The sequence below is a fragment of the Nicotiana tabacum genome, chromosome 13, assembly GCF_000715075.1.
Source record: "Nicotiana tabacum cultivar K326 chromosome 13, ASM71507v2, whole genome shotgun sequence".
Lineage (NCBI taxonomy): Eukaryota > Viridiplantae > Streptophyta > Magnoliopsida > Solanales > Solanaceae > Nicotiana > Nicotiana tabacum.
Window position 1 is genome coordinate 10,510,204 of NC_134092.1, and position 144,179 is coordinate 10,654,382.

A 144,179-nucleotide genomic window follows, 5' to 3' on the forward strand; every position below is an offset into this window, starting at 1 on the left:
TGAAACAAGAATCAGGTACTAACCCCGAGATTATAAAGATGTTCGATGAGCTGACAAAACAGATAGAATTAGGGGAGAAGAAAATTGAAGCGAACAACAAAAATATGGAAACCTACAATTCCAGGGTAGATCAAATCCCAGGATCACCTTCGATACTGAAAGGACTGGATTCTAGGAAGTTCGTGCAGAAACCTTTTCCTCCAAGTGCGGCTCCGAAGCCAATCCCCAAGAAGTTCCGTATGCCCGAAATATCTAAGTATAACGGAAAGACCGATCCAAATGAGCATGAAAAATCTTACACATGCGCCATCAAAGGGAACGACTTGGAAGACGACGAGATCGAGTCGATTCTACTGAAAAAATTTAGGGAGACCCTGTCAAAAGGAGCTATGACATGGTATCACAACTTACCTCCTAATTATATTGATTCATTTGCTATGCTTGCAGACTCCTTCGTGAAAGCACATGTTGGTGCCATCAAGGTTGAAACCAGGAAATCGGGCCTTTTCAAAGTTAAACAGAAGGATAACGAGATGCTCAGAGAATTCGTGTCCCGTTTCCAAATGGAACAAATGGATCTGCCGCCAGTCGCTGATGATTGGGTTGTTCAAGCTTTCACTCAGGGAATCAATATTCGAAGCTCGGTGGCTTCACACCAACTGAAGTAGAATCTGATAAAATACCCTGTCGTTACCTGGGCCGATGTACATAACCGGTATCAATCAAAAATCAGAGTCAAAAATGACCAACTCGGGCCCCTCTCGGAGTCTGTATATCCTGTAAGAACCCTCGACAGAGTCGATAGAGACATCGATCGTGAACCAAGATCAAACAAGGATCTATATCTACCATATAATGGAGACCGGAGGAGCAGTGGGTCCAGGCGGAACCTCATAATAAACAAAAGGAGAAATGATCATGGTCGAAGCAACTAGGGGCTCATGACGAAAAACAACTTCGACAGGTCCATCGGGCCTAAAGAAGCGCCGAGGTTATCGGAATACAACTGTAATGTCAATGCTGCCGCCATCGTATCAGCTATCGGGTGCATCAATGATACCAAATGGCCTCAACCTCTACAATCCGATCCAGCTCAAAGGGACCCCAACCAGATGTGCAAATATCATGGCACTCACGGTCATAGAATAGAAGATTTCCGACACTTGAGAGAGGAAGTAACCCATTTATTCAACAATGGTCACCTTCGAGAATTCTTGAGCGGCCGAGCCAACCACTATAGGAACAGGGATTGTAACAAACAGAGAGAATAAGAAGATACCGAACCTCAACACGTCATAAATATGATCATCGGTGGAGTCGATATCCCGCAAGGGCCGATGATGAAACGCACCAAAGTATCCATTACTAGGGAGAAACGAACTCGAGACTACGTACCAGAAGGAAATTTATCTTTCAGCGACGAGGATACGGAAGGGATCATACGCCTCACAATGATGCACTGGTAATATATGTACTCATAAATAAAACTCGAATTAAATGTGTGTTGATTGATCCAGGTAGCTCAGCCAACATCATTCGGTCGAGGGTCATGGAACAGCTCGGTCTACAAGATAAAATCGTGCCTGCAGTCCGAATTCTAAATGGATTCAACATGGCATGTGAAACCGCTAAGGGGGAGATAACGCTACTGGTCAATATCACCAGAACCATACGAGAGGCCACGTTTTATGTGATCGAAGGAGACATGAGGTACAACGCCTTTCTTAGAAGGCCATGGATCCACGACATGAGGACAGTGCCCTCAACTCTTCACCAAGTGTTAAAATTCCCAACTCTGGAAGGGATTAAGGCAATATATGGGGAACAACCGACTGCAAAAGAGATGTTTGCAGTCGAAGAAGTGGTTCCAATATCAATACTCGCAACATCAAGGGAACCAAATTCGGATGCAAACCAAGAGGCCAAATAGCAGTTACCGACACCGGCCACGCCCCAATCAGATAAGAAGGGGACTTATGAAGACGACGATTATGGGGTTCCCCAATCTTTTATAATCCCCGATGACTCTGACACAACCAAATAGGCAGTTGAAGAGCTGGAACAAGTTATATTGGCCGAGCATCTACCCGATAGGAAGGTATACCTGGGTACGGGGTTAACTCCCAAGCTCAGGAAAAAACTTAGTCAATTTCTTGTAACTAATATAGATTGTTTCGCTTGGTCTCACTTGATATGATAGGGATCCCACCAGAGATAATCACTCACAAACTAAGCCTAGACCCGAAAATCAATCCGGTCAAACAGAAGAGGAGGCCCCAGTCCGAGGTCAAACATGTTTTCATCAAGGACGAGGTATCTAAACGCCTTAAAATAGGGTCCATTCGGGAGGTAAAATACCCCGATTGGTTAGCAAACATAGTGGTAGTCCCTAAAAAGGGAATAAACTAAGAATGTGTGTAGATTAAAAATATTTGAATAAAGCATGCCCCAAAGACTCTTTTCCTTTGCCCAACATCGACTGTATGATCGATGCCATGGCCGGCCACTAAATCCCTAGTTTGGATGCCTATTCCGGGTACAACCAAACACGGATAGACCCAAGCGATAAAAAAAACCTTCTTCATCACTAAATAGGACACATACTGTTATTACGTGATGTCGTTTGGATTAAAAAATGCGGTGCCATATACCAACGCTTAGTAAATCGGATTTTCGAAGAACAAATAGGTAAATTGATAAAGGTTTACATTAACGATATATTGGTTAAGTTCATGCATGTAACGACCCGGCTTGTCGTTCCGAGAGTTGTAGTCCCGTTTTCCCCATTTCTTCTTATTTATGTGTTGTTCAATTGTGTTAAGTTGTATCGAGTTGGTAGGTTTGGGTTCGGAGTAGTTTTGGAGTGAAATGAGACACTTAGTCTCTTAGTTAGAAAGCTAAGTTAGAAAAGTCAACAGGAAGTTGACTTATGAGTAAACGAGTACGGACTTGAATTTTTATGATTCGGTTAGCTTCGTTGAGTGAGTTTAGACTTAGGAGTGTGTACGGAATGTAATTTGGAGGTTCGTGGTAAAATTAGGCTTGAATTGGCGAAGGTTAGAAATTTGGCGATTTTGGTCTGCAATGGAAAATTAGGTATCGGGGTCGGAATGGAATTCTGGAAGTTGGAGTAGGTTCGTAGTGTCATTTGTGACGTGTGTGCAAAATTTGAGTTAATTCCGAGTTGATTTGATATGTTTCGGCGCGAGTTTTTGGAAGTCGAAAGTTTGAAAGTTCATTTAGTTTGATTTGAGGCGCGTTTCGTCGTTTAAATGTTGTTATGCATGATTCGAGGCCTTGAGTTGGTCTGTGTTATATTATGGGACTTGTTAGTATGTTCGTACGGGGTCCCGAGGAGCTCGGGTAAGTTTCGGATAGGTTTGGGCTACGTTGCGCTCGTTTTTCTTATGTTTTGACGTCGTTTCTTCAAGCATAAATGGTACCACATTAAGCAAATGAGCTCCGCTTTCTGTTTTGATTGAAGGATTAGATCTGTATCGTAATTACGGAGCCATAGAAAAAAGAATCGTCGAATTTGGGCATCGTATGAGTAATTTATGGTCATTTTACAAAAACAATTGGGTTCTGTTCATTCGGTCATATTTTGAGTGGAAGAGCTCGGATTAGGGCGATTTTCACCATAGGGATTGGGGTAAGTGTTCTCTACTCAGTTTTGGTTATATTTCATGAATCCATCTTCGTTTTTGGGAGTTGATTGATGATTTCAAAGTGAATTTGAGGGAGTTAGGGCTTGAGTTTTAGAGAGTTTTAGGTAGGGATTTGAGGGACCAAACGGAGTCCGATTTTGATAAATTTTATATGGTTAGACTCGGGGGAGGACGAGAGTTTTGATTCTTCCATTGTTGACTTGGTTCTGAGACGTGGTCTCGGGGGGCGGGTTTTGGCCGGTTTCGGATTTTTGGCATATTTTATAGTTTTTATTGTGGAATTCGATTCGTTAGCCTATGTTGATGGTATTAATCTGATTATGGTTAGATTTGGAGCTTTTGGAGACCGAGTCCAGAGACGAGGGCATCCCGGAGTAGGACTTTATGCTATTAAGGTAAGTAACAGTTTTAACTCTGGCTTTGAGGGTATAAACCCGGAGAATTTGATATCGTCTGACTGTTTGGAGGTGATACCCACGCTAGGTGACGGGCGTGTGGGTGTATACCTCGAGGGATTGAGACTTGATCCGTCCCGTTAGGCCTCATGGACATCATCTGTGTTTACGTAGTTACTTGTTGTTGAACTTGTCTGCATTCATGTTAGAGATCATGCTTAGGCTTTATTAATGCTCACATTATTTGTACTCAGTCATAGAAATTATTGTACATGTTTACCTCAGTCTCTATTATTTGCTAATATGCTGTGATACTTGATGTGGGTTGTGTTTCCTTATTTGTTGATGATGGTGAGGCTAGTGAGATATATTATTGAGTGAGGCTGAGGGCCTGGTTGTGAGGATATTAATACCATAGCGCGTGAGTTATCCGCGTAGCACGTGATTTGACCGTGCGAGTCCAGGTATTGATACCATAGCGCGTGAGTTATCCGCGTAGCGCGTGAGTTGACCGTGTGGATCCAGGTATTGATATGATGGCACGTGAGTTGTCCCTGCTTAGCGTTTGGGCTTTGGGAGCCCCTCCGGAGTCTGTACACACCCCCAGTGAGCGCAGAGTGTTGAGCGTTGAGTGCTGAGTGCGAGTGCTGAGTGATGGAGTGACATTGCTGTGAAGTTGCATTTACTTTTGATGTTGCTGCATTTACCTGTTAATTTTTCTTGTAGTCTTACTGATTTATGAAATTACCTGTCTACTCATGTTTGCACTTAGTTGTGGAAATAATAATTGGATTATTCTGCTTAGCTCGTCACTACTGCTCAGTTCCTTAGTTATTTCTGTTACTACTGAGTCGGTTGTACTCATACTACACCCTGCACTTTATGTGCATATCCAGGTGAGTTAGAAGGCGGCGATCGTTGAGTTTAGGCTGGCTATCTTTGGAAACTGCAAGGTAGCTGTTAGCATCCATAGGACCTTGTTACTCCTCTTGTCATTTCTTCTTTTGGACAGTTAGACAGCTTATACATCTTAGTTCATAGTTTTAGATGCTCATGACTTAGTGACACCCCGATGTTTGGGACTCGTTTCCATATTTTCTATATTATATTTAGAGTTGATTTAGTTTATGAGAAATTCAAATGTTAGTATTGTTTTATTAAATTCTTATAATCGATTTAGTAGTAATATTTTGTGAAATAGGCTTGCCTTGTAACGCGATAGGCATCATCACGACTATGGTTAGATTTTGGGTCGTGACACTGCAAACAGATGACCATTTAAAACATTTACAGGAAACCTTCAACATATTGAAGAAATACAATATGAAGCTGAACATGGAAAAATGTGCGTTCGGAGTTAGATCGGGTAAATTCCTCGGGTTCATGGTATCCAACCAAGGAATCGTGATCAACCCCGACAAGATCAAAGCAATAGAAGGTATCACAATCATGGACAACGTAAAGGCCGTGCAGAGGTTAACCGGACGCATAACCGCCCTGAGGCGATTTATTTCAAGGTCGTCTGATAAGGGCCATCGATTCTTCGCTCTGTTAAGGAAAAAGAAAAATTTCTCATGGACCCCAGAATGCCAACGTGCTTTGGAAGAACTCAAAAGATACTTATCGATCCCCCCGCTTATTCACACACCAAAGATAGATAAATGATTATACTTGTACCTGGCGGTATCGAAAATAGCGGTAAGTGGAGTTCTAGTTCGGGGGGAGCAAGGTACACAATTTACAATTTACAATGTTAGTATAACCTTAGGTGAGGCCGAAACTAGGTACCCTCACCTAAAAAACTGGCGCTCGTTTTGGTAAGCGCCTCTAGAAAGCTAAAACCGTACTTCCAATGTCACCCCATATGTGTCATAACTACTTACCCTTTGAGGAACGTTATGCAAAAACCCGAACTTTCGGGCCGATTTGCCAAATGGGTTGTAGAAGTAAGTGGACACGATATAGAGTACCGACCTCGGACCGCCATCAAGTCTCATGTTTTGGCAGACTTTGTAGCCGACTTTTTGCCGGCACTAATACCCTAGGTCGAAAAAAAGTTATTAATTAACTCGGGGACTTCCTTAGGAATATGGACCCTCTTTACGAATGGCGCCTCAAACGCAAAAGGGTTCGGGCTTGGCATTCTACTAAAACCGCGAACAGGTAATATAATTAGGCAATCTATTAAGACTGTGAAATTGACTAACAACGAGGCCGTATATGAGGCCATGATTGCAGGCCTTGAACTAGCCAAGAGCTTGGGGCTAGAGGTGATCGAAGCCAAGAGCGACTCCCTCCTTGTGATAAACCAAGTTAATGGGACATTCGAGGTTAGAGAAGAACAAATGCAGAGATACTTGGACAAGTTACAGTTGACATTGCATCGGATCAAAGAATGTACTTTGCAACATGTGCCTCGGGATCAAAACAACGAGGTTGACGCCCTCGCTAACTTGAGATCATCGATCGAAGACAACGAGATCAACTCGGGAGAAGTCGTACAGCTTATGGGATCGGTAGTTGAAGAGGGCCACGCCGAGATTAACTTGACAAGCCTAACTTAGGACTGGAGTAATAAGTACGTGGAATACCTCAGGACCGAAAAACTACCTTCGAACCCAAAAGAATCGAGAGACATGCGTACGAAGGCAGCCCGATTTAGCGTGTCCAAAGACGGAACCCTGTTCAGAAGGACGTTCGATGGACCACTTGCAATATGTCTAGGGCTGGGGGATACTGAGTACGTTCTGAGGGAAATCCACAAAGGTACTTGTGGAAATCATTTGGGCGCCGAATCACTGGTTCAAAAAATAATCAGAGCCGGTTACTATTGCATCGATATGGAAAAATATGCAAAGGAGTTCGTTCGAAAATGTGATGAATGTCAAAGGCACGCTCTGATGATCCATCGACTTGGGGAGCCGCTACTTTCGGTTTTTTCACCATGGCCTTTCATGAAATGGGGGATGGACATCGTCGACCCCCTCCCTCGAGCGCCCGATAAGGCTTAGTTTATTTTATTTATGACTGACTATTTCTCTAAATGGGTGGAAGCACAGGCATATGAGAAGGTCAGGTAAAAAGAAGTCATCGATTTTATCTGGGACCACATCATATGTCGGTTCGGAATATTGGCCGAGATCGTGTGCGACAATGGGAAATAATTTATTGGCGGCAAAGTAAGTAAGTTTCTCGAAAACCATAAGATCAAAGGATCTTATCCACTCCCTATCACCCTAGTGGGAATGGACAAGCTGAATCTACCAACAAATCCATACTCCAAAGCTTTAAAAAGAGGTTAACCGACGCAAAAGGAAAATGGAAGGAAATGCTACCTGAGGTCCTATGGGCGTACCGTACGACCACGAAGTCCAGTACCGGGGCCACCCCATTTTCTTTGGTTTATGGCACTGAAGCTTTGATACCAATCGAGATCGGAGAACCAAGCATCAGACTCCGATATGCAACGAAGGAATCAAACGACGAAGCTTTGAGTACGAACCTGGAACTATTAGATGAAAGGCGACAAGTCGCCCTTGTCCAGTTGGCCGCACAAAAATAGCGGATCGAGAGATATTATAATCGAAGGGCCAACCTTTGATATTTCAATATTGGGGACTTGGTACTAAGAAAGGTCACACTAAGCACCTGAGACCCGAACGAAGGAAAATTGGGTCGAATTGGGAAGGACCGTACCGAGTTATCGAGATCACCGGGAAAGGATCCTACAAGCTCGGAACAATGAGCGACGAGCAATTACCAAACAACTCGAATATAACTCACTTAAAGCGATATTACTGTTAAGGTGTGATCCCATTCTTTCTTTTATTTACGATTAAAACTAACACTTACAGGTAACCAACAAAGGATGATTCGAGACCCTGGGTCTGAAAGCGCGTGTTGCACTTTTTTTCCCTTGAACCGACTTTTTCCCAAATGGGTTTTCCGGCAAGGTTTTTAACGAGGCAACAAGTAATCGTGCTAACTTATAATCGAATGACGGTTACAAACCGGTGACAATGATCACAACAACGTTCAAGGCCTCTCTTTGGTCAAACTCGAACACTGGGGACAATAGCCTCGGATATCGGATTTAACAAGGCATTTCGACTTCGTGATTGAAGGGACTCGATCAACAGGATTTATTGTAAGGGCCAAACGGTCAAATGAATTGTGCCCGCTCAAATCACTCGAGCCCTGGCACAAAACATGTATACATGTACAACAATTTTATACACAAGAATAAAAAAAGAAGACTTCTTTGCATATAAACATCTCCTCCTCAAAAAACGTTTCATGCATTTCTCAAGGAATATGTGTGTCACTTTATCTTTGTTAGTGTCGTCTGCCTATAATGATATGAATTTCCTACACCTGATCCCCTAAAGATATCGAGCCCAAGGGCCACCTTAATCCGAGTTCGAACATTCACTTCACTAGAGGAGTGTATGCAATTCCCGAATTAAAAGGCTAAGGCCATTCCGAGTTAATAAAACTCGAGGGTATGAAGCTTATTAGGCATTTCCCGAATTAAAAGGCTAAGGCCGTTCCGAGTTAACAAAACCCGAGGTTGCAAAAGCTTACGAAAACCTAAACAAAATTCACTCTCGGTGAGTCATATCCTAAAAAATATGAGTATTCGGGGAGAGTTCCCGGACATACCAGATCCTACGATGCTCTAGAGATAATAAAATCAAAGGCAAAGCCTGTTCGAACATGACTATTTAATGCTAAGGCATTTCAGTCTTTGCAAAAATGTAAAGTGAAAAGCAAAGGAAGAACTCAAGAAATTATCAAAAATAGAGAATTTATATTTATGAAGTGTTGTATTAACAAAGGCCGAGCAACCTCGACACAAAATACTAATTACAAAAAGAAACAAAATCAAACAGAGGTCGCCTGATCTTGGCCGGAGCCCGCCTCGTCATCTGGATTCCTGGGGTCTTCTCCATCCTCGGATCCGCTTGATTCCTCAGAATCCTCCTCCACGAGATAAGCCAGCTTCCTGGCCTCGGCTTCGAGCACTTTTGCATCCTTGATCTCAACCGATAAGTCAAACCCTCGAGCGTGAATTTCCTCTAGGGCCTGCCTTCGAGATTGCCACTTCGTATGCTCGGCTATATTTTTCGATTGGTCTTAAGCAGCTTCGGTATCAGCCTTGTACTGGGCCACCATTTCAGCGGCTTCAGACTTGGCCACGACAATCTTCGACTTGTCCGTTTTGAGCTCCTTAACCATATTATCTCAATCTGAGACGGGCGAACCGAGCCGAGATTGAAGCTCATCAACCCTTTTTGTCTGAATCTCGGCCCTTTCTTTTGCCGCTCTTAGCTGAATTTTGATCGAAGATAGATGTGCCCAAAAATCCTCTTTTTCCAAGGCCAAGCGATCCATTTTTGCCTCTCTATTCATCGGTCTCGACTTTAATTATGTCCATTTAAGCTCGAAGCTGAGCAATCCGATCGAGTTTTTTGCTGGACCTACGGATTTTGACCATCAGTCACCAAATCAAATTCATCATCACTTACTTCGAAAACTTTTACCTGCTTGACCAAGTCAGCATGATCCTTCCGGTCCACTTCCAGCTCGGCACGGAGGTTCTTAGTCTCCCCTTCGATCTGCTCACTAAGAAGTTTAAAGGCGTCTCTCTTCTCGGTAAGCTCTCGAACTTCGGCTTCGAGTTGCTTCAGGTTATCCCGGTACCTCAAAAAAGCCTCGTGATGAATCACTGAATCCTATGAGCAAGAAGGGAAACACTAAAACATCTGCGAAATAATCTAAGTATAAGCAAAAAATTCACTTGGAAAACGAGAAGTTACTCGATTCAGGACTGTTGTGCTTCATTAAAAGGGCAGGCTGAGTCCACCTCGTTCATCTTAAGCTTGATCATCCTCGGTCACCAAGCATCAAAGATAGCTACCTACCCCTACGGGGGAGGAGAGAACCCGGGCATCCTCCGGAAGTGAAAAAATAATGGTGCGCTTCCGATCAGGATATGCACTCGGAGCAGGGAATCGATCAACCAATTTCGGGCTGAAGGAAGGCCCACTTGCTTCTGAGGGAGAGCTCTTCCTGGTATCTCTAGATCGCCAAAACCAATGGCGTCCTCCGTAGCCGTCGAATCCACATCGTCAAAAAAACCACGGAAATGATCATTCAATCTATGGACCCCCTCGAGGGGGCGTTCTTTTGCAACCTAGGCCTTGTTAAACATCGACTCTATGAACGAGGGTGAGTTGATAATCTCTTTCGGGCCGAGTGCTTCCTGTAGGGCTTTGCCAAAATCTCGGGGAGCCTCAACTCCTGCCTCTACCTCGGTCTCCCTGATGTGATGAAATTCGGCCTCGCCTCTCCCCGGTTTGGAGGCCCCTTGCCCTTCGATCTACGACGCCATACTGTCCACAAGATCAAAAGCCTTACCTTCCCCCTAGGATTCATCCCTCAGTCGATGGAGTGAATCCGGGGACAATGCTCGACCACTGGTGCTTCCCTTGGGTTTACGAGCCAATCTTTTCTTTGGCCTTTTCTTCTCAGGGTCCGGGAAACTCAGAGCCTTTTTCCTTTTCTTCTCTTTATCCTGCTTCAGAGTAGGGGGATCGGCGTATATATCATCATCGGCTGATGGGGCCCTCATTTCGACATCTTTTGGTAAACCTGCAAAAAAGAAAGTAAAACGATTTAAAGATCGATGATGTGAAAGTAAGATCAAATATAACTTAGAGGAAACATTCTCACCATGGTTACGGGCCCCCCATCGGCCCTTCGAGAGCTCACGCCATAAGCGCTCGAAATAAGGTCTCTATGTCACAATGCCCTCGACCCACTGCTTGAGTCGAGGAACGACATCCGATATCTGGGCAACAACTGCATCATCACATAACATCAATAAGAAGGGAGGAAAAAGAAAAGTAATAAAAGAAATCTTGAAGGCGAAATTACACTTACGTTTCATAATCCATTTCTCAGAAAATGGCATATCCGCAGCCGGGATTAAGTCCGAGGTCCTCACTCGAACAAATCGGCCCAACCAGTCCCGGTCCCGATCCTCGTCGATGCTCGAGAATAAGGCCTTAGTGGCTCGACGAGCAAACTTTATTAATCCCCCTCGGTAAAGTCGGGGACTATAGAGGCGAATGAGGTGGTCGAGGGTAAATGGACACCCCTTGAGCTTGCGCACAAAGAAATGAAGCAGAATGATGATCCTCCAAAATGAAAGATGGATTTTTCCGAGCGTCATCTCATACCTTTTGCAAAAACTACGATAACTGGGTCTAAAGGACCCAGCGTGAAAGTGTAAGTGTAAACACTTAAAAAAACTCCATGTAGGTGGTGATCGATTCCTCGGGGGTAGGGACCACTACGAGTTTATCTTCCCAGTTGTAGTCCTTTTTTGACTTTATCGAGGATGTCAGTTGTAATAGTATATATGTACCTCGAGACCGGATCGCACCGACCCAGTACCAAGGGGGTTTGCTCGATCTTGAAGTCGACCCCGGTTGGGTTCCGGTGTTGGTTCCTCAGTAGCAGTAGATGAAACATTTTCCGATGGCTTCGAGGAAGAAGGGGTTTCTTTTTTAGGAACAGATTTTGAAGTCTTTGTCATTTCTTCTAAATAGAGGAGAGAAGAAGATGTTAGTAAAGGAGGAGTTGTAACTAGCAAGTAACTTATGAAGAAATTTCAAAAATCTCACAGGAAGGAAGTTCTTAAGTTTAAAATCAGAAAACCAGAAGGCGAGGATAATGAAATTCTCTTAAGAACGCAAAAGCAAGAGTTGGAATGGAAAAGGTTCTAATGAATGGGTTGAAGGGCATTTATAGTGTTCCCAAACGTCAGTTCACATCACGACGGTTCATATCCCAAGATGGCCGACCATTGACTGACACACATTTAATGCCTTAAAGATTGGACCGACGAGATGTTTCCACTATTCTTATCACTTACGTCATGAATTCATCATCGTGTTTTATCGAAGTAAGAATCGAAAGCTCGAATCATTTCCCATCATTTGCTCTCCGAAAAATAAGGGGATTTTGACGTCATATTTTTGTCACTTGCATCATGATATATCGAAGTGAGAATCTGAGGCTCATATCGTTTCTCGTCATCTACTCTCCGAAAAAACGAGGGGACTATCTGTATATGGGTAAAATTGAGCTCGATATTCGATCGAGCTTCCGAACTCCTTGATTAGACCAGGGCCGAAATATCTGTGATCGGGTGAGGTCGAGCTCAAAGATTGATCTGACGACTAACACCACTAACCAAGATCGGCACATGGTAATTATGATCGAACCCAAAGTACTATCAAAATTAGTCACCGAGACCATCAAATTTGCCCTCGAGTTTGCCGAAGGCGTGACCGGTCATGTTTCTAACGGTCTCGAAGAAGGCTTTGCCAACTCATCCGACAGGGGTCCGTAATTCTCGCCATTAACCAATCATTGTGGCGTAAATTACGGAACGACTCAAAAAGGGAACCAACGGTCAACAAATCAAGGACTTTTTCCTTTTATAGAACAATAAAATAATATCTTAAAAGGTAGATCCCCCATAATATATAAGGGAAACTTGATAATTCATAAGAGACATTGTAACTTATATCAAAAGGCTATATATTCTATCTTTGTCATAGTTCGTTGCACTGCAACATCAATAACATTATCAATTATATTATTTCTAGCTCGGGGAAGATTAATCTCAAAGACTAGGATTGCTCAAACGTGCGTGGTTTACATTTACCTTTTTATCTTTTATTTCCGTAACTGATCCGATTTATCACTCTACATCAAATCATATCACGTATCCTTAAAATCACGTACAAATTCAATTGTTATCCGATTTTCGATTTTTAGGGTAAACAATCTTTATGTGAGACAATCTTCCTTCGTTTCATCTCTATTTTTTTCTTTTCTTTTTTAATCGAAAAACAAAATATATACCTGCTCATTCAGAAAACCCTAACTTTAAATCCAAGTCAGACTCCTTGTTCGTGTCTCCAATTACCAGCATATTCTAACCATGAACATACTTCCCACCCCTTCACCGCCATTCAAGAGCTAAGCAAAGGCGGACGTAAAGCAGCGAGCAAATTCATCTGAACTCGATACTTTCAACATAAAACATACATCTATGCACAAAAATTTATTAAATTGCTATAAATGATAAATTTAAACTCATAATTTTAAGCTTACAACGAGTTCAATATTTAAAAACTTAAAAAATTTAGTACATAAAGTTTAAATTCAGAATTCGGCTACGGAGCTAAGTATGTACAGCGTGCCGAGAAATGACCATACAGACTCCTGTATTTTTCAAGCTCCGTCATAGCTAAAAGCCTAAAACACATGATAACATTCAACTCGAGAGCCACATAAACATACCAGACGTAAAAAAACAAGAAGTTGTTATGACATATATCCACTCAACCCCAAACCGTAAACTAGTTGAAACTATTAGCTACACATTCTTCGTACACTACAAACGAAACAAGCTAGAACAACACCTCTTTACATATTAACCTAAGTTAGAAGACGAGCACTGAAATATTAGTATCATCATCAACTTCAAGTTCAGGTTTTGGTTTTGTACATGGACTCGTCAATTGGGACGCCTTCCTCCTAAGCGCGCTCTCCACCTGAGGCGCCGCTTGAGCTGAAGCCTCCCTTGCGTCCCATCTCTTGGTACCCTTCCTCCCCAATCTGCTCCTTCCTCGTTTGTACATTATAACACTAGGTTCCACACTTGGTGATAAACGAAGTCTTTTCTCGGTCCTCCGGGTTCATTTGAATTTGATTGTACCCGAAATAGGCATCGAGAAAAGTAAGGATCTCGTGGTCGGTCGTGGCATCGATCATGCGATCGATGTTAGGTAGTGGAAAAGAATATTTGGGGCACGCCTTGTTTAAATTCTTGTAATATACACACATTCTAACTTTGTTCCCTTTTTTAGGGACTACAACTACATTGGCTAACCATTCGGGATATTTCACTATCCGGATGGACCCTATTTTGAGAAGTTTAGTTACCTCGTTCTTTATTAATGCGTGTTTTACCTCGGACTGGGTCTTCTTTTTTGCTTCACCGGTTTGAACCTAGGGTCCAAGCTTAGCCGATGCGTCGTTATATCCGGTGGGATCCCTGTTATGTCTAAATGGGACCAAGCAAAACAATCCATGTTATCAACAAGAAATTGAATTAGCTTTTTCTGAGTTCGGAGGTTAATCCTGATCCCAGGTATACCTTTCGTTCGGGCAGATATTCAACTAGTACGACTTGCTCTAGTTCTTCAATCGTTGATTGGGTAGCGTCGGAATCATCGAGGACCACGAAAGATCGAGGGATCCCTTACTCATCATCTTCGTCAATCTTCTGATCTTCTAGTTGGGTCGAAGCTGACGTCTGTGATTGCTATCTGGCATCTCGTTTCCCTTTTGAGTCTGACCCTTTTGTTGATGAATGTGAGGATATCAGAATTGCTTCTTCGACGGCAAACATTTCTCTTGCAGCCGGTTGTTCTCCGTACACTGTTTTGACTCCCTCCGATGTTGGGAATTTAAGAACTTGGTGAGGGTCAAAGATACAGCTCTCATTTTGTGGATCCATGGCCTTCCAAAAAGGGCGTTGTACCTCATGTCGCCTTCGATTACATGGAAATTTGTTTCCTGGATGGTCCCGGCCACGTTTATCAGTAGAATTATCTCGCCTTTGTTGGTTTCACATGCCGTGTTGAATCCGTTTAGAACCATGGTTGCGGGTACGACCTGGTCCTGTAGACCGAGTTGTTCTACAACCTTCGATCTAATAATGTTGGCCGAGCTATCTGGATCAATTAACACAAGCTTAACTTTAGTTTTATTCATAAGTACGGATATTACCAGTGCATCGTTGTGAGGTTGCATGATTACTTTTGCATCTTTATCATCAAAGGACAAGGTTCCTATGGGTGCGTAATCATGAGTTCGAGGTCGCTTTTCTCGTATAACCGATGTCTTAGTGCATTTAAAAACCGGCCCTTAAGGGGTATCGATGCCACCGATGATCATGTGGATGATGTGTTGTGGTTATTCTTGTTCGTTTTGTTTACCGAAATCCCTATTTTTGAAATGATTTTTGGCCATGTCGCTTAAAAATTCTCGAAGGTGCCATTTATTGAATAACCGGGTTACCTCCTCTCTTAGTTGCCTGCAATCTTCCATTCTTTGGCCATGGGTGCCATGATATTCGCACATTTGATTAGGGTTCCTCTAAGCAGGATCGGTCTGTATGGGTCGAGGCCATTTAGTGTCTTTGATGTCTCCGATAGCCGATACGATGGCGGATGCATCGATGCTGAAGTTATACTCCGATAATCTTGGTGCTTCCTTAAGGCCGATAGACCTGTCGAACCCATTTCTGTTCATCAGACCCCGAGACCCTTGACCTCGATCACTCATTTTATTGCCTTGTCCGGGGTTACGTCTTGATTCATTGATCCTGTGGTTTCTACCATATGGTCGGTATCGGTCCCTGATCGGAACTTGTTCTCGATTGATGTCCCTTCTAGCAGCGGGTTCAGAACCCAACTGATCGTCTTCGACTCTAATCTTTGACTGGTACCGATTATGCACGTCGGCCCAAGTAATAGCTGGGTACTCGATCAGGTTATGCTTCAACCGTCGTGAAGCCGTTGAACTTCGTTCGTTCAAACCTTGAGTGAAAGCCTGAATAACCCAATCGTCTGTGACTGGTGGCAGATCCATTCGTTCCATTTGAAAACGAGATACGAACTCCCTTAGCATCTCGTTATTCTTTTATCTTACCTTGAGCATGTATGACTTCCTGGTCTCAACCTTTATGGCCCCGGTGTGTGCTTTTACGAAGGAATCTGCAAGCATAGCAAATGAATCTATATAATTAGATGGTAAATTATGATACCATATCATTGCTCTCTTTGACAAGGTTTTATCGAATTTCTTCAATAATACGGATTCGATTTCATCGTCCTCCAGGTCGTTTCCTTTAATGGCACATGTGTAAGAGGTGACATGTTCGTTGGGGACGGTAGTTCCGTTATATTTAGGAATCTCGGGCATGCGAAATTTCTTTGGGATCGATTTAGGAGCTGCGCTTGGGGGGAAGGGCTTTTGTACGAATTTTTTGGAATCTAAGTGCTTCAATATCGGTGGTGCCCCTGGGATCTGATCAACCATGGAGTTATATGTTTTCACGTTTTGTCGTTTGCTTCGATCCTCCTTTCTTCTGATTCTATTCGTTTGGTCAGTTCTTCGAACATCTTAGCAATTTCGAGATTAGTCCCCGACTCTTGCTCATTTGACTTTACTATAGTTGGTTCCGTTATGTGGGTGATTTCTCAGGATAGACTGGGCTCCGACCTGCTCGGTATCTGGGTTTGACTTTGCAACTAAGCTATCGCTGCCTGTTGAGCTTGCAACATTTCGAAAATCATATGCAAGCTGACACCGTTTTCCTCGACGTTATGGGTATCTCGAGCTGTAGATCGAGTGCCACCATGAATGCTATTTTCAGGTTCAGAATGTAGGTTTACCTCAATGGCCACATGCAAATTAACGTCTAATGGTACTTCGACTCGAGCTCCAACGGCGTCGACAAGCGGCATTCCTGTCTTGGGAGTCAAGTTGTTGTTCTCACCTTGAAGGTCAGCTTCGTTGTCGATATGTAAGGCCATTTAATTTGAGAGGTCGTCGTTGCTAATCCGAAATCAAAGGTACTTCCCAAAATAAGCGTAAAATGGTGTGTTTTTGCAGATTCGTATCAAATAATCATTATTATCCTTATCCCCACGGTGCCCCACGGTGGGCGCCAAATTGTTTATTCGAAAAATAAATAGAGTTAAATTTATACGTAGTTCTAAGGGCATGTGATATAACTTGACACAAATCGTAAGAATGAATAAAAATATCGATTTATTAAAGATGTGAATTAATCCATGATATATGGTATTGTTGCAGTTGCAATGGCATGGGAATGCTGGATCTGTTTTGATAAATGGAACAGAGTATCCTCTACAGCAAGCTCACTGGCACTCTCCTTCAGAGCATACTGTTAACGGCAGAAAGTAGGAGAATATATTCCTTTATTTTTCTGTCCCTCTACTTTGTCAGCTTTACGCGTAATTCCTAATTTATTAATATAATGTTATATATTTTGGGACAGGTATGCCATGGAAATGCATATGGTTCACTTAAACGAAAATGCGACAAATAAGATAGCTGTGATTGGAGTCCTTTACAAGTTTGGCAAACCCGACAAATTTCTCTCCAAGGTAAACCTCGTCTCTATATATAATACTCCACATTTTAGTTTCATATTTTAGTTTGACCGAGAACGAAGTTTACCGTTTTAAACTAAAGATATATATAGTGAACCAAAATATTTTGAATCTTACCTTCTTAAACGTGTCATCAGTATGTTAGAAGAAAAATGATATGTTTTTGAAACAGATTGAAAATAAAGAAGGTAAAGACACATAAATTGCAACATAGAGTATGTCTTAAGATAGATATTTGTATAAGTCCATACTCAAGTGACAAAGATGTAGTGAATGCATAGATATTCAACATTATCAGTTTTAAATTCCGATTCTCCTTGTTGTGCTTACTCATCACAGGAAATTCTTTAGATTTTGGTAAAAGACAGATTTTCTCCTCTGATTGAGCCCCTCTATTACTGATCAGAACTAGTTGAAAATGATATTTAAACAACTTATTGAATGAAAGCAGAAACGGAGGGAGGAAAGCAGTTTTCGCAGGGTTAACATATCTAAACTTGTCGATGGTTGACATTGGATATATGTTTTACTTCAAGTGGAAGAATAAATTAAACTTATTAACTCTTTCTTGTAACCACTAATCAAATTATTCAGGAAGTTAAGAGAGGAAATCAGTTCTTGGATTCTTGCATGGTTAATCAAATTATTCAGGAAGTTAAGAGAGGAAATCAGTTCTTGGATTCTTGCATGGTTAATATATCTAAACTAGTCAATGTTAACATTGGATATTTTTACTCAAGTGGAAGAGTAGATTAAACATACCAAATCTTTCACGCAACTACTAATCAAATTATTTAAACATAAACGTACCTACTCTTTCTTGCATGCAGTTATCAAATTTTTTAACCTAACCCCAATTTAGCTTCTCACTTTTTGAAAGCTGAAAGTGTGCTATTTTCTAACGCAAGTGGTACCATTAATTTTGTTGGCAGTTGATAAGAAATATATCATCTATGATTGACAAAAAGGACGAAGTGAAAAATGCGGGCATGATTAATCCCAGAGAAATGAAGATTGGTAGCAGAAAATGGAACACTGTCTCTCCTTCCCTTGCCCTCCGGTCTAGTTCTGCTCTTTCCTGCTCCGTTGCCATTTCTTCTTTTATGATCTTTGGCTGTTCATTTATAGAGGGACCTTGAGAAAGGATTATTATGTATATCCAAATTGACACGTGGATATTGAGAGAATTTGCAGTTAACACATCAGCAATTGGAATGACACGTGGATGTAAGGTGACAATTTGCTTCCACGTTGTCACATAGAAACTTAGCAAAATCATAGATTTTTGTCATCGGACCTCAAAAATTTTACTTTAGAACTCAATAACATAAAAATGACTAGAATCTCGATCCTAATAACATTAAATTCCTGACTCCGCCTCGATAGTTGGAAACACAATTGTGATATAAGAAAGGCAAAGGACGAGAAAAAGGAGGTTATGGTTAATGTTAACAAGAAGAGATCTAAAAAAAAGAAAAAGAAAAGCTGAATATATAGACAAATGTGCTGAGTGTAATAATCAACACATATATCAAAATCATGGTGAAATTTTTTTCTCCAAATTGTGAAATCTTTTACTTAAAGAAAAACAGAAACAAAAAAATTGAAAAGGACAGAAAAAAAATATATACCCCACACGCAAATTCAACATAACATTGAGTAGGAGCAATAGATTAGTACTCAGTTCAGCATGGTCATATTGGACAAATTACATAATAGCGAGTCAAGACACGTTAATATAAAACTATAGGAACACTATGTAAGCTCTAGTGATGAGAATCTTAGACTGAAATTATAATTAATAATACTGGCTTGAAATTTTTCCAAATAATAAAGTCTAGGTTGAAGCCACAAATCACATGGTAGGTTTAAATTTATTTCTATCGATATATAAAATGCTCGGACGATGTAGAAACCAGCACGTCCCTGTTCTTCCCAATTAAACTTAATAAGATTAATAAACTTCAATTTATATAAACTTTGGTCAACCATATTGCACATGTATATATCTTACACTTAATCACAGTTGTAATGCCTTCGTCCTTAACAACCATGTGAATTTAGAAATCTCTACCAAATTATCACGTTACTTCTCCTTCTTTTCGTTTCTCTTTTTTTTTTTCCCACCGTCTTAGTTTACTCTGAAAATAAACAATTTTTGAGCTCCTTAGGCATAATTAAAGGCATTGTAATATTACTTCTTTCTCAAATTAGATATATAATATCTTTAGAATGGAATGGTAATTCAGGGGGAAAACCATTAAGTATACGTACTTGTATTGAAGTTATTAGCTGTAGAAGCGTTCAAAATAATTATTGAAAAGTATAAATGTTTACCCGAAAAATCGGAAAACGTTGAATTTAAGTGTGGTTCTGAAGATACGTAAATTCCTTATGATACAAAAATGACAATACCAGTATTTTGTTATAAAATGGGAATAATCAATGGGAAGGCTCAATGAGCAACATGAACTCTTAATGTATCTTGGGGAGCCTGAGTCTATTGCAGTCTATGCCCTCTTTATATAATAGAGGGTCACTACTTTATCTATAACAATATAATAAAATAATGCATATAGTGGAGGACCCATGATGGTTTGTCTCTTCCTTGATTCCTGCCAAGATTCTCTCCCATGGTGCGGTTATGATGGCTTTTGTCGGCGGGCTCGGCACTGGCTCGAGCTTGGTGTTAGGTCGAACCCCCGGTCTTGGTCCGAGCCCGTTCTGCCTTGGGCATCGATATTCGGGGCCTGTGTCGGTCCAAGTTGCCTCGTAATTCGATTCGGATACGGGCTCGATAATGATACGGAGTTTTGCCGTCGATCGGTCTTATAGCTCGAAACTCGACATCCTTACTCCGGAATTCGTCCGAGCTCGATATGTGGATACCCTTCAATCGAGACGTCGTTGTTTTGACCGTACACAGATAGTCCCCTCGTTTCTCGGAAAGGATGTGGCGAGAAGCGATATGATTTCTCTACGGCTCGATCAAATTCATGTCGACGTACCTATCGACCCCGATCATGATGTATGCGATAACCGTCCCATCGGTTCGGTATTACCGAGGCTTTTAATGTGTGTCAGACGGTGGTCGACCACCGCTAATACCGAATCGTCATGCCTTAGCCTATAAATAATCTTTCCAAACAACTTTTACCACTTCTCTTCTTCCAAATTCTCTTATTTATCCTCTCTATTTCGCGGCTTCAGGGCCGCTTATACCAGAGTTTTGGTGTTGTCCCTTCTTTCACCTTCCTTCGCATTCTTTCCTAACATATCAATGGCGAAAACTTCCAAAATCGTACCTCGGAAGGAGAAAGCTTCATCCTCACGGCCGTTTGATGATAAGGCACCGACGGAGCCGTCCGTTTATGACTATGTTCCTGGCCCGTGTATCTTGAAGACCGATTTTAGGGTGGAGAATCCTTCGTCTGTTCCGGGTCGATGTGAGCATGTATCGATGTATATGTGCTCTATAACGGAGGATCATCTCGAGGCTGTCAGAAAAGATTGCAACTGGGGTCCCGAGGTTGTGTTGCAAATTCCATCCTCCGACGAGAGCGTCACTACTTATGTGGAGGGGTTTTTAAGTGTTTATACTTATCCCTTCACATTGGGACCCGTTGACCCGGTGATTATCGATTTCTGCAAAAGATACCAAGTCACTCTTGGCCAAATTCATCCCTCTTTATGGCGTATAGTGATCTTGTTGTGCTTCTTTTCTATCAAAGCCGGGGGTGGATTTTTCTCTGAACCACCTCATACGACTGTACCGGCCTCAGATTTTCTGAGGACTAATTAGACCTCATCGTCGAGCATCGAAGGCCTTGATGTCGAGCATCGATGAAGGCAAAGATTGAGGTTGGATGGATCGATATATTCGAGTGAGGACCCGTGATATTATTCCGGAGAAGAAGATGTCGTTCCTTGAAGAATGGAATTTTGATCGTAAGTGATTCTTGTTTTATCTTTCATGTCTTTTTTCAGATTTTTTCTGATGCCCTTCCCTGATGTTCAGCTGCCCCTAGGATGTCACAAGTCGTGCTTGACCTTGAGGACTGGGTTCGGAAGTTAGCCTCGAGCTCCTCTTATACCGAATGCGCTTGGCGTGATTTGGCCAAAGGCAGATGGGAAGCCAAGAGTCATGGTGAGGTTTGCTACCTGTTTTCTTCGAAGTGTTCTGCGCGTTCTTTTTGTTACCGGTTTTCTTCGTGCAGGCATAACCAGGGATGCCGCTCTGAGACCTTTGAGCGGTGAAGGAGGAAACAAGTCCCTGGCTCTTAAACAGGGGAAAGATAAAAAGCGAAGAGCTTCCTCTCGGTCAGAGGACCCGAAACCCAAAACTCGAAGGGTGAGGAAATAAGCAATCGCCCTTTCGATGGACTCGGTCCAACGACTGAGAGAAGAAGGAGAAGAAGATAGCTCTTCGGCTTTGGTAATTCGATCTACATAGGCCATCGAGGTTGCTAGAGCTCCCGAGCCGATGGCGGCTGTGCCTGTCGGGGTTGGTTCCGAAGACCTGAGTCTCGACCGAAGTGCTCCGAATGATTTGTTCGGGGCTATGACAATGGGTCATTCGCCTTCTCTTCCATCTTTTTCCGAGGAGGTGTTAAAGGAAGCTCGAGAGTTGAAGACTCCCGATATCGGTGCTGGCTCTGGTGCAGGGGATCCTTTTAGGGATTGTTTTACTGGGGTCGACGATGGTTCCGATATCGGTGATGTTTCTCTTTTATTAGAAGAGGCTCAGCGTTTCATTACTCGGGTAATGATTCTTCCACACCTGATTTCTTTGTTCTTTTCCATACTTGACTCATGTTTCTTACTGTGCAGGCTATTAATAGGTTTCGAGTCAATCTTAGCCAGTGTGAGACCGAGCTCCGGAAGGTCTCAGGTGAGAGAGATGCCCTGCGGCTTCTTTGCGGCCAAAAGGACGAGGCTATAAAGGATCTCCAAGTGGATTTGGCTAAGGTCCGTGAAGAAGGGGTCGAGCTCAATAAACAGGTGAGCCTCTTTCTGTTAAAGTATGGGTCTGCCTCGACTGTGGAAGTTAATCCTTCATTGTCTCAGTTGTAGCAAAAGATCGAAAAGATCGGGTTGCTTCGAGAAGAAGTCGATCAAATCCATGTTGAATGCAATCGCTGGAAGGAGACCATCGATCGCCTCGCAACGGAAAAAGAAACCATCTTAACACAATTATTATCGACCGACGTTCAACTTCGAAGTGTCAAGCAAAAGGGGTTGGTTCAAGCTAAGAAGATCGATGAGCTTGAAACACGACTTGCTGAGGCTAAGGCGGAGGTTGAGTCGTCGAGAATCTTGGCGGATAAGTCCATTGCCATATATCGGGCTGATGCCGAAGCTGCTCAGATGGAGGCCTGGGATGCGGCAAAGACTGCCGATGCTCGAGCTCATTGGGTTGCCGAACTTTCCAAGTGTAGGTCTTGGAGGGAGACCCTCGAGGAGATACACGCTCGAGGTTTTCGACCTTACCGATGAGATAAAAACGGCAAAAGAACTCGAAGCGGAAGCTGAAGCCTTGGCTTCTGATGATGATGATGATGATGATGGTAGCAAAAGCGGATCCGAGGATGGGGAAGAGCTCAACTAAGAAGCTTAGTTTCTAGTTCTTCATGTTTGTAATTTAATTGTGTAGGCAATTTTGTACACATACATATATATATAACAAGGAAATTTTAACCCTATAGTCTATGATCGATCAAATTTGTAGCCCCTAGGTTTGCTTGTTGAGTTGATGATTCAAACTCTGAAGGAATGTACTCCGCAGGTGTAGTGTAACGGTTGAGTTAATGTAAACTCAGAATAAAATTAGCTTATCAGCCATCGAGTGAATGTTTTTAAACTTGAAATAAAGGTAGCCCGTGGGCTTAATAGTCGAGTGAGTGTTTCAAACTCGAGATAAAGGTAGCCCGTAGGCTTAATGGTCGAGTCAATGTATCAAACTCGAGATAATGTGGCCCGTGGGCTTAATAGTCGAGTGTGTGTTTCGGACTCAAAATAAAGGTAGCCCGTAGGCTTAATGGTCGAGTGAATGTATCGAACTCGAGATAAAGGTAGCTCGTAGGCTTAATGGTCGAGTGAATGTATCGAACTCGAGATAGTGTAGCCTGTGGGCTTAATAGTCGAGTGAGTGTGTCAAACTCGAGATAAAGGTATCCCGTAGGCTTAATGGTCGAGTGAATGTATCGAACTCGAGATAATGTAGCCCGTAGGCTTAATAGTCGAGTGAATCTTAATTTTGGCTGCACAATAAATCTCAAGTCATTGTACATATGTTCATATTTTGCGCCTATGTTTGGGCCAATCTACATGAGCATGGTTCGTTTTGACCATTTTGGCTCTTACAATATTTCCTCTTGGAACCCTATTATTGTGAAATGACTTTTCATGTATCTGAATTTGATGTATTTGAGGCCCTGATGCCCCCCCGGTATTCGAAGTCAATTGGATAGAGGCCTCGGATACTGTTTAAAAGTGCACCGCGATCGATGGTTGCCTCATTAAAAACCTTGCCGAAAAACCCATTTGGGATGAAAACCGGTCTAAGGAAAAAAGAGTGCAACACGTGCTTTTAAGCGAAAGATCCATCTCAGCTTTGTGGTGTGGGTTCAAAAGCTTTGGATGGTTTAGCGATCGACTCCACATAGCAACATTTAGCTTTTATCCGGACTTTCTGCAGGAGTTAGTTAAATGAATATTGGAAGTTCGTACCTTAGCAGTAGTACCGTTTTAGATGTGATACATTCCAACTGCTTGATAGTTGTTTGCCGTTTATGATGCCGAGCCTGTATGATCCTTTTCCGACGCCTTCGAGCACCTGATATGGTCCCTCCAATTCGGTCCTAATTTTCCTTCGTTTGGATTCCGGGTATTGATGGTGACTTTCCTTAATACTAAGCCCCCGGATTTGAAATGGCGAAGCTTAGTTCTTCGATTATAATACCTTTCGATTCGTTGCTTTTGGGCGGCCAATTAGATGAGGGCAGCTTCTCGTCCTTCGTCCGATAATTCAAGGCTGGTGTTCATGGCCTCGTTATTTGATTTTTCCGTCATGAATCGAAATCTGGGACTAGGTTCACCGACTTCGACCGATATTAATGCTTCGAAACCATACACTAAGGAGAATGGGGTTGCCCCCGTGCTGGATTTTGACGTTGTCCGGTATGCCCAAAGGACTTCGGGCAGGATTTCTCTCCATTTTCCCTTGGCGTCGTTCAACCTCTTCTTTGGGTTTTGAAGAATAGTCTTGTTCGTTGATTCGGCCTGTCCGTTCCCACTGGGGTGGTATGGCGTTGATAGTATCCTTTTTATTTTGTGATCTTCGAAGAATTTTGTGACTTTGCTGCCAATAAATTGCTTCCCATTATCACATACTATTTCAGTGGGTATCCCGAATCGGCATATGATATGATCCCAAATAAAGTCTATAACTTCCTTCTCTCTTATTTTCTCGAACGCCTGCGCTTCAACCCATTTAGAAAAATAGTCAGTCATAAATAAAATGAATTTGGCTTTACCTGGAGTCGATGGCAGAGGGCCGACGATGTCCATTCCCCATTTCATGAACGGCCATGGGGATAGGACCAAGTGAAGCTGCTCTCTGGGTTGATGGATCATAGGCGCAAACCTTTGACATTTATCACATTTACAAACAAATTCTTTCGCATCTTTGCTCGTATTAATCCAATAGTATCCTGCTCTGATCATTTTTCGAACTAATGTGTCGGCGCCGGAGTGATTCCCACAAGTGCCCTCGTGTACTTCACGGAGGATGTAATTGGTATCTCCCGGACCTAATCATACTGCCATTAGTCCATCGTAGGTCCTTCGATATAGTGTTCCGTTAGTGGCCAACGTAAATCGAGCAGCTTTTGTTCGTAGGGTCCTGGAATCTTTACGGTCTGACGGGAGCTTTCCATTTTTTAAGTATTCAATATACTTGTTTCTCCAATCCCAGGTTAAGATAGTAGAATTTACTTCGGCGTGCCCATCTTCGATTACCGATTTTGAAAGTTGAACGACAGTCCCCGAGCTCAACTCATCTACCTCGACCGACGATCCCAAATTCGCAAGAGCATCGGCCTCATTATTATGTTCTCGTGGAATATGCCGTAGAGTCCATTGTTTGAAAAGGTGCAAAGTGATAAGCAGTCTGTCCAAATACCTTTGCATTCTACTTTCTCGGACTTCGAAGGTTTTGTTTACTTGACTCACCACTAGCAAAGAGTCACAATACGCCTCGATGACTTCTGCTCCCAAGTTTCTAGCTAGTTCGAGACCTGCAATCATGGCTTCATATTCAGCCTCGTTGTTAATTAACCTGATAGTTTTAATAGCTTTCCTAATAATGTTGCCTGTGAGGGGTTTCAAAACTATGCCTAGCCCGGACCCCTTTACGTTCGAATCCCCGTCTGTAAAAAGTGTCATACCCCTGACGATATACTTGATTTCAGAAGGAGTTCTATTTCGATTTCGGGTACGAGGGTTGGCGCGAATTCGGCCACAAAGTCTGCTAAAATTTGAGACTTGATGTCCGTACGGGGTTGATATTCGATATCGTACCCGCTGAGTTCGATGGCCCATTTGGTCAATCGGCCTGACAATTCGGGCCTATGTAAAATATGACAGAATGGGTAGGTTGTTAATACGCTTATGGGGTGACATTGAAAGTACGGCCTTAACTTTCTGGAGGCGCTTACTAGCGCAAGTGCCAATTTCTCTAAGTGCAGATACCTAGTTTCAGCTTCTCCTAAGGTCCGACTTACGTAATAAACAAGAAATTGCGTACCTTGCTCCTTTCGAACTAAGACACTGCTAACGGCGACTTCCGATACCGCCAAGTATAAGTATAGTTTTTCGCCTGTTTTTGGAGTGTGAAGCAGTGGTGGGCTCGATAGATATCGTTTTAATTCCTGCAACGCTTGCTGGCATTCTGGTGTCCAGGCGAAGTCGTTCTTCTTTTTAAGTAGGGAGAAAAATTTGTGACTTCGATCTGATGATTTTGAAATGAACCGGCCTAAGGTTGCAATTCTTCCCGTTAACCTTTGTACAACTTTCACGATGTCCACGATAGTAATATCTTTGATGGCCTTGATTTTGTTGGGGTTAATCTTGATTCCCCGATTTGACACCATGAAATCGAGAAACTTGCCCGAACTGACCCCTTAAAGCACATTTCTCGAGGTTGAGCTTCATGTTGTATTTCCTCAGAATCTCGAACGTTTCCTGCAAATGGGTCAAATGGTCCTCTGCGCGCAGGGATTTAACTAGCATGTCATCAATATAGGCTTCCATTGATTTACCTATTTGTTCCTCGAATATTTTATTTACTAGGCGTTGATAAGTAGTTCCTGCATTTTTTAGTCCGAAGGGCATTACGTTGTAGCAATATGTTCCATATTGGGTCATAAATGAAGTCTTTTCCCGATCGTCCGGGTCCATCTGAATTTGATTATACCCGGAATAGGCGTCGAGAAAAGTGAGGATCTCGTGGCCAGCCGTGGCATCGATCATGCGATCGATGTTGGGCAGTGGAAAGGAATCTTTGGGGCATGCCTTGTTCAAATCTTTATATTCCACACACATTCTAAATTTGTCCCCCTTTTTAGGCACTACAACCACATTGGCTAACCATTCGGGGTATTTTACCTCCCGAATGGACCCTATTTTGAGAAGTTTGGTTACCTCATCCTTTATGAATACGTGCTTCCCTCGGACTGAGGTCTTCTTTTTTGCTTCACCGGTCTGAACCTAGGGTCCAAGCTTAGCTGGTGCATCGTTATGTCCGACGGGATCCATGTTATATCTAGATGGGACCATGCAAAACAGTCGATGTTATCAATAAGAAATCGAATAAGTTTCTTCCTGAGTTCGGGGCTCAAACCCGTCCCCAGGTATACCTTGCACTCGGGCCAGCGTTCGATCAGTATGATTTGCTCCAGTTCCTCAATCGTTGATTTGGTGGCATCGGAATCATCGGGGGTTACGAAGGATCGAGGGATCCATCGATCATCATCTTCTTCAATGTTCCGCTTACCTGATTGGGTCGAAGCCAATGTCTGTGATTGCTATTTGGCATTCTGTTCTTCGATTGTATCTCCTTCTGAACCCGTTCCTTTTATCGGTGAAGATGAAGATATTGATTTTGTTTCCTCGACGGCGAACATTTTCTTTGCGGACGGTTGCTCTTCGTACACTATTTTGACACCTCCCGATGTAGGGAATTTGAGGACCTGGTGTAGTGTCGAAGGTACAGCTCTCATGTTGTGGATCCATGGCTTTCCAAAAAAGGCGTTATATCTCATATCGCCTTCGATCACGTGAAACTTTGTTTCCTGGATGGTTCCGGCTACGTTTATCGGTAGGGTTATCTCGCCTTTGGTGGTTTCACATGCCATATTGAATCCGTTTAGAACCAGAGTTGCGGGTAAGACCTGGTTTGCAGGCCGAGCTGTTCTATGACCCTCGATCTGATGATATTGGCCAAGCTACCTGGATCAATTAACACACGCTTAATTTTAGTTTTATTCATGAGTACGGATATTACCAGTACATCATTATGGGGTTGGATGATTCCCTCTGCATCTTCATCATTGAAAGACAAAGTCCATATGGGTGTGTAATCTTGAGTTCGAGATAGCTTTTTCCTCACAATCGATGTTTTAGTGCGTTTAAGCACTGGTCCCTGAGGGGTATCGACGCCGCCGACGATCATGTGAATGACATGTTGCGGTTCTTCTAGCTCGTTTTGCTTGCCGAAGTCCTTGTTCTTGAACTGATTCTTCTCCCTATCACTCAGAAATTCTAGAAGGTGCCTTCTGTTAAATAAGCGGGCTACTTCCTCTCTTAATTGCCTGCAATCTTCCGTTCTGTGGCCATGGGTGCCATGATATTCGCACATTTGATTGGGATTCCTTTGGGCAGGATCAGTCTGCATGGGTCGAGGCCACCTGGTGTCTTTGATGCGTCCGATGGCCGATACGATGGCGGATGTATCGATGCTGAAGTTATATTCCTATAATCGAGGAACTTTTATAGGATCGACATATTTATCAAAGCCTCTCTTACTCATAAGTCCCCGAGAATTTTGCCCCCGATCAGTCCTTCGGTTGTTCCGAATCGTATCACGTGTTAAACCGTTATCCATCCGATCTGTGACATATGGTTGGTATCGGTCTCTGTTCAATCTTTGTTCTCTGTTGATTTCCCTCTGATTTTTAGTGGCAGTGCGGTTCTGATGCGCGGGTCCGTACGAGGCTCCCAATTGATCATCTTCGACCCTAATTTTTGATTGTTACTGGTTGTGTACATCTGCCCAGGTTATTGTTGGGTACTCGATCAAATTTTGTTTCAGCCGACGTGATGCTGTCGAACTTAACCCGTTCAACCCTTGAGTGAAAACTTGTACAGCCCAATCGTCTGTGACCGGCGGCAAATCCATACGTTCCATTTGGAATCGGGATACGAATTCCCTCAGCATTTCGTTACCCCTCTGTTTTACTTTGAAGAGGTCTGATTTCCTTGTTGTGACCTTTATGGCACCAGCATGTGCTTTCACGAACGAATCTGCTAACATGGCAAAAGAATCAATGGAATTTGGCGACAAATTGTGGTACCAGATCATTGCTCCCTTTGCGAGGGTTTCTCCGAATATTTTCAACAACACGGATTCGATTTCACTGTCCTCCAAATCGTTGCCTTTGATGGCACATGTGTAGGAGGTGACATGTTCGTTAGGATCGGTTGTACCGTTATATTTGGGAATTTCGGGCATACGAAATTTTTTGGAGATTGGTTTTGGGGCCGCGCTCGAGGGAAAAGGTTTTTGTATGAATTTTTTCGAATCAAGCCCTTTTATCATCGGCGGAGCACCCGGGATTTGATCGACCCTAGCATTATATGTTTCCATTTTTTTGTCGTTGGCTTCGACTCATTTCATGAGTTCCTCGAGTAATTTAGCAATTTCAGGGGTGACTTCTCGAAGAGGTGGATTGAAGTTCGGCCAGCTTTGCATATGAGTTTGGCTCTGTAACTGAGCTATCGCTATTTGTTGGGCTTGTAGCATTTCGAAAATTATACGCAAGCTGACCCCGATTTCCCCCGTGTTATGGGTGTCTCGGGCTGTGGGTCGAGCACCGCCCTGAATGCTTCTTTTCGATTCAGAACATTGATTCGCTTCTAGAGCTATTTGTGAATTGATATCCAATGGTACTTCGGCTCGAATTTCGAGTTCTTCGATCGGAGCCTCGTTGCCGCTGTCAGGTAGCCTTCCGGCCCCGGGCGTCAAGTTGTTGGTTTCATCTTGAAGGCCGGCTTCGAGGTCGATAGGTAGAGTCATTGCTGATTTGAGGTTGTAAGCTGGAGTGTACTATAGATTTATATCAAACAATCACTGTTACCCTTAGCCCCACGGTGGGCGCCAAATTATTTACCCGAAAAATCGAAAAACGTTGAATTTAGGTGTGGTTCTAAGGATACGTAAATTCCTTATGATACAAAAATGACAATACCAGTATTTTGCTATAAAATGGGAATAATCAATGGGAAGGCTCAATGAGCAACATGAACTCTTAATGTATCTTGGGGAGCCTGAGTCTATTGCAGTCTATGCCCTCTTTATATAATAGAGGGTCACTACTTTATCTATAACAACATAATAAAATAATGCATATAGTGGAGGACCCATGATGGTTTGTCTCTTCCTTGATTCCTGCCAAGATTCTCTCCCTTGGTGTGGTTATGATGGCTTTAGTCGGCGGGCTCGGCACTGGCTCGAGCTTGGTGTTAGATCGAACAATCCGGTCTTGGTCCGAGCCCGTTCTGCCTTGGGCATCGATATTCGGTGCCTGTGTCGGTCGGAGTTGCCTCGTAATTCGATTCGGATACGGGCTCGATAATGAAACCGAGTTTTGCCGTCGATCGGTCTTATAGCTCGAAACTCAATGTCCTTACTCCGGAATTCGTCCGAGCTCGATATGTGGATACCCTTCGATCGAGACGTCGTTGTCTTGGCCAGTCTTCAAAATCGAGAATCGATTTTGACCGTACACAAGAAAAAAGAAAAAGAAAGAGATTAATAGCACACCAAGATCAAAATGATACAATATCAGCAACTTTAATTCTTACTTGAAAGAAATCGATCCCCTGGGTGTCAATGGATATTTAAAAACTGACTAAACCGACCGATCTGTACCGTACCGAACCGATTGTTAGGTTTATTTTAATAAAACCGTAGGTTTTTATGTAAATCTATAATTGTACCAATAATTAGGATATGTTTTTTATTTTATGAAAATAAATCAAAAAAATACCGAACCGTATCGAATAAATTTACATGTTAAAACTATATTTATATTAAGTTTAAAAATAATAAAGCATTAAATTTTCCTTGGGTCTTGGAATTATGAAAATAGTTACAAGCTAACAAGTAATTAAACACAAAATCCTAATTCCCAAACCTATTATGCTACTCCTATAAAAATTAAATTATTTCCAGCATATTCACTAGCAAGACACAAGGTATTTGTAGCGATTATGAGTAGCAAACAACAATGTAATATGTTTCCTTTCATTTGATTTAGATTTATCTTTTTAAATATTTAATCTTCTATAGACTTTATTCTTGAGTGTCGGTCCCAACTTGGTTAATATCTTTCCACTCGTGTGATTTATATTTTCTTTGTATTAATTTGCTTAGTTTTTTTGAAGTTGCTGTAGAATATTGATGGATCTATACTCTAGCCATCTTTCATATTTTCTTAATTCATCACCCTTTAAAATATAAAAATGTCTAAAGAGTTTTGTTAAGTCATATAAAAGTACGTATGTTACTGTATTCTACTTCTTCTAGTGACTTTTACATGATATTTTAAAAAAATCGAAAATTAATCGAACCGTACCAATACCGAAGAGAAACCGATATGGTTGGGACGGTTTCGAAAAGTCTAATTTTGATTGTACATAATAGAATAACCAAAAAATTGGTATGGTACAAAATTTACAAAATAATCGGTCGAACCGAACCATTGGCACCCTACGTATTAGTGAAGAGAGCCAATGACTTTAATATTAAGTGTTCAAAATAACAATTGAACATACCAATCAGTCAAAGTAAATAGATACTACGTAGTAAATATAATGGTTCATTAGAATGTATATGCAATGCATGGCCGTGGCCAATCCTTCTTGAATCTCATCCTCCCCTTAACCGGCGCGGGCAAGAATTTTCGTAAACGATATCAATAGCTGAAAAAGTAAACAAATAAATAAATTATTATAACGACAAACGATATTATTTTTTATATTTTGTACCCAATATATTAATTTTATTTATTTTTTATAAGTACATATTATGAAAAAACATTTTGACGAAACAGTAATCACCCTCGCGCACACAAAAACAAAACCCCAAGAAAAAGTAAATAAAACAAAAAGGAAAGAAAGACAAAAGTAGCGGCAGTTGAGACTATTTCCTCAATTAAGAGCAAATAGAATTTGTCGTTAAAATTTGAATGAAGATTTTGAATCCATCTATATATGCAGAAAAGTTCATGATTGGACAAAGTATTTGTTAATTGCATGTAGAAGCCCCACATATTTGAAACTTTATTACTGAAAGGTGTTGTACTATGACTAATTAGCTCAGGCGAAAGAAAAGAAAAAGGAATTTTTCCTCCTTAGATGATTATTTTTTACAACTCCTAAATTTGACCACCATCATACCCATCCAAAAAATGAATGACTGACCAGATCTAGTCACATAAAGTCTAATAAGCAAGGCCTTTATTTAGGTTTCATATTTTATATATCTACCTTTATTACTTTTTGCTGTATATATATGGTAAAAAAATATGAGCATCTACTTCAAAATGATAAAATATGGGTAAGTACACTAAATATCCTGTAATATAACTCATTTATGAAGGGAGTCTTGCACCGGACTCATCGTATAACGGAAGCTTAGTCCATCGGGCCGTCTTTTAATCTTGGAGCAACGGTAAAATTGTCTTAGTGTGATCTATAGGTCACGAGTTCGAGCCGTAAAAACAGCCAATAAAGTTTGTATTAGGGTAAGCTGCCAACATCAACATTCCTTAGGATACGGCTTTCCCATCCTGCATGAATACGGATTGTCCTTTAATATAACTCATTTATATATGCATTCCTTATATTTTAAAATTAAACACTCTTATACTATGGAAACTTAGAAAATATAATGACCAAGTTACAAACGTACCCTTTTAATAGGGGAGGTTGGGAATAATTGGATGGTGTGAAATATCAACATGAAGTCGGCTAAAGGAGAAGAAGCGAAGACCAAGTCTTACGACTAAGCGCCAGTTCACTACTAACTACACACTTAAGCAGAAGTAAGAATTTTGAGTTTAATAAATGCTTAAGAAAACAATTGAAAATAGAAAGCAGCCAGCCAGTCATCCACTGCCAAGAAAATTAAACGTGTTTGACCATTTAATATCATTTGGTCTTACTAACGCATTTTTAAATGGAGGACCAGCTTGTGGCGAATATGACATTTCTCCACTCTCACTCCAACTGCGTCTAAGCCAATCCCTACTTAATTGAGTCATTCTCCTTTTTATCGAGAAATTAATTGATTACAACAACAAAAACTAATAGAGAAATGTATAATTTAAATCCTTCCCAAAAATAATAATCGATTTGTTTTATAGACGTGTATTATATACAAAAAAACACATTGTATATATAACGAATACAATTAATTTTAATCGATCGACCAATTTTATATTTTGCCCAACAATATAGGGATTAAATTTAATCTCCAAACAAAAGTTAGCACAATTATTGAGGGTGTGTTCTATAGTATGACAAGGATCACTAGTGAATGTTCTTACAATTTTAGTATTCCTTTGATTTTATTCTATATGATACTATTGTCTTTTTATTTATTTATTTTACTAGAAAATGACATTGGTTATATTAAGAAATAATTTATTTTTTAACCTTTTAATTTTGCTCGGAATCATATGATTTTATAATTATACAGATCTCATGACATATTTAAAAATTATTAGTTTCAAAAAAAATCTTTCTTGTCTTCTTTCCGTGCAGGCAACGAGAGTAAGTCGTTTTCTTTCGTTGTTACGACAGGTTGAGAGCACTGCGCTTCCATGAAAAAGAATTTTTTAGAAAAGATAAAAAATATAAATTTTTTTATCTTTCTTAAACTTTATGGATAATTAAACGGTTCATATAAAATAAATCGGATGAGTAATATTACAAAAATATTTACTCAAGAATAACATTTCTTGATACTGCATGTTATGTCTAAAAACAAAGTTTTGTCTTCGTTTTCCACCGCCACTTGCATGGCGCGTTGGCGACTTATTCTTTCAAACAAGAACCAAGGTAGCTAAGTAACGTCATTATAAATATCACACTGCTCCCAAATTTACGTACCAAAACTATAATCTACAAATCAAAGCCAAATTAAAGAAAGAAAGCAAAAATGCCTTGTGCAATAGCATTAACAAACTCTCCAATCTTCTCACCATCACAACAAACACCAAAACTACTTTCACCATATTTCTGTAAACCATCGTCTGTATCATCACCAGCAAATCACAAGTCCTTTTATGTGTCATCATCTTTATTATCTCCTTCACCAAAATCACCTCTATCGCCGTTGACTTACAACAGAAATCTCAGAGAAGAGGAGGAGAAGGAGGAGGCGGTGTGTTCCACGTCATCATCGTCGACGATTTTGAAGAGGAAAAGACCGGCGAGGATCACGATTCCGATTGGCTCGTTGAGTTTAGAACACGCGCCGAGGGAAGAGAGTGGTCAAATGGATGAAGTGGAAGTTGAAGAAGAAGGGTACTCTGTTTTTTGTAAGAGAGGGAAGAAGAGGGGTGATATGGAGGATCGCTATTCGGCCGTAATTGATCATGCTAAGGATGGCTCTAAACAGGTATTTATTTGCAAGAAATGTTTGTTTGACTCTATAGTATTTCTTTATTTGCACTTCATAATTTTAGACCTTTGTAGAAGGATTTTAGCACTATCAATCGATTTTATCTTGTTATCAGTACGATAGTATGTTAGTTACTATTTGTTTTATTGAATTACTTCGTATATGACTTGCATGCGAGATGATTCGTATTCCTTTTTTTAGATATGACTTGTGTATTTGTTTAATATATTAGTGTATAAAATTTAAACTTTTTGAAGAATAATTTATGGCTATTAGTGTTGATGGGTATAGCAATCTTGAGTTGAGTATTCCAAAATCAGGGGATGAGCTAGCATAGAGGTTACGGGTTCGGTTGAACCCAATAACTTTTGTTCATATTCTATATTTGTCTAAAAAATTAATTAAAATATACAAATTATTAATTTAGAACTCAGTAAATCAGTAGTTTAAAAAGATTAAAATCCAAAACCCATTAGATTCAAATCTTTACTTCGTCTCTATCCAAAATTGGGTAGTGAATTTTGCCTATATATATGGATACATGGTATTTTGTAAATATTGATAGCTTGATTGAAATGAAACAGCTCCAAATGGAGCTGAACTGATATTGCGAAAACTTGGCCCAAAGTTTGTCATTTATAAGATTGAATTGTTAAACAACTTGATTCAAATGAATAAATAGAAGTTCAACTCCATTAAACAAATCAACGCAATTTCTGCCTTATAGCATATAATAAGCATAGATAAAGAAAGTTTAATGAACTGGTGTAATGACTTACAGAAAGCAATTTGCCTACTGAGTTAGATAGATAGATACATTTATTTCATGTGATATATTCTTATGCCGAATGTTATTTTACCCTTATTTCAGGCCATTTTTGGTGTATTTGATGGGCATGGAGGAGCAAAAGCTGCCGAGTTCGCAGCAAAGAATTTGGGCAGGAACATTATAAATGAAGTAGCGTTAAGGAGTGAAGACGGACTTGAAGAGGCAGTGAGAGAGGGTTACCTTTCTACAGAGACAGACTTCCTAAAGCTAAATACAAATGGAGGGAGTTGTTGTGTTACAGCACTGATACAAAATGGACAACTTATTGTATCAAATGCCGGCGATTGTCGCGCTGTAATGAGCAGAGGAGGCGTAGCAGAGGCGCTCACAGTCGATCACCGGCCTTCTAGGCAAGATGAAATGGAAAGAATTCAGAGTCTGGTAAGAAACAATGACTATTTTTCAAGAACATTGATTGTGGAAATGCGCTTCAATTTTCTTGTTATCTTGCTGTTGTTGGTACTATGTCGTGTTACGTTTTCTTTCCATAGTTTGTGCACTATTATTTTCTTTTCAAAAAGTGATGTGACTATGCTTCACCCGAGCCGAAGGACATACTATCATTCTCAGACCTTACTTGTGGATTACACTGATTTTGTTGTTGTATTGATTGTGAAAATGCCGTAAGAAAAATCATTCGAAACCATCTATGTTTTGTACTTATGGTTTTTTGAAAAACTTAATTTGCAGGGTGGTTATGTAGATTGTTGCCGGGGTGTGTGGAGAATTCAAGGATCTCTAGCTGTATCAAGAGGAATAGGAGATTCTCATCTTAAAAGATGGGTAATAGCTGAACCGGAGACAAAAATATTGACTATTGAACCAGAATGTGAATTCTTGATCCTTGCCTCTGATGGACTTTGGGAAAAGGTATAACTGCTGAAAAAAGTCTGTTAATTTGAAAGGTAGTACTAGAATGTATCGGCGGAGCTAGCCTTTCGATTGCCGGCTGTTCTAGTGAACCTAGTAGCATTAGTCCAAATACCGTATTTATCTTAAGAAATCTATTAAATTTTATACAAATTATTAATTTAGAACCAGTAGTTTAGAAAAATTATAATTCCGATAAGCTTCAAATAATCTTGGCTCCTCCTATGTATCTTTTGAAGCGGTGAATAAATCCAAATACTCAAGTTTATATTGTGTAAAGAAATTGGGAAATTGGGGTGCTAAATTTTCTTTGAATATTTTTTCAGGTTACTAATCAGGAGGCGGTGGAGGTAGCGCGACCTTTGTGCATAGGTGTTGATAACGTACAACGATTATCTGCTTGTAAAAAGCTTATTGATTTGGCAGTAATGAGAGGATCCTCTGATGATATAAGCGCAATGATCATTCAGCTAAGTCAATTTGTTCAATAAACCAATGCTAGGAAGAATTAATCTGCTTAAATGATGAACTTGTTGGTGTTCAGATTTTGGTCACTTGCGCAAAATGGAAGTTCACAGGCTAAATCATTAGGGGTTTTCAGTCTTAATCAAGCTTAACAGGACAATTATTAGTGTCATATGTAATTTACTGGATAACTACAAGTGTGAAGGTGTTAGAATTGCAGGGCAATTCTTGATGTTCATATGTGTGTTATCTAAATTTCTTGGATCACTCATAGCCAAATTCAATTTGGATAGGTTTAACATGTTACTTTTAAGACATTTTATTTTTTGTAAGCAAATTATTTAGGCTATAGAAGGCATGATTTTCCTGTATACTCTTCCCCATTTGGGATGACTTGTAAACCTTAATCATCGAATTTAGATATGAAATATTAGAATTTAATGACTTATGACCTTGTTTACCCGAAAAACGGATAGAATTAAATTTGTACGTAGTTCTAAGGGCATGTGAGAAGATGATGTATAGATTAAGCAAGATGAATCAATCTATGAAGCTAAAAAGGATAACTCTTCAATATAGGAGTGTATGATATCTTAGTTACAATGTATGCAAAAATTTGGTCCTTACAGAAATAATAACCATCTCATTTATAGTGGAGGAATCCTACTTTAGATATAATTAAAAATACATAGTGGGAGACCCATGATAAATCAGTTTTTTCATAATTCCTGCTAGGATTCTCTCCTCTAGTACGATTGCAACAGCTCTTGTCTAGAAGCTCGATATTGACTCGAGCTCTCGATCTTGACTCGAGCTCGATTCTGACTCGGATCCTTATATTGATTCGGGGTCAGTGTTGGTCGGTCTCTACCTCATAAGCTCGATAACTTTATTTTGCATCATAGTTCGATTTGGATTCGAGCTCGATAATGATATCAAGCTCGACATTGATCGGTCTCTAGGGCTCGAAACTTGGTGACCTCACTTCGGACCTCAACCTGATATTATGAAGACGCTCTTCGATCCAATGCATTACCATTTCGACCCGTTCGTACGAAGGACTAATTGGTTTTAACCGTATACAGATAGTCCCCTCGTTTCTCGGGAAGAATGTAGCGAGAAACGACATGATTTCCCAACGGCTCGATCAGATATAAGCTGGCGTTTACATTGGGCTCGATCATGACGCACGTGATAGATGTCCCGTCGGTTTAGTTTTTCAAGGCATTTAATACGTGTCGGGTGGTGATCGGCCACTGCTGATGTTGAACCGCCATTGCTCAATCTATAAATAGCCCCTCCTTTTACCATTTATCACTTTTACATCTCCAAAATTTCCAAGTTCTTCTTCTGAGTTCATCTATAAATCCGTGACTTTTTATTGCAAAATCTTTCTTCAAAAACACCACATCTTTGTTACCTCCTTCTATTTTCAATCTTTAAATCCAAAATGGATAAAACATCAAAAACCATTCCTCATAAAGAAAAAGCTTCTTCTTCACAACCGACCGCCGACAAAACACCAATGGCACGGCCTGAGGAGTGCGTTCCTGGGGCGTGCGTTCTTACCTCCGATTTTAAGGTCGATAAAGGCCTGTCAGTTCTCGGCCGATGTGAGCCAGTATTGAGGTATATGTGTTCGATAACCGAGGGGCACCTCGAGCAGCTAAAGAAAGATTACAATTGGGAGAACAAAGAAATAGTAATCCCGTCTTCTGAAGAAGATATCACCACTTACGTGAAAGGGTTTTTAAGTGTGTATACTTATCATTTCACGTTAGGTCCCCTCGACCCTGTTATTATTGATTTCTGTCGTCAATACCAAATAACCCTAGGCCAGATCCATCCTTCTTTTTGGCGGATCGTTATTTTGATTTGTTTCTTCGTGAACAAAATCGAGTGGATACCTTTCACCCTCGACCATCTTATTCGATTGTATTGCCCTCGCCTCTTTCGAGGCGGGTTAATAAAACTTCAGCGCCGGGCTACCAAGGTTCTGTTCTCGAGCATAGACGAGGACATGGATCGAGGCTGGATGGGCAGGTTCGTTCGAGTGAAGACTTCGGACCTGATTTCGACTAAAAAGATGCCATTTTCCGAGGAGTGGAACATGAAGCGTAAGTGTAATTCTGTTGTTATCTCATACTATTTTGCCCCCTTTATTTCTTTTCTCACCGATATCCCATTTTTGTGATGCAGCGGTTCCTTGGATGCCCGGTGCAGTTTTCGACCTCAAGAACTGGGTACGAGATCTAGCTTCAACCTCTACATATGTTGAGCGCTCATGGCGCGATTTTGTCAAAGGGCCGATGGGAGGCCAAAAATCATGGTAAGCCTCTTTCTCGTATCTTTGGTAATTCCAACGAAATGCTTTTTGTGTACTTAAATCAATTTTCCTGTATGTAGATGTAGGCAAAGATGCGGTTCTGAGGCCCTCGCCCGGCGAAAGAGAGGCTTCGATCTTTGTTCCAAAACCAATGAAGGATAATAAGAGGAAAAGGGCCTCTACTTCCGAAGATCCAAAACCGAAGATGAAGATGGCTCGCAAGCCGAGGAAGACTACCATCTTTTTAACCATGGAATCAGTTCTGCGTCTAAGGGATGAAGACGAGGAAGAAGAAGAAAATGATGGGTCTGTGTTGGTGGTCCGAATGAAGAAAACCATCGATGCCCCAAAGGCAGCTGTGTCGATGGTGATTTATAAAGCTCCGCCTCGGACTGAGGAGATATCGGAGGAAGGTTCGAGCAGAATCCCCGAACCGTTAGAGATTGAGGATGCTTCCCACCGAAATTAACAAACTGTGGGTATATCAGAAGAGGCTGATCCTGAGGCTCTCCGAACTAAGGAGAATGCCCCAAGAAAGTCGCTTGGGGCAATAGTAATCGGAGACTCGCCCAATCTCCCTGCCTTTTCTGAAGGGGCGATTCGGGAAGCCCAAGCTTTGGGGGCCCTCGAGATAAACCGACTTCCCCTTCATGTGATTTGTTTACTGGTGTCGAGGATGTTGCTGGCCCTAGTGATGTGTCGGGCCTTTTCTGTAAAGTGCAACAAGCTCTAAATTGGGTAAGCTCTAACTCCCTTCGTTGATACCACTTTCATGTTTGCTATTCTTTTCTTAACTTCTTTTCTTCTTTCTTCGTAAGCCGCAGCAGTTCATCGAGAAGCATGTTCTCGATCTCGATCCGAGTTGCGTTGATATGAGGTCGACCTGCAACGGGTCATGGAGGAGAGGAACGCCCCTTAAACTCCTCTTAGGGCAAAGGGGAGAGGAAATCAAAGACCTCCGAGCTGAGTTGGCCAAGGCTCACCAAGATCAGACCGATCTGTCCGAGCAGGTAATGATACTATTAAAAGTTTATGGGCTCGATATCAGAATGATGGCTAATTTTTCGGTCTCATAGCTGCAGCAGAAACTTGAGATGATCGGGAAACTCCGTGAGGAGGTCGATGTGATAAAGGCGGAGTCCTTGAAGTGGAAAGAAAGTATGGACCGCTTTGCTGCAGAGAAAGAGGCTGCTCGAGCCCAATTATCATCAGTCGAAACCTAACTTCAAAGCATGAAGGAGAAAATTTCGGTTCAATCAAGAAGAATAGAGGAGCTCGAGGCTCGGTTGGCCTCCGAACATGCCAAGTCAAATCTGATGCCGAAAAGGCAAAGGCCGATGCAGATGCATTCGTAGCCGTCTATCAGGCCGATGCTAAAGCTGTTCAGGTACAAACAAGAGAGGCAGCCAAGATCGCAATCATTCGAGCACATTGGGTTGCTGAACTTGCTAAGTGTCGATCTCGGAGGGAGACCCTCGAGGAGATCCATGCTCGAGGTTTAGATCTCACCAAAAAGATAAAAAAAAAGGCTAAAGAGCTCGAAGCCGATGCTGAAGCCTTGGCTTCCGATAGTGATGATGCTGATGCTGATGATGATGATGGGAGGAAGAGTGGGTCCGAGAGCGGAGAGGAGCCCAATGGAGAAGAGACTGCCCCCGTAGATAACCAAGAAACTTAGCCCTTAGTTTTTATTTTGGTTTTTTGTGTAGGGTCATGTTCGGACATTGTATACATTCTTGTATATTTATAAAGATCTTTTCTTTTCCCGACTTTCCTCTGTTTTATTCTCTGCCTCGTGAAGATTTTGTTTCATTCATGCCTTATGAAGGTTTTCATAAGGCTTTAGGAAATTTTGATCGAACTTGGACCTTGTAGCCTTTATAACCGAGTGAGTGCTTGCTCAAACTCGAAATAAGGTAGCTCGTAGGCTTAGTAGTCGAGTTAAGTTATTGCTTCGAACTTGAAGTAATGTAGCCCGTAGGCTTATTAGTCGAGTGAGTGATTGTTCGAACTCCAAATAAGAATAGCCCGTATGCTTAGTAGTCGAGTGAGTGCTTGCTCGAACTCGAAGTGATGTAGCCCGTAGGCTTATTGGTCGAATGAGTGGTTCGAACTCGAGGTAATGTAGCTCATAGGCTTAATGATCGAGTGAGTGATTGCTCGAACTCGAAGTAAGAGTAGCCTATAGACTTAGTAGTCGAGTGAGTAGTTCAAACTCAAAGTAATGTAGCCTGTAGGCTTAATGGTCGAGTGAGTGATTGCTCGAACTCGAAATAAGAGTAGCCAGTAGGCTTAGTAGTTTAGTGAGTGCTTGCTCGAACTCGAAGTGATGTAGCCCGTAGGCTTAATAGTCGAGTGAGTGATTTGAACTCGAGGTAATGTAGCATGTAGGCTTAGTAGTCGAGTGAGTAGTTCGAACTCGAAGTAATGTAGCCCGTAAGCTTAATGGTCGAGTGAGTGATTGCTCGAACTCGAAATAAGAGTATCCCATAGGCTTAGTAGTCGAGTGAGTGCTTGCTCGAACTCGAAGTGATGTAGACCATAGGCTTAGTAGTCGAGTGAATGATTCGAACTCGGGGTAATGTAGCTCGTAGGCTTAATGGTCGAGTGAGTGATTGCTCGAACTTGAAGTAAGAGTAGCCCGTAGGCTTAGTAGTCGAGCGAGTGCTTCAAACTCGAAGTAATGTAGCCCGTAGGCTTAATAGTCGAGTGAGTGCTTGATCGAACTTGAAGTAATGGTCGGCCCTTGAGCATGTTTGCATAATAGATCATGAAATAGATGATGGGTTGTGAGATATGAGATATGGGCAAAGAAGTTTCTTTTCATGTCGTTATACATGTGTTTATATTTTGTACCAGGAATCGAGCAATCTATACGAGCATGGTTCATTTTGACCATTTGGCTCTTACAATTTTTCCTATCAGAACCCTGTTGTTATAAAGTAACTTTCTTACATCGAACTTGATATATTTAAGGGTAATTCCCCACCAGTATTCGAGGTTGATTGTAAAGAGGCTTCGGATACTGTTAAATCGTTCTAACTTAGCACGATCAATGGTTGCCTCGTTATAAACTTTGTCGAAAAACACATTTGAGATAAAACCGGTCTAAGGGAAAAAGAGTGCAACGCGTGCTTTCAGACCTAAGGCTTCGTGTTGAATGATCCATCCTTGTTATTTGATTGAACTCCTGCAAGGGTTAGTTTCGAAATATAAACGAACATGGGAAGGTCGTACCTTAGCAGTAGTATCGTTTTAGGTATGACACGTTCCAATTGCTTAGTAGTTGTTTGCCGTTTATAATACCGAGTTTGTAGGATCCTTTACCGACGTTTTCGAGTACTTGATATGGTCCTTCCCAGTTCGGACCCAGTTTTCCTTCGTTCGGATTTCGGGTGCTGAGGGTGACTTTCCTTAGCACTAAGTCCCCGATTTTAAAATGGCGAAGATTGGTTCTTCGATTATAGTATCTTTTGATCCACTGCTTTTGGGCGGCCAATTGGATGAGAGCGACTTCTCGTTTTTCATCCAATAGTTCGAGGCTAGTATTCATAGCCTCGTGATTTGACTCTTCTGTTGTATATCGATACCCGGCCCTGGGTTCCCCGACTTCGACTGGAATCAAGGCTTCAGAGCCATATACTAAGGAGAACGGGGTAGCCCCCGTACTGGATTTTGATGTTGTTCGATATGCCCAAAGAACTTCGGGTAGGATTTCTCTCCATTTTCCCTTAGCGTCGTTCAACCTTTTCTTTAGGTTTTGAATGATAGTCTTGTTCGTTGATTCGGCCTGTCCGTTCCCACTAGGGTGATACGGTGTCGATAATATCCTTTTTATTTTGTGGTCTTCAAGAAATTTCGTCACTTTGCTGCCGATAAATTGTTTTCCATTGTCACACACTATTTCGGCGGGTATCCCAAATTGACATACGATATGATCCCAGATGAAGTCTATAACCTCTTTCTCTCTTAATTTCTCGAACGCATGTGCTTCAACCCATTTAGAGAAATAGTCAGTCATAAATAAAATGAACTTATCTTTACTTGGGGATGATGGCAGAATGCCGGCGATATCCATTCCCCATTTCATGAATGCCCATGGGGATAGGACTGAGTGAAGTTGCTCTCCGAGCTGATGGATCATCGGTGCAAACCTTTGACACTTGTCACATTTTAGAAAAAACTCCTTTGCATCTTTGTCCATATCGATCCAATAATATACTGCTTTGATTATTTTTCGAACTAATGAATCGGCACCGGAATAATTTCCACAAGTACCCTCGTGAATCTCACGTAGGATGTAGTCGGTGTCTCATGGACCTAAACATACTGCTAATGGTCTATCGAATGTCCTTCGGTATAATGTTTCATCTGCAGTCAATGTGAATCGAGCAGCTTTGGTTCGCATGGCCCTCGAATTTTTAGGGTCCGATGGGAGTTTTCCGTTCTCCAAGTATTCAATATACTTATTTCTCCAATCCCAGGTTAAGCTTGTAGAATTTATCTCGGCATGACCTTCTTCTATCACGGACCTCGAGAGTTGAATGACAGTCCCCGAGCTGATCTCATCTTCCTCGACCGATGATCCCAAATTTGCAAGTGCATCAGCCTCACTGTTTTGTTCTCGAGGTATATGCTGTAAAGTCCATTCTTTGAAACGGTGCAAAGTTATCTGTAGTTTGTCCAAATACCTTTGCATTCTATCCTCTCGAACTTCTAATATTTTGTTTACTTGATTTACCACCAGCAAAGAGTCACACTTGGCTTCAATGACTTCTGCTCCCAAGCTTTTAGCTAGCTCGAGACCTGCAATCATGGCCTCATACTCAGCCTCGTTGTTAGTCAACCTAGTAGTTTTAATAGATTGCCTAATAGTGTTGCCTGTGGGTGGTTTTAAAACGATGCCTAGCCCGGACCCTTTTAGGTTCGAAGTCCCGTCTGTGAAAAGTGTCCATACCCCCGATGATGTACCCGATTTCAACAAGAGTTCTTTTTCGACTTTGGGTACGAGGGTTGGCGTGAAATTGACCACAAAGTACGCTAAAATTTGAGATTTGGCCGTCTAGGGTTGATATTTGATATCGTACCCACTGAGTTCGATGGTCCATTTGGCCAATCGGCCCGATAGTTCGGGCTTGTGTAAAATATTACGAAGTGGGTAAGTGGTTAATACGCATATGTGGTGACATTGAAAGTATGGTCTTAACTTTCTAGAGACGCTTATCAGTGCTAGTACCAATTTCTCTAAGTGTGGATATCTAGTTTCTGTTTCCCCTAAGGTTCGACTTACATAATAAACGGAAAATTACGTAACTTGCTCTTCTCGAACTAGGACACCACTTACTGCGATTTTTGATACTGCCAAGTACAAGCAAAGTTTCTCGTCTGCCTTTGGAGTGTGCAGCAGTGGTGGGCTCGATAAGTATCGTTTCAATTCCTCCAATGCCTGTTGGCATTCCGGGGTCTAGGCGAAATCGTTCTTCTTTTTGAGTAGAGAGAAAAATTTGTGACTTCGATCTGACGACCTTGAGATGAATCAGCCTAAGGCAGTAAACCGTCCCGTCAGCCTCTGCGTGGCTTATACACTGTCCACGACGGTGATGTCTTCGATGACCTTGATTTAATCGGGGTTGATCTAGATCCCCCGATTCGATACCATGAAGCCAAGAAACTTGCCCGAACCGACCCCGAAAGCACATTTCTCGGGTTTGAGCTTCATGTTGTATTTCTTTAAAATCCCGAATGTTTCCTGCAAATGAGCCAAATGGTCCTCTGCGTGCAGGAACTTAACTAGCATGTCATCAATATAAACCTCAATTGATTTACCTATTTGTTCCTCGAACATTTTATTTACTAGGCGTTGGTAAGTAGCTCCTGTATTTTTTAGCCTGAAGGGCATTACATTATAACAATAGGTTCCACACTTGGTGATAAACGAAGTCTTTTCTCGGTCCTCCGGGTTCATTTGAATTTGATTATACCCGGAATAGGCATCGAGAAAAGTAAGGATCTCATGGTCGGTCGTGGCATCGATCATGCGATCGGTGTTAGGTAGTGGAAAAGAATATTTGGGGCACGCCTTGTTTAAATCCTTGTAATCTACACACATTCTAAGTTTGTTCCATTTTTTAGGGACTACAACTACATTGGCTAACCATTCGGGATATTTCACTTCCCGGATGGACCCTATTTTGAGAAGTTTAGTTACCTCGTTCTTTATGAATGCGTGTTTTACCTAGGACTGGGGTCTTCTCTTTTGCTTCACCGGTTTGAACCTAGGGTCCAGGCTTAGCCGATGTGTCGTTATATCCGGTGGGATCCCTGTTATGTCTAAATGGGACAAAGCAAAACAATCCATGTTATCAACAAGAAATCGAATTAGCTTTTTCCCGAGTTCGGGGGTTAATCTCGTTCCCAGGTATACCTTTCGTTCGGGAAGATATTCGACTAGTACGACTTGCTCCAGTTCTTCGATCGTTGATTGGGTAGCGTCGGAATCATCGAGGACCACAAAAGATCGAGGGATCCCTTGCTCATCATCTTCGTCAATCTTCTGATCTTTTAGTTGGGTCGAAGCTGACGTCTGTGATTGCTATCTGGCATCTCGTTTCCCTTTTGAGTCCGACCCTTTTGTTGACGAATGTGAGGATATCAGAATTGCTTCTTCGACGACAAACATTTCTTTTGCAGCCGGTTGTTCTCCGTACACTGTTTTGACTCCCTCTGATGTTGGGAATTTAAGAACTTGGTGGAGGGTCGAAGATACAACTCTCATATTATGGATCCATGGCCTTCCAAAAAGGGTGTTGTACCTCATGTCGCCTTCGATTACATGGAACTTCATTTCCTGGATGGCCCCGGCCACATTTATCGGTTGAATTATCTCGCCTTTGGTGGTTTCACATGCCATGTTGAATCCGTTTAGAACCATGGTTGCGGGTACGACCTGGTCCTGTAGACCGAGTTGTTCTACAACCTTCGATCTAATAATGTTGGCCGAGCTATCTGGATCAATTAACACACGCTTAACTTTAGTTTTATTTATAAGTACGGATATTACCAGTGCATCGTTGTGAGGTTGCATTATTCCTTTTGCATCTTCATCATCAAAGGACAAGGTTCCTATGGGTGCGTAATCCTGAGTTCGAGGTCGCTTTTCTCGTATAACCGATGTCTTAGTGCGTTTAAGCACCAGACCTTGAGGGGTATTGATGTCATCGATGATCATGTGGATGATGTGTTGTGGTTCTTCCTATTCGTTTTGTTTACCGAAATCCCTATTTTTGAAATGGTTTTTGGCCATGTCGCTTAAAAATTCTTGAAGGTGCCCTTTATTGAATAACCGGGCTATCTCCTCTCTTAGTTGCCTGCAATCATCCGTTATGTGCCCATGGGTGCCATGATATTCACACATTTGATTGGGGTTCCTCTGGGCAGGATCGGTCTGCATGGGTCGAGGCCATTTAGTGTCTTTGATGCCTCTGATAGCCGATACGATGGCGGATGCATCGATGCTGAAGTTATACTCCGATAATCGTGGTGCTTCCTTAGGTCCGATAAACCTGTCGAACCCATTTCTGTTCATCATACCCCGAGACCTTTGACCTCGATCACTCCTTTTATTACCTTGTCCATGGTTAAGTCTCGATTCATTGATCCTGTGGTTTCCACCATATGGTCGGTATCGGTCCCTGATCGGACCTTGTTCTGGATTGATGTCCCTTCTAGCAGCGGGTTCAGAACCCACTGATCGTCTTCGACTCTAATTTTTGACTGGTACCGATTATGCATGTCGGCCCAAGTAATAGTTGGGTACTCGATCAGGTTATGCTTCAACCGCCGTGAAGCCATCGAACTTCATTCGTTCAAACCTTGAGTGAAAGCCTGAACAACCCAATCGTCTGTGACTGGTGGCAGATCCATTCGTTCCATTTGAAAACGAGATACGAACTCCCTTAGTATCTCGTTATCCTTTTGTCTTACCTTGAGCATGTCTGACTTCCTGATCTCAACCTTTATGGCCCCGGTGTGTGCTTTTACGAAGGAATCTGCAAGCATAGCAAATGAATCTATATAGTTAGATGGTAAATTATGATACCATATCATTGCTCCCTTTGACAAGGTTTCACCGAATTTCTTCAATAATACGGATTCGATTTCATTGTCCTCTAGGTCGTTTCCTTTAATGGTACATGTGTAAGAGGTGACATGTTCGTTGGAGTTAGTAGTTCCGTTATATTTAGGAATCTCGGGCATGCGGAATTTCTTTGGGATCGATTTAGGAGCTGCGCTTGGGGGGAAAGGCTTTTATACGAATTTTTTGGAATCTAAGTGCTTCAATATCGGTGGTGCCCTCGGGATCTGATCAACCATGGAGTTATATGTTTTCACCTTTTTGTCGTTTGCTTCGATCCTCTTTTCTCCTGATTCTATCCGTTTGGTCAGTTCTTCGAACATCTTAGCAATTTCGGGATTAGTCCCCGACTCTTGCTCATTTGACTTTACTATAGCTGGTTCCGTTATGTGGGTGATTTCTCGGGATAGACTGAGCTCCGGCCTGCTCGGTATCTGGGTTTGACTTTGCAACCGAGCTATTGCTGCCTGTTGAGCTTACAACATTTCGAAAATTATATGCAAGCTGACACTGTTTTCCTCGACGTTATGGGTATCTCGAGCTGCAGATCGAGTACCACCATGAATGCTATTTTCAGGTTCAGAATGTAGGTTTGCCCCAATGGACACATGCGGATTAACGTCTAATGGTACTTCGACTCGAGCTCCAACGGCGTCGACAAGCGGCATTCCTGCCTTGGGCATCAAGTTGTTGTTCTCACCTTGAAGGCCAGCTTCGTTGTCGATAAGTAAGGCCATTTAATTTGAGAGGTCGTCGTTGCTAATCTGAAATCAAAGGTACTTCCGAAAATAAGCGTAGAATGGTGTGTTTTTGCAGATTCGTATCAAATAATCACTATTATCCTTAGCCCCACGGTGGGCGCCAAACTGTTTATCCGAAAAACAGATAGAGTTAAATTTTTACGTAGTTCTAAGGGCATGTGGTATAACTTGACACAAATCGTAAGAATGAATAGAAATATCGAGTGTTGACTGTAGAGAATGAAAAATAAGCAAAGTTGGGAAGAAGATGATTTATAGATTAAGCAAGATGAATCAATCTATGAAGCTAAAAAAGGACAACTCTTCAATATAAGAGTGTATGATATCTTAGTTACAATGTATGCAAAAACTTGGTCCTTACAGAAATAATAACCATCCCCTTTATAGCGGAGAGATCCTACTTTAGATATAATTAAAAATACATAGTGGAAGACCCATGATAAATTAATTTTTCCATAATTCCTGTCAGGATTCTCTCCTCTAGTGCGATTGCAACGGCTCTTGTCTATGAGCTCGATATTAACTCGAGCTTGATATCGACTCGAGCTCGATATCGACTCGAGCTCTCGATCTTGACTTGAACTCGATTCTGACTCGGATCCTTGTATTGATTCGGGGTCAGTGTTGGTCGGTCTCTACCTCATAAGCTCGATAACTTCACTTTGCATCATAGTTCGATTTGGATTCGAGCTCGATAATGGTATCGAGCTCGACATTGATCGGTCCCTAGGGTTCGAAGCTTGGTGACCTGACTTCGGACCTCAACATGATATTATGAAGACGCTCTTCGATCCAATGCATTACCATTTCGACCAGTTCGTACGAAGGACTAACCGGTTTTGACCGTATATAAATCTTTTTGCTTTATTTTATTAATGTTTAAAGTCCCATTTTGAATGAGTTTATTTTTAAGACGCGCTTATGAAAAATATTACCGTGAAAAAGTTCCATGTTTGTGAGAAGTAAAAAGTTCACTATATAATTAGGTGCAAAAGCAAAACTAGAGGAAAATAAACAATAAGGAGAACAACACCAACTCCAACTGAATTTGCTGAGATTTTGTTCATAAGATGTTTCATCGAATCCTCTGCCAAAGGAGATTAATTGAATGTTAAAAAGAAAAGGGAAAAACAAAGATTTATAAGTGCGTAAAATTTATGAACGATAAAACAATGTAACGAGAAACATAACAAAAAAAATGTAAACCAAATATGAACCGAAAAAATCGCAAGATTATTTTGTCCGTAGTGAGATTTGAATTTGCTGAAATTTTGTTCACAAGATGTTTCATCGAATCTAAAGGTGATCAATTGCATCTTAAAACAAGAAAAGAAAAAGAACTTGTTAAGTGCATAGATTTTGTGAACGATAAGACAGTAATTAGAAATAGAAGAAAGCAATGAAATTATATGAATGGGAAAAAACAACAAAATCAATGTCAGAAGTGGGATTTGAACCCACGCCCTCTTACGAAGACCAGAACTTGAGTCTGGCGCCTTAGACCACTCGGCCATCCTGACTGATTGTTGAGCCCCTTCAAATACTATTAAACATTGAGTTAGAAAATATAATAAAGAATTGTTATTGGGTATAATTTCGTCACACTAACAAGTTTAACTTTATAAAGTCATTTAAAGGTAATCAAATGTATGTACAACATATTCACTTTGTCTCAATTTATATATTAGTATTATTTGACTGAACACATAGTTTAAAAAAGAAAAAAAATACTTTTGAATCTTGTTTAAAAATAAGCTATAAGCTATAGATATTAATAGTAAAGGATAACTAACTATTCATAATAGTAAAATTAATAACATAAAAAATAATATAAATAATCTAATACGAAATGTCAAACTACACTTGTGTGTAAAATTTATTTACTCATTTATATAAGATAAATCCATTAAAAATTTGCCTTAGTTTGATAAGTTTAATAAGTTTAATAAGTAGCAAGTATTTTCAGCTATAGGTATCGTTTTTCCTTTAATTCGTTCTTTCAGATCCCATTATTTCATTAACTTTAATCTTTTTTAACAAAAAATAACTTTAATCTCAATATTTTATTTTTGACACAGACAAACTAGAGAATTCAAATCAATCCTCTTTCCATTATTTTTTTCCCAAAGCCAAAATTCCATTTTCACCATCGTCGTATATTATCACTTCCCCACTCCTTCTCTCTCTTCAAAAGAACCCCTTTCTCTCTCTAGATCTCTTTCCTCTCGGAGGATTCCGAGGGTTTTTTCTTCATCGGAGATCTTCCATTCGCAACCTCCTGCAGATCTCGCCGTCATGGCGGCCGCTAATGCTCCGATCACTATGAAAGAAGCCCTAACGGTAGACTATTATTCATCTTTAACTTTATTTCCAACGATTTATTGCAATTTCATATCGACAGTTTAAAATTGATTGATTTTCCTACTCTTACTAGTGTTTCACGTGTGAATTGTTGCTTAGCACTGTGATTTGAGTTTGATTGAAGATCTGAAACCCTAGGCTATGATATTGCCTTAAATATTTGAACTTTAGTTTCTATCTGATACTAGAATCTGGATTTAAATTTGTATTTTAATACGTCAGAAATGTAGCTCAGAACTTTGATATTAGTTCATTGCCAGATCTGAATCCAAGGTTATGATATCATTTTGGATTGAGAACTTTATGTTTTTATTGTGAATTTAAAATCCAGATTGAATTTAGTATTCTTATTAGTATTTCTGGCAACTTGGCACAAGCTAAATGTAGCTTAGAACTGTGATTATTTTGTTACGAGATCTGAGGCCTGGGTCATGATATTATTTTGGATTGATAACTTTAGTTTATATTTGAATTTTAAATCTAGATTGAATTAGGTATTTTAATACGTCTGAAATGTGTCTTAGAACTGTGATATTAGTTCATTATTAGATCTGTGACCTCAGTTATGTCTGTGAATTTAAAATCTGGATTGATTTTGTATTCTTATTAGTGATTTGGTAGCTTAGCATGTGTGAATTGTGTCTTTGAATTGTGATATTACTTCATAACCAGATCTGTGATCTATGTTAGGATATCATTTTGGACTGAGAAGTTAAGTTTTTATGTGAATTTAAAATCTGGCTAGAATTTCATATCTTTATTAGTGTTTTATGCAATATATCATGTGTGAAATGGGGCTTAGAACTGTGATAAGTCATTACCAGATGTGTGACCCAGGGTATGATTTCTTTTTGGACTGAGAACTTAAGTTTCTACATGATTTTTAAATCTGGACTGAATTTCGTATTATGTAACTTTATCTGTGAACATAGTATGTGTTAAATGTGGTGTGAAACTACTTCATTACAGATCTGCAACCTAGGTTATGGTATTGTTTTGAATCTAGAGAGCAAGAGTATATGCGAAATTAAATATATGACTGAAATTTCGTATTCTTGTTAGTTTTTCTGGCAACTTAGCACGTGAGAAATGTGGCTTAGTTCATTACCAGATCTGCGCCTAGGTTATAATCTTCTCTTGATTTGAGAACTTAAGTTCAATTTGAATTTAATGTCTGGAATTTTGTTTTCTTATTAGTGTTTCTGGAAACATAGCACGTACGAAATGTGGCTTAGAACTGTGATTTTAGTTTATTCCCTGATCTATGACTTAGGTTATGATATTATCGGGAATTGAGAACTACATTTTCTATGTGAATTTAAAATCTGGATTGGATTTCATATTCTTATTTGTTATTCTGGCTGCTTAGTACGTGTGAAATGTGGCTTTGAACTGTGATATTCATTTCATTACTGGCTATAGGTTATGATATTATTTTGCATTAAGAACTTAAGTTTCTGTGCGCCCAAGCCCTAGTGGTCAATGTAGTGGGAGGAAAACCACGAGTGTCTTAGAGCCTGTTTGGCCAAGCTGCTAAAAACTGCTAATTTTGAAAAGTACTTTTGTTCAAAAGTGATTTTCGAAAAACTATCTTTGGAGAAAAACAAGTTGTGTTTGTTCAATTCATTTGAGAGGTGCTTTTTGCAAAATTTGATAAGCAAATTGTGTTTGACCAATCTTTTCAAAAAGTACTTTTTAGCATCAAATTACAGAAAAGGACAGTTTACTTTACAATCAATACTATGTAAAACATATTATTTATTATAAAATAATTTAATTAGTTTTTATTTTTATTCAGTTAAAATATAAAGTAGAATATATATTAAAGATTTTAAACAATATAGTTATCCAAAATAATAATATTGGGTATCTAATATTATTACTTATTGTTTAAATGATGAATTAAATATATCAAAATACATCATTAATTCAGTATACATTAAAAATTTACTCCATAATTCACTATCTAAATGTAAAAGAAAGATTTATTTATAATAGAGAGACTGTTCCAATGAGGAATAGGAGAAGGAAAAAGAAGTACGATTGAAATAAGAAAGAGAAGAGAGGGATGATAGAAACAAAAAGGAAAAGGAAAAAGTTAAATTAATGAGGGATTTTATGGTGAGCATATTTTTGTCTTGAAAAAATTAATTTTCTGCTTCTGCTTCCACGAAGAAGGTAGAATTTGTAGCTTCCTCCCAAAAGCAGAAAAATTGCTTCTGCTACTGCTCAAAAGTAGTGTCTTGGCCAAACACCTTAAATTTTCGAAAAAGTGCTTTTCTGACAAAAAAGGTACATTTGGCCTACTAGAAGAAGCTTGGCCAAACAGGCTCTTACATTCAAATCTCAGCGGAGGCAAAAGACCACTAGGGCGATTTCCTTCCATCTGCCTAGCTTTTGGTGGGCAGAATAACCCAATATCGGTGAAGTAGTTGAGGTGCGTGCAAGCTAGCATCGCCACCATTGCCATCCAAAACAAAGAACTTAAGTTTCTATACGAACTTAAAATCTCTTCGTATTCTTAGTAGTGTTTTTGACAACTTGGCACATCTGAAATGCGGCTTCGAACTTTGATATCAGTACACTACCAGATCTGTGACCCACGTAGGGATATCATTTTGGACTGAGATTTTAAGTTTCTTTATGAATTATATAGCTGGATTGGATTTCGTATTCTTATGAGTGCTTTGGCTTCTTATCACATGTGAGATGTGGCTTAGAACTGTGATAGTTCGTTGCCGGACTGCGAGCTAGGCATTGAGAACCTTTATTTTTTATTCAAATATAAAATTTGAATCGAGTTTTGTGTTCTAATTAATTTTTTTGGCAATTTAACGCTTGTGGAGTGTGGCTTAGAACTATGATATTAGTTCATTCCCAGATTTAAAATATGGATTGAATTTTTCTTGTGTCTGTCGGTGTTGCAGTTGCAAAGTATAGGGGTTAATCCGCAGTTCATCACGTTCACCAATGTTACCATGGAATCAGATAAGTATATATGTGTTCGGGAGACTGCACCACAAAATAGTGTGGTGATTATTGATATGAACATGCCCATGCAGCCATTGAGGCGTCCAATTACGGCAGACTCTGCGCTTATGAATCCTAATTCCAGAATTTTGGCTCTCAAAGGTATTTGATATTTGCTAAGAATTTTTAATGGTTGTATTATTAGCTCAAGTTATTGTTTCATATAAAGTTGCGGGGACAATTTCAGACATGCTAGTGCTATTTATTATTTGCTGACTTGTTAGGTTTGTTGGCTTATTCAAACTTTCTAGTGAAAAAGCTTTCCTTCCCCTTCTTATTCATCATCTTGATATGCAAAAGAACTTGCAACTAGGCAAAAGATGACAGGAATGACAGCAAACGTCCTTTTGGTTATCAAATTAATAAATAAGGGACACTTTGAGGTACTTATCTAAAGAATAAAAAAAAAGATACATTAAAGTTGATTAGGATTTGACTTTGTTGTGTTAGTGATTTCCTTCTTAAGGAGGATTTGAGGTGGATATCACCTTGGTAAATGAGAGTGACAGAAGTAGTATGCGCAAGTCATCGTTCTTCACTTTTAGGGAAATGGTGAAAGGACTGCTCTGCCATTGCTGATTTCTTATTCTGTCCTTTTATGTTTGCTGACGAAGCAATCGTCTCTCCTCTTTCCACTTGAAGCTCAAGTCCCAGGAACTACTCAAGATCACTTGCAAATTTTCAATATTGAGGCAAAGCAGAAAATTAAATCACATCAGATGCCCGAGCAGGTAATAGCTCTTTTATTTGATTTGTTTACTAAATTCTTTTAGCTGCAGTAGTTCTTGACATCTGATCCTTTAGTGTGCATTATTTCATATAACTTTCAATCTGTTGTATGTTCAGGTTGTTTTCTGGAAGTGGATTACGCCAAAGATGTTAGGTCTTGTCACACAATCCTCTGTGTACCACTGGTCAATTGAAGGTAAGGTTTTCTTTTTGCTCTTTCGTCTTCACTCTTAACATTGCTGGCTTTTCTTCCTCCTGTTTGCCTGGAGAAGCTCTGTTTTTTCCACTTATTACTGTTTTCACAATTTTTTAATGGTTGACTGTCTGCCCTTAAGAATCCCTAATTCTCTTTGTACAGGTGATTCTGAGCCTGTGAAGATGTTTGATAGAACAGCCAATCTAGCTAACAACCAAATTATCAACTATCGATGTGATCCTTCAGAGAAATGGTTGGTTTTGATCGGTATTGCCCCTGGTTCACCTGAGGTGTGTACTGTTGTTAGCTATGTCGCTAATGGAAATCTTTGTTTTGATGTATACTTTGTGTACCAGATTTTGCTTCTCGCACCAACATTGTCATTGATGTCGTTAGGAAAGGGGGAAACTGGGAAAAGTCATGTAGTGTTGAATGGCTTCTTACCTTTTGTAATTCATGTGATTCTTACATGTGTGCGTTGCATCATCGCCCCTCCATTTGTTGTAACATACATAATGGCCAATTTGGCCGCATTCAACTATCATGCTGCAAGAGTTTTCTTCATCTCTTTTTTTGGGGGGGGTGGGGCATTACTGGACTGTTGGATGTTTCCAGCTGCAGCAAGTCAAAATGACCATCTTTAGTTTTGAAAATTCTTTTGACAATAGGGCTGGGATTTGGGTATTAACAAGGTTATTTCCACTACCAAAAATGGACCAAAAGAACTTTAAGCTCAATAATATGTGGTCGTTTGAACTCTGTTATAGATACGTTTAATCATGATATTTGTTCTTGTTCTGGTGATTTCTCATAATTTTAATATTCAATGAAGATTTACTATTATCATTTGGCTTTCCATTTTGATTGGTACTGTTAGAGGCCCCAACTGGTCAAAGGGAATATGCAATTGTTTTCGGTGGATCAACAACGCAGTCAAGCTCTTGAGGCTCATGCTGCATCATTTGCTTCATTAAGAGTAAGAAAAGCTCCTCCAAACAATTTCCCCATTCCCAATTTTTCTGGTGGCCTTGCTTCCACGTTTTCCTGCTCTGACTGTTGTATGCTTTAATCAGGTACCTGGAAATGATAAGGATTCCATACTAATTTCTTTTGCCTCGAAGACCTCAAATGCTGGACAGGTTACATCAAAGTTGCATGTCATTGAGCTAGGCGCTCAGCCAGGTGAGTACCTCCTTTTTTTCCCTTCTCTTTTCATGATTAGTTTAAGTTGAACATTGTTTTACTGACTTTCTGCAGAGAACAAGTCTGATATGACTGGTCGTTTTTCTAATGAGTTGAAAATTTGCAGGGAAACCCTCTTTTTCAAAGAAACAGGCAGATCTTTTCTTTCCTCCAGATTTTGCTGATGATTTCCCAGTTGCCATGCAGGTTTGTTTTCTGTGCTTTGTCTTTTCTTTTTATACTAAAAGAATTCAGCTTCTTGTAACACAGTTCCTCTGTTACCTCTGCAGATATCTCATAAGTATGGTTTAATTTATGTCATCACAAAGCTTGGGCTTCTGTTTGTCTATGACTTGGAAACAGCTACTGCAGTGTACAGAAATAGGATCAGCCCAGATCCTATTTTTCTGACTTCAGAAGCTTCATCTATTGGTGGTTTCTATGCCATCAACAGACGAGGCCAAGTGTTGCTAGCCACAGTAAATGAAGCAACAATTGTTCCTTTTGTCAGTGGCCAAGTACGTATGCTTTTGTATCTTTCTGGTATCATGTATATTTCTGTAGATGCATTTCCAGTACTGTAAAATTTGGTAATCTATGACCATGAAAGACATAAAATTTTGTATAAATTTTGTTGCAGTTGAATAATCTTGAGCTTGCTGTCAATCTTGCCAAAAAAGGAAACCTTCCTGGTGCCGAGAATTTGGTAAGTTAAAATCCTGTTTCTCAAGGCACTATCTTTTGAATTGATTTCTTGATTGGATGGAGATTGGAGTGTCAAATGATGGGATCTCTTGGCTCTGAACACTTTTCATACTTCTAACTAGTACGTGCTACAAATCATGGTTTTTGCTCTTCAACATGCATCTCCTTTTTCTAGATCAAATGTGGACTTAGTTAATTGGTTGTATTGATATCATCTTCTAGAACAATATTTGACAAGGCTAATGACTTTACATTACCTGAACTCTCTTACTTTGATTGGTGTGGTTAGCAGTTGGTAAATTTATTAAAAGCAGTGGTTCTGATGGATTCAGCATGTTGAGAGTTTGTTGCTGTCTGCTATTTACAATGATCTCATATCTTATTAATTTTGTATTGCATCAGGTTGTCCAGCGCTTCCAAGAGTTGTTTGCTCAAACCAAGTACAAAGAGGCTGCTGAGCTTGCTGCAGAATCCCCACAAGGCATACTCCGTACGCCAGATACTGTAGCTAAATTTCAGGTATTGGCTGTGTTACCAAGTCCATGTTGTTCCCTATCAGATTTATTGCTCTTCAAGGTCGCCGAGAGTCCCAAAATTAATTTAATATGTGTCTTAGTTGCTTATCTTGTGAAAAGTAATGTGTTATGTTATCTTATTTGCAGAGTGTGCCCGTTCAAGCAGGGCAAACACCTCCTCTGTTGCAGTACTTTGGTACACTTTTAACAAGAGGGAAGCTCAATGCTTTTGAGTCTTTGGAACTTTCACGACTTGTTGTCAATCAGAATAAGAAGAACCTCTTGGAGAACTGGTTGGCTGAGGATAAGCTAGAGTGTAGTGAGGAACTTGGCGACCTTGTGAAGGTTAATTACAGGACTTGGCGTCGATTGATTCATTTTTTCTGCTGTCTACTACTTTTAGTTGGTTTCTTTTTCTGCAAGTAGTCCGTTGTTTAAGGTACTGACCACAGTAAGCTGTTTTGTTGTAGACTGTTGATAATGACCTTGCCTTGAAGATATACATCAAAGCAAGAGCAACACCAAAAGTTGTTGCTGCTTTCGCTGAGCGCCGGGAGTTTGACAAGATTCTGATATACTCAAAGCAGGTTAGTGATGCATTTTTTGCTGTGGTCATTACTGACTACTTTTTATTTGTCTGAGCTTTAATCCAGTTTTAGACTGCGTCATATCCTTCTTATATAAGAACATTCAGAGATTTGATAACTCATTGTTTTTTCTTGATACAGGTTGGATATACGCCTGACTATTTGTTCCTCCTTCAAACAATTCTTCGATCTGATCCTCAGGTATGCTGGGAATGGTTTTACAAGTCATATGTTTATCAGGTCGTCTTTCTCCACAGGCTTCATGCAGTCAATTTAACGGGATTAAGTCATCGTTTCAATATCAAATTGTCTTTGACATGGTGCAAAATTTTGCATGCGTTTTTTTCTTTGAGGGTGTATCTCTTATTCAATGCTATCACTTATGAAATATTGTTCGTACATTGGAAACGTTGCATCTTCTTTCTTAAACTAAGTGAAAACACAGTAATGGGACATGGTGCTTAGTCGAGGATGAAGTCAAATAAGTTTGTCTTTATGCGCAGGGTGCTGTTAATTTTGCGCTCATGATGTCCCAAATGGAGGGAGGGTGTCCTGTTGATTACAATACAATTACTGACCTATTTCTTCAGGTTAATTTACTATTTAATGATGTTTAATGCACTGATTGCAGTTTAGAAGCCTTTTACAATTTTTATGAGGTGTAATATTCCACCTGATGATGATTCTCTCTTTCTTTTTTGACATCAGAGGAACCTGATCCGTGAGGCAACAGCATTTTTGTTGGATGTTTTGAAACCTGACCTTCCAGAGCATAGTTTTCTGCAGACTAAGGTTTATCTCGCTTCTCATTAAGAGACATCTTTCTGCTCATACATTTGGCTCAGGCTGTAACGTTCTTCTATACAGGTCTTGGAAATCAATCTTGTGACTTTCCCAAATGTTGCTGATGCTATATTAGCCAATGGAATGTTCAGTCATTATGATCGACCACGAATTGGTCAACTTTGTGAAAAAGCTGGTCTTTACATTCGGGCATTGCAGGTTGACTGGTTTTCAACATTTTTGACTTTTAACTTCCCCTAAGATATGACTAGCAAGTTGGCTGATTTTGTATGTTTCTGCAGCACTACTCTGAACTACCTGATATCAAGCGTGTTATTGTTAATACACATGCTATTGAGCCTCAGGTGGGTATGCTCCAGTGATCGTATTGACTCCCTCTTGATGGTTGTTGGGTGTTTATTTAGCTATATTGTTTGTTTCAGGCTCTGGTTGAGTTCTTTGGGACTCTCTCACAAGAATGGGCGCTTGAGTGCATGAAGGACCTTCTGGTGATCAATATCAAAGGCAACCTTCAAATAATAGTTCAGGTATTCATATGGTGTTATCATATATTATTTGTGAAGTGTGCTAGAAATATGCACCAATGATGCATTATTGTTCTTTGGGAATTGTGACGTACTCGTAACAGCATACCTGATTGTGCTTGTGTTTATATCAGGTTGCTAAAGAGTATTGTGAGCAGTTGGGTATTGATGCCTGCATTAAGCTTTTTGAGCAATTCAAGTCTTATGATGGGTTATACTTCTTCTTGGGATCGTATCTGAGTTCCAGGTGTGTACTGATGTGACAGGACATTTTGGATGGGCTATTTTTAAGTGTTAGTCAATAAATGATTTTTTTGGGCCTTGTGCAGTGAGGATCCTGATATCCACTTTAAGTATATTGAGGCAGCTGCCAGGACTGGACAAATCAAGGAGGTTGAGCGCGTGACTAGAGAATCTAACTTCTATGACCCCGAAAAGACAAAGAACTTCTTGATGGAAGCCAAACTTCCTGATGCCCGACCTCTGATTAATGTTTGCGACCGCTTTGGTTTTGTTCCTGATCTCACACACTACCTGTACACTAGCAATATGCTACGATATATTGAGGGTTATGTTCAAAAGGTTGGTATGACTTCTGTGTAGTGCTTGCTTAATTGAAGTGTTTCCTAACATGTGAATTACAAGTTTTCGTCCTCTATGGAACAGGTCAATCCGGGAAATGCTCCTTTAGTTGTGGGGCAACTTCTAGATGACGAGTGTCCTGAAGATTTTATTAAAGGCTTGATCCTTTCTGTTCGTTCTCTGCTTCCTGTTGAGCCCCTTGTGGCTGAATGTGAAAAAAGGTTTATGTTTATCCCTGTCACAACAATTTTAAGATTGTCATGTTAAATCTCTGTATTAAGCTTATCCTGTTGGTTGTCAGGAACCGGCTCCGACTGCTTACACAGTTTTTGGAGCATCTTGTCAGTGAGGGAAGCCAAGATGTGCATGTACACAATGCTCTTGGTAAGATCATCATAGATAGCAATAACAACCCGGAGCATTTCCTCACGACCAACCCATATTATGACTCACGTGTTGTGGGTAAATATTGTGAGAAGCGCGATCCGACCCTTGCCGTTGTTGCCTATAGGAGAGGGCAATGTGATGAAGAACTTATTAATGTAACAAATAAGAACTCTCTGTTCAAACTGCAAGCCAGGTTTGTTTTTATTAGTCTCCAACTGTTGGTTTATTTTTTTGAAGATGAACAAACCATATTATTATGATGTTTTTAGGTATGTTGTTGAGAGGATGGATGGTGATCTTTGGGAGAAAGTTCTTACACCTGAGAACGAGTTTAGAAGGCAGCTTATAGATCAAGTTGTGTCCACTGCTCTGCCTGAAAGCAAGAGTCCGGAACAAGTATCTGCAGCTGTTAAAGCTTTCATGACTGCTGATCTTCCCCATGAACTGATTGAGCTTCTTGAAAAGATTGTGCTCCAAAACTCGGCATTTAGTGGGAACTTTAATCTGCAGAATTTGCTTATCTTGACAGCCATTAAAGCTGATCCATCTAGAGTTATGGACTATATCAATAGACTTGATAATTTTGATGGTCCTGCGGTCGGGGAGGTTGCTGTTGAAGCCCAACTCTATGAAGAAGCTTTTGCAATCTTCAAGAAGTTCAACTTGAATGTTCAAGCAGTCAATGTTCTGCTTGACAACATCCGCGATATAAATCGAGCTGTGGAGTTTGCGTTCCGAGTTGAAGAAGATGCTGTTTGGAGCCAGGTGGCTAAAGCTCAACTCAGAGAGGGATTAGTGAGTGATGCTATTGAATCATTTATTCGTGCAGATGATGTCACCCATTTCTTGGATGTCATTCATGCTGCAGAGGGTGCAGATGTTTATCATGACTTAGTGAAGTATCTGCTGATGGTAAGGCAAAAGACTAAGGAGCCCAAGGTTGATAGTGAACTCATTTATGCTTATGCTAAGATTGATCGATTGGGTGACATTGAAGAATTTATTCTGATGCCAAATGTAGCTAACCTACCAAATGTTGGTGATCGCTTGTATGACGGAGCCTTATATGAGGCTGCAAAGATCATATTTGCTTTTATTTCAAACTGGGCTAAGTTGGCAAGCACCCTTCTAAAGTTGAATCAATTCCAAGGTGCTGTTGATGCAGCACGTAAAGCAAACAGTGCAAAGACTTGGAAAGAAGTCTGTTTCGCTTGTGTTGATGCTGAGGAGTTCCGCTTAGCTCAAATTTGTGGGCTTAACATTATAGTTCAGGTACCTTTTGCATTTCTTTTTTATTGTGCTTGTCAGTATTTCTGATGAACTTGCTCATTTAAATTGTGAAGGAGATCTTCTGGATTACTGGTGATAGGCAGTCTGTTTTTGATTTTGCAGGTAGATGATTTGGAGGAAGTGAGTGAATACTACCAAAACAGAGGATGTTTCAATGAATTAATCTCTCTTATGGAGAGTGGGCTCGGTTTGGAGCGCGCCCATATGGGTATCTTCACAGAACTTGGTGTCCTTTACGCCAGATACCGTTATGAGAAGCTCATGGAACACATTAAATTATTCTCCACCCGTCTTAACATTCCTAAGCTTATTCGTGCCTGTGATGAGCAGCAACACTGGAAGGAACTCACATATTTGTATATCCAATATGATGAATTTGATAACGCTGCCACTACTGTTATGAATCATTCTCCAGATGCTTGGGATCATATGCAGTTCAAAGATATTGTTGTGAAAGTTGCTAATGTGGAGCTTTATTACAAGGCCGTCCACTTCTATTTGCAAGAGCATCCCGATCTCATCAATGATCTTTTAAATGTTCTAGCACTTAGGGTGGACCATACACGTGTAGTGGATATAATGAGAAAGGTCTGACTTATCATTGAAACCCTTTACTAACTAGGATTGTTTGGATTACACTCTTGATATATATTCTTATTAACCCTTTCTTTTCTTTTTCGTATGATTGATACCAGGCGGGTCACCTTCGCCTAGTGAAGCCGTATATGATTGCCGTACAAAGCAACAATGTTTCTGCTGTGAATGAGGCCCTTAACGAGATATATGTTGAGGAAGAAGATTACGATAGACTACGCGAATCAATTGAATTGCATGATAACTTTGATCAGATTGGGCTTGCACAGAAGGTGATGGCTGGTTGCACTAAATTGTCTTTCTCCGTAATTAGCATATGCCTGATAATAGTTCCACTTTTGTGTTCCACTTGAGCAGATAGAGAAACATGAACTTCTTGAGATGAGGCGTGTCGCTGCTTCTATATATAAAAAGGCTGGTCGGTGGAAGCAATCCATTGCTCTGTCGAAGAAAGATAACCTTTACAAAGACGCAATGGAAACAGCCTCGCAATCTGGGGATCGTGAACTTGCTGAGGAGTTGCTTGCTTACTTCATTGAACAGGTACCAGTTGTTAGGATTTCAAGATTCACCCATGCATATCCTCCACATCTGCCCCCAACTACGCCTCAATCCCAAAATAGTTGGACTTAGTCACATGAATCCTTGGTATCTGTTTAGCTCTATTTGGACCCGATTTTGATAATCAAGAATTTGTCTTCTGATAAAAAGTAGAGGTTATCTGACTACTGGTTCTCTCCATCTCATACATATTCTCAAAATTGCATATATATATATATATCTTTAAAAAACTAAAAAGACTTTTGGAAATTTCAAGAACTAATATAAGTGTGTCAACACGGGCTAAGCTTTCCCAACTAGTTGAGAAACAGGAGGGAAGAGATGAAAAGAGTCCACAGAGAATGAAAGTAATTTTTTTTGCATTGGTACCAGATGATTCTGGCATGTAATAACACATCAGTGTGTAGTAAGTGTTTATAAACCATGAATTCTTGCATAAGGTTTGATGTGGTTGTGGGGATAAATATTCTGGTACCCATGGAGATCTTGATCATTTGTTATTTGGAAATTTTATTGCTAATGTATAGGTAACTTGGTTGGTTAATGAGTCTAGCTTGTAATCACTCAATCAATTATGCTTAATATCAAACTAGTTGGAATCGGCAATATGGATCCAACTAGACTTTATTCACATTTGCTGTAGACTTACTGGCTTACTGCACCCTCCTCTATGTATTTATGCTTTCTGAGGATCACATAGCAGAGTTCTCGTATTTATCATTTGGGAAAATTAAGGGAGAATGTATCATATTTTTCTTGGAAACGATATTGCTACTCCAGGAGTAGGGTAACTTGGATTGCAATAATTGTGCATTGGTTAATGCTCATCTAACCTGTAATAAAGAAGATCTAGATATCTAATTCACTCTTCTTAATTCTTTTTTGTGCTTTTGCAGGGAAAGAAAGAATGCTTTGCATCATGCCTATTTGTTTGTTATGATTTGATTCGCCCAGATGTTGCCCTTGAGCTAGCATGGATGAATAATATGATTGACTTCGCGTTCCCGTATCTATTACAGGTGCTCTCTGAAACCCTCCCCAGATCTGTCTGTTTGTTCGGTCGTGCATTTGCATGTTTGCTTATCTACTTTTAGGGAGAGCTGAAATCTGCATTTGTTGTGTCCTTTCCTCTGGTAAACATATTAATAGTATTTGTCACTGTTTTGACAAGTCTGTGTCCTAAACCCTTGATCTGCCTCTGCATTTCTTTTGAAGATAATAATTTTTTTAATCAGTAACTAGAACATGATAATTTTTTTCATCAACCTCTGTTATTGTGCTGTGTTCTTCCTCTTTTACCTTGTCATTATTATGTTTGAGGGGAAGTACCTGAAACTTTGCATGTTTTTCATAGCTCTCTAATTTGTAACTTCTGCGTTCTCTTTTTATTCCCCATCATAGTTTTGCTGTCTGCCTCAGTTTTTTTAATTATCAGTAGTCTGTTGTTATCTGCATCCGCATTTTAACTTGGGTCTCTCTCTCTCTGGCACAGTTTATCCGTGAATACACTGGCAAGGTAGATGAGCTGATAAAAGATAAGATTGAGGCTCAAAAGGAAGCAAAAGCCAAAGAGAGTGAAGAAAAGGATGTTATTAAGCAGCAGGTAATTACACATTTTCCTTGCTTTTAGCCTGGAGGTGACCAAAGTTGCACAGTATTTTAATAATGTTTTGAGAAGTGCCACATCACATGCATATCTGTGTTAAATTGACCGTCTCTTTTGCGCTATTACAGTCTCAAAGTTGCCTTGCTAATCCTATTCATTCTTTTGGTGCAGAATATGTATGCACAGCTGCTGCCTCTGGCTTTGCCTGCTCCGCCGATGCCAGGTATGGGTGGAGGTTTCGCTCCACCCCAACCACCTCCAATGGGTGGAATGGGAATGCCTCCCATGCCTCCATTTGGCATGCCACCCATGGGTTCCTATTAATCTGATGGTGTTACCACAGTGGTGTAAACAAACTTCACAAAGAGGATACAATCTGGACTGTTTTTGGTTTCTTTTATTTACTCTTGCCCTTAGATTTTTATCTATTACCTTGCAGTTAGTTGCTGAAGTGCACAAGTGGAGGATAGATGAAATAATTGTTTCTGTTGTGTGTCATAGTGTGTTGATATTTCCTTGTAAGATTCTTTTTAGAAGAGGCATTTTTTGCAGTTAGGCAACAAATTGAGGATATTTTGTGTTCACAACCATGTAAAGATGCGCTATATTACCTCTACTGGTTTTCTGGGGTCAGCCAAGGTTCTTCAGTTCCCAAGTGTTGTAATTTTTCCAGGTATTCTTTTGGATAAATTCTTGTTGAATGTTTTTTTTTTTTGGTATGTTCACCCAGCCGCTGTAAATGAACACTTATTTACTTTTATTGCTTTCATTCTTAAAGACATCCTAGTTTGGGCAAGTCTATCTCATTTTTAACTATAGTTGTGTCGTGTACCATGCAAGGTTTTGTGGAGAAAATGACCTGAAAATTATCTGTTTCAAGGGACGTCTAAAAGGTGAGGCTAGTAAAGCCTTTGCTTTAGGCCCTAAAATTTGAGGCTACAAAAACTTTCGATAGTGCGTTTTAAGATTTTATTTTCGGTTATATGATGGAGTTTATGGAGAAAAAGAAAAGAAGATGGCGTACTTTGCGACTGAAAACGACTCCTAAGAAAACCGAGACATAAGGAAAGAAAAAACGTTGACGTTGAAAATGTTATTCGATTAGATCTAGTCTCCACTTCCCTCCAAAATTATTCATTTCCCCTTCCCTTACCACATAATAATCCATGAATTTCCTAAATTGCCACTTCTAGTATTCCATTAGGCACTAGTGAAACTTTCAAAGTGCTAACAAGATAATTCATTAATTTTAGCAGACATTAGAAACAAGCTCAGTAACTTTTCACAAGTGAGGTTTGGGGAGGTAAGATGTTTGAAACTTTACCTCTACCTTGGAAGGACATAGATGTTTTCGAAAGACCCTCGGTTGGGGAACGGAGGAAAAAAGTAATGGCAACAAGTAGGAATAACAACAAGATAAAAAAGATCAAAGCCAAGAAAGTAGTTAAATTCTAGGTAGTAATAGCAATCTTGAGCATATGAATGAATAGTAAATCGCCAACATCAATTCAAAAGGTGTGTAAACATATAGAAATTATGTGAAATCGGAAGAATGAAATTTAGGGTTCACATTTTGGTTTGAGAGGAAACTTCGAGATATTTCTGTGTATCAGCCAGAGAAATGAAAAAATCATTTTGTACAAAAACTAGGCCTAATCTATTTATAAGACCTCGAAAGTAATTACCTCTAAACTGGGCTACCCAGATAAATTACAACAAATGGCCCAATATAACGGGTCTAACATTAGCCTATACCCATTGGGCCCATTCTAACAGCCCCCTCAAGTTGGAGGGTGACAAAACCCCTAACTTACGAAGATGAAAATAGTGTGCAGGCCCAGACAAGGCTTTTGTGAGCAGATCAACAATCTGAGAAGAGCTGGAAACATGATGTAAACTCAGCAGGCCCTCACCAAGCTTGTGTCTAACAAAATGACAATCAAGTTCAATATGTTTGTTCCGTTCATGAAATACATGATTGCGAGCAATATGCAGAGCTGCTTGATTATCACAGAACAGAGGAACAAGAGAAGAGCAAGAGACACCAAAATCTCCCAACAATCTGGAGATCCACGTAACCTCTGCAGCAGCCTTACTCATTGCTTTGTATTCAGCCTCAACAGATGAAAGGGAAATAATATGTTGCTTCTTGGACTTCCAACTGATAAGGCTCCCACCAAGGAAAATACAAAGCCCAGAAACAGATCTCCTACTATCAGCACAAGAAGCCCAATCACTGCCACAAAATACTTGCAAGGACAAATCAGGAGAGGAATTGAAGAATATGCCATAATCAGAAGTGCCTTTCAAATATCTCAAAACATGAAGAGCAGCCTGCATATGGGGAACACAAGGAAACTGCAAAAAATGACTGAGATGCTGGACTGCAAAGTTGATATCAGGTCTGGTGTGGGTTAAAAAATTCAGCTTCCCAATCAGGCATCTGTAATCTTCAGGCTTAGGCAGGGGGTCACCAACCTTGGCTTTCAGTTTGACATTCAACTCAAGGGGACAAGAAACAGGGATACAAGAAGAAGACTGAAATGATTCTAGCATGTTATGAATGAACTTCTTTTGATGTAAAAGAACTCCAGAATCAGAATAAGAAATCAATTCCAAGGAAATAGTTAAGAGACCCTAAATCCTTAATTCTGAACTGCTCATATAAGAACCCCTTTAAAGAAAAAAGTTCATGTAAATCATCCACTTTAAGGATGATATCATCCATATAAACAGCCAGAATCACCAAGGAAGCCCAAGAACCCCTAGTAAAAAGAGAGTAATCATTCAAAGAATGAGAATAACCTCTAGAACACAATGCCTGGGACAATTTAGCATACCACTGCCTAGAGGCCTGCCTTAGGCCATAAAAAGACTTCAGAAGTTTACAAACCAATGGGGCAGAAGTAGATGAAGTAGGAACAGAAAGCCCAGGAGGAAGCTTCATGAACACCTCTTCATCAAGATCACCATGAAGAAAGACATTGTTAACATCAAGTTGAAACATTGGCCGTTGATGCTTAATATCTACATCAATCAAAGTTTTGACAATGGACATTTTAACAACATGGGAAAAGGTCTCATGAAAATCCACCCCCTCAACCTGTGGGTCTCCCCCTAACAACTAGCCTAGCCTTATATCTTTCTATGCTACCATCTGCTTTATACTTAACTTTGTACACCCACTTACATCCTATAGGCTTCTTACCAGGAGGAAGAGCAACAATATCCCAGGTCTTGTTGGCCTCCAATGCTTCAAATTCCCTCATGGCATCCTGCCACTCAGGTATGACTGCAGCCTCAGAATAGCAGGAAGGTTCAAGGATGTGAAGGAGACTAGAGATGACAGTGTTAGGAGCAGAAGCAGGATTGTGAATTATGGAAGAAATTGAGGTATTGCAGAGGTAGTCTTGAAGATAACTAGGAGGGTTGTGAGGCCTATCAGACCTCCTCAAAGGAACGGATGGAGAAGGAATGCGAGAATAAAGGGAAAAGGAAGGACTGGAATAAGAAGGGGAGGGAGAAGAAGGCAGACTATGAGATACATTAGGAGAGGGTAAAACAAGAATGGAGTCAGAAGAAGGAGAAGAAAAGGAGTAAGGAGTAGGAAAAGAAGGCAGGTCATCAAAGCATTAGAGTAAAGGGGAAAGAAAAGAAGGAGTAGAAGGAGAAGAGGACCTGAGAAAAGGAAAGACATGTTTATGAAACACTACATCTCTTGATACAAAGCAGACTTTAGTGGCTAAATTATAGAGCTTGTATCCCTTTTTATCAAAAGGATAACCTATAAAGACACAAAGAAAAGATCTAGAGTGGAACTTGTCTTTGTGTGGTTTGGTGATAGTAGAGTAACACAAATATCCAAAATCCCTGAGATGGGAGTAAAGGGGAGGCTTATTATACAGAAGTTCATAAGGACTGTTATAGTGAAGTAGAGGAGAAGGAAACCTATTAATAAGATAAGTGGCAGTAAGGAGACAATCCCCCTAAAAACTGAGGGAAAGACGGGATTGAAAGAGAAGAGCTCTTGCAGTTTCTAATAGATGTCTATGCTTTCTCTTCACTACTCCATTCTATTGAGGAGTGTGAGGACATGTAGTTTAATGTCCTATCCCTTTGGCAGAAAAGAATTGATGACCAGAAGAACTAGAACCCAATTCCAAAGCATTATCACTCCTAACTGTTTGGATTTTAGAGTTAAAGTGTGTTTCAACCATAGCAACAAAAGCTTTTAACATGTCAAAAAAATTGCTTTTGGATCCTAACAAATGTGTCCAAGTTACCCTAGAGTAGTCATCAACTATTGTCAAAATAATACTTGGAGCTAGTGTAGGTTGGTGTAGGGTAGGGTCCCCAAGTATCAATATGTATAAGTTGGAAAGGGTGAGTAGTCTGAATAGAGCTATCAGGGAAAGGTAATCTGGCTTGTCTTGCTAGAGGACATACTGGGCAAGTAAAAGATTGTTTAGGAGAAAATTTGCAAGTAATAGCAAAAATAAGTCTCAGTTTTGAAAAAGGAATGTGTCCAAGTCTATAATGCCACACAATTTCATCTTTATTCACTTTAGAAGAAACATCAATGGTATTTACAATTGTACTATCAACATTAACATCAGCAGAAACTGCAGGAACAGAAGAATAAGTGGAAAAGCAAGAATTAAAGGAAACATAACTAGTAAAAGGTTGAGAATTGGCTTATTGAAATAACTTGTAGAGGCCATTGTCCAATCTACCAAGAATCACTGGCTTCTTCACTGAAGGGCCCTGTAAAGTACAAGCATTCTTGGTAAATTGAACAACATCATCACAATGAGACAACATTTTGTAGACTGAGATGAGATTGTGTTGAAAACTAGGGATATAAAGAACATTGTGGAGAATTAGATTAGGAAATAAGGCTAAAGAACCAACATTAGTAACTTTGACCTTATATCTATTTGGTAAGGAAGCAAGATAAGGGACATGTAATGTTTGAATGTCAAAGAGTAGACTTTAACAGAAGTCATATGGTCTGTAGCTCCAGAATCAATTATCCAGACAATGCCATTTACTTTGGACAATATACAAGCCCCATAGGAAACCCATTTATAAGGTAAGAGCTTACCAACAAAATTGACAGAACCTATGAGTTCTTGAGATGTAGCAGCAGAGTTGGAAGCAGAAATTTGTGAGTGTTGAAGCATCATCATCAGTTGAGAATACTGTTCTTTGGTGAGTCCTGAGATGGCAGAGGACTGATCACCAGACATAGTACAAATATTAGTACCACCAAACCCATCAGTAGTACCAGAATCACAATGAGCAGATGAATTATTAGGTTTAGTAGTCTCAACATGAGCAGCAGTTCTACGAGGAGGAGGAGGAGGAGGAGGAGGTCCTTTGTTGAACTTGAAGTTGGGAGGAAAACCATGTAGTTTATAACACTTTTCTATGGTGTGTCTAGTTTTTTATCAATACTTGCAAGTGACAATAGGTCTAGGAGTGTCAAAGGAAACCTTGGAAGGGAAAAGTGGCTTGGATGTGCCAGCATTGAAAGTTGCAGAAATAGTTGAAAAATGAGATATATAGGAGACTTGTCTCTGCTTTTCATCAGACAAAATGATGTTGTAGGTGTTTTCAATAGAAGGTAGAGGCTTCATCATTATTATGTTGCTCCTAATTTGCATATAAGTGTCATTGAGGCCCATAAGGAATTGATATACTTTATGTTCCTCATCTTCAGCAGCTTTACCTCCACAAGTACAAACCCTTACTCGATAAAATGCTATCTCATCCCACAATTGTTTAATTTTGTTAAAGTAAGATGCTATGTCTAAGGAACCCTAGGAAATATGAGCTAGTTCCTTTTTAAGTTCAAATACCCTAGCACCATATGCCTTTCCATATCTCTCTTCCAATTCTGACCATATATCTTTAGCATATTCAGAATATTCTACACTTCGAGATATTTCTTTAGACAAAGAATTTGTCAACCATGAGACAACCAAATCATTACATCGCTGCCATTGTCTAACAAGAAGAGAACCATCTGGAGGTCACAAAGTTCCCATTGATAAAATCAAGTTTGTTCCTAATCGACAAGGCAACTAGGACATTCCTTCTCCAACTACCATAACCATTTCCATCAAACGGAGTAGAAACAAGAAAAGTACCTAACACATCTGTTGGATGAACATACAGAGGATGGCAAGGATGTGTATAGCCATCCTTGTGGAATATAGTGCGAGAAACAGGAGTAGAACATACAAAAGTTTCGTTTGGCATTTTAAGGCAAGTGAATGAAAATCAACAGAAAACAATAAGCATGGAAGAAGATTTGTAAAAATGAACGAGATTACTCCCTCTTTTGCAACCGAAAAGAGAACAACCTTCAAAATTGACCACAAATATACCAGTCGAAGCTTCGAGGAAATCCTAGGTGGACGGAAAACCCATAATTTGAGAAGAATCCACGAAATCTTCCAAAAATTAGTGTTTTGCTTCTCAGAAACAAACCACAGATAGCCTCAGTAGATAGAAATCGGAAGAAACACTCTGAATTTGGCAGAAACCCTAAAAATCGTAGATACAGGAATCACTGTCGTGATTGGAAAATGTCGACTAAAATCATCAAGGGTAGGATCGATCAAAAGCGGGGAGAGATACACACCAGAATCTACGCTCTGATACCATATAAACATATAGAAATTATGTGAAATCGGAAGAATGAAATTTAGGGTTCATGTTTTGGTTTAAGAGGAAACTTCGAGATATTTCTGTGTATCAGCCAGAGAAATGAAAAAATCGTTGTGTACAAAAACTGGGCCTAATCTATTTATAAGACCGGTAAGTAATTACCTCTAAACTGGGCTACCCAGATAAATTACAACAATTGGTCCAATATAACGGGTCTAACATTAGCCTATTCCCACTGGGCCCATTCTAACAAGGTGAATTCCCAGAATATGAAGTAAATCAATATTATACTGTCGAAATAAAGAGAGAGATGAGGCAACTGATAAGATCAAACTATTTATGTTCCCGAAAATTTGGAAACACATATATACGGTCATACAGATACCTGCTGTCAATTTTATTTGGACGGCGATCAAAGTTGCTCAAACTATATTTAAGGGACCATTTTGAACATATCCCAAACATAAGGGGCTATTTTTGTCATTTTATCCTAGTACTTCCATCTCTAGTTCTCTCCAACAAGTAGAGGCGGATTCAAGATTTAAATTTTATGGGTTCAACTTTCAAAGTTTTTAGCATTGAACCTATTATTATTTTAAAGTTATTGGTTCATATTTACTATTTTTGCAATTGTAATGAATTTTTATATATAAATTTTTACTCTGCGTTGAAAGCTATGAGTTCAATTGAACGCGTCGGTTGAACACTGCATTCGCCCTTGCTGCAACAAGTACTTATTGAGATTTATAGAATTGCACATCCTGGAATAGAGGTAATGGGAAGGAAGGCGCGGTAGAGAGACATTTCAGTAAATAATTATGAAGAACAAAATATAACAAAAAGTAAGAATATCATACAATTTAGTTTGTTTGGTACACAGGACAACAATATCTTACAGTTTAGGTTGTTCGGTACAAAGGACAAAATCATAGTACAAAATCTTGTAAAGACATTTGATTCTTGTAATAAGATCGAAACACAAAATTTGTGGTGGAAATCAAATTATAAGTTAAGTTTATTTAGGTGGGCAGTAAGTTGGTCGAAAAGCCAAAGGACCAGCAGTATAAATTACAGCTTTGTAATCACTTCTGTCAATTGTCTTGTCTTCAAATCTGAGTTTTGCACCATTGAGTCCATAGTTAATATTACTAAAAACATTGCAAGTTTCAAGAGGAGATGACACCAATTTCACACGACATGAATGTAGAGGATGGTCTAAATAAGAATGTCCCATTTCAAAACCTTGTAACTCTGCATAGAAATAACCATATGCATTTGTTTCAAATGCCTTGTAAAAGTTTACTCTTTTCTTGTAGTTTTTGCAAATAACACTCACTTTAGCTTTTGCGATTGGCTTAGCTTCTGATAATGACCATGATCCGTAGTTATCGCAACTTTGGCAATAAACCATACCCTCAATCACCACATTTACAGTAGTCTCCACTGGCTTGGCCGGGACATGAGCAAGAAGGAGGGAGAAGACGATTAGGATAACTTGGATTTTAATTGCCATTTTATAGGAAAGATGTGGAAGAGAATATTATGTGAGTTTTGGAATGTTTTTTTTTGGTAATGTTCCGGTTCCCATGATATATATATATATATATATATATATATATATATATATATATATATATATATATATATGGTATTAGTCTGTTTTTATTTTATTGTATTTTGACGTGAAGGCTACTAACTGTATTTGTTAAAGTTGGAACTTGGATTCATCCTAGATTGGTTGCTAACGTGATGACCATTTTCTGAAGTTTATAGTTTGATATAATAATTGATGAACTTAAAGGGGTTTGACTAATCTGTTTATTAATAGGATTTAAATTATATAAACCGGCAATGTAGAGATTATTTACATCATTAGTATAAAAGGCGGATCCAAGATTTAAATCCTATGGGTTCAGCTTTTAAAATTTTTAGTATTGAACCCATTACAATATTTTTAAAATTTTGGGTTCATATTTACTATTTTTGCAATTTTAATAAATTTTTATATGTAAAAAGTTATGGGTTCAATTGAACCCGTCGGTAATATGCTAGGTCCGCTCCTGTTAGTATAGTTTAATATGCGGTAGTTAATTAGTAAGGACCAATTTTACCAATTATTGCCTATTAAATAGAGTTACATAGAATTACTTATTGCGCGACTTAATTTTATAAATATTTTTTACATCATAAATACATACAAATTAAACTCCGTTTGCCTGTTATGTTTTACGGATGTTTGTACAAGCATAGGCCCTATAGAAAGTTTCTTGTTCGTGCACCCCACTTCGACATAAGGCATTCCGTATTCACACAAGGTTAGGGGAAGTGCCATACACCAAAGGGTGTGATATAGACAGCCTAATCTAATGCAAGCATTAGTGGCTGCTTCCACGACTTGAACCGGTAACTTATAGGTCACACGAAAACAATTTTATCATTGCTCCATGTTCCCTTGGTCAATAGTAAATTAGAATTATCAATTTACTAAAAACTTTAATGAAAAGTCTCTGAGACTTGCACCAAAACAAAAAAGAAAAGTCTCTAAGACCATTGTATACCGTCGAAATAGGGCATATCCGATTTCGTTGGCAGGGGAATTGCCCGAGGGTTACCTCATAATAGATCGGGCTCGAGCTCGAAGATAGAACACCAAGCCTGGAGATCGAAGTGTTCATTGAGATCGAGGCCAGCAACAATTGAGATCAAACATGATTGACTTCGAGTAAGGCGTAATAACAGAATGGCGAGATATCAGTAACCGGTCGAAGATCATGACGGAAATCCCGGAACAAATCAAATCAAAGCAGTTATTAGTGCCAATCATGGGATCTACTTCCGTTATTAGAGTTGTACCTTATTTAGGATTCCTCTATTATATAAAGAGGGATCTCATTCACTTGTAAGCTGGAGAATGATTATTCACTGATAAGAATATACACATACGCTGCTTTCTTTGTTTTACATACTGTTCATTGTTGTTTGTTCCATCCTCTACTGTTTTTATTAACTAACCTCAAGACTATCTCGAATCGAGGTCGATACATTATTTGCAGACCAGTTTGATTTATTTTATTGTCCAATTTATCTATTTAATTTGTTGTTTATCAATTGGTACTGGGTTAAATCACATATCCTTAAAACCACAATATAAGTTTAATTGTTACTCAATTTTTAGGGTAAACAATCTGGTGCCCACCGTGGGAATAAGGATAATAGTGATTGTTCAGTACTGATTATGGTAAAACACACTATTTTACGCTTGTTCTTGTCAAGTACCTTTGCTTTCAGGTTAAAACATGTCAAATTCACCAAACGCATCCACACACGGTGACAATGGCCTCGGACTCCACAGTGAAAATGAAAATGTGATTGCTCCAGGAGTCGAGGTGCCAAGGCTAATCTCGAGGGAGCACCGGTTGCCAACCCAGTCGATGTCAGTTCGCACGTTGCTCTAAATGCGGACCTAGGCGCAGATCTCGATGGGAGTGTACGCAGAGAAGGTCGATCTAGTGACCAAGGAACACAGGGCAGATGAGACGAAGGAGTCAGTCTCCAAGTGATATTCGATATGCTTCAGGCTCAGCAAGCCGTTATTGCTTAGTTACAAAATCAACATAGAGCTCCAAATAGGATCGAGCCGTAAATTACTCGCCGTATCGAGCCAGTACCGAAAAGGCGAATGTTAACGAATCGGGGACTGATCCTGCGGTAATGAAAATGCTCGAGGAGCTCACCAAAAGAATTGAATCAGGGGAGAAGAGAATCGAAGCCAACGATAAAAAAAGTGGAGACATACAACTCTCGAGTTGATCAGATACCGGGGGCACCGTCAATCTTGAAAGGGATGGATTCGTAGAAGTTTGTACAAAAGTCGTTTCCTCTAAGTACGGCTCCGAACCCTATTCCAAAGAAGTTTCATATGCCCGACATACCCAAATATAATTGGACCACCGATCCCAACGAGCATGTTACTTCATATACATGCGCCATCAAAGGTAACGATTTAGAAGATGATGAAATCGAATCTGTGCTGTTGAAAAAATTCGGAAAGACCCTTTCGAAGGGAGCAATGATTTGGTATCACAACCTGCCACCAAATTCCATCAACTCATTTGCCATGTTAGCAGATTCTTTCGTAAAGGCACACACCGGGGCCATAAAGGCCGCAATGAGGAAATCAGACCTTTTCAAGGTAAGACAAAGGAATAATGAAATGCTGAGGGAGTTCGTGTCCCGATTTCAAATGGAACACATGGAGTTGCCACCGATCACAGATGATTGGGCCATTCAAGCTTTTACCCAAGGGTTGAACGAGCGGAGTTTGATAGCATCACCACGTCAGTTGAAACAAAATTTGATCGAGTATCCAGCTGTAACTTGGGCAGATGTGCACAATCAATATCAATCGAAAATTAGGGTCGAGGATGACCAATTAGGAGCCCCTTCTGGTGCAATACATCCAAAAAGGTCGGCAGTTAAAAACCAGAGGACGTCGACAGAGAGCCAAGATCTAACAGAGACCGATATCAACCATATACCGCAGATCGAAGGAACAATGGTTCAGGACGCAATTCCGCCCGGAATGATCGAAGAAGTGATCAAGGACAGAATTCTCGGGGACTTATGAGCAAAAGTGGTTTTGACAAGTATGCCGATCCCACAGAGGCACCTCGGTTATCGGAATATAACTTTAGCATCGATACATCGGGCATTGTATCGGCAATCGGAAGGATCAAAGATACTAGGTGGCCCAGACCCATACAAACCGATCCTTCCCAAAGAAATCCAAATTTGATGTGCAAGTATCATAGCACGCATGGTCACAAGACCGAGGATTGCATACAATTAAAGGAGGAGGTAGCCCGTCTATTCAATGAGGGCCACCTTTGAGAGTTCCTCAGCGATCGAGACAAGAATCATTTCAGAGAAAGGGACGCCAACAGGAAAAATGAACAGGAGGAACCCCAACATGTCATTCATATGATCGTCGGTGGGGTCGACATTCCACAGAGACCAATATTCAAACGCACTAAGGTATCAATCACTAGGGAAAAATGAACCCGTTTTATGTGCCCGAAGGCACTTTATCATTCAACGATGAAGAAGCAGAAGGCATTTCTCAGCCCCACAACGACGCTCTGGTAATTTCTATCTTATTAAATAAAGTTCAAGTAAAGAGTGTTTTAGTGGATCCAGGTAGCTCGACGAATATTATCCGATCGAGGGTCGTGGAGCATCTCGGCCTACAAAATCAAATTGTGCCCACATCTCGGGTCTTAAACGGCTTCAATATGGCCAGTGAAACAACTAAAGGGGAGATTATTCTACCGGTGAACGTGGCTGGAACCATTCAAGATACCAAGTTCCACGTAATCGAGGGCGACATGAGGTACAATGACCTACTCGGAAGGCTTTGGATCCATAATATGAGGGAAGTCCATTTGACTCTCCACCAAATGATGAAATTCCCGACGTCGTATGGTGTAAAAATAGTATACGGGGAGCAGCATGCTGCAAAGGAAATATTTGTCATCGATGAGGTAACGCCGATATCGACACTATCAACCTCGAAAAGGTCGAGCATCAAAGGTAAACATGAAGTCAAATAGCAATCACAGCCACCAGCCTCGACCGAATCGGGGAAGCAGGAGATAGAAGAAGAAGAGGAGGATTTTCTGACCCCTCGAACTTTTATTGTTGCTGAAGATTCTGACGCCACCAAATCAATGGTCGAAGAGCTGGAACAGTTTATATTGATCGAGTACCTGCCCGAGCGAAAGGTATACCTGGGAACGTGATTAACTTCCAAACTCAGGAAAAAGCTTATTCAATTTCTTATTGATAACATAGATTATTTTGCTTGGTCCCCTTTAGACATGACAGGGATCCCACCGGAGATAATGACGCATCGGCTAGGCCTAGACCCTAGGTTCAAGCCGGTGAAGCAAAAGAGAAGACCCCAGTCCGAGATAAGGTGCGCATTCATAAAGGACGAGGTAACTAAACTTCTCAAAATAGGGTCCATTCGAGAAGTGAAATATCCCGAATGGTTAGCCAATGTAGTTGTAGTCCCTAAAAAGGGGAACAAACTTAGAATGTGTGTAGATTATAAGGATTTAAACAAGGCGTGCCTCAAAGATTCTTTCCCACTGCCTAACATCGATCGCATGATCGATGCCACGGCCGGCCACGAGATCCTTACTTTTCTCGATGCCTATTCCGGGTACAATCAAATCCAAATGAACCTAGAAGACAAAGAAAAGACTTCATTTATCACTAAGTATGGAACATATTGTTATAATTTAATGCCCTTCGGGCTAAAAAATGCAGGAGCTACTTACCAACTCCTAGTAAATAAAATGTTCGAAGAACAAATAGGTAAATCAATGGAAGTTTATATTGATGACATGCTAGTTAAGTCCCTGCACGCAGAGGACCATTTGTCTCATTTGCAGGAAACGTTCTAGATTTTAAGGAAATACAACATGAAGCTTAACCCCGAGAAATGTGCTTTCGGTGTCGGTTCGGGCAAGTTCCTTAGCTTCATGGTATCGAATCGGGGGATCGAGATCAACCCCGATAAAATCAAGGCCATCAAAGACATCACCGTCGTGGACAATGTAAAATCCATGCAGAGGCTAACTGGACGGATAGCTGCCTTAGGCTGATTCATTTCGAGGTCGTCGTATCGAAGCCACAGATTTTTCTCTCTACTCAAAAAGAAGAACGATTTCGCCTGGACCCCAAAATGCCAACAGGCGTTGGAGGAATTAAAGCGATACCTATCGAGCCCACCACTGCTTCACACTCCAAAGGCAGATGAGAAACTTTACTTGTACTTGGAAGTATCGAAAATCGCGGTAAGTGGTGTCCTAGTTCGAGAAAAGCAAGGTACGCAATTTTTCATTTATTATGTAAGTCGAACCTTAGGAGAAGCAAAAACTAGATATCCACACTTAGAGAAATTGGCACTTGCACTGATAAGCGCCTCTAGAAAGTTAAGACCATACTTTCAATGTCACCCCATATGCGTGTTAACCACTTACCCACTTCGTAATATTTTGCACAAGCCTGTACTATCGGGCCGATTGGCCAAATAGCCCGTCGAACTCAGTGGGTACAATATCGAATATCAACCCCGGATGACCATCAAGTCTCAAATTTTAGCGGATTTCGTGGCCGATTTCACGCCAATCCTCGTACCCGAAGTTGAAAAGGAACTCTTGTTAAAATCGGGTACATCATCGGGGGTATGGACCCTTTTCACAGACGGTGATTCGAATGTGAAGGGTTCCGGACTAGGCATCATTTTGAAGCCGTCCACGGGTAGCACTATTAGGCAATCTATCAAAACTTCTAGGTTGACTAACAATGAGGCCGAGTACGAGGCCATGATTATAGGTCTCGAGCTAGCAAAAATCTTGGGAGCAGAAGTCATTGAAGCCAAGTGTGACTCTTTACTGGTGGTAAACCAAGTAAACAAAACCTTCGAAGTCCGAGAGGATAGAATTCAAAGGTATTTGGACAAGCTACAGGTAACCTTGCGCCGTTTCAAGGAATGAACTTTACAGTATGTACCTCAAGAACAAAACAGTGAGGTCGATGCACCTGCAAATTTGGGGTCATCAGTCGAGGAAGATAAGATCAGCTCGGGGACTGCCATTCAACTCTCGAGATCCGTGATCAAGGAAGGTCATGCCGAGATAAAATCTACAAGCTTAACCTAGGATTGGAGGAATAAATATATTGAATACTTGAAGAACGGAAAGCTCCCATCGGACCCTAAAGAGTCGAGGGCCCTACGAACCAAAGCTGATCGATTCACATTGGTTGAAGATGGAACATTATATAGAAGTACATTCGATAGACCATTGGTAGTATGCTTAGGACCAGGAGAAACCAATTATGTTTTATGAGAGGTCCATGAAGTTACTTGTGGGAACCACTCCGGCGCCGAATCACTGATTCATAAAATCATTAGAGCAGGATACTACTGGGATAGCATGGAAAAAGACACTAAGGAGTTTGTTCTAAAATGTGATAAATATCAAAGGTTTGCACCGATGATCCATCATCCCGGAGAACAACTTCATTCAGTCCTATCCCCATGGCCATTCATGAAATGGGGGATGGATATCGTTGGCCCTCTGCCATCGGCCCCAGGTAAAGCTAAGTTCATTTTATTTATGACTGACTATTTTTCTAAATGGGTTGAAGCATAGACGTTCGAGAAAGTGAGAGAGAAAGAGGTTATAAACTTCATTTGGGATCACATCGTATGTTGATTTGGGATACCTGCCGAAATAGTGTGTGACAATAGAAAATAGTTTATAGGCAGCAAAGTGACGAAATTCCTCGAAGACCACAAAATAAAAAGGATATTATCAACGTTGTATCACCCTAGTGGGAACGGACAGGCCGAATCGACGAACAAGACTATCATTCAAAACCTAAAGAAAAGGTTGAACGACGCTAAGGGGAAATTGAGAGAAATTCTACCCGAAGTCCTTTTGGCATATCGAACAACATCAAAGTCCAGTACGGGGGCAACCCCATTCTCTTTAGTATATGGCTCTGAAGCCTTGACTCCAGTCGAATTCGGGGAACCCAGTGCCAGGTTTCGACATACAACAGAAGAATCAAATCACGAGGCTATGAATACTAGCCTCGAATTATTGGATGAAAAACGAGAAGCCGCACTCGTTCGAATGGCTACACAAAAGCAACGAACGAAAGATACTATAATAGGAGAACCAACCTTCTCCACTTTAGAGTCGGGGACTTAGTCCTGAGGAAAGTCACCATCAATACTCGAGATCCTAATGAATGGAATCTTGGCCCAAATTAGGAGGGACCCTACCAAGTCCTTGACATCGTCGGAAAGGGATCTTATAAGCTCGACACGATGGACGGCGAACAACTGCCAAATAATTGGAACATATCGCTTCTCAAACGGTATTATTGCTAAGACATCGATATCTCAGGTTTTAAAGCATGCGTTGCACTTTTTTCCCCTTAGATCGGTTTTTTCCCAAGTGGGTTTTTTTGGTGAGGTTTTTAACGAGGAAACAATTATGTGCTACCTGAGAACAATTCAACAGTATCCAAGGCTTCTTTACAATCAACCTCGAATACTGGGGGGCATCACCCTCGGATACTACACTTTCGAGGAAAACACTTCAGTCGAATGAACCGTGTCCATATAGATTAGTCGAGCCTCGATGGCAAAACATGTACGCATGCATAAATTATACAAAGAAGCATTCTTTCTATATCAAACATCTTGTGTCTCAAAGAAAATTTTCTACTATACAAGCTCCATACTTATGATTTTGTGAGAAATGGCTCAAGGGCCAAGTGCAAATATACCTCGTACACTCGGGGACTGCCGTCGACGATCGATATATTTGAGTAATCTAAACTCAAATTCATAAGACCTCAAAGAGGCACCTCTAGATCTATAGGACAAGGCCATAATTCTTGGGGACTAACACTTCGAAAAAGTTTGAAGTGTTATTGGGAAATAAGCCCAAGAGGCATACCCAAAGGCTACGTCCAAATTAAGGCGGCTCAGAGACGTCCGAATCCCGCAATAAAAATAGGCCTTCGAATTCTTTGAAAAATCGGTTAAAAAAGGCTACCCTCGGCAAGTAATCAAAAGGGTTTCGATAAAATCAGCCCTCGAAAAAACTTAAGAGGTATCCAATTATCTTAACACAAACATGCTAAGGCACAAAAAGCAAAGAGGTTTCAATCGACATCGAACCCTCAAAAAATTCAATGGATAAAGAATACGTGTTAAGGCATAAAGAAATTTTTTACTAAGTCTTAAAAGGGAAAAAATAGCCATTTTTTAGAGGCCATATCGGCCCAATCTAAAGAGCCTAAGGGCCAATACACTTAGAGTTCGAGATTTTGTTCTCACTCAATTCGGACCTAAGGGTTCCACTATTCCGAGCTCAAATAAAACTAACTTGAATACAGCTCGAGGATTCATCATTATTTGATATAAAACCTTAAGGGGTCTATTACTGTGAGTTCGAAACTTACTCGAACTCGGCTATATTACGGCTTCGATCAAGCCATCCGAAATCAAAATCCCTAACATATTATTGAGCTCGGGGACTCGCCCTCGCTTAATTAAAAAACCTAAGGGTTTGTTCTACTCTGAGTTCGAGCTATTTCTCACTCGATTATAGAGGTTGCAACAACCCTATTGCAACAAAGTTTTCACAAGGCAAAGGCAAAACAGTATTTATCATAAATCAGAAATCGGAGACGAAACAGAAAGAAAAGGAATCTTTCATATATGCAAAGTATTTACAAAGAACACACATGGTCTTACACAAAAAATGATGGGAGAATGAATCCTAAGTGCCTAGTCTGCCACGGGAGCCGCATCTTCGGGAGCTTCATCTTCATCTCCTCCGCTCTCGGATCCACTCACAGAGTCTTCATCATCGGAAAGCAAAGCTCCGACCTCATCCTCCAAAACCTTCGCACTCTCGATATCAGTCGTGAGGTCGAAGCCACGAGCATGTACCTCCTCAAGAGTCTCTCTTCGAGATCGGCGCCTAGCATGCTCGGTAACACGGGAAAATCTAACCTCAGCAGCGTCAGATATTTCCTTTGTCCAAGTGTTAGCGGCTTCAACATCGGCTCGGTAGGAGGCCACGAGCGCCTCTGCCTCGGATGTGGCCCTTGCAAGCTCAGCGGCCAACCGAGTCTCGAGCTCTTCAACCTTCTGGGCTCGGGCCAAGTTGGTCCTCCTCCACACTTTGGAGTTGATGCTCAACCGAAGACAGTTGGGCCTGAACCGCATCTTTCTCTGAGGCGAGACGGTCCATATTCTGCTTCCACCCCAAAGTCTCTGCCTCTTTTATCTTGGCCTCCTCACGAAGCTGCACAACCAATTCGGCCTTCTACTGAACCAACAGGATCAAAGTGTTAGTCGCTAATATCAAGTTAATACATAACAAGCTCCCAAAAATTTACATTACCCGTTCAATGAGCTCGGTCTGATCTTGATGAGCTCTTGTCAGCTCGGCTCGAATACTTATGATCTCCTCTTCTTTTTTCACATAGAGGAGTTTGAGGGCGTCTCTCTCCTCCGTAAGCTTTTTGAGATCGGCCTCACATCGGGCTAGCTCAGCCCGGTATTTGGAGGACGCTTCTCGATGGAGCGCCGTAGCCTGTACAGAAAGGAAGGAAATCAGACTTAGAGAAATAAGAACAAACGCAAACATGGTAACATGGGCTAAAACTCACTTGGTTCAAAAGCCGCTGAGCATCATAAAAAATGAGTGATGCGTCCAGGTCGGGAACATCATCGACCCCCACGAAGCAGCCGCGAAATATATCATCCCCTTCGGGGGGCCGTCCCCACATTGGGGGTCCCCATAGACAGGGCAGCCCAAAACTGCCCCTCAGAGAACGTGGGGTCGGGCGGCGAATCATCAATGATAATTGCCCCGAGCGAGTCACTTGGGGCATTATCTTCTCTTTGAAGGGCCCCAGAACTAGACCCTTCGGGCACACCCGCCGGTTGCTCATCACGGCAGGAGGCATCATCATCACCCGATGACTCGGGGACTCTTCTCGGACCTTCCTCCGAGATCACCTCGGTCTGCGGCTGAACCTCCTCGACCGTCACCGGCTCAGCAGTTCTCGAAGCTTCGATGCCTCCCTTCTTTCGAGCCACCAGAAGGCAGTCGACACATTCTCCCTCCTCGTCTTCATCTCGTAGTGTTTGGACTACATCGGCAGACAGAACGGCGGGGTCAGTCTTCGACTTTCAAGCCCTGCTTTTCCTGGGCTTTAGGGTATCTAGGGGCAAGGCCCTTCTCCTTTTCTTGTCTTTGGTCGACTTCGGGACCTCCTCTTCCCCGGGGGGAGGCGGCCTCATGACGACATTGTCTCCAAGACCTGTATGAGAAGAAATCAAGTTAAAAAGAAGTATTTCACAGGAAAGCATCAAACATGGACAGAGGAACTTACCATGATTTTTGGCCTCCCATCGACCCTTGGCCAAATCGCGCCACGAGTGCTCGGCATACGAAGAGGTTGAAAATAGTTGTCGAACCTAACCTGCAAGGTCCGAGACTGCACCAGGAAACCAGGGGGAAGCTGCACCATAAAGAAGAATATAGATGAGAAGAGGTAAAGAAAACATAACAAGTAATTAAACGTTATCGGTGAGGTTCTACTTGCGTTTCATGTTCCATTCTTCGGGGAATGGCATCTTCTCGACGTGTATTAAGTAGGAGGTCCTGACTCGGACAAACCGGCCCATCCATCCTCGGTCCTTGTCCTTGTCTATGCTCGAGAACAGCACCTTCGTGGCCCGGCATTGAAGCCTTATTAGTCCGCCCCGATAAAGACAGGGGCTGTATAACCTAATGAAATGATCGAGGGTGAAAGACATCCCTTCGACCTTGCTCGAGAAGAATCTGAGCAAAATGACAATGCGCCAAAAAGAGGGGTAGATCTGGCCGAGGGTTACCCGGTATTGGCGGCAGAAGTCGATTATGATAGGATCGACGGAACCCAGTGTGAAAGGGTAAGTATACACACTTAAGAACCCTTTCACATGAGTGGTGATGTCTTCCTCGGGGGTAGGAATCACCACCTCTTTATTCTCACAGTGGCAGTCTTTTTTTACCTGCTCGAGATCGCCTTCGGATATCGAACAGATGTATCTAGACATGGGCTTGCATCGGCCAAGAACCGAAGAGGGTTTTTCGACCTTAAAGTCAGAAGTAAGTTCACATGGCCCGTGGATGCACTCTTCGATGCGTGGCTCCACCGGTGTTTTGTCACCGGCCGGCCGCGATGAGGAGGCCTTTTCTTCTTGAGGAATGGTCTTTGATATTTTTGCCATTGCTATATGAGGTTTAAGGAAGAAAAAGGCGGAATTTGTGTTTTAATAAGAGATTGGCAAACGGAAATCGGCAAAGTTGATGAACTTGAAGAGAATAGAAGAGCTTTTGAAGATTAGAAGAAGTTTGAAAGTAAAGTTTGAGAAGATTATGAAGGTGGTCTATTTATAATAGCCACTTTGATGGTTTGAAAGCACTGGTGGCCGACCATCAACTGGCGTTAATTAATGACCTTGGGAACTGTGCAGACACGACACTTCAATTGCTTATGTCGCTTACGTCACGATGTTGGCGTAATAATTGATCGAGGTATTAAATCGAAGTCTCAAATTCATTTCTTCTCGTTACACTCCAAAAAACGAAGGGACTATCTGTATACGATCGAAATCGGGCATATCCGATTTCGTTGGCAGGGGAGTTGCCCCGAGGGTAACCTCATAATAGATCGGGCTCGAGCTCGAGCTCGAAGATAGAACATCAAGCCTGGAGATCGAAGTGTTCATTGAGATCGAGGCCAGCAACAATCGAGATCAAGCATGATTGAATTCGAGTAAGGCGTAATAACAGAATGGCGAGATATCGATAACCGGTCGAAGATCATGACGGAAATTCCGGAACAGATCAAATCAAATCAGTTATTAGTGCCAATCATGGGATCTACTTCCGTTATTAGAGTTGTACCTTATTTAGGATTCCTCTATTATATAAAGAGGGATCTCATTTACTTGTAAGCTGGAGAATGATTATTCACTGATAAGAATATACACATATGCTGCTTTCTTTATTTTACATACTGTTCATTGTTGTTTGTTCCATTCTCTACTGTTCTTATTAACTAACCTCAAGACTATCTCGAATCGAGGTCGATACATTGTTTGCAGACCAGTTTGATTTATTTTATTGTCCAATTTATCTATTTAATTCGTTGTTTATCAATTAGTACTTGGTTAAATCACATATCCTTAAAACCACAATATACGTTTAATTGTTACTCAATTTTTAGGGTAAACAACCATTTTTTAGGATGCTATCCTCGTTTAGTATTATTAGTTTGGTAATAATGTATCCGTGGAAATTATACACCGAGGACATAACAAATTAAATATTCTTGTCAAAATTTTCTGTTGTTATTAAAAAATAAGTATAAAATTATGATTTGTTCATTGAATAAAGAAGGATGTGTTGATACAAGAAGTGATCTTTTTCTGCTCGTTTGTGTCATTACTATTCCAGTTACCATAGAAAAACAAATTCGTTTTGGTTAATTTTTAAAATAGCGTTTACTTGAGAATTTTAATCCTAGAGTTCATATAATACGAAAAATTACATAAAACTCAGTCGTACTCTTATTTATATATCTTTTTCCTTAATTTAATTATTTAAAGCACAAGTGATAAATATGTAACCGCACATATTGCTCAACAAATAGTAATAAACAACTTTCATTTTCAAATCTTTTCATCATTTCTTGATTTGGGACATGAACTCTCAATTGATTCTGTCCTGTCCTCTGCACCAATATAATATTTTCAAAAACACGGTTACAACTCATCTCGAGACTTTAATAAGTCTTCGTTTCTAAATTTGGATAGTTCCTTGAGGTAAAGAATGAATTCTAGTGATACATTACAACAAAATTTGGTTCAAATTGAGAACTATGTTCTTTTTCCTTTTGTAGGCATAAAAGAGATAAATAGGTGCATATACAAAGGTAAAATAGCTATGTATTTCATATTCCAACTTTGTCATTTGGACGCCAAAAGCCTTTCTTACCAACAAGAAACTGCTCTTGATGCAGAGTTACTGACCAATGGAGCGAACGTAAAATCGAGCTAAGCTTGTTAAGCATCTGCATTGTGTCCTGAACTAAAAGAAATCCACCTGGTCTCAGTATTCTATCCATCTCCACAACTACTTCCGCCATGTCACATCTGCGAAAGAGAAAAACCAAAAAGATCGCCTCGTGAAAAAATTTAGGATATTTGTAGAGACAGATTCAGAATTTAAACTTAATTCGTTCAACCTTTAAGGTTCTTAGTACTGAACTTATTATACTTTCAGAATTACGAGTTCGATATTTAATATTTGTTGAAATTTTAGTTGTTTTTCATAGTTTTTCACTATATATTTATATTTTCTGTTGAAAATAATGGTTCAGTTGAACTCATAATATATACGCTCAATCCGCTTCTAGATACATGTAATGGAATGGGGATACTTAAAAAAGCAAGCAAGCTAAAGGAATGAAACTACAATAGCTGCATTGTTCATAATAAAGAAGATCAATAAGAGAAATGAGAAGGTGTTTATTGAACCTTTGAGTTAAATTTCCGAAGAGGAAGCTGGAATGTAGAAGATCATATGTCCGAGGATAGGTATTAAAGGACTCGCACCAGTCGTGGTACATACCAATCAGCCCTCTATCAAAGATAACGGAGAGAGTATCTGGCCCACTGATGGGAACGACATTCATTACCCATAGGGGTCGATCAATAATTGCCGAAGCAAACCTGTAATTACAATGAAAAGTCACCAAACAATCAACAGAGAAAAGGAAGCACAAAAGATAAAGCAATTCCAACATATAACTCCCTTACCCTCCATAACCGGCATTCATGTCCATCACGTTCCTCACACTTGACCAATTTATTGCAAGGCCGCCTATGTAAACATCAGAAACCAATGCTGTCCAGTGTTTTGTGTCCTCGTCGAAAACCTCTTCAGCATCCGCTTTTAGGGAGAGGCGTTGAGGTTTACTGTTGAGCCTCTGGGGCCAGGGTGAAGGCCACTCATATGTATTACCAATGCTGCTCGTGGGGAGTGGTACAAGACAATTATCAAGAGGCGCATACCTGCACATAAGACATAAGAAAAGATGATTAAGGTGGAACGATGACAACGTGATCAAAGTTAAGGATATAGTGATTATGATACTCAATGTGTATCAGCATACCATGAACTATTTGGTCTATTGTTCTGGTCACATAGGGGTGGATTATTTTCTTTGCGATTATCATAACAGGAAGATGTAACTGGCTTTTGATATATAACTAGCCCAACTCCAGCCGAGTAAAAAAAAGTCTTCTTCACCACTTTCCAGCATATTGCTTCAGTCAGTGCAACCATAGCTGCAACGAGAAAGAAAGTAAAGTGCCACTTAGCATAACTAACCAGGACAAAAACGGCAGCCCGGTGCACAAGGCATCCCGCGTCATGCAGGGTCTGGGAAAGGGGCGCACCCAAGGGGTGTGATGCAGATAGCCTACCCTAATGCAAGCATTAGTGGCTGCTTCCACGGCTCGAACCCGTGACCTATAGGTCACACAGAGACAACTTTTAACTAACCAGAACAAAGGTATAAAATGCCAGCACTACGGCCTAATCAACATTCAAATTGAAGCTGATCATTAAACAAAGAACTTGTAAGAATGTTACTTCAGAGGAAGAGTATTTATTCGTAAGAACCTTTCCAGACTTTCTGATCCCTTTCATCGTCCCGATAAACTGGCGTTGCTGACCACACGAAAAAACCTCCAGGCCTGAGAATTCTGTTTAGTTCCATCAATGGTTTTCCTCCTGCGATTAGAAATCGATTACCAAGTAAAACAATATAAATTATGTGTTTGGTAATTTGGAAGTAGTGATTACCATCTCCATCCCAATGAACCCTGCATCTTGCACAATGAATCATATCGTAAGCATTATCGGGAAATGCCAGCTTTTGAGTTCCAATGACTGAGAGAGTAGCGGGAATCCCACGCTCGAGTGCGAACTGTATTTGAGCCTCGTGTTCATCCTTTGGTGCAAATGACATAGTAATGACATTTTTATCCAGCAAATAGCCACCAAAGCTAGCAACACCACAGCCAACGTCTAAAATGACCCTTATATGCTTTCCCCATTCAATTTCCGGCAAAGTCTGAATTACAAAATAAGATAGATCTCAGCTAAAAATACAATTAGCACAATTGGACTGCACAGACCATCACCAGTTCCCAGCATAATGACTGTACGACCAATAAAAGATAAACAAACTACCCTCCCTTCCCTCTTCATGTACAAGAAAACAATCGAAAAAGGAAAAGAAAGAACAAAGATAAAGAACATGAGAATAAACGAAATAGTACTACTACTTCTTCAGTACTTGCTGCACACTGAATACATAGTCAACATACATGCAATATGATGTCCATTAAAGTGGACGCGGTCTTAACTTTGTCACTAGAAAATGGCTTATACTGAAAATCTATCCCTTTGAAGTGGTCACACAACAATGCATAAAAACAACATACCCGGTGTAATCCCACAAGTAGCGTCTGTGAAGGGTAGTGTGTATGCATACCTAACCCCTATCTTGAAGGGTAGAGAGGTTGTTTCCAATACACCCTCGGCTCAAGGAAAGCAAAATCACAGCAATTTAAAAAGAAATATGATAGCGAAGAAGACATGGAAAAAGAAGCGGTAACAACAAAAAGATATAATAAGAAAACCAAAGCAGACAACAATGCATAGAGATTATCAAAAATGATTATGCATTAAAGCTTCTGACATCTTCCAAGCGGTCACATTTCACATAAAAGGTATGGTCAGAATAATTTCATTCAATTGACAAACGCAATGAACTTGGACAAGAATGAAATCCAACACAATGTAACAGCAGTAAACATATACTGTATACGATTGTAGCGAAGAAGAACAATAAGTATGTAAAGTAGGCACACTACCTTCTCAATGGATTCAATATAGTTAGTTACTCCATCCTTGAACTGTGTTCCACCACCAGGAAAAACAAGATAATCACCAGTTTTGACCACCCAATTCTGGTCCTTCTTATATTCCACAAGCTTAGGATGAGGAACGTTGTTGTACCATATCTATCCAAAGTTAAATATAAATGACGAAACAGTTAAGTCGTGGTTATTTTCTGACAAGCAGAACAAAATACATGACTAGATTGAACATGATGCTTTTGGATAAAAACACACATCAATTTCATCAGAGGATTGCAACATGTAAATACAGAGGAAATCAATCCGTATTTGAACCTATAATTCTCACTAAAGTCGAACTCGAACAATACGAAACTAGTAACTGGATCCACAATGATCCGTATTCGGACCAATAATTGGCAAAAAGTTAATTGGAAAGCCATTAAACTCCAGCAGATATTGCACATATTTCAAAAATGCCATCACCCAAGGAATAGTAAGATGGTTGTTTCTAAGAACTATGGTGTCCGTAAACACTCTGGGCAATAGCTTAATTCCATATCATCTTGTGTTCAGTAGTGTTTCAGCTCTGTCTGTGCCATTCACAATTCAAGAGAACAGTAAATCGGAAAAGAAAAAAGAAAAATATTGCTTGTGAATGATTGCACAACTGGTCCAATTTCTTTCCCAATAAAAGCCCGGTAAGGAGAGTCCCAAGCAATGATAGATTTAGAGCAGTTCTACGAGTTCAGTTGAATCTGCATATTGCCTTAGGCTCAAATTGTATATATACATATGCAAAAATATATTTAAATGTATGGAAAGTATATAATAAGATCATTTTGCCAATTAAAGCCCCAACACTACTAAGGACACTCGTCTACAACCACCAAATAAAGACACTGGTAACAGGACAGTCAATACTTAGCAAGAGCTATACTTCTCAGATCTCAATGACAATATGTACTATGCCAACAAAATCTAACTGCTACAACCCTATGACTCACTGTATTAAGGGCAGCCCTGTGCACTAAGGGCCCGCTATACGCGAGTTCCGAGGAAGGGTAGGACCTCAAGAGTGTACGAAGTATTTTTGTAAGAGTCTGATTCTACGGCTCGAATTACGTCTAGGCTCCCTTCGCTCAGTGTACTATAAGAATAAAATCTAGTAGCTATAACCACTTTAAGATCCAGTCTCCACTAAACTTAAAATTTACTTCTAAAGTCATTAAACCAAGCAACAACAAAAAGAACATACCAATCCACAGTTAAAACAAAATTAGAAAACAAATTAAATCTTACCAACAAAAACCTATCAATCTCACCATATCCCTACTCTTAGGCCATGGAACTGGCAACTTATACCCATCAGGCAATGGAATCAAACACTTTGGACTTGGCTTAGGACAATGTCTTTCCCTATGCTCCATATGTCTTCTTGATTTTAATGCTTTTATTGCCTCCAAATTATCAAGACAAGGTATATAATCAACTGCAACTGAACCTTTACATAACTTCCAATCAAAATTATCCATTTCAAAATCATCATTTCTTGTATCATTTGAAAGAACATTATCATTCTTGAAATTTTGTAAAGATGGGGTTGGATTAATACTATGATTTAATTGGGGTTGAGTAATGTCGGTGACAAGATAAATAGGGGATTTTTGAGAGTTGGAAATGAGGATAAAAGTGACAAAGATTAATAAAAGAAAAAAGGTGAATAAGAATGGGATTTTGCGTTCTTTGAAAAGGTTTTGCATGGCTATGGCCATTTCTTGGATTGAGCTTAGTTTTTGGAAAAACAAATGGAGATCCAATGAAGATCTAGAGAGAAAAAAAGAGGGATAATTAAAGATGTAAAGGGGTCAAGGGAAGGAGTCAGTCAAAAGCTTGATAATACTCGTATATTTTCACTATTCACTATTCTCTTTTCCTTGTCCAATTTGTAAAATTATTTAAATATTTATTTAATGATCGTAAGTCAAAAATTTAAATTTAACTATTAATACTCTAATAAGTTCAGAAAATATCTATTTAATGATAAGTACTTCCTCTTATTCATATTAGTTGTTATGTTTGTTTATTACACATACTTTAAGAAACTATTAATAAGAAGCGCTTTTTGACTATTATATGCTTATTTACTCTTTAAATGTTTAGATTTTTTATGCTATGTAATCAATAATCTTTATTTTCAAGAACAATTACATGTTAATTTTCAAACAACAAACTGGAATAAAAATAATTAACTACATCTTGATTTTCTAAAATAAAAAGTATTTTGAATTTGTTACTGTATTTTTAGTAACCACGATAACTATAATGAACTCGAGGGAGTATAAAATTAGTTCTATCTTGAGATACTAAAAAGAATAAGTAACAAAATTTATTTTTTATATACCAGACAACAACACTAATAATAACATATTATGTATAATTTTACAAGTGGATCTAAAAACATATTTAGTGTACGTTGTAGGTAGTCTTGCTTCGATCTTGTTCTACATGTATAAAGACTGTTTTTAATAAATTTTCGGTTCAAAAAAAGCATGAATATACTATTAAAAAAAAACATGAATAATGTTATTGAAATATCATTTAAGGGGAGAAGACAAAAGAGGCAAGAACCCCACGGGGAAATAAATCTACTGACATGAGAATCTATTGGAGAGTACGTGACTGTTTCTATCATTATCTTATGTATTTAAATTTCCTTTTACTGGTTGTGGTTGAATGTTTTTTGACACAGTAAAATAGCGAAGCCACTTGCTTTTGTTTTTATGAAGCACATGGATTGCTGGATTTCATACGTACGTGTAAGGCAGAGAGCTCCGAATCCAATGAACTTTTTTGGTTGCACACCAAATTCAATAATTTTGGTTCAAACACCTATATTTGTTATAAAAATTTTATTGAATATCTATAATTTTTTAATTTAGAACCCAATAACTTAAAAGAACTAGAATTTCGAATCCAGTAACTTCAAATTCTAGCTCCGCCTCTTCCGCCACTCTCTTCTCAAATTTTGGTTTTTAAATAAATATCTTTTTACATAATAAAAAAATAAATTAACTTTAATTATTTAAATTTGTCCTTATTTACATGTTATAATGTGTCAAGTTAAGTACAGACAGACCTCTACAAAATCCTTATATAACAGTCATTCGTTATAAAAGTCAAGTTTTACTCATAATCGATTTCTTAGTTATATTTTATATTTCTATAACAATACCTATAACAGTAACGACCATATTTATAGAAGAATGCTCTTTGTAAAATTAATCCTCTATAACAACCATATATAATCATTAAGATTATTAATAATAGTTTTAAAAATATGCACACAATCTTTTCCATTAAAAAAGTTTCTATCTTGCATAAGATATAAGATCTGAAGATTTGCACATGATATATTTTTCCATTTGACAAATTCCAAAAATTATTTAGATAGAAAATTTAATTGTTAAGCTCTTAGATTGTCTCCGAATGAAAGCTATTGGATACCTTTTTGCTGAAAACTTGGACACGAATCTTCGCTAATTCAAGCGTTATATCGCTAGTAAGAGAATAATTCTACAAAACAAGCCACAATTACAAAGTTCTTCCATCAATTTTGAAAGGATTTATTTTTTTAGGTAGTTTAAAAATGTCTGCCTTAGAGTTTAAATCTTTATACGTTTAGTTATGAATTTATTAATAATGTATTAGCTTTCTTAAATATTTAACTAGCGAAATATGCATATCTTTTGCGATTTTAAATTTGAATAATTTTCTTATTTTTTATATATAACATTAAAAAAGAAAAAATAATTGATATTTTAATAATTTTTATCTATAACAGCAAAAAATATTTAAACATCAAATGTTGTTATAGGTATATAACAGTCATTTACTGTAAAAGCCAAAAAATATCTGAACAAACGAGATTGTTATAGAGGGGGTTGACTGTATATGTAAATTTTAATTAAGGGTCATTTAGTCAATTTTTTTAAGAGTTAGTATTTTTTCTAAGGTGTGTGCCAAATGACAAAAGGTCAATTACTGTGGATCGGAGAAAGTATAATTTATAAAAATTTTAGTGTTGAGTTTGTTGTAACTTCTAAATTATAAATTTGAAATTTAATGCTAACACTTTTTGCGCTTTAATTTATGTGACAATGTTTGATTAGATACGAAATTTAAGAAAGAAAAAAAATTTATTGGAACTTGTAATGTAAAACAAGTTATAAATATTATTCGACTATAAATTACTTACACAGCCTTTTAAACTTACCCGATTTTTATATTTAGAAAATACCGGATCGTATACTAAGTAGTAATAAACTAGATTTAATTTGAAAAGGGGTGAGGTATTCCCGTTTAATAGCTTGGTTGGCCAAGTTTCTAAAATATGCTTCTTTTGAGAAGTGTTTTTCAAAAAAGTAATTTTGGTAAGAATCGGTTTATGTTTGGCTAATTAATTTAAAAAATACTTTTAAGCAATAATTAGTGTTTTACCAAACTTTTGAAAACTGCTTATAAGTGTATTTTTCTCAAAAGTGCTTCTCAGAAAAGTGTTTTAAGAGAGAAACTACATTTTTCTACTTCTCAAAATCTGTTTCTGCTTCTCCTCAAATTGGCTATAAGAATCTTAGGTTTTCTATTAGTAATAAATAAAAAGGCATACATGTCAAGAATTACAGAGAAATGTCTCATGATTCCGGAATCTAATGACTATGTTTTTGAATAACAAGTTGCTGGTAATTGACCCAATTAACTATGATTATTAATTCGAGTATTTTAACGCAAGGCATAATTTAATAAAAAATAGTTGAAGATTCTCACCATGGTATATAAGATGGGATGATTAAGGGGCGTCCACTCCTACAGAAGTTGAAACATTTTAAGTCCTTTTTATAAACTGACCACTTTATGCATTTTGTACATATATGCAGCAATGAAAAGAATACAGAAGTCCAAATATCACATGCAATAATTGTTATTATTAGATAACAACACAAATATTAGCGTAGCCAGAATATTAGCAGCGATTAGTGAAGTGATTGAGGATAAACTTTTTTTTTATAATTACATAGGACCAAAATCAAGGTGACCTTAGTGTTAGGCTAAAAAATTCATATTCCTAACAAAGTGTGGTATTGTCCGCTTTGAGTCAAATATGTATGGTTTTTTTTTTTTCCAAAAACGTTATACCATTAGGATTATTCAACAACTTATAAGTAACTCTTATTTCTTTTCTACTTTACTCTCCAACATTAATAATTCTTGTGAATAATAGAGTAGCACTAGAGATATCAATAGCATTTTGCAGTCATCCATTAAATTGTGACAACCCTTTTGTTTATACTATATGTTCCTTCTATAATTTTTTTAGTCTAAGTTCAATGCACTAACAGCGTATATTAAGTGAACTCACAATAGTAAATAACTTTTCGTATCAAGCTTAATATGGTGATCTGAAAAATATTATAATAACTTGATATATGTTATAAAATATAACTCAAAGTAACAATATGGAACAAGAAAAAACAAGCTAAGAGATATATAGAGAAAGAGAGAAGATATTCTTATTTCTTCTTCAATTGTGTGTATTTTCTTATCTATTACAAGGCCTTTATATAGGCATAAAAAGTGAAGAAAATATGTCATTGAACATGTCATTAAACATAGAAAATATGTCATTGAATATGTCATTAAGCATTTGAGATGAATATTATGGAGGCAGAGTAGACATCCACCATAATTTGATATTTTTTATAACACTCCCCTTTGATGTCCATAGATAATGTGCATCATTAAAACTTTATTAGAGAAAAAAAATCATTGTGAAGGAAAAAGAGTACACATGTTTAGAAATACGCTTTTTGGTTGCCTCATTAAAAACCTTGCAAGGAAAACCCAGTGGGACAAAACCTTGTAAGGGAAAAAGAGTACACCGCATATTAACTCCCCCTGATGAGAGTATCAATTCACATCCTTGAGCCTTCGCATCCCAATCTTGTACACTAGTTTCTTGAAGGTTGACGTCGGTAGAGATTTGGTAAACAAATCAGCCATATTATCACTTGAACGGATCTGTTGCACACTGATATCACCATTCTTTTGAAGATTATGTGTGAAAAATAACTTTGGTGAAATGTGCTTTGTTCTATCTCCTTTTAAGAATCCTCCCTTCAATTGAGCTATGCATGCTGCATTGTCTTCATACAAAATTGTGGGTAGTTTGTCACACTTCAAACCACATTTGTCTCGAATAAGGTGTATTATAGACCTCAACCATACATATTCTCGACTTGCTTCATGAATAGCAATTATCTCAGCATGATTAGATGAAGTAGCCACGATTGATTGCTTAGTCGATCGCCAAGATATTGTAGTGCCTCCACATGTAAATACATAGCCTGTTTGAGATCGAGCCTTGTGTGAGTCAGATAAATACCCAGCATCGGCATAACCAACAAGATCGGGACTGCAATCATTTTCATAAAATAAGCCCATATCGGTAGTCCCTTTTAGATACCGCAATATGTATTTGATTCCATTCCAATGTCTCCTTATAGGAGCAGAGCTATATCTTGCTAAGACATTAATTAAAAAAGTTATGTCAGGCCTTGTAGTGTTAGAAAGATACATTAGTGCACCAATTGCACTAAGATATGGTACTTTAGGACCAAGAAGCTCTTCATTCTTTTCTTGAGGTCGAAACGGGTCCTTATTCACATCAAGTAATCGAAAAACCATCGGAGTACTTAATGGATGTGCTCCATCCATGTAAAACCGTTTCAATACATTTTCTATGTAGGCAGATTGATGAACAAAAATCCCGTTTGCCAAATGTTCAATTTGCAAATCGAGATATAATTTTGTCTTTCCAAGATCTTTCATCTCGAATTCGTTCTCTAAATAATCAATTGTCTTTTGGAGTTCTGTAGGAGTTCCAATAAGGTTTATGTCATCAACATATACGGCAAGTACAACAAACTCCGATGTTGTTTTCTTTATAAAAATACATGGACAAATGGAATCATTTATATAACCTTCCTTTAATAAATATTCACTAAGGCGGTTATACCACATTCTTCCTGATTGCTTTAGATCATACAAAGATCTTTGCAATTTGATTGAAACCATTTCCCTGGACTTTGAATTTTGTACGTCAGGCATTTTAAATCCCTCAGAATTTTTCATGTATATCTCATTATCAAGTGAGCCGTAAAGGTAGGTTGTAACCACATCCATTAAATGCATGTCAAGCTTATCATGGACAACAAGACTAATGAGATAACAGAACGTTATAGCATCCATAACAGGAGAATACGTCTCTTCATAATCGATGCCAGGCCTTTGTGAAAATCCTTGTGTAATAAAGCGTGCCTTATATCTTTGTATCTCATTTTTCTCATTTCTTTTACGTACAAATACCCATTTATAGCCAATCGGCTTAACACCATTAGATGTTTGGACTACAGGTCCAAAAACTTCACGTTTCGCAAGTGAATCCAACTCAAATTGGATTGCTTCTTGCCATTTTGGCCAATCATGTCTTTGTCGACATTCTCCAACAGATTGAGATTCAAGATCCTCTTTATCTTGCATAATGCTAGATGCAACATTGTATGCAAAGACATAATCTACCATTATATTCAATCAATTCAAATCTGTCTCAATATCGATTGGGTTTATTGATAGTTCCTTATTTTCTTGAGTCTCGGTCTCATTGATTTCCTCATGAATCTCAGGATTGATTAAATCATGGGTTTCTTTATGAGACTTATTCGTAGTGTCATCTTGATCATTTATTTTCCTTTTTCTAGGATTTCGATCCTTAGAACCCAATGGTCTGTCACGCTTTAGGCGTGCTTATGACTCATTAGCTATGACACTAGAAGATTGTCCAATGGGGACATCAATACGGATTGGAACATTCTCTACAAGGATATGTGATTTCGTTATCCTTTTCAGATCTGTAAATGCATCTAGCATTTGATTTACTATTTTCTGCAAATGGATAATCTTTTGCACCTCTTTTTCATAAATAGAGGCACGTAGATCAAGATGAGACAATGATGTATTTTTTCACAAAATTTTCCATTTGATTTCACCAATTTCTCCCCCTAATTTTGGGGAAATGCCTCATCGAATCGACAATCTACAAATCGAGCAGTGACAAATCTCCCGTTAATGTTTCGAGGTAGCGAATAATGGAGGGCGATTCAAACCCAACATATATTCCTAACCTTCTTTGGGGACCCATCTTGGTGCGATATGGCGGTGCTACAGGCACATATACATCGCATCCAAAAATTCTTAGATGGGATATATTAGATTCATGACCCGAAACTAATTGCAACGGGGAATATTTATGATAATTTGTTTGTCTGAGATGAATTAGCATTGTTGCATGCAAAATGGCATGACCCCAAACAGAAGTGGGTAATTTCGTTTTCATGAGTAACGGTCTTTCTATCAATTGCAAATATTTAATCAAAGACTCTGCAAGGCCATTTTGAGTGTGAATATGAGCTACAGGATGTTCCACTTTTATCCCAATTGATAAGCAATAATCATTAAATGCTTGGGATGAAAACTCAGCAGCATTATCAAGTCGAATAGACTTAATTGGATTATCGAAAAACTGTGTCCGTAATCGAATTATTTGTGCCATTAATTTTGCAAACGCCAGGTTGCGAGATGACAATAGGCACACATGAGACCATCTAAAAGATGCATCTATTAAGACCATAAAATAACTAAACAACCTACTAGGTGGGTGAATAGGTCCACAAATATCCCTTTGTATACGTTCCAAAAATGCAGGGGACTCAATCCCAACCTTTGTTGGTGATGGTCTAATAATCAACTTGCCTTGATAACAAGAAGTGCAAAAAATCTCATTATTTAAAAGAATCTTTAAATTCTTTAATGGATGCCTATTTGAGTTCTCTGTAATTCGTCTCATCATAATTGATCCGGGATGTCCCAATCGATCATGCCAAAGTACAAAAGTATTGAAATTAGAAACCTTTTGATTTAAGATAGAATGTGCCTCAATTGCACTAATTCTTGTCCAATACAGGCCACAAGATAAAGATGAGAACTTCTCAATAACCCTTTTCTGGCCAGAGACATTCTTGGTAACGATGAGATATTCGAGATTATTCTCATCTATTGTCTCAATATGAAATCTATTTCGACGGATATCTTTAAAACTCAACAAGTTCCTCTTGGACTTGGAGGAGAACATTGTATTCTCTATAATAAGTATTGTTCCCTTAGGCAGAGTTATATTAGCTCTTTCAGAGCCTTCAATTAGATTTTGTACTACCATATATTCATCAAAATCTATATGGTGAATATCTCTTTTAAAGAGAAAGTTATACCATTATGGTCATGGTCAAAATTAGATACAAGATCTGTTTCTTGCATTATTGTTGTCATTTAATAATAACATTGCCAAAATATTTTGGCGTACAATAGATACGACCATTCATGCTATAATAATAATATTATTTTCTTATTTCATCCCAAACCCCCTTCTCGAGGTGAGTGTGGTATATTTACTACTACTAGCACGTTCATATTTTTGCAAGAATGAATATGTATTCATAATGATTATCACATTGTTTTCACATTCACTTCAGGAATGGAACATAATAATCCATGCGTGCTTTATAAAATCTCATGCCATATCAATGGCAAACATCACTTTCACAAAGTGAAGGATTATTTTGAGAGTCATTATTGTTCTCATTACCATAATGATGACAATTATAATTTCGTCCATTACCACGTCCACATCCATTCATACCTCCACGGTAACATCATGTCTTATTTTAGACTTATGGGACGGGTTTCCACTATTAGTGGTGATTGAATTTAATTTACATATGCGAACTTTCATTAATTGAATTCAATCAAATAAAAAGTATCAAGCAAATATAGAAAAATACATAATCAATTAAAATCTACGTGTCCTTTGTGATAATTATCCCACTTTAAGATGGAAGAGATATGTGATAAAATAGGAACGAAAAATATGTGCTCTCTCAAAAGTCTTCACTTCGTGTTTCTTAATATTAACATATAGGAACATAATACTTGTTATAGAAAAAATATTTATCGTTCTTTACACCAAAAATCCTTATATGATTTGATGAACTTTCAAGAAAAACTTTTTCGTAAAGCAAGTTTGTTCATGTATGGAAACATAAATAGCAAAGTGTAAAGAAACTTGAAAACTAATTAGAAAAGGCTAACCGTGATGGCCGAATATATGTTGGCGTTATACACCTTATACTGTCATCGTTCTTACCATATTATTAACATTAAATGACGCTACCAACACTGGCCGTATCATAACAACTCAATTGGCTAGAACTTTGTGCTGATAACGTGTTATAAAATATAACTCAAAGTAACAATACGGAACAAGAAAAAACATGCTAAGAGATATATAGAGAAAGAGAGAAGATATTCTTATTTCTTCTTCAATTGTGTGTGTTTTACTATCTATTACAAGGCCTTTATATAGGCATAAAAAGTGAAGAAAATATGTCATTGAATATGTCATTAAGCATTTAAGATGAATATCATGGAGGAAGAGTAGACATCCACCATAATTTGATATTTCTTATAACAATATAACACTTAAATCTCATTTCTTTTTCAACTTTCCACTTGTGTGAGGATTGGTGATTTAGGTGGACAGGTTGAGTAATTGCAATGGAGCATGGCAGGCCCAGCCCATTCCCACTGCAGCAGTCTTTCACTCTTGTTAATGCTCCATACAACCTTGCCCCATTATTTTAGATTTTTTTTCTCTCTCTTTGCCATATGAATAATTTTTTTTTCTATTGCTTTTTTATCATCATTAATTCTTTTGTTATATTTTATCGTAATATCATCAGTCTAGACTTGACTCGAGAATCTATCAGAAATAATTTCTTTACTCACACAAGGTAAGGTAAAACTACGTACACACGACCTTCTCATACCTTACTTGTAATTACACCGGGTATGTTATTGGTGTAATATCATCGATATAGAATATTTATTTTCTTTAGATATGTTATTACTTATTACCATCCTTTTCAACTTGAAAAATAAGAAGTCCCATTAGCTTCACACTTCAATAATTTTCATTATATAGGAACTTCGAATCCTCACAAGGTAGGATAAGGTCTGCGTACACACTATCTTTCTCAGACTTCACGGTATAGAATAATACTGAGTATGCTGTTATTGTAGGAATTTCGAATCTAGGGACCTCGATGTGAGTTGTGACCTCTTGCTTTGATAAGATCAATGTGATCCTTTATGTGATATGAAATGGTGAATCAATTTACTTAGAATATGCCAAAAAAAGGTATTAAATGCCGTACTCCAATGACAGGGCAAGGCCAAGTGCATATTTGCAGATCTTCCCTCCCAAAAAGAGTGCAAATATTTATTTTTCTTCCATATACTGCAAATCTCATTAAAGCTTAGTATTAAAATTTTAAAATATAATATCGCCCACCGTGGGGCTCGAACCCACGACCACAAGGTTAAGAGCCTTGCGCTCTACCAACTGAGCTAGACGGGCTTCTTGTTTGATTCTGCTAATTATTTATAATTATATTAATTGACGGTACTGCCCAAAAAAATGGTCTTTTCTCGCAACTTATGAAGACAATCAAACTGCTTGCTTCTTGTTGTTGACAACCATTATCAATTAAAATACTATATATAGCACACTATTATTTGGCTTCAATCAATCCAAAATCTATTTTAACTTAGTTGTAAATTCTTAACAATGAGTGATTTTACGGTGTGCCTCACACAACTGATATTAGTTGTGTGAGACTTCTTTTTATCTCATATATTTGTGGACCCATATCTTAAATATCTGGGTCCACAAAATTCTGGGACCACAAAATTGTGAGACAAAAAAAAAAGTCTCTTACAACTAGTAACTAGTGTTAGTTGTACTCTAGGTTGTTTCCTTTTCAATTGTCTTTTCTATTAGGATAATCTACATGGTCTACCCATTAAAAACACAAGTTAACTCCATATACTTTTAAAATATTTATTTTACATTCTATACCTATTGTATAAAACTTTATTTACTTCTTAAATTTTTAATATCATTATATGCCATTAAACATATCTCACATTTTAAGGGATTAGATTATCTCCCACAGATTCTTTTAGAATATCTTCAATCAATATTTAATTGGGATAAAATACTGTATCTTTCTCAATATTCTATTAAGCATCGTATATCCAGTACTGAGTTTTTCACTAATCACACAATCTTCTTTCAAGATTTTTCTCTCAAGCAATTATCAATCAAAAAGTGGAGGAAAGGGTGAAGAAAAAATTACCTTTCCATAGCACTGAAAAAATACTCGAAAAATGCGATAATGTTTCTTTTCCCATTGAAATTCAATCGGGAGAAGTAAAATTATTGGAAGAAACTCCACATGCAATCTATGAATCGACTTCTAAAAGGGATGATAATGTTAGATTTGCGAAAATACGATCTCAAAATTCTAAAGTTCGAGCATCCAAAAAGGATGATGGCATTAATGTTAGTAGGAAAAAATAGGAAAATAGAGCATTTGTTTTGTACAAGACAATACCTCTTTACCATTTATTTGTTAGATTAAGTGTTTCATCTTTTTTTGTTTTTCTCTTACATCTATGTAATCAAAAGAAAAGTTAAAATAAGGTAAAAATATTTTAATTTGGGATACAATAGCTAAACTACAGAAGTATTAGAATATACTATTCAAACAAATACACCACAATATTCTAATTAAAATTACAATATTCAAATCAAACACGCATTCTAATTTGGAATACAATATTCAAACCAAACATACCAAAATATTTTAGTGTGCGATACAATATCCAAACCAAACATACCAAATTACAATTGATTAATGAAGAATATAGTATTCAAACCAACACGCTATAATATTCTAATAAAGAATACAATATTCAAAACCAAATATATCGCAATATTCTAATTGGGAATATAGTATTCAAATCAAATATACCATAATATTCTAATTTGGAATATAGTATTCAAACCAAACATACCACAATATTCTAATTTGAAATACAATATTCAAATCAAACACTTTTATTTATATTTATTGTGTATATATTATTTTACTTGGAATATTAATATTTTTTAATAGTATACAACGATTTGTTTACTGTATTTTTTTATTGTATAGAGGAAGATGAACTTCTATAACGACAAAGGTTCCCATAGTAAAAAAAAATATTGTTTAATAGATAATCTTTTTTTATTCTTTAATTTTGGTCCAAGTTTGAAACGGATGAAATAAGATTTTGAGTAGATTTGCTTTGTGTATATAGCTTCCTTTAATTTAGGGGACATATTTATTAGGTAATTATTATCCTTAAACTATATAGGTATGTGGGGTAATTAATTGATATGTACTATATGTAATTTTATAATTGAAGTATAGTGTGTTAAGGATTCTTTAAAGGGGTACACGGTGTAACTTCCCCTTTCTATTATGACAACCCTAAGCTATTTTTCTTTTCTTTTTTTCTTTCACTAATCTGAATTAACTTGTGCTAATAACAAGTTTTTGTTCCTCTAACTTTTCTTTGGCTTGAGTCTCATTAACTACAAGGACTTTTGCAACTAACCACTATTGCTAGGACCTTTTTTTTTTTTTTTTTTAATTGAGGCATTTGATTCAGAGAGGAGTACAATTAAAAGACATTTGCTATTGGATTAATAACAATTTCACAACTTCCCTTTACATGGAAATTCTTGTGATGATTTCTTAACTTACAGTATATGCTACTGTTGTGCCATGATCTAAGATTAGCCTGAACATGAACTCGTGAGAGGTTTAGAAGTTTGCCTCTTTTTCTAAGGTCACTTAAGGGTAGTTGGGGTGGGGTGGGGGGACAAATAAAAAAGGAAACAAAGTTCTAGTTTCACTTACAATGGTTTTTGTTTTCTTGTTCAAACACGTTTGTTTGCTTTTAACAACAACAACAACAACCCACTATAATTCCACTAGTGGAGTCTGGGGAGGGTAGTGTGTACGCAGACCTTACCCCTACCCTGGGGTAGAGAGGTTGTTTCCGATATGACCCTCAGCATCCTTCCCTCCAATAACTCCCCACCTTGCTCTTGGGGTGACTCGAACTCACAACCTCTTGGTTCAAACACGTTTGTTTACTTTTAAAAAATGTAAAAATATAAACAAAACAAACTATCTTAGAATAATCTCAAAATCAATTCTCCCAAACTCAAATTCAAACACTCATAAAAAAAAATAAGAACATAACACAAGTAAAACCATTTTCTAGTCATAACGCCACAAAAAAAGACATCACCAAGTTTATCAAACTGGTATAATATGCTAAACCTTTTCTACATTGCACTAGAAGGGGGACAAAGTCAATTTACTGGGTCTAGTACTGAAGTAGAACAAAACTAAACTCCCATTGTGCAATTAAAAATGGTCTTTAGCTCTTAAATTGCGAGTATCTTATAATTAAAAATCGTCTTTATATTGTTCTTAATTGCGAGTATCTTATTAGAAAGTGAACGACTGAGTATAAAGGGGCGAAGAGAGTGGAAAGTGGAAACAAATTATTTTAAAATTATAAAACTTTGGATTGGATCAGAAAGCTGAATTGGTCTTTTTTTTTTTTTAATTGACCATAGTTAAATGATAAGTATTTTTGTGTAAACACATGTTGCACTTTTTTGTTTTTTTTGGGGGTGTAAACACATGTTGCGGTTTCTAACGTAAACATTTCTCCCGTAAATGGTTTCCTTAATTACACTGAAAATTCGCTAAAGAATAAAATCCACTTTACCCCCTTAATCTTTAAGGGTTGAGAAATAATACCCTCCTTATATTTTGAATGGGAAAGGAAACCCCTTATGCAATATTGATTTGGTGCGAGTTTCATTTTTTAACATAAAGATTTTCTTTTCTTTCTTTATCCTTTCAAAGGTGAAGTATAATATTTTGCATCCAAACCAGCACTTGAATTTCGTCTTTCTTGCTTGTAAAATTTAAGAAAAATTTCTATTATATTGAGGCCGTGGTTAAACTTTTTGCAAATAAAGAAAAAGATCTTGCATACAAAATTCAAGAAATATGATGAACGCACATTCACCATGGATGCTGTAGCATTTCAATTTGAAGGGAAAAAATATATTGAGATAATCAATTCTCTTACATATATATTAGATGAAAGAATAGCTTCTATTAGTATAATTTATTTATGTATTTTTTGTATATTAAAATTATTATACTAAAACAATTATTAAACTTTACTTATTTTAAAAATATCTTTATTGAACAGAAATTATAGTTGATAATGTCATATTTAAAAAATTAATTATGGTGATATTTTTGCATTACATCACATCTTAAACTATGCAAGAAAAAGGCTAAACGGGAACTCCATAAATTATATAAGTAGATCCTAATTGTTTTTCATATCTTGAGCTTTTGGCTATAATAAATTACATTCTAAAAATTATCTATTCAAACATTTTGAAAAGATTTTTAAAAAAAAATTATTTCACCAAAAACTATTGCACAAGGGGGTTTTCTTTCCCATTCAAAACTTGAGGAGATTATTGTTCACAACCCTTAAAAGTTAAGGGGTAAAAGAGGATTTTACTCCATTCTTTTGGTCAAACATTAATTTATTTTGGGAAAGAATAATCATGACTAAACTTGACAGAGACTTGGAATTTAAAAACCCGGTTTGTTTGACTTCTTGCAAAAAAAATCAATTTCTTTTGAAATTTTTCTAATCTCTCAGAAATCCAAATCCAAATCCTAATCCGAAATCGTAGCCGAAGCCGAGCCGAGCGAGCGGCGACGACGACGGCGCGAGGCTTGCTTTCTTCTTAACTCTTTAAGAGCTACAAGAAGAGCAATTATATATATACCCACCAAAAATCATTTCCTCTTCCAATATGGGACAATGTCTCATTGTCAAGAGGGGAAAACTTAAAATTTTACTCAAAAATTTCATTTTTCCTCCATTTCTCATTCACCTTCATTTTAAGACTATTTCATCTTAAATAACAAAACCTTCAACAATCCCCCACATGAATGGGGAATGGCTATATCACGGAAGTATGCATTGAAAAACTGTGTGATTTGCAAGCAAGGATTAATCGCATTTGGATAAGTAGGTTTCCCTTTGAACTTTCCGTAGTGAACTTATGTCGGATATACTCGGTCAATCGGTAGATTTGATATCTTTGAACCGTCGATCTTTGGTGTATACCTAGACAACCATAAGTCACACAATCAACCCTTAACCGTCTTTGGTTCTCATTGTTGTGTTCGTTTCAACCATGAACACCGTCTGGTTTCATAAGTGCGTAGAGAACTGGCCTTACAAAGTTCTCCTTGAAGCGGCTAACACTTCACACTTACATAGGTGATTCCTAAACGTGTCATCCTGTAGATACACTATTTGATATACCCCGTATCAAATTTAGAAATCATTAAAAAGCCTTAATGTTTTATCCTTGGTACTGAACATTGTCTCATCACGAGAACGGACTAAAATTTTATTTGACAATGTTGAACCGTCATTAATGACTTTGTTTGATCTCCTTGAACCTAGATCTTGGGATCTCCAGTCTTTTAGGTAGAGTTACCGCCACAATGACTTGTTCTCGGCCATAGCCCCATTCCCCTTGATGATTTCTCAACTACCTCTCTAGTTAGGCCTTTTATAAGTGGATCCGACACATTATCACTTGACTTTACATAGTCAATCGTGATAATTCCTCTAGAGAGTAATTGCCTAACGGTTTTATGTCTTCGTCGTATATGACGAGATTTACCATTATACATAACGTTCCCAGCCCTTCCAATTGCCGCTTGACTATCACAATGTATGCATATTAGTGCCAACGGTTTGGGCCAAAATGGAATGTCTTCCAAGAAATTCCGGAGCCATTCAGCTTCTTCACCGGCTTTATCTAAGGCTATGAATTCAGCCTCCATTGTAGAGCGGACAATACATGTTTATTTGGACGACTTCTAAGATACCGCTCCTCCACCAATAGTGAATACATATCCACTCGCGGACTTAGAATCAGTTGAACCGTTGATCCAATTTACATCACAGTATCCCTCAATCACCGCAGGAAATTTACTGTAGTGCAAGTCAAAGTTTTGGGTATGTTCTAAATATCCCAAAACTCGTTTCATTGCCATCCAATGAGATTGGCCTGGATTGCTCGTATATCGACTCAGTTTACTTATAGCACAAGCTATATCTGGTCGTGTACAATTCATGATATACATTAAGCATCCTAACACACGAGCATAATCCAATTGTGATATGCTTTGGCCTTTATTCTTTGCTAATGCAAGATTCACGTCAATTGGAGTCTTTGCAATTTTAAAGCCCAAGTGCTTGAATTTTTCAAGTACTGTCTTAATATAATGAGATTGTGACAATGCCAGACCTTGAGGAGTCTTATGGATCTTAATTCCCAGAATTAAATCAGCAACTCCCAAGTCTTTCATATCAAACTTGCTATTGAGCATACGCTTAGTAGCATTTATGTTGGCAATGTCATTACTCATTATCAGTATATCATCCACATATAGGCAAATAATGACTATGTGATTTGGAACATTTTTAATGTACACACATTTATCACATTCATTTATCTTAAAATCATTTGACAACATTGTTTGGTCAAATTTCGCATGCCATTGTTTGGGTGCTTGTTTTAGTCCGTAAAGAGACTTAACAAATCTACATACGTTCTTTTCTTTACCTGGAACCACAAACCCTTCAGGTTGTTCCATGTAAATTTCTTCCTCCAACTCTCCATTTAAGAAGGCCGTCTTAACATCCATTTGATGAATTTCAAAACCATACACTGCAGCTAATGCTACTAACATCCGTATGGACGTAATTCTTGTAACTGGAGAGTATGTATCAAAGTAGTCTAGACCTTCTCGTTGTCTATACCCTTTGACTATGAGTCTTGCCTTGAATTTATCAGTAGTGCCATCATCTTTGATTTTTCTCTTAAAAATCCATTTAGAACCCAAAGGTTTATTTCCAGGAGGAAGATCAACCAATTCCCATGTATGGTTGTTTAATATGGATTCTATTTCACTATTGACTGCCTCTTTCCAAAACAATGATTCCGAAGAAGTCATAGCTTCTTTAAATGTTTGAGGCTCATTTTCCAATAAGAAAGTCACAAAATCTGGTCCAAATGAAGTAGACGTTCTTTGACGTTTACTACGTCTTGGATCCTCCTGATTACATATACTTTCTTTTGTTTCTTCCCGAGGTCATTTAGATCCTTCACCAAACGACTCACATTCCTTTTTATACGGATATATATTTTCAAAGAACTCAGCATTATCTGATTCTATAACCGTATTATTATGAATGTCGGGATTTTCTGATTTATGAACCAGAAATCGATATGCTTTACTATTTGTCGCATATCCTATGAAAACACAATCAACGGTTTTCGGTCCTATTTTTACCCTTTTGGGTTTAGGAACTTGCACTTTTGCCAAACACCCCCACACTTTAAAATAATTCAAGTTGGGCTTCCTTCCTTTCCATTTTTCATATGGAATGGATTGTGTTTTGCTATGGGGCACTCGATTTAATATTCGATTAGCCGTAAGAATGGCTTCCCCCACAAGTTCTATGGCAAACCAGAACTTATCAACAACGTATTCATCATCTCCTTTAATGTGCGATTCTTTCTTTCCGCAATCCCATTAGATTGGGGCGTGTAAGGGGCTGTTGTTTGATGAATAATTCCATATTCTAAACATATTTCTTCAAAAGGAGATTCATATTCACCACCCCTATCACTTCTTATCATTTTTACTTTCTTGTTAAGTTGCGTTTCAACTTCATTTTTGTATTGCCTGAATGCGTCTATTACTTCATCTTTACTATTCAGTAAGTAAACATAGCAATATCGAGTACCATCGTCAATAAAAGTTATGAAATACTTCTTTCCACCGCGAGATGGTATTGACTTCATGTCACAAATATCTGTGTGAATTAAGTCTAAAGGATTTGAATTCCTTTCAACTAACTTATAAGGATGTTTAACATACTTAGATTTCACATATGTTTGACATTTTGATTTTTCGCATTCAAACTTAGGCAGTACTTCCAAGTTAATCATTTTCCGCAAGGTTTTATAATTGACATGACCCAAACGTATATGTCATAAATCATTTGACTCAAGTAAGTAAGAAGAAGCTGAAATATTATTATTGTTTTCCAAAACCATTACATTCAGATTGAAAAGGCCCTCGATGAGGTAACCTTTTTCTACAAATATTTCATTCTTACTTATGACAACCTTGTTGGACACAAAAACGCACTTAAAACCATGCTTAACAAGAAGTCCAGTAGAGACTAAATTCTTTCTCATTTCGGGAACATGAAGGACATTGTTCAAAGTCATGACCTTGCCAAAAGTCATTTTCAGAAATATCTTCCCATATCCTTCAACTTTTGCTGTTGAAGCATTTCCCATATAAACTGTCTCTCCGGGTCCAGCAGGAGCATAAGTAGCAAAAGCTTCTCTAACTACACAAACATGGCGAGTGGCTCCTGAATCAAACCACCACAGTTTAGGATTTTCCACCAAGTTACATTCAGAAAGCATGGCACACAAGTTATCAACATCATCATGGTTTACTACTATGTTTGCTTGACCCCTTTTTTTGTCTTTCTTCGGAGCACGACACTCCGTAGATTTGTGTACGATTTTCCCACAGTTGTAGCAATTTCCACTGAACCGCTTCTTGCTTGGGTTGTATTTCGGACCAGAAGCCTTCTTCCTCTTTTTGTTATCTTCAACAATATTTGCTCCCATTATTGTTGAATTTCCACGGCCTCTCCTTTCAGCAGCTTTATTGTCCTCTTCGATTCTCAACCGAACAATGAGATCTTCAAGGGACATTTCCTTTCGTTTGTGTTTCAAATAATTTTTGAAGTCCTTTAACTTCTCAATCATTGCTGCTACTTGGAATGCTTCATTGATGACAAGACCTTCAGCAAGTAGATCATGAATAATCACTTGCAATTCCTGGACTTGGGTAATAACAGACTTGATATCTACCATTTTGTAGTCCAAAAATTTTGCGGCAATGAATTTCTTCATCCCGACATCTTCAGTTTTATATTTCTTTTCAAGCGCATTCCACAATTCTTTTGACGTCTCTACGCCACTGTATACATTATACAGATTATCATCCAGTCCGCTAAGAATATAATTCTTGCACAAAAAATCAGAATGCTTCCATGCTTCAATCACGATAAAGCGTTCGTTCTCTGGAGTTTTATCTGGCAGATCAGGAACATCTTCCTTGATGAACTTCTGTAGACATAACGTAGTTAAGTAGATGAACATCTTCTGCTGCTAGCGCTTGAAATCAATCCCGAAAAATTTTCCGGGTTTTTCTGTCGGTGCCAACGCCGGTGTTCGGCTTGTCGATGTGTTAGCAGTCACCATCGGAACAGCTTGGTTTTCGCTTTCAGTCGTCATTTTTTCTGGAAAAAAAAATGACACAAACAAACGTTTAATACACGTTTCCAACAAAACGCCACAAAGGCTTTACTCTCCAAAATGGGAGTACACAAAACTACAAAGGTTTTAGTTTGCAGAATAATAAGAATAACACAAATACAGAAATAAATATTAAATTCCTTAAGTTTGTTAGTCCTGCCAATATTGCTGTATTTATAAATAATAATTCTGGAAAATATAAGTTATCGTAATGAAACAGTAATAAATTCGAGCCCACTGAATTCACAGTATTTTCTTAAGGAATTTAATCCCCTCCTAGTACCCAAGGTTATGGATTATTTTCTCCCAGGATAGAACGAATAATACACTGGTGTAGTGGTACTTCAAACCCCAGTGTTTCAGCGAACACAAAGTTCGGTAGCAAATCACACTTACTGTTGCTTTGTTTGAAGTTAAAACGATGCAGAACGAAGGAGTAAAAACTCAGAAAATCGTATGGAAATGCTGAGAGGAAGGAATGCAATGTATAGCCAAATCTGTTGAGCGTTTTCAGTTTTGTGTCTTGTGTATTGTGTGTGTCTTTCTTCAACAGCTGCTGCACATATATATAGCAGCCAGTGTTGAAGAAGAACGACCGTCCACCCTCCATGGTGGAGCATGCATTAGCTTGTTTGTGGAGCAAGCACTTAGCCATGGTGGGAAGAGCATTAGGCGGCTTGTTGCAGCAGCTGGTGGTCAGTACAAGGATTGGAACATATCCGTTACAAATGCGGATAATCTTACGTTAATATTTACTATTAACAAATAAATTTGGTCCAAAAAATTAATCAATCAATCATTTGACCAAATCCAAATCCGAATCCGAATCCGAATCCGAAGCCGAAGCCGAAGCCGAAGCCGAAGCCGAAGCCGAAGCCGAAGCCGTAGCCGTAGCCGAGCGAGCGAGCGACGACGACGGCGCGAGGCTTGCTTTCTTCTTAACTCTTTAAGAGCTACAAGAAGAGCAATTATATATATACCCACCAAAAATCTTTTCCTCTTCCAATATGGGACAATGTCTCATTGTCAAGAGGGGAAAACTTAAAATTTACTCAAAAATTTTATTTTTCCTCCATTTTCCTTTCACCCTCATTTTAAGACTATTTTATCTTAAATAACAAAACCTTCAATACTTACCCAAGAGATTGTTCATGACATTGGCAAACCTATGAGGGGTGGTAATGTGGTTATCAAATTGGACATGACTAAAGCTTATGACAGAGTATCTTGAGCCTTTTTGTGTTTTATACTGAGGCAATTAGGTTTTGCCGAAAGTTGGATTGATCTCATCCATAGATATATTTCAAATAATTGGTACACTCTTATTGTGAATGGTAGCAGACATGGTCTCTTCAAGTCTGGAAGGGGCTTAAGGCAAGGAGACCCTCTTTCCCCCTCTCTCTTTGTCCTTAGTGCTGAATTATTGTCTAGAATGCTTAATGCTATACAAGAAAACAAAAATTACAAGAACTTCTCAATGAGCAGGCATGGTCCTATCATTAATCACCTTGCATTTGCTGATGATACAATCATTTTTAGTAGTGGGAACAAAGCCTCTCTACATCTGATCCTTAACACTCTTGAAGCCTATGAAAGAATCTATGGTCAATTGATTAACATAAGCAAAAGTAGCTACACTATAGCCCCCAATGTTACTCAAAGATTTATCACAAGGGTAGGTAGAATATTGGGGATGAGATGTGAAAGGTTGCCTATGAAATACCTTGGTTGCCCTATCTACTCAGGAAGAAAGAAGCTTTGTTTTTTCTCTACAATGGTAAGGATATCAACAAAGTCAAAAGGTGGCATTTGAAGTTTTTATCTGCCGGTGGAAGAGAAGTCCTCATAAGTCATGTACTACAAGCTCTTAATATTCACACTTTAGCAGTTGTTCACCCTCAGAAGGGTACTCTTGAGCAAATTCAAAAATATATAGCTAGATTTTTCTGGTCAGGTAATGACACCGGTGATAAACACCACTGAGTTTCCTGGAAGAATATTTGTTATCCATATGAAGAAGGAGGCTCTAAGTTGATTCAGCAAAATATTCAAGTTAATGAGGTGTATAGGGATGGACAATGGGACTGGTCCAATACCACCTTGAATGTATTCCAACAAGTAGATGATACACCAATCTGGACTTGCGCAGAGAATGGAAACTTCTCTAATGTTTTTGCCTGGAACCTTTTTAGACAAAAAAGACATATATCCTAATTTGACAAAAGAATATGGCATAAGGATGTTCCATATAAGATGGCCTTTATTACATGGAAAGCATCCCATGGCAGAATCCCAATTGATGACAAGGTTGTTGCGGAAGCCAAATGTATATAGTGTGAATGAGTCACAATTATTATACCAAAAATTATGACAACCACTAAATAATAAACAAGACAATAAGACAACAATAAAAGAACACAAGAATTTACGAGGTTCGGCCAATTTTGCCTACTTCCTCGGACACAATCAATATTTTATTCCACTCCAAAATTACAAGTGAAATAATACTAAAGAGAGAAGATACAAATGCCTTAAGAAGATAAAAAAGGCAAATGAGAGGTGTGTTTAAATCCTAAACATTAGGCCTCCTTTTATAGGGTGAAATTCCCATTCAAAATTGTCATCCACCGATGTGGGACTTTTGACAATTTCAACAAATCTCCACCTTGGCAAAATTCCACATCTTCAATTTTCTCTCAATAACAAATTTTGGTTGTGTCTTCATCTTCAATCTTTAGTGTTCAACAATGTTGATCAAATCCAAACAATGTTGAAACTTGACCGCAGTCACCACTTTTGTCAGCATATCAGCAGGGTTCTCCGTAGTATGAATTTTCTTCACCGTGACTCCACCTTCTTCTATGATTTCTCGTACGAAATGATACCGAACATCAATGTGCTTCGTCCTTGCATGATAAACTTGGTTCTTCGCTAATTGAATAGCACTTTGACTATCACAAAAAATTATAATATTTTTTTGTTCAATACCAAGCTCCTTTAGCAACCCCTGAAGCCAAATTGCCTCCTTCACAGCCTCTGTAATAGCCATGTACTCTGCCTCTGTTGTAGACAAAATAATTGTTGACTGCAAAGTAGACTTCCAACTAACTGGTGCCTTTGCAAAAGTAAACACAAAATCAGTAGTTGACTTTCGTTTGTCCAGATCACCCGCAAAATCTGAGTCACAATATCCAACTACAGACCGATTGCCTTCCTGCTCAAAAACTAACCCAACATCTACAGTACTATGAATATATCGTAGAATCCATTTCACAGCTTGCCAATGCTCCTTTCCTGGATTATGCATATATCTGCTAATAACTCCAACGACTTGTGAAATGTCAGGTCTCGTACAAACCATTGCATATATCAAGCTACCAAAAATATTTGCGTATGGTACCCTTGACATATACTCATGTTCAGTTTCATCCTTTGGCGACATAGTAGTACTTAGCTTAAAATGGGGAGCAAGTGGCGTACTAATTGGCTTAGTCTTCTTATCTATGCCAAAACGCTGTAGTACTCTCTTCAAATATTCTTTCTGAGATAAACAGAGTTTCTTTGAACGTCTATCTCTTATTATCTCCATGCCAAGAATTTTCTTTGCCTCACCCAGATCCTTCATCTCGAACTCCTCCTTCAGTTGAATCTTCAACTTATCAATTTCTTCCGAATTTTTGGAAGTTATCAACATATCATCAACATATAGGAGAAGATATACAAAGGAACCATCATTAAGTTTGCACAAATACACACAATGATCGTATTTGCTTCTCTTATACCCTTGCCGCAACATAAACTTGTCAAATCGCTTATACCATTGTCTAGAAGATTGTTTCAATCCGTACAACAATTTTTCAAGTTTGCATACCATATTTTCTTTTCCAGCAACTTTGAATCCTTCTGACTGATTCATGTAGATTTCCTCCTCCAAGTTTCCATGTAAAAACGCAGTTTTTACATCCATCTGAACTAGTTCCAAATCCAACTGTGCTACCAAAGCCAACATAATTCTAATGGAGGAATATTTTACAACTAGAGAAAATACTTCATTGTAATCAATTTCCTCCTTCTGAGCATATACTTTGGCCACCAATCTTGCTTTGTAGCGAACATCTTCTTGGTTAGGAAATCCTTCTTTCTTTGCAAATACCCATTTGCACCCAATTATTTTCTTTCCCTTCGGGAGATTGGCCAATTTCCATGTATGATTCTGATGAAGGGACTGCATTTCTTCATTCATGGCAATCCTCCACTTAACTTCTTCTGAACTTTAGATTGCGTCTTTATAAGTGGTAGGAACACCATCAGCTACAATTGAGGTTGCGCAAGCAACAGTCTCTATGAGACGAACATGTTTCGTTATTGTCCTTTTTGGCCTGCTGGTTGCTATTGATTCAAGTTGTTGTCGAGGTTCCTAAGTTGGAATCTCCCTCTCTACTGGCTCTTCTTCTAGAGGGTAATTTTCATGAGTTTCCTCCTCTGCTTCTTGTGTAGGAAAAATAAATTTTCCCTCAAACTCCACCTGCTTTGATGCACCACCAGTTTGTTTGACATCTTCAACTGTCACCTTATCTGTTATGGCAGATTCATCAAAGGTAACATCTCTGCTGAATATAATATTCCTTGTATCTGGACACCATAAGCGGTATCCTTTGACTCCAGAAGTAATCTCCATAAATATAGCCTTCTTTGCTCTCGGATCCAATTTTGACTCTTTTACATGATAGTATGCAATTGAGCCAAACACGTGCAACGATTCATAATCTACATCAGGTTTTCCATACCATTTTTCAAATGGTGTCTTGCCATCAATAGCAGCAGATGGTAGACGATTAATGAGGTGGCATGCATATGTAATTGCCTCAGCCCAAAATTCTTTGTCCAAGCCAGCATTGGACAACATACACTGTACCTTTCTCAGTAAAGTCCGGTTCATACGTTCTGCCACTCCATTCTGTTGTGGTGTATGTCTGACAGTGAAGTGTCGGACGATGCCATCATTTTCACAGACCTTATTGAAATGATCATTTTTGTATTCACCTCCATTGTCTGTGCGAATACACTTGATCCTCCTGCCTGTTTGATTCTCCACCATCGTCTTCCATTTGAGAAAAATTTCCAACACTTCATCTTTCCTCTTCATTGTATACACCCACACTCTTCGGGAAAAATCATCAACAAAGGTTATAAAATAGTGCTTCCCACCCAATGAAGGTGTTTTGGAAGAACCCCAAACATCATAGTGTACATAATACAAAATGCCTTTAGTATTATGGATCGCTGTACCAAATTTAATCCTTGTCTGTTTCCCTTTGACACAATGCTCGCAAAACTCCAAGTTGCAAGTCTTTACGCCTTTTAACAATCCTTGATTAGATAGAGCTTTCAAGGATTTCCCTCCAGCATGTCCCAAGCGCATGTGCCATAGCCTGGTTGCTTCTGCCTCTTTGTCATCACTGGATGTCACTGTTGCTGTCCCAATAACTGTACTACCACGATAGCGGTACATGTTATTGTTCTTCCGATTGGCCTTCATTACCACTAGTGCACCAGAGCATATTCTCATCACTCCATTTTCTGCAATGATTTTGAACCCTTTTGATTCTAGGGCTCCCACAGAGATGAGATTCTTCTTCAAACCCGGTACATATCGAACATCTGTTAATGTTCTGATCATTCCATCATGGCTCCTTAATCTTATTGAACCAATGCCATATGAGGTAAGAGGGCTGTTATCCGCTGTGTGGATGACTCCATATTCTCCTTCTTGAAAATTCACGAACCAGTCCTTGTTGGGACACATATGATAGCTACAAGCCGAGTCCATCAACCATATGTCTGATGATGTTGATAACTCTGTTGTAACTAATGAGAAGTCTGAATCATCACAATCAGCTACATTTGAATCCATAATGGCCTTTCCATTGTTATGTCTGGCCTTATTCTTCAACTTCGGACAGTCTTTCTTCCAGTGCCCCTTTTCTCGACAAAAGGCACATTCATCTTTGCTGGGTCTAGATCTCGACTTGGATCTTCCCTTCTTAGTCCTCGTTTGATTTTGAGGACGACCCCTCACAATTAGTGCTTCTCCTTCTCCGCCCTTCTGTTTTTCTCCTTTTCTTTGTTCATAGCTGTACAAAGCCGAACAAACTTCTCTGAGAGAAATTTCATCATTTCCATGGAGTAGAGTAGTTTCAAGGTGCTCGTACTCATTAGGAAGTGACCTCAACAACATCAAGGCCAAGTCACCATCATCAAAAATTGCATCCATATTTTGCAAATCTGTGACCAACTTATTGAAACTGGTGATATGTTCATTCATCGTGGTACCAGGAACATAGGTGAAGTGAAACAGTCTCTTCTTCATGTACAATTTATTTTGACTGTTTTTCTTCAAAAATTTATCCTCCAGTGCTTTCCATAATTTATTTGCAGAAGTTTCCTTTGTGTATGGATATTTCTGCTCTCTAGCAAGGTAGGATCGAATGGTACCGCAAGCAACACGATTGATAATTTTCCAATCTTCTTCTCCAATAACATCTGGTTTCTTTTCTTCAATGGCAAGATCTAGCCCTTGTTGAAAAAGAACATCTAGAACCTCGCCTTGCCACATCCCAAAATGTCCTGACCCATCAAAAATTTCTACCGCAAATTTCGCATTTGACACAATTCTTGTCATAAGCGAAGATGCCAACGATGACGTATTATTGACACTTGATGTAGATTCTTCTTGTTTATTGTCTACCATTTTGACACAAATATTATTTAGTAGCTGACGACACAAATCAAGATTATTTCCTTTCTGGTGTGGAAGAACAGACTAAGCTGCAACCACAGAGCATACTCAGACAGAACCTTGACTCAGTTACCAAGATAGATCTTTTCTGATGTGGAAGATCAGACTATGCTGCAACCACAGAGCATACTTAGACAGTACCTTGGCTCTGATACCAATTATTGCGGAAGCCAAATGTATATAGTGTGAATGAGTCACAACTACTATACCAAAAATTATGACAACTAATAAATAATAAACAAGACAATAAGACAACAATAAAAGAACACCAGAATTTACGAGGTTCGGCCAATTTTGCCTATTTTCTCGGACACAATCAATATTTTATTTCACTCCAAAATTACAAGTGAAATAATACTAAAGAGAGAAGATACAAATGCCTTAAGAAGATAAAAAAAGGCAAATGAGAGGTGTGTTTAATCCTAAACATTAGGCCTCCTTTTATAGGGTGAAATTCCCATTCAAAATTGTCATCCACCGATGTGAGACTTTTGACAATTTCAACAAAGGTTTCAAAATTTGATATTAATATTGTTTCTAAATGTTGTTGTATTGGTGCAGGTATGGTTCCTGAAGTGGAGACAGTTGAACACCTCTTTTCCAATGGCCGATATGCTCAACAAATATGGGGTTCTTTGCAAGCAGGATTGGTATCCCATACAAAAGCACATCCCTCAGAACTTTGTTGTTAAATTGTTGGAATTTCAGAACCAATAACTCCATCGCCTCTTATGTCACTAAAATTATGCCTCCAATTATTCTATGGGAGTTGTGGAGATCCAGATGCAGCTCAAAGTATGAATTAGAAAATCCAGCACTCAATAGATCCATATCATTGATTACTTCCAACATTAGCAGCCTTGTTAAATCATGCTTTCAAAAAATTAAAGTACCAGATGATTGGGATAACTTGTGCAAACTATTGGAGCACCGATTTTCTGAAACCTCAACTATTCTTGTAAATTGGATCAAGCCTCCACCCCTATATGTGAAACTTAATACTGATGGATCGTGTATTCATGGTACATGTGGAGGAGGAGGAGTTGTTAGAGATGCACTAGGCAGATTTATTATGGCCTTCACTATGCCGTTGCGACAAGGTACCAGTAATAGTGCTGAAGCTTCCTTATTTCTGTTTGGACTAGAATGGTGCATAAGGATGGGGTACAATCTAGTCATTGGAGAGACTGAATCAATGCTCCTTCAAAATTGCATCAACAATACAGTTTCTATACCATGGATATTGGAAGAGACGGTGAAGAATATTAAGAAAATTATGGAAGATCATGGTGTCCAAACTAGACAGTGTTTTACACAAGCCAATCAAGTTGCTGATAGATTGGCCTCTCTAAGTCACACCACTTATGAAGTACATATATACACTCATTTTAATAGCTTACCAAGAGATATTAGAGGTTTTTTGAACACTGATAGATGGCAACTACCATCCTTTCGAGTTAAGAAGAGAAAGCCCGGTGGACTCATTTACGAGCCACCTTGAAGTACCAGCTTTATTGTCACTTCTTTTTTGCCTTTTTGGAAACATGAACTTTGTTCATAGTTCATTAACCTGGTTTCCCCAGGTTAACATTGTTATAATGAAGGCCAGGCCTAGCCCTCATTCAAAAACTGCAATCTATCTTCAAGTGGTAATAAAATCGTGACTCGATTTGATTTAAAAAAAGGTTACCACTAGTCAATAATAGTAATTAGTAGCAAATTTCACAGGATTACTATTATAAATTAAATATTTCATTGGCTTCAAATGAAACCTTCATCTTTTTGTCTTTTTATTATAAGTAATATACTGTTTATTCTCCAAGAAGAAAGTGATATACACAATAAACATTACTCAGAAGAAGCTTATTTGACTGGTAATTAATTATAGTGAAAATAGTACGGGCTAGCCAGTTTTCGGACTGGTAATTGAAAAATAGTCAGCGTTTGCAAAGTCATTGAAAAATAGCCACTATTTTGCTCCAACACGGAAAGTTCCAGCATAATATATTGGAGATTGGTGTACCTGTATATGAACTTCCAGCATATTATGCACGGAAAGTTCCAGCATAATATATTGGAGATTGGTGTACCTGTATATGAACTTCCAGCATATTATGCTGGAACTCCAGCACACGAAAAGTTCCAGCATAATATACTGGAGATTGAAGCACTTGTGTATGAACTTCCAACATATTCTGCTGGACAATATATTATGTTGGAACTCCAGTATATTATGATGGAGTTCCAGTATATTTCTGGAACTTCAGTATATTATGCTGAAAATTCACATGTAAAAAATTTGAATTCCACTATATTATGCAGGAATATTTTTCGGATTTTGATCAGTGTTTTCATTTAGATTTATCTTTACATGAAAAGTGGCTAAATTTCGATTACTTGCTTCTTGCCTTATCTTACTTAGTAAAGCAACTATTTTTCAATTACCACTTGTAAATATGACTATTTTTGAATTTCTCCCTTAATTATATAGAAAGAGCTTAATTCTCAGTAAACTCAGAATCCGTTATAACCCGAGGCCTGATCCCTTCTAAAGATTTGCTAAGAACAACTTTTCCTTTTTTATCTTAGACAAATTACTCGGTTATTTCCACATTGAATATGATATTTTATTCTTTTAGACTGAGAAAATTCTGTAGAATATTTTAATATTTTTTGAACTCTAAAACTACAATGATTTAGCATCTTTCAAAACCTGTAATTTGTTTTTCTTCTTTTTCAGGCAAATGGAAAACCAAGATGATAAAAGAAGCAAGAGTAACTTGTATTTTGATGTGCTATCAACTAATATCAAATGGTACACTCTGTGCGGATTTAGGCGCTGAAGGTTCACCCGAACCATCTTCGTCAAAATATTACACTATATATAAGACAAAATACAGTTTGTACATCTATATTTTATTTTTTAAATACAGCACTGCCCAAAATCATAGCTTAGTGGCTAAGGGGTTCAAAACCTCAATAAGGTTGTTGGTTCAATTCCCACTAACCACAATCTCTTTCAATGTTTTTTCTTTTTTTTTTTAACTTCCTTAGCAAAAATCTTACCTCCGACAATGATATGTATATCCTTTTAACAAACTTGTAGGTCGACCGATGAGCCCTGCAACTAAAGCGGTGTCCTCAAAGATACTAAAAAAAGGAAAAGTGAAGTATAGACGAAGAGAGAGCAACAAAGAGGAACAATGGTTAGGTTCGATTTTTCACCCGATGTTCTTGTCACAATCCAAAACCATGTGACCAACACTCGACACACTATCTGACCCGAGTGAACCAAACCATATGATGCACCCAAATCATATGCATGAAAATATTTAGCTGCGAAAACGCCTTGAAAATCATATACATTTTCAAATTAAATGCTAAAATATTTTTCAATTCAAAATCACACATGACGCCTTTTATCATAATAACAATGAGATTAAGTAAAATAAATATATATTTATGTATGTCGTGTACAACCCCGTTACTACAACCTTTCACAACTATCTATGAAGCATATATACCAAATAGTATAATTAAACATTTGGGCTAATACCTCACTAGCATAAGTTAAGAAAACAATATGATAGTTACCACGAAATATGAGTGGTGCCACGTATCATACCTTATCCTGGAACATGTAAAATAAGCGGGACCCTAAGTGTTGAGTACATCACATCGGTACTCAATAAGTGTCATAGGTTCTATCTAACTTAAGTTCTTGGAATAAACTTTATAAAAATAATGCACCAATATTTGATATAAAAAAATAAGAAATTTTATCAATCCATGATCCGTGTTATTTTAAATAAAAAGCAAGTGAAATGTAACTCATAATATAAACTTTTAAAATATTTATATCAACCCAAGATTTTGGATAAAATTATACAAAATCATTCCATTTGCTTTAAGTCGTTGAAATCACTTTCGGCTCCTTAGGCCTAAACATAAGAAAATCATCCTTATCTTTCATTGGGAGTACTATATCATCACGGACACAAGAAGGTCAACTAGGTTATGTACCTAGCGGCAAGTATCATATACCCTACTTGCTCAGGCCGTCTCATCGTAGTGCCATACGAATCGACTCATCCTTAGGCCTAAACATGGTTTGTTCTTGTCACGATCCAAAACCATGTGACCGACACTCGGCACACTATCTGACCCGAGCGAACCAAACCATATGATGCACCCAAATCATATGCATGAAAACTAATTTAACTGCGGAATCGCCTTGAAAATCATATATATTTTCAAATTAAATGCTAAAATATTTTTCAATTCAAAATCACACATTACGCCTTTCATGATAATAACAACGAGACTAAGTAGAATAAATATATTTTTATGTATGTCGTGTACAACCCCGTTACTACAATCTTTCACAACTATCTATGGAGCATCTATACCAAAGAATATAATTAAATATTTGGGCTAATACCCCACTAGCATAAGTTAAGAAAATAATATAATAGTTACCACGAAATAGGAGTGGTGCCACGTATCATACCTCATCCTGGAATATGTAAAATAAGCGGGGCCCTAAGTGCTGAGTACAGCACATCGATACTCAATAAGTGTCATAAGTTCTATCTAACTTAAGTTCTTGGAATAAACTTTATAAAAATAATGCACAAATATTTGATATAAAACAATAAGAAATTTTATCAATTCATGATCCATGTTATTTTAAATAAAAATCAAGTGAAATGTAACCCACAATATAAACTTTTAAAACATTTATATCAACCCAAAATTTTGGATAAAATTATACAAAATCATTCCATTTGCTATAAGTCATTGAAATCACTTTAGGCTCCTTAGGCCTAAATATAAGAAAATCATCCTTATCTTTCATTGGGAGTACTATATCATCACGGATATAAGAAGGTCAACTAGGTTATGTACCTAGCGGCAAGTATCATATACCCTACTTGCTCAGGTCGTCTCATCGTAGTGCCATACGAATCGACTCATCCTTAGGCCTAAACATGGTTTGTTCTTGTCACGATCCAAAACCATGTGACCGACACTCGGCACACTATCTGACCCGAGCGAACCAAACCATATGATGCACCCAAATCATATGCATGAAAACTAATTTAACTGCGGAAGCGCCTTGAAAATCATATGCATTTTCAAATTAAATGCTAAAATATTTTCCAACTCAAAATCACACATTACGCCTTTCATAATAATAACAACGAGACTAAGTAAAATAAATATATTTTTATGTATGTCGTGTACAACCTCGTTACTACAATCTTTCACAACTGTCTATGGAGCATCTATACCAAAGAATATAATTAAACATTTGTGCTAACACCCCACTAGCATAAGTTAAGAAAACAATATGATAGCTACCATGAAATAGGAGTGGTGCCACGTATCATACCTCATCCTGGAACATGTAAAATAAGCGGGGCCCTAAGTGCTGAGTACAGCACATCGATACTCAATAAGTGTCATAAGTTCTATCTAACTTAAGTTCTTGGAATAAACTTTATAAAACTAATGCACCAATATTTGATATAAAATAATAAGAAATTGTATCAATTCATGATCCATGTTATTTTAAATAAAAATCAAGTGAATGTAACCCACAATATAAACTTTTAAAACATTTATATCAACCCAAAATTTTGGATAAAATTATACAAAATCATTCCATTTGCTTTAAGTCGTTGAAATCACTTTCGGCTTCTTAGGCCTAAACATAAAAAAAATCATCCTTACCTTTCACTGGGAGTACTATATCATCACCGACATAAGAAGGTCAACTAGGTTATGTATCTAGCGGCAAGTATCATATACCCTACTTGTTCAGGTCGTCTCATCGTAGTGCCATACGAATCGACTCAGCCATGCTAATAATAGCACATAATAGTACCCTCTCAATGGAGAGCACTATGTCGTAGTCTATACCACAAATTGGCCATCTACGCCTACACCTACACGTGTAATTTTATGACGATGAACAAAATATATCCGAAGTCAATATCGGTGAACACAAGTAATTTCCAAAATATTTGATACTTAAAAAATTGATTCATAGTATAATAGCCTCAAAGGATATATTTTTATCAAATTATAGCATTAATAAAAAATCTAAACCATTTGAACAAAAATTAAATAAATAACTTTTTTACATGTTAAAGCCTTTAGCAATTTAACATCAATCTTTAAAAGATACAACAAATGTTATTCTACTCATCAATTTTCAAAAGAAATACATTCCATGAAAACTTATCTTTAGCACTCAAATATGTATACTCTTATCAATACGTAGGTTTTGATAAAAACTTATAACATTTACCTTGAGTATCATTTTGCCAACAAGATTCAAAATAAAATTTTATAAAACAACATGACACTACATATGCAACATAATATTTTAGTACATGGAAACATCCGTACTTGTTTGTTCCCACAAGCACGACAACACATTTGCAAACAACTTAAGCATTAACTCGAAACATGCTTTTAGAGAAAATCCCTCATCACCAAGATTACTATTCATCATCTCTCTTATTTTCTAAAAAGTACTATTCATGTCATAAACTAGAGTTTTATAATCCAATCTTTCAACAATTAAAACTTATAACAAAAGCTTCAAATACTTTTAACTACTCATAATAAAAGAGTTTGAAGCATTGGAATTACCTCTAGTAGATAAATCTTGACAAATCACAACTTTGGTAATTTTTTTGTTCTTGAGGATTTGATGATGAAATCTTGTATTTGGATGCAAGAATGATATTAGAACTCATGTATATTGAGTAAGGATCAATCCAAAATATCATTAACAATTTACCTTAGTTGGTTGGACTTAATTTGAGCTTAAAATCTCCTCTTCACCTCAAGAACCTTAACCCCCAATACTCAAAATACTCTCCCCCTCCCCCCTCCCCGAAAAATATCTATAGGTTTGGTTTTGTGTGTATTCATTTGGAACTTTAGTCTTTCATGTAATTTCCAACTTGACTTGGACTTAGGACTCTCCATCGCTTCTAATATGCCCCGTACACTTATTATCATATCCAATTAATATCCATCATATTAATAGTCCTCGCCTGCATACAAAATAATATAATTAGTATACATTAACTTTTTTAATAGCGGTCAAAATTTTTTGGGGTGCTATATTCTCCCCCACTTAAGAACATTCGTGATCGAATGTTTTACAAGTCACTTCTGAGCATAAAGTTACCATCATTTTTTTTTATCTCCGATCATAATGCATATGCACTTATGACTGTATATGGGTCTTATACTTTCTTTTCAAAATCTCAACTTACTTATGGCCCTCAAAATTCGGCTATTTTTATAAATTCTTAAAATTTTGGCAGAGTTTTCCCTCTAATTGGGACTATCCAAAAATTCCAACCTATCAAGAATAATCTCTCACATGGGTACCAACAATAACATATCTCAACAACCAATAATTTACAACATAATGTACCATCTTGACCTCACTAGGCCGTGCATATACCACAAGTGCATCAAATGTGAAACCTTTAAACTTTTAATTAGTGACATATATGAATACCATTTAATATCAATAATAGCTACTATACATAGCTCCTATATCACTATTATACATGCCTGCATTTTCTTTAGTCATGCATACGTCAAGTTGTACCTAAAAGTATCTTCAAATAAATCAAAAATCTCTCTGTGATTGGACTTCCTTATTAATTTTTTTCTTGAGATAAAGAATAACTGATTTTCATGCTCCGTTAATTTCTTAGCTTTATCAAGAAAATATCTCATAGCTCATGAGATCGAAGTTATATTGCCCACTTGATATCTGCAAAACTTGTTCATTCCAACTCGTAGTCTTGAATTATTTTTTTCATAAATAATACTTTCAAATAAATCTTTTGCCTTTCACGATTCTTGTTTCCATACATGATTTTTCCCACTTAAGATTCTTGGTATCCTATAATTGTTAAAATTATTTCTGGAATGTTCTCTTGTTCCTTCCAAAGACTAATAAGATATTTGTCCTAGATTATCCATCATATAACAATTAATACCCCGACTTTCACTCGTGACTTTAGAGTTACCGAAGATCCCAACTTGATAACTATTATTGCTTACCAGTTTGCTCTATGGAAAAAAAAATTCATCTCAGTTTCATCCATTTTACGATACTACTTTGCCATCCATTCTCGAATACCAGGGTTCAAGTTTTCATTTCTTAACTTTAACCAACTTCTTAACTCTATTGAGTTCCTTATGATGGTTCTCTAACAAAAACTTGAGATTTTATCTATTTTTGGGTACACCATAGATATACTACCATAGCCTGTAAGCTTACAACACTCGCGTATCAATGCTATCACGATGACACTTACACCTTTTAATATTAGAGCTCTTTCTTAAACCCAAGATTTTTACTTGCATACTTCATTTTGGTATACATAAGTCATATTACAATTTAAGAATATGCATTGCATTATCCCTTTTTGTTTATTATGTACGAGGTGTGCACATATTAAAAGTACTCCCTTATTCTATAAAATTCCATGTATAATTCAAAGTACTCCCTTGTTTTTCGCCAACACTTGAATTTAATTCAAATCACATATGCCTCTAAGTTGTAAGAATACATTTGAGTTTCCCATTAAATAAGTGAATAACCAGACATAATTTTTTAATATTCCTGATGTAAAACATCATGATTGTTGCTTGTAATGAGTATTTGATTCCCTACAAACACTTTATGGTAACTGTACTCATTTCATCATGAAGTTACCGAAGTTTTTTTCTTCATCTTGACTCGTAAATAAGAAATCTTATTTCCAAAACCATCACCTTTAAGGTGAGATCTTAATGTTCTGATGCTCTCCCACTTAAGAGTAAACCCACTTCAAACTCTTACCTGTCACTCGAAGTCTTTATTAAACTGTCATCTCACAGGAAACTTTCCATTGATCATCTACATGTCCACCCACTACTATAGGATCCTTATTCCACGACTAGAAATCTTTATTTTACTTCTTCAATATTTCATCGTACCTTGAATTTTATTTCATCATTACGCTGATATGCTCATTATTCTGACAATAGGATAGATTGGTTATACTCATAGGAACTTTCTTTGTTCATTTTCGTATCCAAGTATCACGTCGCTACTAGGTGCAACATATGTTGCTAATTAAGTGTCTTTATTTCCCGCCCTTACAACATCATTATAGTTAGCACTTCACTCTTTCATGTTCACTCTACCGTTGAAATTTCTTCTAACATTTCACCCTTCAATCCATGCTCTAATACAATTCTAGCAAGTACGACTACCTTGCGCCTCTCATCTCATGCTTAAATAAGTTGAACACGTGTGAATCTCTTAGGCCAAATCCACATATCATTGTATAACTTTTCACAACATATACCATCTTCACAATGCTAAATGTAAGAAATATGCAATCTATCTTTATGCCAACATCATATTCTCAAGCTGATTCCGTAGTATATTTCTCTGAAATTATATTTGTTGCTATTAAGTCCTTTCATAAAATTTTATTTTGATGGTATCCCACTGAGTAGGCTAATAATTATGATAAAGATGTCATGCATGTAGGGTCTTATCACCTCATATCTTCATCATAATGCGAACTGTTTTGGCCATAGCTACTACCACATATTTACATCGACATGTTTCATATAAAAAATATATACTTGCATGTTTTTCCATTCTTCATGGTATCATTGACCTCGTCCATACATATCATGTTAGAAATTTGTGACACGGTATCATGTAGCCTTTGAATTCTTGTAACCTCTCAATCTCCAAATCCGTACCATAACCGTTTTCAATTTTTTTTTAGCCTTACGTCGTACACATTATATGTATAACTTTCCAACAACTTTAACTTAGCCCATGAATCATTTTAAAATTTATTCTTCTTAAATCATAAGGATCCGTTCACTCACAAGTTAACTGATCTTTCAATATTGGCCACATATAGAGTTTCTTTGAGATCATTCTTGGAAATTCTCAATTTCTCATCATTTCAACAGAATTAAATAAGACATACCTCGACTAGAAAACTCAAGATTATCATTCCACGTAATTTTTTTCCTTCTCTAACAACCTATATTGCTTCTTATAACCGCCAAGATTACGCCTTTTGTGTATCTCATGCCTTAATATTTTCACGCTTACTCATTTAAGTCCACATACTTTATCCTCGCATACCTTGGTATGCATCATTAGAGATTGACTTTTATTTGTTTTACATTTAGACTTTTATTTGTTTTACATTTATCATCTCGAGGAACTCAAGGTTGTCATGCCCATCTTTTACATATAGCATACTTCGTCTATCCTCAACTCGTACTTACATGTGGCACTTTATTTCTTGTGTGTCACTTCTATTACGTATGACACAATCATGCCGATAACCCATCATGCTTAGGGGAAACCCGATCTCTAGTATAATTAAGGATCATCTCTCTCGTCTTGTAACATTCCCTTTTCGGATGATCAAGAAAGTCTTTTTCTTTTTCTTTTGGGAATGTGTCTTTGGTCATTATTGACATTGTCTTAACTATGCCATACTTCTTATGAGTCATACTATGTTTACCACAAACTTGATTGATTCACATTCACTTATCAATTAGATCCATATCACCTCTCTATATATCTTGTCATGATAATTCAAGATGCAACATCTTCATTTACAATATTTTTTTGTACCTTTGTTAAATTCGTTAATGGTGATTATCATAGTAAACGGTCGTTCCAACATATTGACCAACAATATTGAATTGAAATCTAGGGTCTACCATAGGTGCTTTTATTCACATCCTTTAGTAAAATTATTTATAAGTCATGTCACCATCCTGACAATACTAGTTGACATCATCACCTTATTTCCTTCCATGATTTCTCAGTATTCGATTGATAATTCTTATTCACCAAAGTCATACGTGTTTGACTATATCAGTCCCAATATATTCTCAACTTATCTTTTAATTTTGAACAAATCTGACACTTTCTAGCTATTAGCTCAAACATCTTGTCTTATAACTTGAACCTTGAGCTTTATTCTCGTCATTTCTATATCTTCCACAACAGATAATCAATACGATTGAGAATACATACTCTCACTTCAGGCACAATCGCACGATCTAGAGTAAGATGAAAGTGAAACCCCCTATATGTCATTTTAGCCTCCCCGAGCCTCCCAGATATAAGTGTGGTCGGCAACACACTGATAAGAGGAACTCTATTTGACACAGCTCCATAGACTTTCTAGGACTACCCGACCAGAGTGAACCAAACCATATGATGTACCCAAATCATATGCATGGAAACCAATTTAATTGCGGAAGTTCCTTGAAAATCATATACATTATCAAATTAAATGATAAAATATTTTCTAATTCGAAATCACACATGATGCCTTTCACGATAATAATAATGAGACTAAGTAAAATAAATATATTTTCATGTATGTCGCGTACAACCCCGTTACTATAACGTTTCACAACTATCTATGGAGTCTCTATACCAATGAATAGAATTAAACACTTGGGCTAATACCCCACCAGCATAAATTAAGAAAAAAACATGATAGCTACCACGAAATATGAGTGATGCTTTACCATATACCTCAGAAAAAGAGTCATCATATCCCTGACCGCATGCCACGTATCATACCTTATCCTGAAACATGTAGAGTAAGCGGGGCCCTGGAGGGAGGGGGGCTAAGGACTGAGTATACCACATCAATACTCAATAAGTGTCATACACTCTCTCTAACTTAAGTTCTTGGGACAAACTTTATAAAAATAATGCACCAACATTTGATATAAAATGAAAAGAAATTTATCTATTCATGATCCTTGTCATTTTAAATAAAATCCAAGTGAAATATAACCCGCAATATAAACTTTTAAAATATTATATCAACCCATGGTTTTGGATAAAATCATACAAAATCATTCTATTTGCTTTAAGTCATTGAAATTAATTTCGGCTCCTTAGGCCTAAACATAAGAAAATCCTCCTCACCATTCACTGGGAGTACTATACCATCACCGACATAAGAAGGCCAACTAGATTATGTACCTAGAGGCAAGTATCATATACCCTACTTGCTCTGGTTGTATCATCATAGTGTCGTACGAATCGACTCAACCATGCTAATAATAGTACAAAATAGTACTCTCTCGATGGAAAGCACTGTGTCGTAGTCTATACCACAAAGTGATTATCTAAGCCTACACTGACACGTGTAGTTTCATGACGACGAACATAATATATCTAAAGTCAATCTCGGTGAACACAAGTAATTCCAAAAATATTTGATACTTCAAAAATAGATTCATAGCATAGTAGCCTCGAAGGATCTATTTTTTCAATTTATAACATTAATAAAAAAAATCTAAAGCATTTGAACAAAAATTAAATAAACAACCTTTTACATGTTAAAGCCTTTAGCAATTTAACATCAATCTTTAAAAGATACCACAAGTGCTATTTTGCTCATCAATTTCCAAAAGAAATATTTTTCATGAAAACTTATCTTTAGCATTCAAATATGTATACTCTTATCAATACGTATGATTTGATAAAAATTTATAACATTTATCTTGAGTTTATTTTGCCAACAAGATTCAAAACAAAATTTTATAAAACAACACGACACTACATATGCAACATAATATTTTAGTACATGGAGACATCCGTACTTGTTTGTCCCCACAAGCACGATAACACATTTGCAAACAACTTAAGCATTAACTCGAAACATGCTTTTAGAGAAAATCTCTCAAGAAGAGTAAGTATTAATCAACTTACTTTGCTTTCGCTTTATTAACATTCACAAGCTTTCAATCATCTTCCATCGTTCCAATATTGATTAAAATGCTCAAACATCACCAACCAGCAGATATCTACAATTAGATATCTTAATTACATCAAAATATGACTTAAAATATTTATCAATGTCCATTTATGGCTCATAAGTTGGCTACAAGCCTCCAATAACTCAAATCGACGAATAGAGTCACATGCTAGTCCATTCAACTTCATTCTTATATTTTAATACCATTCGAAGTCATTAATGATACTATATCAATTGTTCAATGCCATCAAGTTACTATTCATCGTCTTCCATAATTAACACTTGCAAAATATACAATTCGGGTAATTACTAGTTGATCACTTCCAACTTTTGCTAACAAATAATTCCATAGGTTCGTTGTATTCATCAATTTCATCGCCAAGATTACTATTCATCGCCTCTCTTATTTTCAAAAAAAATACTATTCATGCCATGAACTAGAGTTTTATAATCCAATCTTTCAACCATTAAAACTTGTAACAAAAGCTTCAAATACATCTAAATACTCATAATAAACGAGTTTGAAGCATTGGAATTAACTCTAGTAGATCATTCTTGACAAATCACAACTTTTGTAATTTTTGTGTTCTTAAGGATTTGATGATGAAATTTAGTATTTGGATACAAGAATGACATTACAACTCATGTATATTGAGTAAGAATCAACCCAAAATATTATTAACAACTTACCCTAGTTGGTTGGACTGATTTGAGCTTAAAATCGCCTCTTCACCTCAAAAACCCTAACCCTCAATACTCAAAATACTCCCCCCCCTCGATTTTTTACTTATAAGCCCAAATTTCTGGGTTTCGGACGCTACTCCGGATGCTTCGCATCCGTAGTTTACTCCTCCTCCAAGCTCGGATGCGGACCCGGACGCTATGGCAGTACTTCACTGCCAATCTTTGGTAATTTGATCATAACTTCTTGCAAGATTGTCCAAATGACGAACCGTTTGAAGCGTTAGAAACTAGACTCGAAGATCTTTCATTTGATAGGCTGTGTGTGTGTGTGTGTGTGTGTGTGTGTGTGTGTGTATATATATATATATATATATATATATATATATATATATATATATATGATCATTCAAAGTTAGGTCTTGCGCGTACTCATTTGGAAGTTTAGTATATCATGTAATTTCCAACTTGACTTGGACTTAGGGCTCTCACATCATTTATAATATGTCTCGTACACTTATTATCATATCCAATTAATATCCATCATATTAATAGTCCTCGTCTGCACACAAAATAATGTAATTAGCACACATCAACTTTCCTAATATCGCTTAAGCACTTCGAATATTTCCGGGTGTGCTACAATTCTGTATTCGCTTTGAAATTCCATCTAATTTAGGTTCACGCAGTGTAAGGTCTATTAAAAGAGGAATCTAGCATTCTCTACCAAAAATAAATTATTTCCATAATTCGAACCCAAGACTTTGATTAAAGGTGAAGGGATCATATATCAACGGCGTAACCACACTATGCCAAGGGTGGTCAACCAAACATCCTTCACTGAAAAAATATACTGCTTATATAAGTCAAATACTATTTTATATTATTATATATTATACTTTGAACACTTTTAATATAGTAGAGTGAGACAGTTCAGTGGTTTAGGATATTAAAAGTAATAGATTGCTCACGCGTTTAAAGTTATCTACCCATTTTATTTGTCAAAACTAAATGAATACCATCGTGTGTAGTGTATTTGACGCAAATAATTTATACCATTCGTTGATAAAATATTTTTTGATTTATTTAAAATTTGAACACTTTTACCAGATTTTTTATCTACGCCACTGGCATCATATATCTATTCTATTACAGCTCTTCATAGTAGAACAGTGCCTAGGTGATTGTCGGTCCAATTAAAATCACGAACATCCAACATTTCAAATGTATTTCAATTTGTTCCACTTCTTTTTTAGGTAAATGGAAATTCACTTTGAGAAAAGTGGAGCTCACCAATTATTGTTATCAAGCCAAGCACTCACATCAAGCATATAGATAGTGATATATTTTTGTTTTTATATACCTTTCTATTACATGATAGCCAAATACATGATTTTATGTTTTTATATACCTTTCTATTACATACTCATGATTATTGTATATATTTTTGTTTCACTTGGCTATTTCTGAAGAATAATAGTTAAAGGACATGATACTACCATCTGGATCAAAAAAACCTACATGCTGATGCTTGCCCTTTCTTCCTCGTCCAGTGACGGATTTGCTCCCTCTCAAAATTAGCAAATTTCACATCTACAATATATTCTATTCATTTGATACCACAATCGCTAAACACTTTCGGTGGAGGAGTAGAAACGTTGGTCCCCTTCGGTCAACTTGTTTGTACCAAGTCAAATATCATGCGTAGTGATTGAGGAAAGATTTTCACTAGGGTTCAAAAAAGAAAAAGATAATTTTTTTTAAAAAAGATCATGGATCATGGAAGTAGTCACTAATGCTTGCATTAGGTTAGGCTGTCTACATCACACCTATTTGGGTGCGGCCCTTCCCGATAGAGGCGGATCTAGGATTTAAACCTTATGGGTTCCAGTATTTGGGCAAAAGTGATACTTTAAGCAAGTGAAAAAGTTTTTTAATGTTGGCGGGTCATTTTTTAAAAGAAAAAGAGAAACAAAAAGTGCCTATGGGTGCTGTTTGGTGAAAAAAAAATAAAAGTGACATTAAGAAGTGTTCAAAGAATTCGAACCCCGCCAAATATTCAAGAACGTAGCTTAGACTAGTTCCTTCATTTGCCACTGGACCAACACCTGATTTTGCTTATGGGTTCCAAACTAAAAATACTTATATATTTATTAAATTTATCAATATAAATACAAGGCTCGGGTAAAAGTTACTAGGTTCCCGGGAACCCACACCCGACACAATGGATTCTCCCCTACTTTTCGAAACTCTGCGTGAACGCGAGATGCCTTGTGCACAAGGCTACTCTTTTACTATGAAAAATGAGAATTGAACTAGCGACCTTACAAATATTTTGAACCCCCTTGACCACATTGAGCTATGCTTTTGGACTGTGTCAAGGGATTCAAAATATAATGCTCTCCCATTTTAATTCATGTGAACCTATTTTCTTTTTAGTTTGTGCCAAAAAGAATGATCCCTTTTCATATTTGGAAATAATTTACCTTTATGTAATGATTTATAGTCACACAAAATATATGTGCCTTATTTTATATCACAAGTTCAAAAGTCTTTTTTTTTTCTTAGACTCCGTGCTCAGTCAAATAAGTTCATATAAGTTAAAACGGAGAAAGTATATAGATGCACAAAATAGACTTTCCTTATATATACAATGTAATTTTTTGCAGAATTCCTCCGGCCCCTTTAATCCGCCATGATCATACGTTCACTTCGTTTTTCGAAATCTAATATCGAGAAATCGTTACTATATAAGTATGTATACATTTTATTCTCCAGTTTTCTTTCCAGTGGCCAATGGACAACCGACAAACTGCTAACTGCCAATTCAAAACGCATGACTTATCTGTAAAAAGATGCCATGGATTTTATGCATTCAAAAACGACGTCGTTATTTTGACTCAAACAGCCTAACGGTAAAAATGCTGGCGGGATTTTTGGTCAATTACTTTAAACCTTTTCTTCATTCCCATTCCCATGTGACCGTGTCACCGAGTAACGCACGTTTGGTATTTCTTTTTATTTTTCGAGATTTTTAATTAAGAGAAATTTAATTAACATTGTATTTATAATATTTTCATCAGTTAGATATGAGAAAATGAATTGATCAAATATGACTTAGCTTTTAAAGTTTGATCAAATAAATCCGCTAAACAAATTGAGATGAGAGTACATAGTTAACAACATTGAAGAGATTTGTTAGAACATGCGCAGCGGAAGCAATCATACAATTCAAACATAAAATACATGTAATCTAGACAATGATATAATTACGAGATTAGAAATCACTAACCTTTTGAAAACGTTACACATGTCCTCTTCAGAGTAAGAATCCAGGGCTGCAGTTTTCTGCTATGGTCCTAGTAAGACCTTGGACGAAATTGCTTTGAGTGGGCAAGAACAATATAATTCAAAAAGAAAAAAAGTTATTGGGTGAAAAATGTCATCCTTATGTATACTCGTTTTTCACCAAAGAGGGCTCCAAAAAACGTGTAGGATTCTACGCACTCTAACTCTACAGGATGATTTTTCTCCCAAGTTTCTTTTTACCCAAGTCAGTCCAGGTTTTTACTAGGTATAGCAGAGACCACAGAAATAGTAAGAGGCTACCAATTATAGCATTTATTCGAAAATTTGGATGAATTAATTCCTACTATAATTAATTGCAGTTTATTCTACTAAAAAAGTGCAATTGAACTCCTCAATATGAATTTCGAAAATTCACTAACACTTATTTTAACTCCTCATGTTAAGATCACAAATACCAATTAATTAAATTAAATCACTGACAAAATAATTTAATCAACTAATTAAATCCTCTATAATTACGTTTAAACTATTTCATGTGACGGATATAAAATCCACCGCCCGGGTTTTCACATAAAAACTTATAAGCTTACATAAAAGGGTATCATCAAACTCAAAACCGAGTCATGGATTCTATCAACCAATTATTATTTCACAAATATTATTCGTTATTGTCCAATCTATTAGGCATACACTAACTCTGAATAGAGTTATGATAACGACACGGTCGGGAATCCAAACTAGAGTAAGAATTTGAAAAGTAAATGCGGAAGCAATAACAATAAGAAATTGAGCAACTAGAACTAAATGGCAGAAAATAAAGGATATGAAAAAATTCAAGGAAAGAATTCCAAGAACTTCCAAGAACGCAAGTTCTATAGCCTTGACAAGATCAAAGCAACAACGTCTTGATTTATTGAAGAAATCAAACGCCTTTACTTAAAAGCAAATCAAAACAATAGATTCGGATCTTGACCGCTTTACGAGTAACTTGAGACAACAATTAATAACTAGTATTAATCACCTTCTAAGAATACCACAAAGGAATCAAAGATATCACAATAGAGAAGTAATCTTACTACCTTGAACTATGAACTAGTAAAGGTTGAAAGATAAATCTCAAAGCACAAGTAACAAAAGTTCAAAAGAACTCTCAAAGTATGATATACTTAATCAATAATGAAGTGTCTCAATGAATGAGAAGAACTCCTTATTTATAGGAGTACTAAGGCATAAAAAGTCATTACAATTAGGTAGGGGGCTGCTAAGGGGTAACAAAGTCATCAAAATTAAGTAGGGTGGTTGCTAAGAAATAAGAAAAGTCACAAAATTAGGTAGGGGCGGCCAAATCCCTTTGGGGCAGATTTGGGCCTTAAAACTACTAGTTTGGGTCATTGGTTTGGACTCCAATTGGGCTCCATTTCAAACACCCCCATTTGGACCTCTTTTAAGCTCATTTTGGGCTCTTCTGGGTGCCCTTTCGCTAGATTTAAAGGGCCGAGTTCGGGACTCAATCTTCCTCCTCTTGGACTTCAATTTGGATCACCAAATAATTGTAAAACTTGTATAATTTATCTCCTTTGGTTTTGAGCCCGTCCTCCATAATTAAAAGCTTCTTTAATTGCACTTGAAGTCTAATGGCCTTATTTTGCAACTCTTTAGCTTGACATATTGTTAAAGGCCATCTTTGAGATTCCAAAGCTTCATCCTTGTCCTTGAATAGAGTTGAGCTTCCTAGGATGCTATCATTCCCCTCTTCTTGAAGAAAATTCGTCCTCGAATTTCGACCTTGAGAAAAAGAAAACACGCCCTTGTAAATGTCATCCACTAATCTGAAAAACTAATAGGAATAAAATAAGATAGTAACCATGTGTCCATTTAACCCAATTAATCCTAATAGGTGTAAATAAAGCATATGGATATCATCATCCCAACAAAATTTATGCCTACCTAGATCAATACAATAAAAACCTCTTGTAGATGCGCCATGCAATGGAACTTGCAATTCGATCTTGTTGGTAAGGTAGTCCATAGGTATACATGACAAAGAAATTATAAAAGATTGACCACACATCCATTTAATATAAGTATCTCTACCACATATATCAAAGAAGATACTTTCATGATATAGCCAACTATCTACAATTACAAATCTCATGGATTCCTCTACATGAAAGAGTATTTGATCACAAGTGTTACAACAATTATGCATATCATCTTTACTAGTAACAAATACTTTTACAAGCTCACAATGAACATGACTTGAAGAATGACTCCCCATCACACAACAAAAATCACATTCTGGCAATTTATCACATGAAAACTCATTATCCACTTGAATAAGAGAAGAAGAAATATTTAACTCATTCACAAGCCTCTTCTCATAAATTTCATGCCTCTTTCCACCAAGTTGGAATACATAATCATCTATGTCAAACATAATTTCAAAAGGAAGCAAATTACTCTTGCACTTTAACTTAGATATTACAGTTAATGACTTAATATGCATCAAAATATCATCATCCACAAAAATTATAAAGTCACCAACATAAGAAATAAGAGTATAATTTATTACCTCCAAAAATACCTTAGGTGTTCTGGAAAGACCAAGAATGCAAATAAACCAATTATACATACCATACTTGGACTTATTTACCAATGGAACATCATCACCTTGTATTCTTTTATGCAATGGTTCCAACTTAGCAATGCTTTTAGGAAACTCCATGTCATAACACTGTAAATAAGAATGAAAATAGTCAAAAGGTTCAATAACAAAGAATTTAACCAAACTTTTATCTTCCACCATCCAACAAGAATAGATATCGCCAAATTCATGTTGGAATCCAATTGGATCTTTTGCCACCATCTCCTGCGCCTCACCACCCATTTCAATAGGTATTTCAACACGTGATTGCACAAAATCAAAAGAACTAAAATAAGAAAGAGTTAATGGGTTAGGAAGTAAAGAAACTTTTTTCTTGCTTACACTCTCTTTGGCTTTTATCACAAGACTAACGTTTTCCTCACCCTTAGCCTCTTTTCTATCACTAAAGAGTTTTTCTTTGCTTTTACTCAATCCCTCTTGCTTTTCTCTCTCTAACTCACAGACTTTGTTCATCTCATTACCTTCTCTCTTTTCTTTTCTTTCAATATCACTCTTTACCTCACTTGATATCCCACTCTTTTCACTCAAGACAACCTCTCCTTTTTCCTCTCTTGGAATGTCAACATGCACTCCCTTACTCCTCTCATTCTTTTCTCTCTCATATTTTTTTATATTCTCTTTAACAATCTTTTCATCTTCACAAATTTGTGAGGGAGTCAAAGGCCCAAGAATGAGTTTCTTCCCATTAATCTCAAAAGAGTATCTATTTTTTTCAATACTATATGAGGCACTTCTATAGACATACCATGGCCATCCCAACAAGATATGAAAACTATTCATCGGAATGACATCACACCAAATCACATCCTCATACCTTCCAATAGAGAATGGCAAGAACACTCTTTTATCTACTTTTACCCCTTTCAACATGTAGGGTTCAATATGTTATACTGTAAGTTCGACTTTTCAAGTTGTTGAGTCATAACTTTCCTCCTTCTACTGTAGCTACTTGTTTGAGACATCTTGACATAGATTAAGGAAAATATGTATCTCTCAAATTTGGCTTTTTTCCTATAATGCTCTCACCTCTCTTGCCTTTTTTTCCTCTCGAAATAACCTTTGAACAAAATACTTTATAGATTTATGGTTAAACCCAACTCATATAAAGTTCTTAGTAGTAAAATATAGATTTTTGGGGAACAAATGAAAGAAGAACCGAATCCTAGAACTATTAGGCTCGGTTGAAACAAGACACGAACAAAAAGGAATTGATTATATATTTAGATTAGAAAGAGTAAGAGAAATTAAATTTTTGTCTTATCTTTAAAATCTGGGATCCCCTCTTCTTGTTTCCTTTGATAGTTTTTGAAAACAAATTAGATACAAAAGAAAGTTCCTGGAGAGCAAGCAATTTTTTTTTAAAATTGATTTTCGTTTTTTTTTTGTTTTTCTTTTTAACTTATTTTTTTTTGCTCTTAGTATTCAAGAAATTCCCAGAATTATCAATAACGAAACCTTGATAGAACCGCTCTGATACCACTTGATAACGACAAGGTCGGGAATCCAAACTAGAGTAAGAATTTAAAAAGTAAATGCGGAAGCAATAACAATAAGGAATTGAGCAACTAAAACTAAATGGCAGAAAATAAAGGATATGGGAAAATTCAAGGAAAGAATTCCAAGAACTTCCAAGAACGCAAGTTCTATAGCCTTGACAAGATCAAAGCAACAACGTCTTGATTTATTGAAGAAATCAAATGCCTTTACTTAAAAGCAAATCAAAACAATAGATTCGGATCTTGACGCTTTACGAGTAACTTGATACAACAATTAATAACTAGTATTAATCGCCTTCTAAGAATACCACAAAGGAATCAAAGATATCACAATAGAGAAGTAATCTTACTACCTTGAACTATGAACTAGTAAAGGTTGAAAGATAAATCTCAAAGCACAAGTAACAAAGGTTCAAAAGAACTCTCAAAGTATGATATACTTAATCAATAATGAAGTGTCTCAATGAATGAGAAGAACTCCTTATTTATAGGAGTACTAAGACATAAAAAGTCATTACAATTAGGTAGGGGGCTGCTAAGGGGTAACAAAGTCATCAAAATTAAGTAGGGTGGTTGCTAAGAAATAAGAAAAGTCACAAAATTAGGTAGGGGCGGCCAAATCCCTTTGGGGCAGATTTTGGCCTTAAAACTACTAGTTTGGGTCATTGGTTTGGACTCCAATTGGGCTCCATTTCAAACACCCCCATTTAGACCTCTTTTAAGCTCATTTTGGGCTCTTCTGGGTGCCCTTTCGCTAGATTTCAAGGGCCGAGTTCGGGACTCAATCTTCCTCCTCTTGGACTTCAATTTGGACCACCAAATAATTGTAAAACTTGTATAATTTATTTCCTTTGGTTTTGAGCTCGTCTTCCATAATTAAAAGCTTCTTTAATTGCACTTGAAGTTTAATGGCCTTATTTTGCAACTCTTTAACTTGACATATTGTTAAAGGCCATCTTTGAGATTCCAAAGCTTCATTCTTGTCCTTGAATAGAGTTGAGCTTCCTAGGATGCTATCAAGTTGTACCTTTTGATAAATCAAAACGATAAACAAATCACATTGATCATAATAATTATATCAATATTAGGAGTATAAGCTCATTTAATGAATTAGAAAAAATATTTTATATAAAAATATTATATATATATTCAGTACAAAAATATATTTTCTCTACTTGGTCCGTTCAATATACACTAAGTATACTAGCACAAGAAGTCGGAGTAAAACTACTCCCATAATCAAGGCAAATTATACTATATTCTTGTGCTACAATCAACAAGATATTTTACCCAATAACATCTTCGATTGTGAACATAATTTATTAATTATGAGAACTGACAATTTAATCTTCTGTGCATGAGCTAAGACTCCATATACTAAATTGTCTACTACATAACTAAATGATACACATGTAACAAATGATCTATTTAAAATAGTACTTTATTGAATTGAATAAATTAAATAAGCAATTGTTCAATAAAATATAAAACACAATACTATATCTAAACTGCATGGTTAATAATATATCCCAACAAGATTTTCCTTAACTAGTTATCTACACATAAATATTGAGAGTTGAATTCATAACAAATTAATCCAAAGCGGTTAAAATTATTGATGATATTTTAAAAATATTTATAGTATTATATCATTAAAAGTGAATTACAATCATTTTCATAGAGTAAACATAGACTGAAGAGTGGTTTGTTTCGAACAATAATAATATTTTAGTGTAAAACCTTTATTGCTGTCAATATATTTAAGTTAATCTTATTTTTAATAATAACCTCTTAAATACAAAGGCGTACGTTACTTTTTTCTTTTAATGCTCGAACATTTTCTATACAATAATTTTAAAAGAAGTTATATGTACATATTAGCATATATTAAAAAGTAAAAATGATAAAATTTATTTATGTATTATTCAAAATTGCTTAGCTTTATTCATTGTTAAATTTTTTTGATCCTTTTATACCATTGAAATAAGAAAAGTATCTCATATTTGTCCTTTGCTATTAACATAGCTGGAGCTAGCTGAATTGAGTGAACTTCATATATCTAAATTTCTTGAGAAAAAATATAATCATAAATTTACTCCTTAACTTTTTGGCTATAATTTACAATTATTTTCTAAGTTAGAGTCTCCTTATGGGTTAATGGCTAAATTAAGACCCCCCCTCCTAATAATGGGGATGAGATTAAGAAAAGTAATTTCGAATATATTAGATAAAGTGCGCTATTTTCCGTATTAATTTAAATCAATTGGGAAAAATGTTTTGAACAGGCGTAATAAACAACGACCCTTTCAGTAGAACAGAAGGGGGCAGAAGAGGGTGGTGGAGTTATTCAACACGGAAAATACCTGTTTGGTTGGTAAATTTCTTCAGTTCTATTTATAAAGCAAATCTCCTTTTAGATCTGTTTCATTTTCAAAACCTTCTTCACGATCTCTCAAAACTGAGGGCAACAGCCAAACGAGTCACACTCCTTTCTACTCCATCAAACGATTTTTTTTACCGATCCGTAAGTAAATTTACCGATTTTCATATGCATTTTCACCAATTTATTTACTGTTTTAGAATCATTTTTAGGATTTGTATGATTTTATGAGATCTAGTTAATTAATGCTGAAATTTTGATCCTCAAATTCGGCCCAAAAATAATGGCATTTTAACTACAAAAGAAAGATTGTGGTTATCGTACTTTTATGTAGTGTTTAAATGTAGTTATTTTCTTTCGAAAAGATTAAGAAATAATGATATACGGATTCACACTGAAAATTGGATTTGCTGATTGAATTTTCCATTCTTTTTGAGTAATGATGAAGACGTACTTTACATATGCTACAAGAAGCTCGTGCATAAAGTGATTAGTGGTAAGTTTATGTTCAATTCAGTGGCGGATTAGTGTACACAAACCTTACCCCTACCTTGCGGAGGTATAGAGTCTGTTTCCGATAGACCCTCGGCTCAAGAAAGATGAAAAGAAACAGTATAAACAAGCAATATCAACAAACAGAGCCAGAAGATAATAACGACAAAGGAAACAACAACAACAAGCTATAACAACAAAAAAATACTAAGAAACTGAGGTGAAAGATAATGGGGAAACAACATGAACTACTAGCAATCTAAGACAAGAAACTACCAGGCTAACCCTAAAACCATCGATATGGAACAAAAGTACACTCGACTGTCTACTAATCTTTTATCCTAATCCTCGACCTCCACACCCTGCTATCGAGGGCTATGTCCTCGGTAAGCTGAAGCTGTGACAAGTCCTGCCTGATCACCTCCGGCCAAATATTTCTTAGATCTCCCTCTACCTCTACTCCTACCCATCAAAGCCAACCGCTCGCACCTGCTCACTGGGGCATCTGGGCTTCTCCTCTTTACATGTCCGAACCATCTCAGTCTCGCTTCTCGCATCTTGTCCTCCACGGGAGCCACTCCCACCTTCATCCGAATATTTCATTTCTAATTTTATCCAACCTGGTATGCCCACACATCCATCTTAACATCCTCAGTTCTGCTACTTTCATCTTCTGGATATGTAAATTCTTGACTGACATGCACTCTGCCTCATACAACATAGTCGGTCTAACCACCACTCTGTAGAACTTACCTTTGAATTTCGGTGGCACATTCTATCACACAAGACGCGTGATGCTAGCCTCCACTTCATCCATCCGATTCCGATACGATGTGTGACATCTTCGTCAATTTTCCCATTCCATTGGATCACAGACCCAAGATACTTGTAACTTTCTCTCTTGGGGATGACTTGTGAATCCAACTATTTCCACCGGCCTCTCCCAAACCTTCATAGTATGACTAAGCAACTTGATGCCCCTATAGTTGTTGCAATTTTTGATATCACCTTTGTTCTTGTATAACTGAATCATCGTACTCCACTTCCATTCTTCAGGCATCTTCTTCGTCCTAAAAATAACGTTAATCAACCCAGCGAGCCACTCCAAGCTTGCCCTACTCACGTGCTTCTAAAATTCCACCGGAATTTCATCTGGCCCGTCGCTCTTCCCCTGCTCATCTTGCTCATAGCCCCCTCAACCTCCTCGATTTTTATGCGCCTACATATATAAATATAAAATTTCGAACCGAGTAACTCAAATGGTCCGTGGGTTCAGTGGCATCTTGAATTCCAATCATGGATTTGCCTATGGTGTAATTTATTTGATCTATCCGTGGTGGCATGTTTATCTTCTTATTTTTAAAATCGATACGGGTAAAATGTTTATATCACTAGTGCAAAATTCTAGGAAGAATGAAGGTAGGAGATGTTTGAATCGACTAATTCAGTCCTGTATAAAACTTTACCTATCAAAAAAGAAGTCGCAATCCCATACTAGTTGGGGCTGGCTGTATGAATACTCTATATCTATTCCGCACTATTTGGGTACAAAAGAATAAAAAATTTGGAGGATTCGTGGTAGCATGACTATTTTTGCATTGGCTGTCAACCAACCACCACTCATCTTCTTTATTTGGACTTGAGGCTGGCTATGCGACGCTCGTATAGTTAGAGTTAAGCGAGGGGACGTACATAGAAATACTGTGTCAATGACTTGGTGTATATGCTGTAATTGAGCATGTACTTCTATGTGATAGGTCTTTTTGGTTCATCTTCAGTTGAGTTGCTTCACGTGTGATGAGTGCCATTAAATGCATACTAACTTAATTACTGTAGCATGATGTAGATACTGGAAATCTATGGCCATAGCTCCTCTTTGGTTCTCCTTACCATTACACCACGTTCAAATGGTTTTGATTCGTTTTTAATATTTGGTTATTCTTTCTGGTATAATCCCTACAGGACACTCCTCCCTTACAGGTCCCATTGGTGCATCATGTGCTATGCTTATGCGGCTGACTTATCTACTGTATGCTGATAGTCAATAAGCTTTTCATGTACAATGCAAGAATGGACTAGAAAACTCTGGCGTGAAGAGTAACTTTGCTTAGAATTTGTAGTGCAAGCATGGTGCTTAATAAAGTTACAGAAATGTTTTCCGCTGCAGTGGCTCGTTTTTCGAACCCAAAGACGTCTAGCACTCCATATCCATCATCGGGGTTACCACCTCTGCCAGGTTCACTTAATATTTCTAGCTTAGATCAGAAGAACAAGTTGAGACTTTCCTCATCCCTTCAGGATCTTTCTGCATACCGGCGGCTTGATCTGGAAGATGGTGATCTTAACCCTGAAATAGAGAGGGGTTCAACTAATTTAAAACGGCTAAATCTTTTCAAGAGAGAAAACTTGGGTACAAGCTTCTCCAAGGTGAAGGGGTCACCAGCAGTCAATTCTGCACGAACGAAATGGAAGCGAGTTATCTTAGTTCTCCTCTGCTTGCTATTGGTTGCATTTCTCCTATATATGTTATTTTTTTATCTTAATTTATTCCGCGGAGAGTCAAAGTTTTATGTTGTGCTTGATTGTGGTAGCACTGGGACTCGTGTTTATGTATATCAATCATCCCCTAACTATAAAAAAGATAGCGATCTCCCTATTGTATTGAGATCATTGCCAGAGGGTTTCCAGAGAAACTCAAGATTACAGAGTGGACGGGCTTACAACAGAATGGAGACGGAACCTGGATTTGACAAATTGGTGCACAACACATCTGGATTGAGAAAAGCAATCAAGCCACTAATTAAGTGGGCAGTGAAGCAAATCCCCAAGCATGCGCATAAATCTACTTATCTCTATCTTTATGCTACAGCTGGAGTCCGCAGGCTGCCAAATTCAGATTCAGAATGGCTTCTCAACAATGCTTGGTCCATTTTAAAAAGTTCGCCTTTTACGTGCAAGAGAGAATGGGTCAAAACTATCACTGGCATGGAGGAAGCCTATTATGGATGGATAGCTATGAATTACCACACCGGTATATTGGGGGCAAAACCTAAAAAAGGAACATTTGGTGCTCTTGACTTAGGTGGCTCATCGCTGCAGGTTACTTTTGAGAGCAAGGAAAATCTCCCTGATGAAACTAGCTTAGAGCTGAATATTGGTGCGGTTAATCATCATCTTACTGCTTATTCCTTAGCAGGATATGGCCTAAATGATGCTTTTGACAAGTCTGTAGTTCAGCTTCTCAAGAGCCTTCCCAAGATCAGTAATGCAGATCTCACCAGTGGAAACCTTGAGATCAAGCATCCGTGTTTGAATTCTGGTTACAAGGAGCAATATATCTGTACTCATTGTGTTTCCCTATACCAAGAAGGTGGTAATCCTACCACTGGGAGAGAAGTTTCTGGTAAAGGGGGAAAGCCTGGAGTTCGTGTTCAGCTTGTTGGAGCTCCAAAATGGGAAGAATGCAATTCACTTGCAAAAGTTGCTGTCAATTTGTCTGAATGGTCTGGCAAAAATCCAGGAATTGATTGTGAGTTGCAGCCCTGTGCTCTTGCAGAAAATCTTCCTCGTCCTTATGGCCAGTTCTATGCTATGTCTGGTTTTTACGTGGTATATCGTTTTTTCAACTTGACCCCTGATGCTGCGCTGGATGATGTATTAGAAAAGGGTCAGGAATTTTGTGAGAAGACTTGGGATGTCGCAAAGACTAGTGTTGCACCTCAGCCTTTCATAGAACAGTATTGCTTCAGGGCACCATACGTTGTCTTTTTGTTGAGAGAAGGCTTGCACATTACTGATAGTCAGGTAACCATTGGTTCCGGAAGTATTACTTGGACACTAGGTGTTGCACTGTTGGAAGCTGGAAAGGCAGTTTCAACTGGGGTGGAACTTATTAGTTACAAGCTATTGCTCATGAAGATGCACCCAATTATTCTGTTTGCTATTTTGTTTGCTTCATTAGCTGTTCTTCTTTGTGCATTATCATGTGTTGGGAAGTGGATGCCCAGGTTCTTCCGTAGGCAATATCTCCCCCTTTTTGGGAATAATAGTGCTTCATCCACATCTATAATCAACATTCCAGCTCCTTTCAGTTTCAGGCGGTGGAGTCCTGTTATTACAGGTAATTTCTTCTGAAAATCATGTGTACCGTGCTATTCTAGTTTAGAATATGTCCATCGCTGTCCTTGTTAGGGAAATCAAAACAAAAAATTTCATCGCTTTTATGGGTAGGAAGCTCTTTTGAAATCAAGTTCACTTCTGTGCCCCATTTATCTGTTTATTGGAAGCTTTTTATACTAGCTTGAATTATACATCTCTGATAGTACTAATTTCAAAGTCTAATTTGGAAGAAAATATGACAGTTTCACTGATTTTTAAAAAATGATGGATTCAGAAATGAAGTCACACCAAATATACACAACAATTGCTTGTATACCAGTTGTTAATGCTGCTCTATGGTTAGTAATGGATCTAGCTTTCAGATCAATTGAGTATCTTATTGTCATATTAAGGCTTCTGCAAAGTGGTGTTGAATGGATTTTTTTATGCCTCAGGCGTAGACAGTTTCCTCTAACTTATGATCTTTTCTTGCTGCCATAGACTGTCATCTTCTAAAGGAGCAATTCTGTTTAAACTATTAGTATTAGCTCAGGAAGATTACCTTTTGGTAAGAATAATCATTAATTGTTGTGGATTAGAGTGAGAAGGTAACACCAGTTTGAGTCGTATAGATAACATACTTATGGCACCGTCTTGATATTTAAGGAGTAATGAATTTGACCTTTTCCACGGTTCCTACATTGAGATCTCTGTGCCTTACTAATTATGAGTTGAGAAATCGACTTAAAACTTTATAGTTCTCTTTTATATTGCTGTTACTATTAGCACTATTTCTCAGATATCCTCCTTAGATCACGCCAATTTGTCTTTCAGGTGAAGGAAGAGTGAAAATGCCACTCAGTCCAACAGTTGCTAATACACAACAGAGACCATTTGACACTGGGCATGGTTTCGGTGGCAATGGTATCCAGCTCACTGAATCTTCTTTATATTCATCATCTAGTAGTGTCGCACATAGTTTTTCATCAGGGAGCTTGGGTCAGATGCAATTTGAAAGTAGTAGCACGGGTTCCTTCTGGTCCCCACACAGAAGCCAACAGCGTCTCCAGAGCAGGAGATCCCAGTCACGAGAAGATCTTATTTCTTCACTGGCTGAAGTGCCCTTGCCTCCAAAGGTCTAACTAAATCTGATGGTAATATTGCTGTATGAAGAGA

At 38.0% G+C, this 144,179-nt stretch overlaps 8 protein-coding genes and 2 non-coding genes across 13 annotated transcripts in view; 5 read left to right on the top strand and 5 right to left on the bottom strand.

Moving 5' to 3' along the window:
• The first annotated feature begins 16,637 nt into the window (after positions 1-16,637).
• Positions 16,638-18,796, top strand: LOC142167975 (alpha carbonic anhydrase 2-like). The gene is made up of 4 exons (XM_075228618.1): positions 16,638-16,739; positions 17,033-17,139; positions 17,238-17,346; positions 18,285-18,796. Exons 1-4 carry the CDS (start codon positions 16,638-16,640, stop codon positions 18,489-18,491), a joined length of 525 nt encoding a protein of 174 aa, XP_075084719.1. The 3' UTR covers positions 18,492-18,796.
• Positions 18,797-33,791: 14,995 nt separating this feature from the next.
• Positions 33,792-36,931, top strand: LOC107815447 (putative protein phosphatase 2C 53). Its single transcript, XM_016641027.2, has 4 exons — positions 33,792-34,318; positions 35,193-35,531; positions 35,841-36,020; positions 36,347-36,931. Exons 1-4 carry the CDS (start codon positions 33,857-33,859, stop codon positions 36,509-36,511), a joined length of 1,146 nt encoding a protein of 381 aa, XP_016496513.1. The 5' UTR covers positions 33,792-33,856; the 3' UTR covers positions 36,512-36,931.
• A 12,211-nt stretch (positions 36,932-49,142) lies between these two features.
• On the bottom strand, positions 49,143-49,226 carry TRNAL-CAA (transfer RNA leucine (anticodon CAA)). Its single transcript has one exon. It is a non-coding gene; the product is annotated as a tRNA-Leu (tRNA).
• Positions 49,227-49,807: 581 nt separating this feature from the next.
• Positions 49,808-64,155, top strand: LOC107815448 (clathrin heavy chain 1). The gene is made up of 30 exons (XM_016641028.2): positions 49,808-50,046; positions 52,995-53,199; positions 53,740-53,828; positions 53,944-54,022; positions 54,185-54,312; positions 54,900-54,998; positions 55,096-55,204; positions 55,332-55,411; positions 55,495-55,722; positions 55,845-55,910; positions 56,312-56,428; positions 56,572-56,769; positions 56,895-57,011; positions 57,153-57,212; positions 57,515-57,601; positions 57,720-57,803; positions 57,879-58,013; positions 58,097-58,159; positions 58,238-58,342; positions 58,474-58,586; positions 58,669-58,921; positions 59,006-59,142; positions 59,223-59,501; positions 59,578-60,580; positions 60,701-61,186; positions 61,294-61,464; positions 61,550-61,735; positions 62,650-62,772; positions 63,246-63,356; positions 63,531-64,155. The coding sequence occupies exons 1-30, from the start codon at positions 50,002-50,004 to the stop codon at positions 63,681-63,683; spliced, it is 5,109 nt and encodes a 1,702-aa protein (XP_016496514.1). The 5' UTR covers positions 49,808-50,001; the 3' UTR covers positions 63,684-64,155.
• Positions 64,156-65,955: 1,800 nt separating this feature from the next.
• On the bottom strand, positions 65,956-68,180 carry LOC142167976 (uncharacterized). The gene is made up of 5 exons (XM_075228620.1): positions 68,093-68,180; positions 67,806-67,981; positions 67,038-67,123; positions 66,550-66,893; positions 65,956-66,386 (listed from the first exon to the last, which is right to left on the bottom strand). The coding sequence occupies exons 1-5, from the start codon at positions 68,178-68,180 to the stop codon at positions 65,956-65,958; spliced, it is 1,125 nt and encodes a 374-aa protein (XP_075084721.1).
• Positions 68,181-71,049: 2,869 nt separating this feature from the next.
• Positions 71,050-71,547, bottom strand: LOC107815444 (non-classical arabinogalactan protein 30-like). Its single transcript, XM_016641021.2, has one exon. The coding sequence runs from the start codon at positions 71,545-71,547 to the stop codon at positions 71,050-71,052; it is 498 nt and encodes a 165-aa protein (XP_016496507.1).
• Positions 71,548-84,408: 12,861 nt separating this feature from the next.
• LOC107815449 (putative methyltransferase PMT23) lies at positions 84,409-89,503 on the bottom strand. The gene is made up of 8 exons (XM_016641029.2): positions 88,947-89,503; positions 87,637-87,786; positions 86,561-86,831; positions 86,378-86,488; positions 85,866-86,040; positions 85,510-85,764; positions 85,228-85,422; positions 84,409-84,843 (listed from the first exon to the last, which is right to left on the bottom strand). The coding sequence occupies exons 1-8, from the start codon at positions 89,394-89,396 to the stop codon at positions 84,642-84,644; spliced, it is 1,809 nt and encodes a 602-aa protein (XP_016496515.2). The 5' UTR covers positions 89,397-89,503; the 3' UTR covers positions 84,409-84,641.
• A 9,632-nt stretch (positions 89,504-99,135) lies between these two features.
• TRNAK-CUU (transfer RNA lysine (anticodon CUU)) lies at positions 99,136-99,208 on the bottom strand. The gene has a single exon. It is a non-coding gene; the product is annotated as a tRNA-Lys (tRNA).
• A 16,439-nt stretch (positions 99,209-115,647) lies between these two features.
• LOC142167977 (uncharacterized) lies at positions 115,648-116,523 on the top strand. Its single transcript, XM_075228621.1, has one exon. The coding sequence runs from the start codon at positions 115,648-115,650 to the stop codon at positions 116,521-116,523; it is 876 nt and encodes a 291-aa protein (XP_075084722.1).
• Positions 116,524-138,296: 21,773 nt separating this feature from the next.
• Positions 138,297-144,179, top strand: part of LOC107819578 (putative apyrase 7) — a 6,570-nt gene continuing 687 nt past the window's right edge. Inside the window, exons 1-3 of one of the 4 annotated variants that reach the window (XM_075227722.1) lie at positions 138,297-138,407; positions 140,868-143,025; positions 143,838-144,179. The exon at positions 143,838-144,179 is cut by the window's right edge and continues 687 nt beyond it. In XM_075227722.1, coding sequence (XP_075083823.1) covers positions 141,033-143,025; positions 143,838-144,145 — 2,301 coding nt within the window. In that variant the 5' untranslated portion in view covers positions 138,297-138,407; positions 140,868-141,032 and the 3' untranslated portion in view covers positions 144,146-144,179. Of the gene's footprint in view, positions 138,558-140,867; positions 143,026-143,837 lie in introns of all 4 variants that reach the window. The other 3 variants (XM_075227724.1, XM_075227721.1, XM_075227723.1) reach the window with 3 other exon arrangements.

What these genes read in the sequence shown, in the direction of transcription:
- LOC107815447 (XM_016641027.2), top strand. Translation starts at nt 33,857, where the DNA reads ATGCCTTGTGCAATAGCATTAACAAACTCTCCAATCTTCTCACCATCA. An exon ending in CTAAGGATGGCTCTAAACAG is followed by an intron (nt 34,319 to 35,192) that starts GTATTTATTTGC and finishes CCCTTATTTCAG; the next exon opens with GCCATTTTTGGTGTATTTGA. An exon ending in CTGATGGACTTTGGGAAAAG is followed by an intron (nt 36,021 to 36,346) that starts GTATAACTGCTG and finishes ATATTTTTTCAG; the next exon opens with GTTACTAATCAGGAGGCGGT.
- LOC107815448 (XM_016641028.2), top strand. Translation starts at nt 50,002, where the DNA reads ATGGCGGCCGCTAATGCTCCGATCACTATGAAAGAAGCCCTAACG. An exon ending in TAGTGGATATAATGAGAAAG is followed by an intron (nt 61,187 to 61,293) that starts GTCTGACTTATC and finishes GATTGATACCAG; the next exon opens with GCGGGTCACCTTCGCCTAGT. An exon ending in TTGCTTACTTCATTGAACAG is followed by an intron (nt 61,736 to 62,649) that starts GTACCAGTTGTT and finishes GTGCTTTTGCAG; the next exon opens with GGAAAGAAAGAATGCTTTGC.
- LOC107815449 (XM_016641029.2), bottom strand. Translation starts at nt 89,396, where the DNA reads ATGGCCATAGCCATGCAAAACCTTTTCAAAGAACGCAAAATCCCATTC. An exon ending in ATGAATGCCGGTTATGGAGG is followed by an intron (nt 85,423 to 85,509) that starts GTAAGGGAGTTA and finishes TTGTAATTACAG; the next exon opens with GTTTGCTTCGGCAATTATTG. An exon ending in TTCGGAAATTTAACTCAAAG is followed by an intron (nt 84,844 to 85,227) that starts GTTCAATAAACA and finishes TCTCTTTCGCAG; the next exon opens with ATGTGACATGGCGGAAGTAG.
- LOC142167977 (XM_075228621.1), top strand. Translation starts at nt 115,648, where the DNA reads ATGGGGTTCTTTGCAAGCAGGATTGGTATCCCATACAAAAGCACATCC.
- LOC142167976 (XM_075228620.1), bottom strand. Translation starts at nt 68,180, where the DNA reads ATGTTGTCTCATTGTGATGATGTTGTTCAATTTACCAAGAATGCTTGT. An exon ending in AACAATCTTTTACTTGCCCA is followed by an intron (nt 67,124 to 67,805) that starts GTATGTCCTCTA and finishes TTTGATAAAAAG; the next exon opens with GGATACAAGCTCTATAATTT. An exon ending in CATGTCTTTCCTTTTCTCAG is followed by an intron (nt 66,894 to 67,037) that starts GTCCTCTTCTCC and finishes TGTATCTCATAG; the next exon opens with TCTGCCTTCTTCTCCCTCCC.
- LOC107815444 (XM_016641021.2), bottom strand. Translation starts at nt 71,547, where the DNA reads ATGGCAATTAAAATCCAAGTTATCCTAATCGTCTTCTCCCTCCTTCTT.
- LOC142167975 (XM_075228618.1), top strand. Translation starts at nt 16,638, where the DNA reads ATGGTACTTCGACTCGAGCTCCAACGGCGTCGACAAGCGGCATTCCTG. An exon ending in GTCAGCTTCGTTGTCGATAT is followed by an intron (nt 16,740 to 17,032) that starts GTAAGGCCATTT and finishes GTATTGTTGCAG; the next exon opens with TTGCAATGGCATGGGAATGC. An exon ending in CATACTGTTAACGGCAGAAA is followed by an intron (nt 17,140 to 17,237) that starts GTAGGAGAATAT and finishes ATTTTGGGACAG; the next exon opens with GTATGCCATGGAAATGCATA.